Raw genomic sequence first — 140,958 nt, 5'->3', positions numbered from 1 at the left:
GAAATCATCAATTAAGTAATCTCATTGCCTAGTGTACCATGTTTGGAATAAGATGGATAATACACTTAATTTCCTATGGGTAACTGTTACCACTTATTTGACCTTTCCTTAAATTGAGTTGACTGAAGTAACAAAACATTATACAAACGCTTCTCAAAGTAAAAGTAGGAACGGAAGAGTATAGTTTCTCTCTCTCCCTCCTCTCCCTCTCTCAAACCCTAACCTTCATTAGTGAATTTTGAAGGGGCTTCTATTGATTTTATTGGTGGAAACCCCGATCTTTTTATTTTGTTTGTTCTTTTTCTAATTTTGTTTGAGTTTTAGGGTTTTAATAATACTTCCTCCTTGTGCGAGGGAATTGTTCTCCCTCGAAAGATAGGGTTTTTCTTCTCCTTTTAGGGAGAATTTTCTTAGGTTAGAGGATCCTAAATTTCTGGTGTACGAGGGAGAATATTATTTAATTTCGCAAGAGAAATTGATTCAGCGATGAAGATTTGTGCGGTGTCGCAGCAGATGTCAGTTCTACATCTACAATCAATTGAATCAGATTTAATTAAATATCAAAATTACAACAGATCAAAAGACCCCCTCGTTGAAGGTTGTATCAAACAACGATGTGTTAAAGGGTATACAAGATGTTCGATGCGCGATGATCATAGTTTTGCAGAAACCAAGTTTTATTTGATTCGATTTGTTATGTATTTGATAGATTCAGATTTCTTTTGTATATGTCGTATGACTTTTTATTAATGAATTAATTTTATTTCAAAAAAAAAAAAAAAATACAAACGCTTCTCAATTAACAATTTGAGGTAAATGATTACTTTCCTTAGGTATACCAAACAACTAATAATGGTACTCCGTAACACTTAATTAACATTGTCATTTCTATTCCTTAAATGTTTTCCTTATTCCTAAATTCATATCAAACATCCCCTTAGATTATTAATTTAACTAGATTTTAGCTCGTGTGATGTACGACTTTTTATATAATTAAAAAAATAGTCATATAATGTCAGGAAAGTTGAAATAACGCTAGAAGATGCGTACGGAACTTAATACAAATTGTTCAATAGAAATTGGAATGCGATTGAAGCTATAAATGTGAATGAAAGACATAATGGTTTAATTAAAATGAAACACAATGAGAGAGGAAAATGTGTGATAGTTTAAAAGTACGTTAAGAAAAATAAAAGGATAGGATGACACGTGACATGCATATTATCCAAGTCTATTTAAAAATAAAAATAAAAATAAAATAAAAGAGGAGGATGATACATATATGACACACAAATTCTTATTTAAAGGTGGTGTAAAAAAATATAGTGTACATTCCCTCAAAAATATAATATAGTACATCTGAGTAAAATTAGACTCAAAATGTTTAAAAGTGAACCCGATATAATGTAAAAGTTATCCATTTTTTACGATAAAACTTTTCTCTTTAATAAAAATGATCTCATACAATAATGTAAAAAGGTAAATATATAACCCTTTAAAATGTTTACCTATAAAAAAAATACTTTGTATTATAGTATACCTCCAGTTCAAAATGGAACTCAGGAACACTCTAAGTAATCTGACTGATTTTTGCAAACACTTTTTAAGCTCGTAAGAATATATGTTCCAGTGTTTCCTTCTCAAGATGGAGAGGTCACTCTGTGGAGGAATGTTGTGTGGTGAGGGGTTAGGATGTATGTTGAGGAAAAAAGATATGTGTGGGAGGTGGTTATGGTTTACATGGATTATGGTTGTGTGTTTGTTGTTGGGATTAACTTGTATTAATTCTCAGTTTAGGTTAGCGATGACTTTGTTCGTCGCTTTCAAAACCCTTTATTTCAACGCTGCTCCCCATTTTATGGGGGTTCATAGCATGCTTTTCGAGTCACTTTTAGTGATTCATATAACTTGTGAGCAATTCGCAAGCTCTTTGCAACCGACTCGTGTCATTACTACGTACTTTTCTACTTCTTTCTTTGGTTTTCAAGGTTTACAGGTTATTAAAGGTGCCTTCAATTGGCTATCTCCCCAACGTTTCAATATTTCTCAAAGAAATCACTCAAAATGACTTTGGCATACTACGTGCGGTACGTCGTTGCAAACAAAGTCAAGACAACAATCGAGGGTTCAACGGAGAAGAGCTTGCTACCATTTTGGTTTTAAATAGTTCGCTTTTAGTTGGTTATGTAAGCTGTTTATGGTTCTTTAATGTTTCTAGTTTAAGTTGTAATTTGTAATCTTGTTTTGTTATGCAATATTAAGCGTATAAAAAAAAAAAAAGGGGAAATTCTCTATGGTAGCACTATACTTTTGCAAATTCTCAATGGTAACAAAATTCTTACCCATTTCTCTAAAATAGCATTAATAATATGTATTTTCTCTAATCTAACATTATTTTAGTAATTTCAATCTATCTAACTAATATAACACTAACTATGATTAAATTTCTAACCTTCTTTTTACTATTTTCAAATATTCCCAACCAAAATACTTCCCCAAAATCCGGAGAACGTCCATTACAAAACCATTGCCATCCGGCCTATCCCCTTCCAAGTTCCTAAATATTAATCATCAGCAAATTTGACGTTTAATTATGCAACTAAATTATGCAATGGAAACATTCGAAGCTTAAAGCCGTTGAGATGGACTACATCTGAAGCTTGTACTATACCAATCGAAAATAGGTTTAATCAATGTTTGGTGAAAATCTGATGCTCGTACGTAATTGATTATTTTATGCAACTAAATTATGTAACCAAAAATCAGAGACGAAATATAATTCAATATAGAAATTTGTATTTGAAAAAGAATCCATGAAAGGGGTCAAGGGGATTTAGAAGAAGAAACTTGTGAATGGATGATGGGGGACTCAGAAGAGACGAGGCAAGTTGAACTAACAAGTCTAAATTTTTTACCACATCTGTTTTAATTTCATTGAACGAAGAAGAAAACTCAGACGAAGATAAAGTCCAAGGAAGGAGATGGAGGGGATGAGAGGAACTGAGGAAAAGACGAAGAGCGTAAAGGGGAACATCGAATTGTTGGTTTTTTCCGAGAATTTTTGGAGGTAATGAGTTCATCATAATTAACTCTAATTAGGTTAATTTTTTGGAAATTATTAAAATAATGTTAGATTAGAGAAAATACATATTATTAATGTTATTTTAGAGAAAGAGGTAAAAATTTTGTTACCATTGAGAATTTGCAAAAGTACAATGCTACCATAGAGAATTTCCCAAAAAAATATGTATGTCAGATGTATTTTTGATCGAAATAGGACTTAGCCTTATATAGAGAAACCAACCTAGCTGAGCTCACATTTCCCTCAAACACCTTCTAGCTGTCGTTTTCTTGGCAGCCATTCCACACGCTTAAAAGTACGTGGTTTTGTTAAGAAAAGCCAGGATTGCTAAGTCAATTTTCTAAAACAAATCGCTAACTGCAAGAGAGATTTTAGGGGAAGATTTTAACAAGACTTTTCCAATATATTTTATTAAAAAAAATTCAATTTATTTATATACTGAAAATCGATTTTTAAATCACATCCTAAACTCACTCAAGCAATTATGCTAAGTCTTTGTGTTCTCTTGTTCCATAAACTAAAAAAATGAATATTTAATAGTTACATAATCCTAAAAATAAAACTTACGGAGTATTATTTTACTGAAATTATGTACACACTCTGTGAAGCTTCAACTTTGTCGCTTCATTGGAAGTTCCTTATGTGGAACTTCAGAGTTCCAGTTGGAAATCTTCCCTCTGGAACTTGTAAGATTGGTGTACGTTCCTTAAACAATTTCTATGGTGAGTCAACAATGCAAAGACCAGTGCTCCATGCTTAGCTTGTTTCACTACGAAATTTCCCTAGCTTAGCTTGTTCCAACTCGGGGACAACTGTTCTAACCTTCACATAAACTAGGCTCATATTAGGAAGCTTGTGTGTTTTCATTAACCAAAATCATTAGGGGCAACACATTTTGATATTGCCACAAATAAACATTTTACGTAGTTAACATTGTCGTTTAAGATAGTTATTATACTTTTATAGTTACCCGTGCAATAGCAGGTCACAGACTAATATTAATATTATTTTTGAAATGACTTTTTGAGCTAGAAACCTATTTTAAATTATAAAATCCAAAATTATTGGTTCATTTAACGTGTTTATAGCCGAATATGACAAAATACACAGTTGCTAAATGCAACCTAGTTTTACTGACGCAACCTTTTTTACTTCCATTTTTTTCATTCTTAAAAAACTCTAACTCTAACCCTCACTTTTACTATTTTCTCTCAACCTTTTTTGATATTATTTTGGTTCAAATACTTTTTTTTTTTTTTTATTATTATTATTATTATTATTATTATTATTATTATTATTATTATTATTATTATTATTATTATTACTATTATTATATCAAAGAAGCGATTACACAAAGTTGGATGGGAGCCTAGCCACTAATTGGGCTCCGACACCCTTATTCAAAGCAAAACACAAACGATGAAAAAGAAAAGAACGAATGTTAGCAGCAGCCGTGTTACTCTGAGCAACCCGTGTTATTATTATTATTATTATTATTATTATTATTATTATTATTATTATTATTATTATTATTATATCAAATGCTAACAAAGTCAAACATTTTACAAATGATTAGTGGGCAACCGAGATATAATCTGGGCCCCCACTCCTCTAGCTATAGCAAAACCTATCCTGGTGAAAATATGAGCAGCAGCACGAGCCCCAATGTCTTGTGTCCTAGAAAACTTCTGAATCCGCTTCAACAACGCCACAGCATCCTTATCCAGCTCGCCCAAAGAAGAGAAAGAGAATGGAAGAAAGCCATAACCAATGGCCCTGCAACGTGCTTCGTACTTGGCCCGCTTCCGAACAGCCGCATCAGTCACAACCCGGCCTGAGGCAAAGCTAGACAACCCAGACCGTGTCAGAGGAGAAGATCCCGTCAAGTGTATTATTATTATTATTATTATTATTATTATTATTATTATTATTATTATTATTATTATTATTATTATTATTATTATTATTATTATTGTCACGTGTATCTAATCAAATTAGATTTTTTTTTTTTATTGCAATGGACGATATTTTTGACTTGGAATTGAGGTAATTTTCGTTTTTTCCCCTATTTTTTGAGTCTTTTTCATGCAATTGGTATGAAACAAAAACTTCTATTTTGTACAGATTAAACATAATATGATTAAATATTTCGTACAGATTAAACAAAATATAATTAATTATTTCATACAGATTGAACATAAAGAGTTTGAAGCTAGGCTCTTGGGGAAGGAGGAAACCACCTATTGAGTGGTTGGAAGACCGGTGGTTGAAGAATGCTAGAAGGTTGAATAGAGGGCCAGGGATTGAATAGAATCCAGATGAAGTCTATATTCCATTCTTTGAGGATCGGATATGATTTAGCACAAAGAATCGGATATGATTTAGCTTTAAAGAAGCATCTCAAGTAAGAGAACTCGGACTGGGAGAGGATAACACTATTTCTTTCTTTCCAGATGGACCAGAGACGAAAGATAAATATTTTTAGGGTTTTAAGATGATGACAAAGACTGGTAAAGGCAGTAAACAAATCAGGAAATCTGATCATACAATCAAGCTAATTTATAGTTAGATGGGTCTCCCAAACCTGGAAAGAGGAGTTACAATGGAGGAAGGAGTCTATATTCCATTCTTTGAGAACTCGAATTGGGAAAGGATAACACTATTTCTTTCTTAGGGTTTTAGGATAACACTCTTTATTTCTTTGAGAACTCGGGCCGGAGAGGATAACAATATTTTTAGGGTTTTAGGATGACGACAAAGACTGGTAAATGCAGTAAACAAATCAGGAAATCTGATCATACCATCAAGCTAATTTATGGTTAGATGGGTCTCCCAAACTTGGAAAGAGGAGTTACAATGGAGGAAGAGGTGATCCATAGATTTTACATTAGAGTTACATCTTGGGCACATAGGAGTTGGTAGAATTTTCCTGCTAAATAGAATTTCTATGCAGGGAAGGCCTAAATGACAGATCTGCCATACGAAGATTTTAAGTTTTGGTGGAATATCCAGTTTCCAAATCCACATATAATCCCATTTAGGTCTGTCATTTGGTAAGTTATGGGCTAACCAGTTAGTTGACTTGACTGAGAATGCCCCGCCATTTGTGCATCCCCAAATAGGGGTGTCATGTGTATCCTTTAGGGGGATAGGATTCCTTTGACTTTTTGGACAAGATTTCAGGGAGAATGCTTCTTAGTTTGTTAATGTCCCGGTTTTTAGAAGGAAGGATAAAATCAGAAGTGCATCTCATGTGTGACCAGCCACACCATCAACTTAATGGTGTGACGTGCGCAACTAATATGGAAAAAGTTATTGATGGGCGTTACTTGACTTTCTATGCTGGTGTTACTTATACATTGTATTCGCTGTTACTTTTCTTGTTTTACTGTAGTTTCTTGAATTTCATGTTAGAGGTTCCTTGTATAGACTACTTGATTTTCTATGCTCGTGTTACTTGATTTTTTATGTTGGTGTTACTTATACATTGTATTCGTTGTTACTTTTCTTGTTTTATTGCAGTTTCATGTCAGAGGATACTTGTATATAGACTGGTGTTACTTGATTTTCTATGACAGTACAATGTTACTTATACGTGGCATTCGCTGTTATTTTCTTGTTTTACACAATTTCTTGGATTTCTTGTTCGAGGTTCCTTATATAGACTAGTGTTACTTGAATTTTTATGCCAATGTTACCTTTAGTTATTGCAGTTTCTTCAATTTCATGTTATAGGTTCCTTGTACAGACGGGTGTTACTTGAGTTTCTATGCTGGTGTTATTACAATGTATTCTCTGTTACTTTTCTCGTTTTATTGCATTTTCTTCAATTTCAGGTTATCTGATGTTACTTTGTTTTCTATGTTGATGTTACTTTATTTTCTACGTTGATGTTACTTTATTTTCCAGTCTTTAAACATATTAGGCTTATTTATAAGTGTGAACATGTCACACCATCAAGTTAATGGTATGGCTGGTCAGATATGGCTAGTCACTGTTATCCCACTTTTTGGACTAATGACATAACCGCTCTAACGTTTGATCATGTCGTGTCAACCAGGTTCTGTCGCGTCGCAGGTAAACACAGCTCCAGGGAGATACGTCCGACGTAGCATCGTACGACGAGGCATAAACAACGAAGGACGGGCGACAACGCACAGGCAACAGAGACGCGTCCTCAAGGAACAGGTTGATAAAGATAAGTTAACCTAAAGCCCATGATAGGCAGCGCCGTCACACTAGCAGGAATGAGTCCAAGACATGCGCGAGAAGCGCGGAGGTGGTTGAAGACTAAAGAGACGTGTAACAAAGATATCCCTATCTTTGTGGGATTCTCTCAACCAACTAGACCGTTGGAAATATCTTATAAAAGCATGAAGACGATGACAAGCGGAAGGGAGAAAACAAGAAAAGCTCTCATATTCTCAAGCCATAAAAGCATTCAAATCATTCTTGTATTCGTTATTTATATTTTGTTACATTGATTTCTAGAATAAGATACAAACAATCATATAGGAAACTTAGTGGATTGATAGCCTCATAGCTATCCGCGGTTTTTTACCTTATTCCTGGGTTTTCCGCGTCAACACTTCTCTGTGTCGTGTCTCTCTTTGTCTTCCCTTATTTGATTATCGCTTAGTTAGTGTCGACCTAAGCCAAAGATCGCCCCTAGACGAAATTTGGCATAAACAGTTTGGCGCCGTCTGTGGGGACATTAACTAGGTTTCACGCAAAATCACCCTACACACCATGACTACTGAAGAGATGACGCTCGCAGAGATGAAAGCGGCCTACGAGAAGGCCCAAGCAGAGCTGGCCCAAGAAAGGGCCTCCATTGAAAACCTCCAGAAGGAGCTCGAATCCGTGAAAAGTAACAAGCATCAATCGCGTTACAAGCCAGGTGCAAAACCGAAGAAGTTGATATTCGAGATGACTGGCGACTCTGAAGACCTGTCCAACGGCGAAGAGCCACATGAGGAAAAGGATGAAGCAATACCGGACCCCGTCACCAAGCGCCTAAATAAGATGGAAAATCACATGAAGAAGCGATGCTCGTTGATGATGAAGCTGATGACCAAACTGCCGGGGGCACCCACGCCCGTGGAGACCGAACCGACCGACGGGTATGCAGCATCGCCGTTATGTGAAGCGATCGCTAGGGTGACGGTACCACACCAGCTCCGACTCCCTACCTGGACCACCCTGTATGACGGAACGTCTGATCCATACAGACACGTCAACTTCTACAAGCAGCGAATGTGGCAGATCGACATCCCCTACGACCTGGTCGAGCCCGTCATGTGCAAATCCTTCGGAGGAACCCTCGACGGAGCAGCCCTGGAATGGCTCATGAACATAACACCTGGATCTATCTTCTGCCTGTCCGACCTCATCAACGCCTTCTGCCAACAATTCGCCAGCAGTCGCCAGTTGGAGAAACAAACAAGTGACCTCTATCGGTTGGTCCAAGGACCTACCGAGTCGGTACGCGATTATTTTAACCGTTTTAATTGTGAAAAAATTAGCATAAAAACTGTGATGTCAGGACAGCCATCGGAGCATTCAAGAGAGGTCTCGTCCCCAACTCAGAGCTGTACCGGGAACTAACCAAATACCCCTGTGCAAACTTCAAAGAAGTCAGATCGAGGGCTACGGCCCAGATGCGGATTGAAGACGACGAGATTACACGAATGGTTTCTCAGCGACCAGCAGGGGGCAGCAGCGACAGGAGGTCGTACACCCCAAGGAACAACGGCTGGAGACACCAACCATACAACCGCCAGGGTCAGGTACAAAATGTCAATCAATATGATGATACTAACAGTGTTTACAGGAATGAACGGGTCGTTTATCCCCCCATCTCCGAGTATGGCTTCAACGTCGACATCGGAGGCGTGGTAAACGCCCTTCAAAATGTAGGTGGTACCGTCAGATGGCCTAAGAAGACTGACAGACCAGACTCTATGAAGGACATGAGCAGGTGGTGCGACTTCCACCGCGACAATGGCCACACAACCGAGGAATGCATCTCCCTCAAAAAGGAGATGGCATATCTATTGAAAAGAGGCCACCTGAAGGACCTACTGAGCGACAAAGGAAAGGAGACGTACAACAAGGATAGCAGCTCCCAACCCAACCCAGCACCAAGCGGCGACCGACCAGCCCCGCCCACGTTCGAAAAAGTGGTAAACGTTATTTCTGGTGGTTCAGATATATGTGGACTAACTTCTTCTGCAGCTAAAAAAATCAACAGGGGCGAATCTGAAGCCGTCAAAGAGGGGCAGACCGAAGACGAAGTAGCACTCGACAAGTCATTAGCGGCGATGATAATAACCTTCGACGACTCAGATTCAACCGACACAATACAGGAACATCATGACGGGCTAGTCATATCGCTCCCAATAGGCAACGCTCTCATCAAAAGGATATTGATCGACAACGGCAGTTCAGCAAACGTATTGTTCCTAGAGGCTCTGCAGGAAATGGGACTAGACGAAAAGAGTATAATCAGAAGGTCGACAGTCCTAGTAGGATTCAGTGGAGAATCGCTACGAACAGTAGGAGGGATATCGCTGCCGACGTACGCAGAAGGTGTTAATGTGATGACCAAGTTCAACGTCGTCGACTGCCCATCAGCATACAACGTCATTTTGGGACGACCATGGATCCACAAAATGAAGGCGGTGCCGTCGACATACCACCAGTCAATTAAGTTCCCAACCAAATGGGGAGTCATTGAAATCAAAGGACAGCAAAGGGACGCAAAGAAATGTTATGAACCGGCGCTGAAACCATCAAAGTCATCCATCTAGCAATTACAGCCAGGGTCGACGGTAGACGACCCCGACGACCAACAGATCGACGAAATTACGCTAGATCAGGCAAAGCCAGACCAAGTAGTAAGGATCGGAGCGTCGCTGCCTGACAATATCAGAAGTCAGATAGTGTCATTCCTAAGAGAAAACTCGGACTGCTTCGCTTGGTCGCACGAGGACATGACAGGAATCAGTTCAGACATCATCACCCACAAACTCAATGTCGACCCCAACTTCAAACCAGTGAAACAGAAACGGCGAAAATTCGCGCCTGAGAGAAATAAAATCATAGACGAAGAAGTCCAAAAACTGATAGACTCCGGGAAAATCAGAGAAGTCAAGTATCCAGATTGGTTAGCAAATGTCGTCGTCGTCAGTAAAAAGAATGGAAAGTGGAGAGTCTGTATCGACCCATTCCCGCTGCCGCACATCGACGCCCTGGTCGACGCCACTGCTGGACACGAGCTACTAACATTTATGGACGCCTACTCCGGATACAACCAGATCCTTATGCACCCAGACGACCAGGAGAAAACATCTTTTGTAACAGACAGAGGTATTTATTGTTATAAAGTCATGCCTTTTGGTCTTAAAAATGCAGGTGCAACGTACCAGCGATTGGTCAACAAAATGTTCAAAGACCAACTTGGAGACACGATGGAGGTCTACATCGACGACATGCTAGTAAAATCAAGGAAGGCCGACGACCATGTCGAACACCTACGACAATCCTTCGACATATTGAGAAAATACGGTATGAAACTCAACCCAACTAAATGTTCTTTCGGAGTGTCTGCAGGGAAATTTTTAGGTTACATCGTCACCCAAAGAGGAATCGAGGCTAGCCCCGACCAGGTGCGCGCAATCATCAACATTCAATCCCCCAGGAACATAAAAGAGGTACAACGCTTGACAGGAAGAGTGGCGGCGCTAAATCGTTTTATCTCGCGGTCGTCGGACAAGTGTCGTCTATTCTACGACGTCTTGCGTAAAAATAAAGGTTTTGACTGGTCCGACGACCACGAAGCAGCCTTGCAAAACCTCAAAAAATACATGATGTCGCCACCCCTCCTGTCCAAACCCAAAGAAGGCGAAGTCCTACAACTGTACCTAGCCGTCAGCTCCACAGCAGTCAGCGCGGTCCTAGCCCGAGAAGACGAAACGCAACAGCTACCTATTTACTACATAAGTAAGTCGCTACTAGAAGCGGAAACCAGGTATTCCTCCCTCGAAAAACTCGTTTTAGCACTCGTTACTGCAGCTAGAAAACTAAGGCATTATTTCGAAACTCACCAAATAGTGGTGATGACTAATTATCCAATCAAGTCTGTGATGCGTAGACCAGAACTAACAGGTCGAATGGAGAAATGGACGATGGCGCTAGGAAGCTTCGACATCAAATACCAACCAAGAACGGCGGTGAAATCGCAGGCACTAGCAGACTTTGTGGCAGATTTTAGCCCCGACCTGGAGAAAATAGCAGACGACGAAGTCAAACTCATCAATAACGTAGAAGAGGTATGGACGCTCTTCGTCGACAGCTCGTCTAACTTTCGCGGTGCAGGTCTAGGCTTCGTGCTAAAGTCACCACAAAGGGACATGATAGCACAAGCCATATGCTGCGACTTCAAAGCGACAAACAACGAAGCAGAATACGAGGCATTAATCGCCGGGTTGACGCTAGCTGAAAAATTGGGAGCAAGTGGACTCAACATCTTTAGCGACTCACAATTAATCGTCAACCAGATCAACGGCGACTACGAGGCTAAAGACCTGAAAATGACCTTGTACCTCGAAAAAGCAAAAAAACTAGCCTCCAAATTCAAACCCCTCTCCATTAAACAAGTTCCACGAGACCTAAACACGCAAGCCGACGCCCTTGCCAACCTAGGATCCGCACTCAGAAAGTCGTCATTCTCGACCATACCTCTAGTACACCTATTGTCACCCGCTATTGAAAAAGACATACCACAAGATGCCAGCCTCGTCCTATCAACCACAAACACCGACAGCTGGACCAAGCCCATCCTCGACTACCTAACACATGAAACCCTACCCGACGACAAGCTCGAAGCTAGGAAGATACTTTTCAAAGCTTCACGATATGTTATTTTGCAGGGCATATTATTTAAAAGATCAGCGAACGGAATGTTGATGCGATGCGCAGAAAAAACAGAATGGGAAAGACTACAAAAGCAATACCACGAAGGAGAATGTGGCGGACATGAAGGAGGACGAAGCCTGTCAACCAGAATCAAAAGAAACGGATACTATTGGCCAACGATGCTCAAGGACGCAATGAGGTACGTAGCTAAGTGCGACAAATGTCAACGACACGCAGGTATGACACATAAACCATCTGAATTTTTACACCCCACCTTAACTCCGTGGCCTTTCATGAAATGGGGAATGGACATCGTCGGTAAACTACCCGTCGCCCCAGGACAAAAGGTCTTCATGCTCGCTCTAACAGATTATTTTTCTAAGTGGATAGAAGCAGGTGCGTTCCAACAGGTAAAAGACAAAGAGGTATGTTCGTTCATATGGACTAACATTATATGCAGATTCGGAGTGCCATCAGAAATCATATGCGAAAACGGATCCCAATTCATCAGCGACAAAACTAGGGCTTTCTGCAAGACGTGGAACATTGAGCTAAAGACGTCAACGCCAAGATACCCCCAAGCAAACGGACAGGCGGAATCCAGCAACAAAACAATCATCGCATCGCTAAAAAAGCGGCTAGACGATAAGAAGGGACGATGGGCAGAAGAGCTGCCATCCATCCTATGGGCCAACAGGACGACGCCTAGGACGGCGACGGGACAGACTCCCTTCTCACTCGTTTACGGGTGCGAAGCAGTACTACCCCCCGAAGTGACGCTGCCCAGTGCACGATATGGACTCATGACGCCAGAGCAGAACGACGTCGAACTTAGTGAAAACCTCGACAACACAGAAGACTTCAGAGAAGCAGCGTTGATAAGAATGGCGTCGCAACAGCAGATTGTGGCAAAATGCTTCAACAAAAACGTCAAAGTAAAAATGTTCAAGGAGGGCGACTGGGTGTTGCGCAAAGTGTTCCAAAACACAAAAGAATTAAACGCAGGTAAACTCGCGCCAGCTTGGGAAGGACCATACTTGATCGATAAAATCGTCGGAAAGGGGGCATACAGGCTCGTCACCAAAGACGGCAAGTCGGTCCCCCGAAGCTGGAACGCTACACATCTTAAACTCTATCACTTTTAAAATATCCGTCGTAGCCAATTTTATCAGTTGTCGTACCATCGTTCCTACCTTCTTCCTTATTTTTTATCGCTTTATTTGTTTGGAATTATTACTGACTTAGGCATCGGAGGGCCGTTGGCATCCCCAACGGCCAATCCTCCTAGCAACCCATGTTTTCTTTTGCAGAAGATAACACACGACGCATGACAGAAAATGAATCCCAAAGTGATTAACAACGAGCAACCAATACAGGTACGGTTTTACATACATGTAATGCCACCATTTCAATATTTGTTACCCGTAAGACACGTGCCACACGACGCACGACGAAAGCTTCAAAACACAAGAGTCACAAAGAACACACGCAAATAAGAAAAAAGAGGAACACACTTATATAGCAAAATACAAATTGCGCGACCCCTAAGGCCACGACTTCCGAAATTCAAACACAAAGCATTATCCAAACACCTCGCCGCCGCCACCGACGACGAATAAAAACATCCAAAACACGAAAACAAAACACAAGTCATCCAAACCACCTCGTCGTCGCCATCGACGACGAGTAAAGAAATTCACAAACAAAACACAAAAACCAACAGAAATTCAAAAACTACAAACTATTACATCCCTTCTTCCTGCGTAGAGGCCACGACCTCCTGCTCCGACTCCTGCTCTGGGGGCACGACGGCGTCAGTCACGACTGGCACCTCCACCGACGCCACGTCCAACGTCTCGTCTTGAGAAACGACGACAAGAGCCTCCTCTTCGCACCCAACAGCTAACACCTCCCCCTCTTGGTCCGGAACAGGCGCATCCACCACCAACAAGGCCGCATCCACCTCTGTCGCCTCAGTACTGGCGGTGTCAGCCGTCTTCGCTAACTCTTCCGAATCCACCACAGGCACCGACAGGTCAGCAATGGTACCGCCATTAGCCAGATAGTCGTCCACCTCCTTCTGACACGGCCAAAGACTAGTCTCCCCAATCAAGCAGGAGTACATCATTTGCGCCCGCGTCCTCCATATAGCGAGAGCCTCGACGTCCTTCGCCTCCTTCTGCAGGGCGTCGTACAAGCTCCTCAATCCATCTAACTCCTCCGTTGTCGAGGCCAGCTCTTCCTTCACTTTCTCCAGATCTTTAGCCACGTCGGCTAACTGCTTATCCTTACCTTTCAATTGATCACCCTTGGCCTTAACCACCGCAGCAAGGTCCACGACCTTCTTCTCAGTAGCCTTCCACTTCGCTTCCCACGACGCGGCCGCCTTCTTCGCCGTCGCCATCAGCTGCCTCGCATTCGTCACCTCGTCGCACAGCAACGAACATTGCCTACGTACAGCCAAGGCAGCCTGCGACGCCTGCGCAAAACCAATGCCAAAACAGATTTACACAACACACATCTTTTGCAAACAAAAAAGAAGAAAAAACTAAATAAAACTCACCCGCAGACTAAGTTCAGTGGCGTCCGACGCGACAGGAAGAGGATCCACCTCGTGATATCGTCGATACGTCGTAGGCAAGATCAAGCGATCAGCGAAAGGCCATATAACAAACGCCTCTTCATCACCCAAGAAGCCTGGGGGCAAAGTGATAACCGTATCCTCGACAGGATTCGTCTCAGCAGGACGCTTCTTGGCCGACGAAGTAGACACTTTACTAACGTCGACAGCAGCAGACGACGCCTTGAACGGCTGTGGGGGCGATGACGAAGCAATCGGATTAAAGCCTTCGGCTCCTATGACAACAGGCGTCTCGGCCGACGAACCTATCGCAGAAAACCGAGGTACGACCGTCATACCTTGTCCACCAGAAGTCGAGGACGACCTCAATCACTTCCTCGCACGCTCCTGAATCTCGCTCTGAGACATCCTTGCCACAGGCCTAGACGACAGAGTGTGCTCTACACCCAATACAAAAGATCAAGGTCAAACACTATCCAAAGCAAAAACAAAAATATATACAAACCCCGAAATAAACAAACGTTAAATACCTGAGTTGTCAGCCATATCGCCTACTTCACCTTCGGCGGACGATGAGTTTTCCACTACCTCTTCAAGCAAATCCAACCTTTTCATACGACGAGTCAGTTGACCTGATTCCTCGTCTATTTCCTCCTCCTCGGCGACGTCGCCTGACCGGTTCACCTCCTGCTCGTCTAAAAACTCCCCGTCGCGACTAAAAGACCTATCCTCGACAGAATAACCCAAGAATTTCCGATACTTATCCTCAGAATCAACGTTCAACTCAGTCAACGACGACGCCTTGACAACTGCAAAACAAAACCAAGTAAGGCGACGTTCAGTAAAACGACGAGAAACAAAGACAAAACAACACATTTACCTTCCGTCGTCCATCCCTCGACCAGAAACCGCCCTTTATCTCCCAGAGAATCTTTGCCTACGAAGACAAAACGACTCTGCCAACCCCTGTCGTTCACACCTAAACCAACACCTAAGTTCGTCTTCCCCTTCTTCGTGACCAAGGTATACCTACAACACTTCTGCAGCGCTAGTTCGTAAGTATACATCAAGTCAGACAGGTCAAACGGCATACGCCAGTTTGCAGTAACTCCGTGCACCACCGTGAAAACCCGCCATATCTGGGGCATCAACTGACCCGGGCTCAAATGGAAAACCTCGATAAAGGACCTAACCAGAGGAGTGAAAGGAAATTGGAAGCCAATTGTGAACGGATACTCATACATAACCACATACCCCTTTGGACAGTCAAAGGCTTCCTCGTCCGAGCCGGGAATGTTCACTTCCGCCGACGGCGGCAAACCAGCAAGTTCAACAAACGCCGCCGGATCCACCACAGTAGAATATATCGGGTTAAGGGACTTAACCCGAGTGGATCCCGACTCCCCCTTTCCTCTCGCTACAACCGACTTAGATCTACCCATCTCACTTACAAAAATCTACAAGAAAATCGAAAAAAGAAAGCAAATTTTACCTGAAACCGAGCAAACTCAGTGCGAAAATCGACTTCGCTTTCTCCCTCTTCTCTCTCCTGCTTTCGGATCTAAAATTTTTTTGAAAAATCTTGGTGTGAAGAACTTTATTGCATGTCGTGAATTGATATTTATTACTCTGGAATTCTGAACGGTTTTGTCCCACGAACTGGGCAGTTGAAGACGGATTTTGCTTTTAAATTTGAATTGTTTCTTTTGCTCTGTGTGACTCCGCAAATTCACAATTGGGGGCAAACTGTTATTCCACTTTTTGGACTAACGACATAACCGCTCTAACGTTTGATCATGTCGTGTCAACCAGGTTCTGTCGCGTCGCAGGTAAACACAGCTCCAGGGAGATACGTCCGACGTAGCATCGTACGACGAGGCATAAACGACGAAGGACGGGCGACAACGCACAGGCAACAAAGACGCGTCCTCAAGGAACAGGTTGATAAAGATAAGTTAACCTAAAGCCCATGATAGGCAGCGCCGTCACACTAGCAGGAATGAGTCCAAGACATGCGCGAGAAGCGCGGAGGTGGTTGAAGACTAAAGAGACGTGTAACAAAGATATCCCTATCTTTGTGGGATTCTCTCAACCAACTAGACCGTTGGAAATATCTTATAAAAGCATGAAGACGATGACAAGCAGAAGGGAGAAAACAAGAAAAGCTCTCATATTCTCAAGCCATAAAAGCATTCAAATCATTCTTGTATTCGTTATTTATATTTTGTTACATTGATTTCTAGAATAAGATACAAACAATCATATAGGAAACTTAGTGGATTGATAGCCTCATAGCTATCCGCGGTTTTTTACCTTATTCCTGGGTTTTCCGCGTCAACACTTCTCTGTGTCGTGTCTCTCTTTGTCTTCCCTTATTTGATTATCGTTTAGTTAGTGTCGACCTAAACCAAAGATCGCCCCTAGACGAAATTTGGCATAAACAGTCACATACTCCGTATAAGACTTGAGGTAAAATCAGCCAGTGAGGTTTCTCATTAACATGGAGAAGGCCGATATCTTGTCTATTTTTTAGACAAGACTGCACAGCCTAGTTATCTTTCCAATTTTTAATCACAAATTCTTATTTACAATGGGTGTACAATAAATATTGTACACCGGAGTAAAAGTTAACTCAAAATGCTTAAAAGGTAAGCATATATATGTAAAAGTTATCTATTTTTAAGTGATAAATTTTTTCATTTTAGTAAAACTTATTTCTTCCAAATCACTAATAATGTATAAAATTAATAATTTAACCCTTTAAAATATTTATCTATCAATTTTTTTTACTAATATAAAAGTTAATCAAAACTAAGTTAAAGTTACAAAAAAAATAGTTAAAGTTATTTTGGTGTACGTACAATAAATTTATTGTGCACCTTGTGCGCGCAAGACCTTTTGATTTTTAATATCTTGTCTCTCTGATTCAGTATATGTCTCCACATCTTGGAGTATTCCTTAATTATTTTAATACCAAGAGTTTTTTCGATCAACTACTAGCCTCTTTAATTATGCAACGCATCATCCAAATATCCTAGCTAGCAATTTCCAACGGCTACTTTCGTGACGCATAAAGATGAAAGTTAGGCCATGTTCTTTTGACCTAAATTCAAATGAATTAAACTGAAATTAACTGAACTGCGCTGAATTGAATTGAACTGAACTGAATTTATATTTAACTTAATCGAATATTACATAATTGAAATAGATAATAAATACAATAAATAATAAATAATTAGTGATAAATACTAAATAATAAGTACTCAGTAATAAATAATAAATAATAAATGATAAATTATAAATTATAAATTATAAATTAATATATAATAAATAATACTCTATAAATAATAAATGATAAATAAAATAAATAAAAAATAATCCCTCCTGCCCTCAATACTCGTCTCGTTTTGACTGATAATGATTTTTAGGCAATTTAATTGACTTATTAATTTATTAGGTGGTAGTTGACAGTAGATTTTTTTAAAATATAGTTATTGGGGCGGGATATGTGTCAAACAAATGGGTGCGAGTGGGGTGGGGTTGAACTTTTTAATGTTCTTTTAGTAAGTAGGAATACATGTGAGTCAATGGTTAAGTGATAGAAAAATATATATAATATTAATAAAAGCGTATCATTTATAGAAAGAGACGAATATTAAATGACGACATTATAAGGAAAGATGGGAAAATATTAAGGAACGGAGAGAATAATAAATAATAAATAACAAATAATTAAATAATAGCAGTAGTAATTAATAAGTTATAATAATAATAATAATAATAGTAATAGTAATAGTAATAGTAATAGTAATAATAATAAGTTGAATTGAATTGAATCCTATACCTTTAAAACATGTAAACTTTGATTCACTATTGCAGCAATAGTGTGTTACCTTTTTTGCCCCCCTTCTACCTCTTTATTACTGAGTTGCCATTCTCTCGCTCCTCGTATAACTTCATTTTGTACTCTCTTGCACCTCTCTCCTGATATTCAGCTATTTTCTCTCTCCTCATTTTCTCTGTCATTCGAGCTCCTCATTTTCTAGGGTTCTAAACTTCCATTCCCTTCTTCATAATTCACTCCATCGAATACCAAACCACTCTAACTCCTAACTATCAATTTCAAATCGAAACTCTAAATTCTTAATTACAAAGTGACCGATGAATGATTTTTGGAAAATTAGGGGTTCTGTTCTTCAGAAAAGGTCAAATCTTCGCGTGTTTTGATCAATTTGATGCTATTTTTGCTAATTTTGTTGATTGTTGATGAGATTCTGTGTGGCCATCTCCCATCTCCTTCCCACTCGCTCGAACCAAATCCAACACCAGGTATCATCAATAGTTCTTCATCTTTACATCATGAAGTGATTTCTAAGTTGTTAATCTGATTTTATTTAAGTATTAAATTAGAGTAGTGTGTTGCAGAGATGAAGATTATTGCAGCTTGCTTGTTGGTTGCTTTGGGCGGTAAAGCTTTCACTACTGCCGGTTATGTCAAGAAAATTATTGGATCAGGTACTTTTTCTCGTCCTTTTTTCATAATGGAGCTTGATTGATGAAGATAATATATAAAAAATTTGTCTTTCACAGTTTGTGTAAGATAATACTTTCGATTATAATGCTAATTAATGTAGTGTGTTGGGTGATAATATGAGATGGATTTAAGTTTCTCTATGGATTCAAGCTAATACGGAATGAAATAGCTGGTGGACACTTTCCTTTAGTTTCTACCTTAGTGTCATTCACCGAAGAATCTTAGGGGATGGATAATTAATGAATTGAATATCTTTTTAGCGTGGATGGTCAAACCAGAAGAAACTACAAAGTGGGCTTGGAGAGGGATTGGGACTGTATTTGGTTTAAGTAGATTAACATAGGTTAAGATTTAAGCAGGTTTTTTTAATATTAATATAGAGTCGTTGTATTTGTTTTAAGTAGATTAAGGTTCGAATTCCGTTGGGATATATTTTTGAATCCCTCTGATTTGTCCTATCTACTTCATCTGTTGGTTCTTATTGTTATCTTTTTATTATGTTTGTCTAACTCTGATATCTGCGTTCCACAATTGCTGCAGCTGGAAACTCTCTTGAAATTTTATGTTCCGGCATATCGATATCTTACCCTCCAGTGCTTATCTGAGGTAATACTGATGTTTGATTTTCTTAAGGTTTTTAAGTGTCCTCTGTATGTGCTCCTATATCATTGTACATGTAGTTAAGTTAATCGTACATCATAAGTGTTTTCGAAACTGTTAGTTACCCCCATGTCTCTAGAAAAACACCAGCTTGGTGAACTTTTTAAATCTTGTATAATTATAGTTTTGTTGATATGAATTCATCGAAGTTTAGGTAATGTGGATTTGGTAGAATGTAAGGCACAGAGTTTCTATTGGTGTTTTGAGAGTTTGTTAAATTTGTTTTAGTAGGAGTTTGGTAAAATTTTCCATAAAGGGTTTGAGGGTTTTGTTAGTCTCCGAAACTGAGCTTGAAAAGCACTAGGATACTCTGGGCTGAGATGGCTCGAGATGAGGTGACGTTCTATTTTTTTCATCTTATTCATTATGACTAGGGTTGCTAGACTATTGGTGTATAAAATGTGGATGAGAAATAAATAAATGAATTAATGTATTTAGAAAAGATAAGACGGTTTACAATGACGATTCCGGTATCTGGGCCTTGGTGCGTTTCTTTTTCGCCCTTTCTTGTAGTTTACTGTTTATTTATCATTTGCAATTGTGGTTTATGGTCATTTAGATGTTTTTAAAATATAATATGCTTTTAAAACAGATTGCTTTTAAAACACTTTTTTTTTTTATTACAACTTGTTAATCGGTAAATAAATGGCCTTAAGTTGTGAATAATTGCATAACTTTTTCCTGCAGAAAGTACGGTATCTAGGTTATAGTAGACCTGCACGCAGCACCCGGGTCACAAATTGGGAATGAACACAGTGCAACTAGAGATGGATCTCTTGAATGGGCTGATGAAACTGTTCAACAAAGTGTTGATGTTATCGACTTCTTAGCTTCACGGTACATTCTCAGAACTAAATGATTCAGTTCCCTTCTGTTGTAGTGTCATGTACCTTACACTGCGCTTCAGGACTGAGAAAAGTTTGACTTCAGAACATTTGAGGGAAATTTCAGAAAGAATTGAAACAGATGGTTTCGATACATGCTTCCCTCTTTTGATATGAACAAAGCCCACAAACATGTTTCCCTCAGCTTTCTTGAAGTCAAACTTTTCTCAGTCTTACAAAGAATTCTGAATATATATATATCTGAATACATAAATCAGTAGAAGCTACGTGTAACCGGTGTCATTTTGTATATTTTTTAAACCTTCTAAAAGCACATTTTTACGTATTTACTAATTAAAAACACATTTTTTCCAACAATAACACACAATCTGTTTTAAAAGCATATTGTTACGTACTCCCTCCGATTTTAGGTTTATGGTCATTTAGATGTTTATGGTCATTTTCATTTATGTTCCTGATTTTAGGTTTATGGTCATTTAGGTTTAATAGCGAGTTCATTCTGCTATTTCTAATCCAGTAGTTTTAGGTTTATGGTCATTTAGATGCTTGGTTTCAATTTCAAGTGGCCGTCATCTAAATGCTCGATTTCAGTTTTTGTGGCATCTAAATGCTCGGTTTCAGTTTTTGTGAAGCCTATTCTGTTAAGTCAAACTTGATTTGTCATTTAAATGCTCGGTTACAGTTTAAAATGAATGTCTCCCTTTACATGGTTGGTTCAAACTGAAATGCTCGGTGTCATCTAAATGCTCTGCTATTCCTGATTTTGTTAGATTTTTATGGTCATTTATGTTTAATACCGAGTTCATTTTGCTATTTCTATGCTCGTAGTTTTAGGCTTATGGTCATTTAGATATTTGGTTTCGATTTCAGATGGTCGTCATCTAAATGCTCGGTTTCAGTTTTTGTGGCATCTAAATGCTCGGTTTTAGTTTTTAGATGACCTCGAGCATTTAGGTGGCGTCTAAAACTAAAATGCTCGGTGTCATCTAGATGCTTGGTTTTAGTTATTCCCCTGTTTTTGTGTAGCCTATGCTTTTAAGTCAAACTGATTGGTCGTTTTTTAAAATGAATGTCGCCCTTTACATGGTTGGTTCAAACTGAAATGCTCGGTGTCATCTAAATGCTCTGCTAATCCTGATTTTGTTATATTTACATTTATGTTCCCGATTTTAGGTTTATGGTTATCTATGTTTATACTGAGTTCATTCTGCTTTTTCTATGCTCGTGGTTTTAGGTTTATGGTCATTCAGATGTTTGGTCTCGATTTCAGATGGTCGTCATCTAAATGCTCGGTTTCAGTTTTTGTGGCATCTAAATGCTCAGTTACAGGTTTTTTACTGTTTTAGTGGAGCCTATTCTTTTAAGTCAAACTGATTGGTCATTTAAATGCTCGGTTACAGTAAAATGAATGTTAATTCAACCTAATTAGTTCGTTTCCTTTGGTTTTGTTCTTGATTTTGCTGTTTAGGCCAATTTTTAGCGTTTGATTGTTAGTTGATTTGTGGTGTTTGGTTGCTTTGTTGTCAATTCGACTTTTTTCAATTAATGGTTAGTATTGACGAGTGGAATCAAGCAAACACGAGTCTTTCATTTTGGTTTTTCGTACTTAATTTTTTGGGGATTTCTTGTGAATTTTGTTGAGGCTAGGGCTTTCAATTTTGACCCCACTTGATGATTTTGCTGAATTATGTTCCCCATTTATTGATTTTGGATGAATAATTTGGGTTTTTATTTTTATTCGAGTTTGTAGAATTATGCTCTTTTGTTGAACTTTTTGATTCGCCTTTCTTCTCCTGGAATCTGATAGAATTTGGAACTAGGGTTTGTTACTGTGTTTTAATTATTCCTGATTTTTCCAATAACTTTTTTTCAGTATGCAATATTCCTACTTTAAATGTCAGTCTTCATGATGATTTGATTCTATTGAACTTCATTGAATATAGGAAGCATGATAAAGTGATGATGTTCTTTGATTAGTGGAGTAGTTCATCCTTACAAGTGAATTTCTGGTTCCTTATTTAACTTGTTGTCGCCTCCCATTCGATTTTGAAGTTATAATACATTACACTATCTCTGAATTTAATATAGTACTAAACGGTTTAGTATGGAGTAGATCATGGTTGAGATGTTGGGTGCAGAATTATGGAGTCTAAATTGTCCCTGTATGTTGCTTTTGTTTGATGTGTGCTCTTATTGGATTATTTGAAGATGCTGAGAGCAAACCTCAACTCAGTATAGTAGTTTGAGTTTTATGTACAATAAACTAATATTTATGCTATTACGCTGAAATCTGTGTATTATTTTTGTAAGGGGTTCTAATCTGGAGAGTATGTGGTATTAGAAGGTCATCATTAGTTCAATATATAAATGCCACCATAGTATGCACTTCTGTTTAAGATTTTAAATCAGTTAGAAGTTGGGAAATACCTTTGTCACTCTACTGCTATGGAGTACTTTGTATTCCATCCTCGTTATAAATTTGATTTAGATTATGGAGTAATGATGCCGGATTCCATTGTACACCCTTAATTTAAGGTGAAAATGATCGATTTGGGACAAGTTGTCCTTCGGTATTGGGATGAATTTTCACCTTATTTTATTTAGAAGGTTGAGTTCAAGTGTAATAAGAACATTGTGGTGGTCTATGCAAACATGACATAATTGATATTCGTTACTGCACAACTTTTCAAAAATTTTATGAAACATTCTTGTGATTTTTCTCTGTAATATATTGTTGTCTTCTGATTAATAGTTCTTATGCTTGTTTACCTTGTCTTCTGATTAATAGTTCTTATGCTTGTTTACCTTGTTTAAATTGATCTCCTTGGTGGGTAATAAATATGCATTTTTCTTGGATGCCCAGTAGCTGTAAATATGCTCTGTGTGCCAAGGAAAGGTTTGGATATATTCTACTTGCTCTAACTGGACAAGGGATGGACTAATTTACTAAGTGATGTTTCTGAATGTTTTGCAAAAGAGTAAAAGGTAACATGAAGGTCTTAAATCTAACAGATTCTCTCCTTTTCACGAAGGCCAGTCTTGTACATTTGCCTTAAAACTGCCAGATTTCCAGCTATCTGTTTCTTAGTCCTTGAAGTTGTAATTGACTAATGTGTTGGATTGAAAGTCTTGTAAATTTTAGAAGACGACGGTTGTTTTAGGGAACTTTTTCCTAGGGAATATGCCCTTTACCAATTCTTCTGTTTAAACTTCATATGTAGCAGACATATTTTCACCGTGTCAATTTGGTTAAATGAGTGAGAATATCTATGTATATGTCTGGGAAATTAGAAGGGTCTCTCTTTTCCTCTTTCTCTCTCAACATCTTGCGTGTTTTTGGTTTGGGTGGGCGGGGGTGCTTTTACAGGATTAGTTGAGAGAGGACCCGAGGAAAGTACAAATCATACTCTATATGATTATTTAGCCGAGGTTATGATTTGTGTTCGGGAAGATTTTCTGTAGTTGTTAATTTGTTACATGCAGCTGATCTCATTAAACTTCTAATTGTGGTTAAATATTTGGTTTTACAGGGCATGGGTGATATGAAAGCAATATCAAGCTTGGATTTGGAAGGAGTGGCTGTGTAGTTGTCCAGGGGTTTTAAGAATGGATCAGGATCCAGGTTCCTTTCTTTCTTCATATGCTCTGCCTTGTGCTGATTAGATGATTAATAAAACTAAAATCCGAACTCTAATTTGGTATAACCTTGGCGTATTTGGTTTTTTTTTCCCTATGAATACGTCATTTTTGTCGTCCTCATGCTGAAAATCTACCAAATGTTCTGACACCTATCCATCTATTTATCTTTACCAGTTTGCTTGGGTCCTGTCAAATTTGCATACCAAGTAGTTGGAGATGATTTAATGCAAACACACAATAAGAACACTTAAAGATCATGTTGGCATGGATTTTCGAAATCATATCCTGTGCACACTGCATCCATCTTCTTTGGAATGAGGGACCCTATTATTCTAACTCAAGACTTTGTGAAACGGTCTTCTGTTAGTCGTCACTAAGCATTCTTAACTTCTGGGTTTTGACAGTAGCAATTCTCAGGTTTTTGTCAGAATCTCTTTTTCCTGATGATGATTTCGGTTTTTTTTGTCTTATAGATACACATACAAGTATTGTGGAGTCGTTTGTTGTTATGAATCATATAACTGGGTTGAACTTACTCCCTTGTAGCCTTGTAGGCATTTCGATATGCAAAACGGGGACGAAAGATTCCCATTTTCATGCTAATGCTAAGTTTAGTATTGCAGCAGGTTCAAACCATCTAAAACTCGGTTAAAAGTGGAAATTTCTGATTATGAAACAAACATAAATTTTATATGAATTGAATCAACACTTATATTAGATCATTTGTTATGCAGAAACTTAACAATCATCAACGGCTACAAAACAATGCAATCATGAATCAGATTCTTGAGTTGAAAAATCTTCAACTTACTGGAGGAGATAATCAGAAAAATCATTGCATCATAATGGAGAATATGTTACACCCTTCTCCATCCACATCACTTCAGGAGTATTAGTCAATGACAGACTCGAGCAGCAATGCAAGGAACTCAATTGTCTCACTAATGAGCTTCAGAGCTTAGACAACTCAAGTCAAGTGTTAATGAGGGAAGATTAATTTGTGTTGCAGAGATGATTGTTGCCGCTTACTTTTTGGATGCTTTAAGCGGTAAAGCTTGCCCTACTGCCGATGATGTCATGAAAAATCTTGGGGTACTTCTCTCTTCCTTTTTTCATACTCGTAGCTTGATTGATGAAGATAATATATAAAATATTTGTCTTGTTACTGCTCTCCTTCCGGATCCTCACCATCTACTTCCCTTTCCACAGCAGATCGGCAGAGTTGGAGCAGCAACAAATCACGATGAAGAAATCACTAAACAAAAATGAAACGTCTCCATCGATCCATTATGTCTAGGTTTTAGGGTTCCCAATTCATTGCCGTCCCCGCAACAAAAAATGGGTAAGGCGCCATATTTTTTCTCTAATTATTATCGTTTTAGCACATAACAGATTAATTATCATACATTGTCTTTAATTTTAATGGTTTTTGTTTGTCGTTTTGAGTAAATTAATGGTTTAAATTTTTGCATTTGTTGACCCTTAAAACTTGGATTGATTATCTCATTTTAATTGATCTTTGAATACATGGTTTCTTGTTTTTTTTTACGATTCTATTGCGATTGTTTCTTTCTTATAGTTAATTGATTTGGTTTGTTTCAAATGAATTTTTAAATATTGGCAAATCGTATTATCCTTTTCTATATGGTTCTAATAAGATTGATTGGGGTTATCATTAGAGTTGCTGGCTCAGGGACGGGCCTCATAGCTGGATGGAGTTTTTTGAAATGAACGTTCTGTCAAGACGGGGTTGTTTGAAATGAATGTTCTTCTCTTGTGGTGTGGAGGTGTTTGGCGTAGGCAACGGTTCAATATTCGAATAATCTGTTGCATTCTAGGTAGTATTCAAGGATGATGTTCGGTTTATCTTAAGAGGTAGTGTAATGAGTTTTGACTCTAAATAAAGTGCATATTGAGTTTTAACTCTATGGGGGTTAGGTAGTTGGTTAATTTCAAGTGTATCAAGTTTCGACTTGATGGGTACTATTAACTTTGTGTTCATACTAGGTGCAGCAGGTGTTCTCTCGTTTGGTATTATGAGTTTTAGATTACCCATTTCATGGTGCAATGAGCTTTAGCTCCGTTGATCACAATGGAATTCGTGTTACTCCGTATCTCTTTCATCATAATGGGTGTTGGATTTCCTGTTCATGATGTAATCAGATTTGCACATTTCCTTTGGTCACACATTTTGTATTAACTGCCACCTTCTTTTCTCTACCGACCTAGATGTATGGATGTCATTCATTTCCCTGAGAGAGCAGGAGGTCTCTTTCTAATTCAGGCATTCAGTTAGTGAGGTTTGTGTTCTCCTTATGAAGTTGGAATCAACTACCTCAATTTTATTTTTATTTTGGATTTTTTAGCCTTTTGAACAAGGATTAAGGATGAATGTCTGAAGTGTGTATCTCTTTGTTATGACACACCCGACTACCCGAGATTATAATTTACACGCTTATCTATTCGATGTTTGTGTTGCATGCTGTGCTTTTTTCCCCTTGTAAAACAGTTCGCGTTACTTTGCCTAACTACACCGATGTTATGCGCTTTACCTGATAAAGACAAATTTTAGTACTGGATTAACATAAGAGTACGGGTGTCTTAAGGAAGTATAGTTCTTTTTTATATAATTGATAGGTTGTTCAGTACGATGAAACTTTCTGGATCATGTTCGTCTTTCTCAATTTCTATTTCTTGATTTATGTCATGCGTAATCTGACACCTTAAGTCGAATTACTTTTTTAGGTTTGTTTTAATAAGGGGTGCCAATCATTTTTTTAAAGGAACTTGTTTTTATATTATGATATTTATTTTTCGCTTTTCTCTGATATTTTCCTAACCTTGGTTTGGTTTTCTTTTTTAAAAGAAAATTTATATGTGATGAAAAATGGAGGAGAATTGAGGCGGTGGGAGCGCTATGGACTAGGCTCACACCACACAAACACTATCAATGGTCTTGGGATATTTGTTAACCCACCCTTTTTGACTGCTCTGCCTGTGTTGGTAGTTTATGATATAGATTCTTCAAACGGAAGAAAACAATTCAGTTTTATGACCCTGAATCCGTAGAACAGCAAAGAGCATCATGTTCTTCTATTATTTCAATAAGCATCTACATGTGCATACTAAAACCTTGGAGGACTAAATACCTATTTTTATTACTAGCCAATGAGTTGTGATATACAAACCATGAACCTCACATAACATGTTTATATTTCAGGCTGATAAAGAGGCAACACATAGTCGACCAGCAACAACTCTCTCCGTGATTAATGCCCTATAGTGGTGCCTAAGCAAGTGGAGTTGGATTAGGCGGCGTTAGAGGACAACACTGAGGAGGCTTTGGAGGTTACATTTGAGGAGTGATCTCTTTCACAGACGTCTTCCTTTTGCCGAGAATGCTCATCCACGCTACAAATGCGTGAAAGTTAATAAGTGACGAAGTTATGTATCATGGCAATATGCATCTACACTTTTGGAAGAAGTCCTTATTATGTAACACTGTTTTAGAACTTAAACTACCCATTACTCCTTTTGGGTCACTTGTACTTTAGAAAACTCGATGGATGTCTCCGATTATTTTCATTCCATAATTAGGCTCCTGATTTGCATAATATCTTGGAAGATAGATATATATAACTTGGGGGACCACTGTGTTATCCTTCAGAAAGGTGGCTTTTGCTACCACTTCTGTATTACTGCTTCTTCTGTCTTACTGATTCTTGAGCATTCAACTTATTGACAACTTGAAGGACATGTGTTTTGCTTCACTGTTGTATTCAATTACTCTGCATTTACATTATCATGGACTGCTTTGTATTCAACTTTGCCTTTGTAGGTAGTATTCATTAGTTCAAGTATTATTCAAATTTAGTTTCCAATCAAACATTTTTCTAAACTTTTTCCATTTACTAATTAGGGTCGGGATTTGATTTGTGTTTCCGTATTTATTTTTCGATAACTTGGGGGACCGTGCGCGCTAGCGCACGGGCCAACAACTAGTTAAATAAAAGTGAACTGAATACTTCCAAACTGAATTGAACTGAATTGTCAAATAAGTCTTGAAACTGCATTTAAGCAAAATGAAGAGGACGTACCTTAGAACAACTAAAACTAAAACTAGTTAATGATTATGACCCTATAACTGTTTAACACTACTCCAGTCCTCTATTTGTTAATGTAGAAAAAAAAAGTATTATTACTCCGTAGTTAATAGAATATGGTATACTTCGAGTTAATTTCTAAAACTATAGTACAGAGTAGTTAAACCTGTATGTACATATTTTATCTGGAATAACTTTTATTAAAAAGAAAATTTTCATTATTATAAAAAACGGTTACATTATTTCATGGTAAATTTCTACATTTTTTGATTAACTATACACCCACCTTACAATATTTATTGTATATTGGGTGTAATTAAGAATTTATATACTACCTCCGTTTCATAAAGTTTTTTACGCTTTGAAAAATGTGTCAAAATATCAAAACTTTGACCATAAGTTCTCACTATTATATCTATAAAAAATTATCATGAGATACCTGGTTAGATTCATCTCAAAATTTATTTTATAAGTATCAATTTTTTTTATAATTTTTTGTCATTCAGAATTGGATATATTAACAGTTAAACATTGCACTAGAGTCCGTGCAAATAGTAAGTGTAAAGATCTTTTTGAAACGGATGTAGTATAACATATTATTAGGATGATTTTACAATAGCTACAATAAAATGGTAGCCATTATAATACGTTAAATCTCAACCATTAAATAAAAGCAGACCAATCTAAACCATTGATTTTGTTGACTTTTAATTTAATAATAAACCATTTTATAATTTAAATAAATTTTACCATAAAAATAAATGAATTAAATTATTCCACTTTCATCAACGTTTTATTGAGAAGTTTCTTCTCAAAAAAAACACAAATATACAAAATTTATGAAACTCTTTGATTCTATTCTTCATTCCCATCTGTTCTTTATAATCAAATCGGGATTATGTGTATTGTTCAAGTCATCAAATCGTTAACGTTATCCATTTATAATCCTTCATCTAACACAATAAAAAAAAAAATTACTCCATAATTAACCGTTCATCTAACCCAAATAAAAATATTCTCCATCAATAACCATTCATCTAAACACAAACACCATCCCATTCTTGATAATTAGTTTTTTAATGATGCACTATATTGGCAAAAACATCAACAAACAAATACTCCATTGGAGAACAAGAAGTAGTTTTACTTTTTTATTATTTTAATTTTCTTTTACATGAATACGGGGAAGTTATTAAGAGAGAAAATAAAAAAAATTCAATATGGAAGGATAATGAAAGGTTTTTTTGGGTAAAAAATTATAAATTTTAATATGAAGTCAACATATTCAATGGCCAAGATAAGTCAACAATGATGAAGGGCTCATATTTAATGCATTGTGGTGGCTACCATTTTGTTGTAGCCACTCAAAAACCTTCCAAAATTATATATCTCACTACTATTACTTCTGTCAAAGGATTTACTTGAACTGTTATATATATAAGTCAAACACCTGAAGACTAAGTAGTGTAAATCAGAATTATTTGTAGCATTTGCCTCATCAATACATTTTGATCAACAAATTATTTCCCCCGTTCTTTCTCTCTCTAATCTTTTAAATTCCCTCGTTCTTTCTCTCTCTAATCCTACCATGGCGGATAAACAAATTAGTGCGAACAATGAACGACAACAACACCAGCGACGGCGACGACGACGACAACCACAGCCACCACCACTACCACCACAGCAACCGCAACAACCACAAGTACAACCACCACAACCACCGCAACAACCACCACAACCACCGCAACAACCACCAGTACCACTGCCTTATCCAGGTTTCAGATTTGATCCCTATGATCATGAACTCATTAAATACTACCTCGAGTACAAGATCAACGGCAATGACTTGCGCTCTAGTCCCATAAAAGAAGTTAACATCTACGACCACCATCCTCGAAAGCTCTCTGGTACGTTTAATTACGCGATTAACATAATCCAGTACGCATGTAAATTAAATCATATACTCTCCGTTTATTATTGTTTCTAGGTTGGGTACAATTCTTGATTTTCTTACTCTTTGTTTTGTTTCTTGCATGGGTGCAGTTCTTGATTTTCTTGATTAAATTATGAAAACTCCGTATTATGAATTCATGTATTCATCTTTTGTGTTTTTTCTTTTTATTCTGACGTGAACTAGCTTATTTGGTTTTTGTTAGACGACACACGTGCATGTTGAATTGTTGATGAATATTGTGTAGATTGATTATCCTAGCTAGCTAGCATTTGAATTTTTTATATTCTTACTCTCCGTTTTGTTTCTTGCATGGGTGCAGTTCTTGATTAAATTATGAATACTCCGTATTAATTATGAATTCATGTTATATTCATCTTTTGTGTTTTTTTTTTTTTAGCTCTGACGTGAACTAGCTTATTTGGTTTTTGTTAGACGACACACGTGCATGTTGATCGTATTGTTGATGAATATTTGTGTAGATTATCCTAGCATTTGAAGTTTGTTTTAATTTGAAGTTTGTGTAGATTATCAGATTGAGGGTCAGCTCGTTCTTTCATTCACTTATTTATTTCTACATTTATCTTATGCATGTGAACTTATTAATATTTCCCGGAACTTATATTTGTAGTTATAAATTGATTTTTGCAATTATTTAAACATTATTAAGTTTGTGTTTGTAATTTAAACCTGCAGAAGATTACCAACCACAAGGAAAGGATGATGTATGGTATTTCTTCACTACAAGGGAAAAGAAGTACATGTATGGAAATCGTGCAGCCCGGAATGCCGGTAATAATGGATATTGGAGATGTACCGGAACTGATAAAAAAATCACGGATGACATTGATGAGAATAAAGTGATCGGACTCCGAAAGCATTTGAAGTATTACGAAGGAAGACAGTCAGATAAAAATCAGAAGAAGACAGAGTGGATGATGCATGAATATCAAACCCTAGTTCAAGCTGAATCCTCCAAAGCCAAAACCGAAGAACTAAAGAGGAAAAGACATGCACCTACCAGTATGAGGGTACGTATGTAACTATGTACATATTTTTCTAATTTGAATTTAATTATACTTTAATTATTATTTCAATAATTTAGAAATAACCCTAGTTTCTGTTTATAATTAAGTTAGAGTAATAATATTTTTGTACTCTTTTCTTTTTTGGGGTAACGTAGTTGGATACTGTGCTATGCAAAATCTATTTCAAGAAGGAAGCAGCCCGAAAGAAGCCAGCAAATAAAAAAACAGTAAAAGTTACAGACATGGATGCAGCCGGAAATCAGCCAGAAAGCAGCCGGAAAGCAGGACAAGTTAAAAAGAAGAAAGCTGCGACACGAAATAAGACACCAAGAGTAAACAACTCAGCTGCCAAGGACAAAGGCAAGGGCAAGGGCAAGGGCAAAGCCAAAGTGAAAGCAGACGAAATTGAAATGAACCATAGCAACCAAGACTCTGACTACAACACCAGCTCCTATGATAGCGCAAACTCCACCACCGAAACAGATTCATATGGTTGTTATGATCATCTTGATTGACATCAATTTCAAGCTTTAATAATGGTGTAGTACCGTCACAACAATTACTACCGATGTCGGGTTCTACCAACTTATTTGCATCATCATCGCGATTCATAATGGATTCAGGACGTAGATTGTTAGATTAATGATAAAATTAGTTGAATAATATTTTCTTTGTCAGAGTAGTCAATAATTTAGTGGTTTACACTAAGTCATGGGATAGTTTTCTGATTTTATTAGTTAGTGGATCATTGGGAAATTATGCTTTCCTTAATTTTAGCTTTACTTGTTTTGTCAAGCGGGCCCTATTATGAGAGATCCTTATAATGAGTAGGATGAAAAAATTGTCAACCGTTGGATAGAAAAAATTTAACGGCTCATGATTAATACGCCACATTAACGGTAAAACGGTAAGTAGAAAAAAAATGTATCGTTCTTGCTTGTTTTAATAAAGACAAACTTGCACCCCTTCTGAAACTATCTCTCTCCTCTCGATTAATTTTTTAAAAACAAACCCCCAATTTCCTAGCTTTAATGTTGGGAATCAATGACTTCATGGGCCTTCTGGATAAAAGTTTCAAAAGAATTAGGGGCTGACAGTCAAAATTGAGAATATGGTTGGCCGTTGCACTCTTATTAAATATGTGCTCAATACTTATCCTCTTTACCAAATGCAAACCTTCATTCTTCCAATAACAATGATCAATAGTATTGAAAAAGGAACGAGAAAAATCTTATGGAATAAAGTGGATAGAACTAGGTATATATAGCGCGTACTTCGTGGAATATTGTTACTCAGCCTATAGGAGAAGGGGGGGTGTGTGTGTGTGTGTGTGTGTTAGGGATTAGACGTTTAAAAGAATAAAATTTGACTTTTATGGTTGTTTATGCCAAAATTCGTATGGGGGCGACTTTCGGCTAGGGTCGACACTAACTAAGCAAAGAATCAATGACACAAATAATGAGGCACGACACAGAGGAGTGTTGACGCGGAAAACCCAGGAATAAGGTAAAAAACCGCGGATAGCTATGAGGCTATCAATCCACTAAGTATTCTATATGATTGTTTATGCTTTTTCTTCTGAGAATCGATAATTAAGATCTCAAGTACAATAATGAATGATGAAATAGTTTATGACTTAAGAGTTTCGAGGCTTGAGTGAACGTGGCTTGCTTATCATTATCTTCGTCTTTTTATAGGGTATTCTCAACGGTCTAATCGGTTGAGAAAATCCCACAAAGTTAGGAGAATCTTCATCACACGTCTCTTCAGCCTTCAACTGCTTCCGCGCTTCTCGCGTGAGTCTTGGACTCGTTCTTGCTAGCTTGACGGCGCTGCCTATCATGGGCTTTAGGTCAACTTATCAGCCCGTTTCTCGAGGACGCGTCTTAGTTGCTTGTACTTTGTCGCCTGTCTTTCGTCGGCTGTACCTCGTTGTATGATGCGACGTCGGACGTATCTCCCTGGAGCTGTGTTTACCTGCGACACGATATGACCTGGCTGACACGACACGACCAAACGTTAGAACGGTTATGTCGTTAGTCCAAAAAGTGGGATAACAGTTTGCCCCCAATTGTGAATTTGCGTAGTCACACAAAGCAAAAGAAACAATTCAAATTAAAAAACCGTCTTCAACTGCCTAGTTCGTGGGATAAAACCGTTCAAAATTCTAGAGTAATAAATACCAATTCACGACATGCAATAAAGTTCTTCACACCAAGTTTTTCGAAAAATTTCTAGATCTGAAAGCAGGAGAGAGAAAGCGAAGTCGATTTTCGCACTGAGTTTGTTTGATTTTCAGGTAAAATTTGCTTTCTTTTTCGATTTCCTTGTAGATTTTTGTAAGTGAGATGGGTAGATCTAAGTCGGTTGTAGCGAGAGGAAAGGGGGAGTCGGGTTCCACTCGGGTTAAGTCCCTTAACCCGATATATTCTACTGTGGCGGATCCGGCGGCTTTTGTTGAACTTGCTGGTTTGCCGCCGTCGGCGGAAGTGAAGATTCCCGGCTCGGATGAGGAAGCCTTTGATTGTCCAGAGGGGTATGTGGTTATGTATGAGTATCCGTTCACAATTGGCTTCAAATTTCCTTTCACTCCTCTAGTTAGGTCCTTTATCGAGGTTTTCCATTTGAGTCCGGGTCAGTTGATGCCCCAGATATGGCGGGTTTTCACGGTGGTGCATGGAGTTACTGCGGACTGGCGTACGCCGTTTGACCTGTCTGATTTGATGTACTCTTACGACCTAGCACTGCAGAAGTGTTGTAGGTATACCTTGGTTACGAAGAAGGGGAAGACGAACTTAGGTGTTGGTTTAGGTGTGAACGACAGGGGTTGGCAGAGTCGTTTTGTCTTTGTAGGCAAAGATTCTCTGGGAAATAAAGGGCGGTTTCTGGTCGAGGGATGGACGATGGAAGGTAAATGTGTCGTTTTATCTTTGTTTCTCGTCGTTTTACTGAACGTCGCCTTACTTGGTTTTGTTTTGCAGTTGTCAAGGGGTCGTCGTTGACTAAGTTGAACGCTGATTCTGAGGATAAGTATCGGAAGTTCTTGGGTTATTCTGTCGAGGATAGGTCTTTCAGTCGCGACGGAGAGTTTTTAGACGAGCAGGCGGTGGACCGGTCAGGCGACGTCGCCGAGGAGGAGGAGATAGACGAGGGATCAGGTCAACTGACTCGTCGTCGGAAAAGGTTGGATTTGCTTGAGGAGGTAGTGGCAAACTCGTCGTCCGCCGAAGGTGAAGTAGGTGATATGGCTGACAACTCAGGTATTTGTCGTTTGTTTATTTCGGGGTTTGTATATATTTTTGTTTTTGTTTTGGATAATGTTTGACCTTTATTTTTTGTATTGGGTGTAGAGCATACTCTTTCGTCTCGGCCTGTGTCGAGGATGTCTCAGAGTGAGATTCAGGAGCGTGCAAGGAAGCGACTTAGGTCGTCCTCGACTTCTGGTGGACGGGGTATGACGGTTGTACCTCGGTTTTCTGCGATAGGTTCATCGGCCGAGACGCCTGTCGTCATAGGAGCCGAAGGCTTTCATCCGATTGCTTCGTCGTCGCCTCCACAGCCGTTCAAGGCGTCGTCTGCTGCTGTCGACGTTAGTAAAGTGTCTACTTCATCGGCCAAGAAGCGACCTGTCGAGACGGATCCTGTCGAGGATACGGTTATCACTTTGCCCCCAAGCTTCTTGGGTGATGAAGAGGCGTCGGTCATATGGCCTTTCGCTGATCGCTTGATCTTGCCTACGACGTATCGACGATACCACGAGGTGGATCCTCTTCCTGTCGCGTCGGACGCCGCTGAGCTTAGTCTGCGGGTGAGTTTTACTTAGTTTTTTTTCTTTTTTGTTTGTGAAAGATGTATGTTGTGTAAATCTGTTTTGGCATTGGCTTTGCGCAGGCGTCGCAGGCTGCCTTGGCCGTGCGTAGGCAGTGTTCGTTGCTGTGCGACGAGGTGACGAATGCAAGGCAGCTGACGGCGACGGCGAAGAAGGCGGCCGCATCGTGGGAAGCGAAGTGGAAAGCTGCTGAGAAGAGGGTTGTGGATCTTGCTGCGGTGATTAAGGCCAAGGGTGATCAATTGAAGGGTAAGGATAAGCAGTTAGCCGACGTGGCTAAAGATCTGGAGAAAGTGAAGGAGGAGTTGACCTCGACGACAGAGGAATTGGATGGATTGAGGAGCTTGTACGACGCCCTGCAGGAGGAGGCGAAGGACGTCGAGGCTCTTGCTATATGGAGGACGCGGGCGCAGATGATGTATTCCTGCCTGATTGGGGAGACTAGCCTTTGGCCGTGCCAAAAGGAGGTGGATGACTATCTGGCTAATGGCGGTACCATGGCTGACCTGTCGGTGCCCGTGGTGGATCCGGAGGAGTTGGCGAAGACGGCTGACACTGCTAGTACTGAGGCGACGGAGGTGGATGCTGCTTTGTTGGTGGTGAGTGTGCCTGTTCCGGACCAAGAGGGGGAGGTTTTAGCTGTTGGGTGCGAAGAGGAGGCCCTTGCCGTCGTTTCTCAAGACGAGACGGTGGACGTGGCGTCGGTGGAGGTGCCAGTCGTGCCCCCAGAGCAAGAGCCGGAGCAGGAAGTCGTGGTTTCTACTCAGGAAGAAGGGATGTATTAGTTTGTAGTTTTTGAATTTTCTGTTGGTTTTTGTGTTTTGTTGGTGAACTTCTTTACTCGTCGTCGATGGCGGCGACGAGGTGGTTTGGATGACTTGTGTTTTTATTTGTCGTCGGTAGTGGCGACGCTGTGTGTGGATAATGTTTAGTTTTTGAAATTTCGGAAGTCGTGGCCTTAGGGGTCGCGCGTCGTGTGTGTTAAGTTTGTGTTTCTTTATGGTTATCCCGTTGCGTTTTGATGTCTTAGTTTCGTGTAGCAGATGCTTTGCGAGTAATAAGTATTGAACCGACTGATGTGTAAAATCATACCTGCGTTGTTACTTCGTTGTCTCTTGCGGTCTCGCTCTGAGTCGTACGTTGTTGCTTGTGGATGTCATTCGCCGTGCGTCTTGCACTCTGCAAAAGAAAACAGGGGTCGCTAGGAGGATTGGCCGTTGGGGATGCCAACGGCCCTCCGATGCCTAAGTCAGTAATGGTTTTTAAAATAAAACGATAAAGAAAAGTAAAGACGACGATGCGGCGACTGATAAAATTGGTTACGACAAGGTTTCAAAAATGGTAGAGTTTAAGATGTGTGGCGTTCCAGCTTCGGGGGACCGACTTGCCATCTTTGGTAATGAGTCTGTATGCCCCCTTTCCGACGATTTTGTCGATCAAGTACGGTCCTTCCCAAGCTGGTGCTAACTTACCCGCGTTCAATTCCTTCGTGTTTTGAAATACTCTGCGCAGTACCCAATCTCCTTCTTTGAACATTTTCATTTTGACATTTTTGTTGAAGCACTTTGCCACGATTTGTTGCTGTGACGCCATCCTTATCAATGCTGCTTCCCTGAGATCTTCTGTGTTGTCGAGGTTTTCGCTGAGTTCTACGTCGTTTTGCTCTGGCGTCATGAGTCCATATCGTGCACTGGGCAGCGTCACTTCAGGGGGAAGTACCGCTTCGCACCCGTAAACGAGTGAGAAGGGAGTCTGTCCCGTCGCCGTCCTAGGCGTCGTCCTGTTGGCCCATAGGATGGATGGCAATTCTTCTGCCCATCGCCCCTTCTTGTCGTCCAACCGCTTTTTCAGCGACGCGATGATCGTTTTGTTGCTGGATTCCGCCTGTCCGTTTGCTTGGGGGTATCTGGGCGTCGACGTCTTTAGCTCGATGTTCCATGTTTTGCAGAAAGCTCTTGTCTTGTCGCTGATGAATTGTGACCCGTTGTCGCAGATGATTTCTGACGGTATTCCGAACCTGCATATTATGTTAGTCCATATGAACGAGCATACCTCTTTGTCCCTTACTTGTTGGAACGCACCTGCTTCTATCCACTTGGAAAAATAATCTGTTAGGGCTAACATGAAGACCTTTTGTCCTGGGGCGACGGGCAATTTGCCAACGATGTCCATCCCCCATTTCATGAAAGGCCACGGAGTTAGGGTTGGATGCAAGAATTCGGATGGTTTATGTGTCATACCTGCGTGTCGTTGGCACTTGTCGCATTTGGATACGTACCTCATGGCGTCCTTAAGCATTGTTGGCCAATAGTATCCATTTCTTTTGATTCTGGTTGATAAGCTTCGTCCTCCTTCGTGTCCTCCGCATTCTCCTTCGTGGTATTGTTTCAATAGCGTTTCCCACTCGATCTCTTCGGCACATCGCATCAACATTCCGTTTGCTGATCGCTTAAATAGTACGTCCTGCAAAATAACATATCGTGAAGCTTTGAAGAGTATCTTTCTGGCGTCTAGCTTGTCGTCGGGTAGAGTTTCGTGCTTTAGGTAATCGAAGATGGGTTTGGTCCAACTGTCTGTGTTTAGGGTTGATAGGACGAGGCTGGCGTCTTGTGGTATGTCTTTTTCGACGGCGGGCGATAGTAGGTGCACTAGAGGTATGGTCGAGAATGGTGATTTTCTGAGTGCGGATCCTAGATTGGCAAGGGCGTCGGCTTGCGTGTTTAGGTCTCTTGGGATTTGTTTGATGGAGAAGGGTTTGAATTTGGAGGTTAACTCTTTTGCTTTCTCGAGATACAAGGTCATTTTTAGGTCTTTAGCTTCGTAGTCGCCGTTAATCTGGTTGACGATTAGTTGTGAGTCACTGAAGATGTTGATTCCGCTTGCCCCTAATTCCATAGCTAATGTCATTCCGGCGATTAGCGCCTCGTATTCTGCTTCGTTGTTAGTTGCCTTGAAGTCGCAGCAGATTGCCTGTGCTATCATGTCCCCTTGTGGTGACTTCAGTACGACGCCTAAACCTGCACCACGAAAGTTAGATGAGCCGTCGACGAAGAGTGTCCATATTTCTTCTATGTTGTTGATGAGTTTGACTTCGTCGTCTGCTATTCTTTCTAAGTCGGGGCTGAAGTCTGCCACAAAATCTGCTAGAGCCTGCGACTTTACAGCCGTCCTTGGTTGATACTTGATGTCGAACCTTCCTAGTGCCATTGTCCACTTCTCCATTCGACCTGTCAGTTCTGGCCTACGCATCACAGACTTGATTGGATAGTTAGTCATCACCACTATTTGGTGAGTTTCAAAATAATGCCTTAGTTTCTTAGCTGCAGTAACGAGTGCTAAGACGAGTTTTTCGAGGGAGGAATACCTGGTCTCTGCTTCCAGTAGTGACTTACTGATGTAATAAATGGGTAGTTGTTGTGCTTCGTCTTCTCGAGCTAGGACCGCGCTTACTGCCGTCGAGCTAACGGCTAAATAGAGTTGTAAGACTTCTCCTTCTTTTGGCTTGGATAGGAGGGGCGGCGACATCATGTATTTTTTGAGGTTCTGCAGGGCTGCTTCGTGGTCGTCGGACCAGTTAAACCCCTTGTTTTTGCGTAGGACGTCGTAAAATAATCGGCATTTGTCCGACGACCGCGATATAAAACGGTTTAGTGCCGCCACTCTCCCTGTCAAGCGTTGTACCTCTTTTATGTTCCGCGGGGATTGAATGTTGATGATCGCGCGCACTTGGTCGGGGCTGGCCTCGATTCCTCGTTGGGTGACGATGTAACCTAAGAATTTTCCTGCGGACACTCCGAAAGAACATTTAGTCGGGTTAAGTTTCATACCGTACTTTTTTAGTATGTCGAAGGATTGTCGTAGGTGTTCCACGTGATCGTCAGCCTTCCTCGACTTCACCAGCATGTCGTCAATGTATACCTCCATTGTGTCTCCGAGTTGGTCTTTAAACATCTTGTTGACTAATCTTTGGTACGTCGCACCTGCATTTTTAAGACCAAAAGGCATGACTTTATAACAATAAATTCCTCTATCCGTTACAAAAGATGTTTTTTCCTGGTCGTCTGGGTGCATAAGGATTTGGTTGTATCCTGAGTAGGCGTCCATGAATGTGAGTAGCTCGTGTCCGGCTGTGGCGTCGACCAGGGCGTCGATGTGCGGCAGAGGGAATGGGTCCTTGGGGCAAGCTTTGTTGATATCTGTGAAGTCGATGCATACTCTCCATTTTCCGTTCTTTTTGCTGACGACGACGACGTTTGCTAACCAGTCTGGATATTTGACCTCTCTGATCTTCCCTGAATCTATCAGGTTTTGTACTTCTTCGTCTATGATTTTATTCCTTTCGGGTGCGAACTTACGTCGTTTCTGTTTTACCGGTTTGAAGCTGGGGTCGACGTTGAGCTTGTGGGTAATCACGTCTGGGTTAATTCCTGTCATGTCCTCGTGTGACCAAGCGAAACAGTCCGAGTTTTCTCTTAGAAACGACACTATCTGACTTTTGATGTTGTCAGGCAGTGAGGCTCCGACCCTTATGACTTGGTCTGGCTTTGTCTGGTCTAGTACTATCTCGTCGATTTGTTGGTCGTCGGGGTCGTCCGACGTCGACCCTGGCTGTAATTGCTAGATGAGTGACTTGGATGGTTTCAGTGCTGTCTCGTAACATTTCTTCGCATCCCTTTGCTGCCCTTTGATTTCCATGACCCCCCACTTGGTTGGAAATTTGATTGATTGGTGATATGTTGATGGCACTGCCTTCATTTTGTGGATCCATGGTCGTCCTAGGATGACGTTGTACGCTGATGGACAATCGACGACGTTGAACTTGGTCATCATGTTGACGCCTTCTGCGTATGTAGGCAGCGATATCTCTCCTACCGTCCGTAGTGCTTCTCCACTGAACCCTACCAGGACTGTTGATCTCCTTACTATGTTTTTCTCTTCTAATCCCATTTCTTGTAGTGCTTCCAAGAACAGTACGTTGGCTGAGCTTTCGTTGTCGACCAGTATCCTTTTGATCAATGCGTTTCCTATTGGGAGCGATATTACCAACCCGTCGTGGTGCTCTCGCTGTGTATCTACAGAATCTGAATCGTCGAAAGTAATAGCCATTGCGGTCAGGGACCTGTGTAGTGCGACCTCGTCTTCGGTTTGTCCCTCTTCTACGGTCTCAGATTCTCCCCTGTTAATTTTTTTAGCTGCAGAAGAGGTTAGTCCACAAATATCTGAACCACCGGAAATAACATTTACCACTTTATTGAACGGTGGTGGTTCTGGTCGCTCGCTGCTTGTCGCTGGGCCGGGCAGGGTGGTTTGCTCTTTGGAAAATGTTTCTTTTCCCTTGTCGCTCAACAGTTCCTTTAGATGCCCCCGTTTCAGGAGGTATGCGACTTCCTTTCGGAGGGAGATGCACTCCTCGGTTGTGTGTCCGTTGTCGCGGTGGAAGTCGCACCATTTGCTCATGTCCTTCATGGAGTCCGGTCTGTCGTTCTTCCGGGGCCATCTGACTGTTCCACCTACATTTTGAAGGGCGTTCACCACACCTCCAATGTCGACGTTGAAGCCGTAGTCGGAGATGTTGGGGTGTTCGACCCGCTCGTTCCTGTAAACATTGTTAGTATCATAATACTGATTGACACTTTGTACCTGGTTTTGCCGAACATACGGTTGGTGTCGCCAATTGTTGTTCCTTGGGGTGTACGATCTTCTGTCGTTGCTGCCCCCCGTCGATCGTTGAGATGCTGTTCGGATAACCTCGTCGTCTTCGATTCGCATCTGGGCGGTGGCCCTTGATCGCACCTCTTCGAAAGTTGCACAGGGGTATTTGGTTATTTCCCGGTATAGCTCCGAATTGGGGATGAGGCCTCTCTTGAACGCCTCAATAGCAGTCCTGACATCACAATTTTTTATACCAATTTTTTCACAATTAAAACGGTTGAAATAATCGCGTACCGACTCGGTTGGCCCTTGAACCAACCGATAGAGATCACTGGTTTGTTTTTCTAACTGGCGACTGCTGGCGAATTGTTGGTAGAAGGCGTTGATGAGGTCGGACAGACAGGAGATGGATCTGGGAGGGACGTTCGTGAGCCATTCCAACGCTGCTCCATCGAGGGTGCCACCGAATGATTTGCACATAACAGGTTCCACTAGGTCGTGCGGAATCCCGATCTGCCACATGCGCTGCTTGTAGAAGTTGACGTGCCTATAGGGGTCGGATGTCCCGTCGTACAGGGTGGTCCAGGTTGGGAGCCGGAGTGTGTGCGGAACCGTCACTCTAGCGATCGCTTCGCAGAACGGCGACGCGGCATATCCGTCGGTCGGCTCGGTCTCCACTGGTGTAGGTGCCCCGGGGAACCTGGTCATCAACTTCATCAGGCGGGAATAGTGCTTTGTCATGCGTGCATCCATCTTGTTCAGGCGTTGGGTCACCGGATCGGGAGCTTCTTTGTCTTCTTCCTCACGGGTTTCCTCCTCATCGTCGGTCACGTCTTCAAAGTCATCGGGCATCTCGAACGTTAGCTTTTTTGGCTTCCCACCTTTGTAGCGGGACTGGTGCTTGTTGCTCTTTACAGATTCGAGCTCTTTCTGGAGGGTTTCGTTGGATGCCCTCTCTTGGGCTAGTTCGGCTTGGGATTTCTCGTAAGCCGCCTTCATCTCTGCGATCGTCATCTCTCCAGTAGTCATGGTGAGAGGGGTGCTTTTGTGTAAAACTTAGTTAATGTCCCCACAGACGGCGCCAAACTGTTTATGCCAAAATTCGTATGGGGGCGACTTTCGGCTAGGGTCGACACTAACTAAGCAAAGAATCAATGACACAAATAATGAGGCACGACACAGAGGAGTGTTGACGCGGAAAACCCAGGAATAAGGTAAAAAACCGCGGATAGCTATGAGGCTATCAATCCACTAAGTATTCTATATGATTGTTTATGCTTTTTCTTCTGAGAATCGATAATTAAGATCTCAAGTACAATAATGAATGATGAAATAGTTTATGACTTAAGAGTTTCGAGGCTTGAGTGAACGTGGCTTGCTTATCATTATCTTCGTCTTTTTATAGGGTATTCTCAACGGTCTAATCGGTTGAGAAAATCCCACAAAGTTAGGAGAATCTTCATCACACGTCTCTTCAGCCTTCAACTGCTTCCGCGCTTCTCGCGTGAGTCTTGGACTCGTTCTTGCTAGCTTGACGGCGCTGCCTATCATGGGCTTTAGGTCAACTTATCAGCCCGTTTCTCGAGGACGCGTCTTAGTTGCTTGTACTTTGTCGCCTGTCTTTCGTCGGCTGTACCTCGTTGTATGATGCGACGTCGGACGTATCTCCCTGGAGCTGTGTTTACCTGCGACACGATATGACCTGGCTGACACGACACGACCAAACGTTAGAACGGTTATGTCGTTAGTCCAAAAAGTGGGATAACAATGGTTAAATTAGGTTGGAAAATTCTTATTAACCGAGAACCTTTGGGTTCGAATTTTTAATAAAAAGTAGTATTTAAAAAAGTCTTCATTTTTTATTTTAATCCGGGGCCAGATCAATCCCCGACGTGGCTAGACATTTTGCAGAGTCGTTTCCTTTTATATAAAGGGTTGATTATCGGAATTTGGAACGGTAAAACTACGTCCTTATGGTATCATCATTGGTAGGCCCAACACCTCTTTACACTTTAGTTACTAGGGATTTCCCGGAGTCTATCGCTCAGTGGTTTGTTAGTGATGTGATTAAAAAAGGAAAATTGAATATTGATAGGATTAGAGGCCTTTGCTTACAAGTATTTGTGATTTGATTACTGCAATACCTTCGTCCATTAGGGATGATCAGGAAGACTTCATTAGATGGACGGATAGTAAGGATGGTCAGTTCTTTTTTTTTTTTTTTGCTAGGCAAGCAAGATCGAATAATATTAAGCTCAAAACAGATTTACAACCTAAACTAACTCAAGGATGAACAAACCAACTAGGTTGGACCATTCCATCTAAGAGCTAGAAACAGAAAACTATCTTACAGAGTAGCAAACCACAAGCTATCTCTCCTAGTTACATGTTTAGGTAAAACAACCAAAATTCGATCTCTAACATTTTGCTTAACTCTAGCTACCATATTCTTTTTGATAAGCAAGTAGTATTATATATTGCAAAATCATGTACAACTCGGACTAAGATCAAGAGGACAAGCCCTCTGATCAGAAACACAGGAAACCTGTGAACACTACCCTGTGACCAGGGCTAAAAACCAGCTATGATCCCTAGTGCTAATAGCCCTAGGTAAGAAAATAGAAATCCTATTATGTATAGTTTTCTGTATGGTATCACACACCTTGTCTATCCTTCTAATCTGTGCATTCCAGAGTGCATTATTCCTTTCCTTCCATATATGGTAAACTGTACAAAGTATACCAGTGATGATCACACCCTTCCTGAACTTTGAAAATTTCCTTTTTTGAACCCAATGAATCAATCTGTGAAGATCAGAGGTAGCTGGAGCTATACCAAGCCATTTAGATACATTATCCCAACATTTGGAGCTGTATTCACAACTAAAGAACAAGTGGTTCTGATTCTCCACAGCTGTCCCACACAAGAGACAGAGATTATCATCAGTAACACCTATTTTCATCAATTTCTCCTTGGTGTTAAGTCTATCCAGCATAGCCAACCAAGTGATGAATCTGTGTTTTGGAACCCCCAACCTATCCCAGATAACATTTGCCCATGGCTGTCTAGCATTTACAGGAAGCAAACTGTTGTAAGCCAGTTTGATGGAGTATTTAGGCATAGGCACAACTTTTTCAAAAGAGAGGTAACCCTTCATTATATCCCTGACTTGACAGATTGTTCTCCAATACCAATTGTCACCAGCTTTGGGAGCATAATCCCACCAGTTGCTATCTTTAATGTACACTGAATGCACCCATTTTACCCAAATGTTGTCTTTCTTTGTTCCAATCATCCAAACATGTTTTCCCATTGCAGCAATATTCCACAATTTTAGGTTCAGCACCCCAAGACCACCCTCTTTTTTTGATTTGCAAACATTTCTCCAAGCTACTTTTCCAGGAATTCTGTAATCTGCAGAACCACTCCATAAAAAGTTTCTGCAAATACTGTTAACAGCTTTGAAAACACCTTTTGGCAAACTCATGATTTGTGACCAGTATGAATGTAAGGTCATTAGCACAGAATTCACCAATGTGAGTCTACCAGCAAAAGACAAATTCCTGGAGCTCCAAAGTTTCACTCTAGCACACATCTTCTCAACTATCTTTTCACAATCAGCTATTGAGATTCTTTTAGAGCAGATGGGGATACCCAAGTATCTGAAGGGAAAACAGCCTTTAACAAACCCTGTCATATCCAAAATTCTCTGAACATCAGCTTCAACCATGCCAGAACAAAACACTGAAGTTTTTGAGGGACTAGCTTTTAGACCAGTAGTGTCAGAAAAGAGTTTAAACCCTTGCATCATGAGATGGACAGATCTGAACTCACCTTTGCAGCATAAAATTAGGTCATCAGCAAAACACAAGTGAGTTAACTTGGAATGCTTACATTTTGGGTGAAAACTGAAACCATCCTTTTCCCCTACCATCAAAAGAAGTCTAGACAGATATTCAATGCAAAGAACAAAAAGCAGTGGAGACAAGGGATCACCTTGCCTTAAGCCCCTTTTTCCTTCAAAGAATCCATGAAGAGCTCCATTGATAGACAGTGAATATCTAGGAGTTCTGACACATTGCATAATCAGATGTGTAAAGTGAGCAGGAAACTGTAAGCTAACCAACATCTCTTCCACAAAATCCCATTCAACTGTGTCATAAGACTTTTGGAGGTCCAACTTTATAATGCAACCAGCACCCCCATTCTTCCTTTCATAACCTTGTGCTAAATCTTGACACACCATAATGTTGTGAGCTATGAATCTACTGTGCACAAAAGCTCCTTGATTCTGAGATATCAACTCAGGTAATACATCCCTTAATCTGTTGCACAGGACCTTTGAAATGCATTTGTAAAGTACATTACGGCAAGAAATAGGTCTAAAATCTTGAACAATTTCTGGACAGTTACCTTTTGGGATGAGAGTAATACTGGTTGTATTAATCTCCCTCAACAATTTCCCACTATTTAGGAAATCCAAGATAGCAGAACAAACATCACCCCCTACAACCTCCCAGGAACCCTTGAAAAATGAACTCCCAAAGCCATCAGGGCCAGGTGCTTTGTTCCCATCTATATCCCACATAGCAGCTTTAATTTCCTCGTTTGTGTATCCTGTGTTCAGTAGATTTCTCATTTCATCAGTAATCAAGGGACCTTTGTTCACTACAGCCTGCTTTACATGAGTTCTATCACAATTACTAGTACCCAACAACCACTTGTAGTAATCTAAGAATGCACCAGGAACCTGAGAAGGATCACTAATCCATTTTCCATGCATGTCTTTAATGGAGAATATGCTATTGTGAATGTGTCTCTGCCTAATGGATCTGTGAAAAGGGGCAGTATTATCATCACCCCCTTTGATCCAATCTGTCTTTGCTTTTTGTGCCAGAAAACTCAAATAAGCTGAATGAGCCATACTGTATTCCTGTAATGCAACCCTTTCCTGATCAGCTAGCTCCCCATCAGATGGATTTAGATGAAGTGCAGTTTGAATATTACTGAGGTGCTGAGAAGCTTTAACTTCTTTAACCTCAATTTCACCAAACCTTTCTCTATTCAATTTCTTCAAAGCTATCTTCACATTCTTCAACTTCTGCACCACTTGGAACATTCTAGTGCCTTACTGAGCACCATTCCAAGCAGTATTGACAATGTCATTATACTGTGGAGCTGCTTGCCACATGGAAAAGTATTTAAAGGGTTTCCTCCCACCTGCCACTTGAGGATACACTGTGATAACCCCTGGGCAATGATCAAAATAACCCTCATTCCTGAAACACACCTCAGTGTTAGGATATTGATTACTCCAGGCTTGATTAATTAAAACTCTATCAAGCTTAGAAAACACCCTCTTATCCCCTTGCTGCTTATTGTTCCATGTGTAAAAGTTTCCACTGGATTTAGCATCCTCAACTTGACACTTGCTAATGCAATTTTGAAAATCCTGAATTTCACCAAGTCTAACTGCACTCCCCACCCTCTCACCAGCGTGAAGAACACAGTTGAAATCACCCATCAAAATCCAGGGTCCATTCAATCTTGCAGCAATATCACCAAGATCTTTCCATAATGCCACCCTTTCTTTTTGTGAATTATGCCCATAGATGAAAGAACACCAGAAACTACTGCCATTCTTCACAACTATTTCACAATGAATCAACTGACTGGAACAAAACATAGGATTAACCTGGAACTCACCAGGGTTCCAAGCTAAAATTATTCTCCCACCAGGGTGAGACATGGTATTGGATGTGAAGGACCATCCCTTAAACAGATTAAGGTACAAAGCACCAAGATTCTTTCCTTTGACCTTTGTTTCCAGGAGACAAACAATGCCACACCTGTTATTGTGCAGAAAAGACTTGACATCTCTCTGCTTGGTGCCCTTGTTTACTCCCCTGACATTCCAGAACAGTAATCTATCCATCAATATCAGGAGGTATTCCACCTCCATCACTTGATGAACCATTTCTCAAGCTACCTGAAACAATCAACCTTTCCCCTGTTTCCTCTGAAGCACATTGAGTATCCAACACCTGGAAAGAGTTATTCACCATAACAGGTGCTGTCATCTCCTTCTTGTGTTTAACTGTTTTAGTAGCCTGCACAAATGTCTCAACTGGTTTTCCCACTACAGGGAGTGCAGGTTTGTTCACCACCTTTGGCACCCACTTCTTTTTACCCTTCTGCTTCCTACAATCCACAACAAGGTGACCTAGAAGCTTGCAATGTTCACACACTATGGGCTTCTATTCATACCCTATATTAATGCATTTCAGACTACCATGTTCATCATGAAACTGCACCTTATCAGGGAGATTCTGAGTTATTGCAACCTCAATTTGAACTCTAGCATACTGCAACTTATCTCTATGGATTGTTGCTTGGTCAGCTTGTATGAATTTACCAATAGTCCCAACAATCTTACTTAGACTATGCAACCCCCAAAATTTCAATTCCAGATTATTCAACTGAATCCAAATAGGAACCACCTTCACCTCATCTTTAAAATGAACAATATCCTTGTGCCATGGTTTACAGATCACAGGCTTCTTATCAAAAGTAGGTTTGATGTCAGCAAGAACCTTATCACGATTCTCCATGGTAAGAAAACGAACTATGAAAACTCCATGTTCAATTTCTACTACTTTATCAACCCCTAAATTCTTCCAAATACGCCTAAAAAACCCCTCAATAACAGATAATGGAGGGCTAGCCCCCAACACAGCACACACAATAGCTGAATTCCAGTAATCAACCTCTTCTTGAATGTCATCTAAGTCTATGCTAACAATATTATTGCTAATACAGTCATCATCATCATCACAATCAGTTTGCAGTATAGGAATAGGGATTACCTAATCCTTCGCACTTTGCCCATTCCCCGATTTCATCACCGACAACCAAGAAGAAAAATTTCTGTGTGCCTCCGATCGAGTTTTCAGAGTAGAGAGCGAAGTTCTAGGTGAAAGAATCTCATCCTCCTCTTCTGTGGAGATCGTTTCATCGTCACATGTTTCAACCTCCATGGCTGCAACATCCAACAACTCATCCATGGATTTCGTCTTCTTTGCTTGAGACTCCAAAGTAGGACCAATCGGCTTGCTTAGTTTCTTCCGAGCTTTGGATTTTCCTGCCATGGCACCAGCGTAGGATAAGAGGAAAACCCTAACCTACGCCGAGAGAAAAACTTGGGCGGGAAGAAAACTTTGGTATGTTTAAATTAGCTACCATATTCTGAACAGTTGGAAAGGAAGCATTCCAAAAACAACCATTCCTACTTGACCAAACAGCATACACTGCAGCAGCTAGCATTGCAAAGCTAACTTGCTTCCTAAACTTTGACATTCTGCCATGAGCAATACACCTTATGAGCTGCTTCAAATTACCAGTGGAATAAGTAATTCCTAACCAAGTTTTGAGACAAGCAAAGAACAGATGCTTATGATCTTCATCAGCTTGTCCACAAATCAGGCAAGTTGCAGTATTACTAACACCAAATCTTGCCAATTTTGCAGTGGTTTGAAGCCTGTCCTGCACTGCCAACCAACATATGAATCTATGCTTAGGGATATTCAGCCTATTCCACACCATATCATCCCACTGAATCACAGGTTTTGGTCCAATGATTTTCTCATAAACTGTTTTCACAGAATAATGAGGCATAGCAGCTAACTCAGTTTGAGTATAAACTAGTTTCAATCTCTCTTTTATGGCACATATCTTCTTCCAATACCAGCTACCAGAAGCTACAGGTTTATACTCCCACCAATCCCCATCCTTAATGTACACAGCATGAACCCATTTGATCCAAACATTATCCTGCTTGGAAGCAATGGCCCAAACATATTTTCCAATGCTTGCAATATTCCATTTGACAACATCTCTAAATCCAAGTCCACCTTGCTTCTTATCACAACATGAACTTTCCCAAGAAATGTTACTGTTTTTCTGACTATAAGCTTGCCCACTCCAGAGAAATGCTCTACAAACTTTAGTAACTTCCTGCAGTACTTTCTTGGGTAAAATAAATACCTGAGCCCAGTACATATGAATACTCATCAACACAGAATTAATGAGCTGCATTCTTGCTGTGTAGGAAAGATTCCTTGAACTCCAGACTTTAATCCTAGAAACCATCTTATCCACTAAGACATCACATTGAGCAGCAGAAATTCTTTTAGCACAGATGGGAACACCTAAGTACTTAAAAGGGAGCTGACTCCTAGTAAAACCAGAAACATTGACAATTCTGTTGATTTCATTCTCAGCCATACCACAACAGTAGATAGCTGACTTCTGCTTGTTGGCTAACAAACCAGAAGAGTTGGAGAACAGCTTAAAAGCTTGAAGCAGAAGATACACAGAGGGGAACTCACCTTTACTACACAGGATTAGATCATCCGCAAAGCATAGACGAGTGAGCTTAAGTTCTTTGCATCTATGATGAAATTGAAATTGAGACAACTCACTCATTTTGTAGAGAATTCTGGACAGGTATTCCATGCAGATCACAAACAGAAGGGGAGACATGGGATCACCTTGTCTTAAACCCCTTTTTGACTTGAAAAAGCCATGCATTGTGCCATTAAGCATCAGAGAGAACTTAGGGGTGGTCACACACTCCATCACAAGAGCCACAAAAGCTCCAGGAAAACCTAGCTGTACCAACATTTATTGCAGGAATTCCCAATCAACTGTGTCATATGCTTTTTGAAGATCAATCTTCATCATACAACTTGGTTTAGCACTCTTCCTACCATACTGTTTTACCAAATCCTGAACTACCATGATATTATGCACTATGTATCTGCCATGTACAAACCCCCCTTGATTCTCAATGATCAAATCTGGTAATACTTGCCTCAATCTGCCACAAATCACCTTAGTAATGCATTTATACAGAGTATTGCAACAGGAAATAGGTCTGAATTCACTAACATTCTTTGGACATTTAGTCTTAGGAATGAGAGTGATGACTGTATGATTTAATTCCTTAAGAAATCTGCCTTGTTGGAGAACATCCAGAACAGCATTGATAACATCATCACCAACAATGTTCCAAGAATCTTTATAGAAGTAGGATCCATACCCATCAGGCCCTGGTGCTTTCCTACCAGGAATAGAGAACAAAGCTTTCTTCACCTCATCAGCTGTATATGGAGTATTTAGAATATCTCTATGAGCATCTGTAATCAAGGGACCAGCTTGGACAATATGACTAAGAACAGGTCTTCTAGAATAGATCTATCAGTGTGAGTATTACCCAACAAAGTTGTGTAATAATCCAAGAAAGCTTGGGAGATATCAGCAGGATTATCTCTCCAAATCCCATCCATGCCATGAATGATGTAAACTTGGTTATGATTATTCCTAGCTTTGATACTCTGATGGAAGAGGGAGGTATTTTCATCACCATCCCTAATCCATGAAGCCTTTGCCTTCTGTTTCAAAAACTCTAAATAAGCTTGATGTTTATTTTTGTAATTCTGCACTGCACTGAGTTCTGCATCAGCAAGACTCTGATCAGCAGGATCAAGATGCATTGATGTCTGAGCTGCAATCATGTCATGGTATGCTTGAAGATCAGCAGCTTGAACATCAGAGAATCCCTTTCTATTCAACTCTTTGAGCACCAACTTCACCTTCTTCAGTTTGTGAACAACACCAAACATCTTGCTCCCTTGAACTGTACCACTCCATTGTTCTTGGATAAGAGTCAGAAAATGAGGAGCAGTTTTCCACATTGTAAAATACTTAAAAGGCTTTCCCCCCCCTGTATCCCTAGGATAGACAGTCAACAATCTAGGGGAATGATCAAAGCAACCCTCATTCATAAAACACACTTCAGCTGAGCTATAAACACCTAACCACTTAGGATTAGCCATTATTCTATCAATTTTAGAAAAAACTCTAGCTGCACCATGCTGTTTATTATTCCAAGTGTAGAAATTACCCACACTCTTAATATCTTCCATGCTACAAAAATGCATACAATCACAAATATCCATTATTTCAGCATTCCTAACAGGGGAGCCAACTCTCTCATCAGTACTCATAACACAATTGAAATCTCCACACAAGATCCAGGCATCCTGTGTGTTTAAAGCTTTCAAATCTTTCCACAACACTTCTCTATTAGAGCTATCATTGAAAGCATAAATGAAAGTACAGAAAAAACTAGGCATACCACTCACTGGTTGGATGAAGCAATGCATAAAGTGACTAGAAGCTGCTTGGATACTCATAGAAAAGCTTCCTGGATTCCAAGCCAAAATAATTCTGCCACCATTATGATAACTTGCATTACTGGAGAAACACCAATTTGGGAAAACTCTTTGGTAAAGCTTCCCTAAGTTAGGAAGCTTAACCTTATGCTCTAGGAGACCAACTAACCCCACATGATATTTATGAAGAAAATGCTTCACAGTATCCTGTTTCTGAGCTAGGTTGATACCCCTAACATTCCATGATAATATCCTATCCATAAGATTTGGAAGAGTTCCCTCTTCCTGTGCTACCCTCCTCAATGTCATCTTCCCTATCCAACTCAGCAGTACTGCAAGCACTGTGACCACCATCATCATTCAGCATTTGGAAAGAATTAACAACTGGTGTTGGAACCAAGTTGGTAGGTCTAACCCTGATTGGCCTGAGAGTTCTTTGAAACCCCTCCTGATCCACCTCTGGTGCCACCACTTCTGTGTGATTCTGAACTTGTTGTTTTTTCTGCACCCATATTCTCTTAGTTTTCCCCTTCCTACACTCAATGGTTGAATGTCCAACTAGTTTGCAGTTATAACAAACAGTTGGTCTCCACTCATGGTCAGTTCAATATTAAATAAGCTTACTTTATGTCACTAGTAGAGAAATCATCATTTGCAACTCATCAATCGCACACGCTAGTTATAAGTGGTGAAATAAGGGTCTGGTCAACGCGGGTCAAACTTTAAATGACCTTGATACAACGTTTTAGTCCACTGAGCGTTGTGAAAAATGCAGTTTAAAAAAAAACAATTCGCAGGGCGCGCCGATGAAATTTGTTGCAATTAGTTAGGTTAATTACAACTTCCAACACTACTGTGTTCGCTGCAAGAATACAATCGTTCCTAATTTACAACGTGCTCCCATGTTTTATCGCTGCAACCACTTATCTAAGTCATCCTGATTTCCATCCCTTCCCAGAATCCCAGGTAGTTTGCTATCGTCTTCGATCGATCTCCATCAGATCTACACACTTCAAGTAAACAAACGCAATCTCACCGCTGATAGTCTCCCTCTTCATCTTTGATTTTCTGTTTTGCCGGCCACCACAAAGGTATCACCGCCGGTAGTCTCCCTCCTCAACTTTGAGGCCAGAGTTCCTTTGCAACGCTCACTTGCCGCTATTTCCTCTTCCTCTCTGGCCCTTGAATTCGCCAGCACCCGAACGCGTTTTCTTGTTCCTTCTCAACATCCGCCGCCGGCAACACCGCACGCCTCCAATTCAAACCCTCAAAATTGCAGATAAGTAGAGATAGAAGGAGAATTTTGGGTTACGCCAAAAACTAGTATTTTTGTCAAAATTTTAAAACGCCGTTTACATGCGAAATTCACTATAAAATCATAAGATTCCGATCATTAGTGACAAAACTGCCGAAAATCCTACGAACATATTAATTAATAATCGCATGAATTTGCAATTAATTATACCAAATTAATTCACCCCTTTAATTATTTGCAAATTTATAAGATTAATCCATATTAATTTAAATGGTTATGCAATTAATTAGAGGCTCGTGATACCACTGTTAGGTTATGGACAATCTAATGTCATGTAGAAAAACCATAAATGCCAGAATCAAAATTAAATGCACATAATCATTTAGAATAATTTAGTGAACACACTTTGTGATGCATGCCTTCCCTAGCTGCTCCCGAACCGAACAAGAACAAATTAGAACGTCAAACGTCGTCCCTCCGTCGTAGAAAGTCCACAGTACGTTCGGATCCGCCTTAGATCGTACGAACTAGGATATAATATAAGGTTTATGATTTTAGGATCTCTCTTTTAGGCGATAGGCAAAGTGTATTGAATTGTATTTCAATTGATGTATTTTATTCATGACCATAGGCCATGTTTTTATAGGAAATAGGAAAAACCCTAGGAGCCAAAACCGACCAACCTTGATGCACAAGCAAGGCTAGAGGCCTGCTTTGTGCGTTGGCCCAAGCAGCCCTGCCCAGCTCCATGCGCGCAGCGCTGGGCCTGGCGTGCAGCCTTGTGCGTTGGGCCTTGCGGCTTGGCGTGCATTTCTTGTGCGTTGGGCCTTGTTGCCTAGCGTGTTGCGATGCACTTGTGGAATAGCTCGTCGAGCGATGGGCTGGCCCATGCGCTGGACTGTCTCTCGTCGAGCTTCCGATTTGTTTTTCCGATTCCGGAATTTACTTCCGATTCGAACATTATGTACGATTTCGATAATATTTTCGACTCCAATAACATTTCCTATTCCGACAATATTTCCGATTCCGATAATATTTCCGTTTCCGGTAATATTTCCGATTCTGGCAATATTTCTATTTCCGATAATATTTCCGATACGAACCATATTTCCGTTTCCGGCAATATCTTCGACTTCGATATTATTTATATTTCTGTTATGAACCATATTTTCGTATCCGGTAATATCTTCATTTTCGGCAAATATTCTTTATTTGCCTTTTGACAGTTTGTTTAGCTCCCACTGAAACCAACATCCGTCATTTTCGACATAATTAGAGTATTCATTGAATATAATATTCAAATAAATATTTGATCTGTTCAAGTATTATTTGTGTGACCCTGCGAACTCAGTCAAGAGTAAGTTGTGTCATTAATAACATTAATTTCACTTGAACTGAAGCGACCTCTATCTAGGCATTCAGATCACTTGATCTCACTGAATAATTAACTTGCTTAATTAATACTAAACCGCATTTATTAGACTTAGCATTAAATGCATTAAATGCAAACTTGGACCAAATGCATTATTATTTCCTTCAGTTACTTCTTATTTGCTTCTCTAAATTAGTTAATTTACTGAAATAACTCAAGGAATAATATTCCACTCATTATTGACATTAGAAGAATTGAAATAGACCTCTTGAAATAGACATGTTACCTGCCCCTGAAGAATAATCCTACTATGTAACAACTTAGAAAACAAAATGTGTGACAATAGTTAAGCTTACTGCTGGTAAAAGAGTCCTTCTAACCAACTTGATATGATTAAATATAGTTTTTCGGATTCTAATTAAGTCCTTTGGAAAGTTTCCTTAGCGGCATTAATTTTTCAGTTGAGTCAGTTTTTGTTCCAACGGAACCCGATCCATGTATTTGAGGTACTGTAATTAGGTACAATTGATTTGTTTCAGGTCTATTAGTACTTTATTTAAATGAGACACACTCGAAATTAATTAGTGTTTGTTTGTTTGTTCAAAACAAGGAAGTAAGCATATCAAGTTACTCCATGTAGCCAACGAAGCAAGCATAATATAGTTTTCATAATGTATGATAAATTTACGCTGGCATTAAATTTTGGCAAAAGCCAACATATGCATTTCTTTGCTTCGACCCTCTAGGACTGTTATTACGGCCTCTACTTCTTAAACCACTGGATTGATATTTAGAAGTTTCTTATAGTAAAAAATTGTTTATGCGTACCCTGAAATTCGATTATATGATTAATGCTTGTTTGTCTAATAAAAATCTTACAATTTATGTAAATAACAATAATAAAAAAAATTCATAGCCTTTCATGGCCATGAATGTGCTTGCCTATCACGGTATGCCTATTATATTGCTCCGTTAGACTAACTTATGAATGTTAGTGCTCATTAGTCTACTAATTACATGGATTCTATTGTTTCTACTGTAGGAGATTTGACTAATAGCAGATTAAATTAGAATGGCTTATCTTTAATTATGTCGTGGCGTGACACCAATCACTGCCCTAAAGTTGAATTTGCCCCGCTACACACACGGACTCATGGCAATCAACCCCCAGGGTTACACGACTCTTCATTTCCGGTGTGGACGGATACGAAGATTGAGAACACCCTTAAGCAATGCCCAGAACAATGGTCGATTTTGTGTTTTTGTTTTTTGAGAAAATGAATAAGGTTTTCTTTTTCTGTGTCTGGAGGAAGAATCAATTGCCTTTTTAAATAGGCCAAAATGATCAACAAATATGGAAGGCTATTAATTGGTCATCAATTAGGCCATAAATGGAGGAAGCAATTAAGGTAATAATGGTCAACAAATCAATTAGCTGAATTACACAATCAATTCAATACTTACGCTCCAAAATTGATGATTCATAATAGGAAAAACCACATTGTATTTACGGAAACTTTAATTCTTTTGAAGCAACATAATTTGGAGTTTTTCAACATAGACCGAAAGGAGTAAAACTCCAACATTCCCCCACATGATTCAAAAGAAAATAGGCTTTATTAAGAGAAGATGTTCTGGGCAAGGGATACTTAGTTTTACAAGTATCAATGTCTTGTGGACTTGAATTGATACCTAGTGCATACTAGTATGTCATACAACCATGTAAGGTAGAATTACCCTTGAACCATGGGGATTGTAGTAACACAAGAGCGCACCAAACTTTTCTCAAAACAGTAGTGTTCTCGCGAACTTTAATAGTCAATGCCCCACTTATGCCTGGTTTTTCATGAACGCTCTAGAGGTCCTAGCCTAAGGAACCTCATAGGGGATTGGGCGTAACCCCCACATTCACATAGGTAAGCTCATCAAGTTTGTACTGTCACAAACCACCTTTACAAGGCTATGAACTTATTAAGAGCCTTGGCTCAACCTTACACATATGATAGTAGAAAAAATACTACATCACTTTTATTAATAGGAATGGTTGTAGTACATTACTTGAGTTCTTTTGTGACTTCGTTTGACCCATTGAACTTAGTTATTTTTAAGACGGGTATCAATCACAATTCACTCCACATAGGCTTCAAATCCATTCCTCAATGCTGACTCCAGCAAAAAATTTATACAAAGGCCTTTGATGAGAATCTCATATTCCTCTCATTTTCACATGATATCACAATTTTTCATGATCAATATCCATGCCTCAAGCATATATATATATATATATATATATATATATATATATATATATATATATATATATATATATATATATATATATATATATATATATATATATATATATATATATATATATATATATATATATATATATATATATATTCTAATTACATTACAAGCTCTCTCAATTATAGCTTGTAAGCCACAACACATAATACTTATGGAGTTGGCTTCACCAACAATGGAGTTCACATTTTACAATCAACTCATAGTACATGACAACCCACATACATAGTAATATGTAAATAAAAATGTGGACGAAAAACAGAAAAATCACCTTACCCCCACAATGAGCTAGCTAGCATCAATTTTTTTTTTTCCTAATGGTAGAATCCATTGATATGGATACTCAACTCCATAATAGACTCATCACTTTCTATTACTTAATGAACATCTCAAACATACTCGTTTGACCATCACCCCAAGGTACATTTCAGTAATTAATGGAGACCACTTCATATTCTCCACCTGCAATACAAGATTATCTACATATTCTGCTTACCACATAAACAATATCAAGTCGATAACCAAACATAAACCATTAGAACTTCAAACATGTTAGCATATTCAATTTATGAAATATTATTTCCACATAAATTTCGACAATAATATGCTAGGAACATACTATAATGATGGTCACTCAATTGGTTATATTACCAAACACCACATACTCATTTCAATTTGGTAGTACCTTTACCAACTTATTTGTCCCATTGTATCTTTCATCTTGTTTGTGAAAAATAAAAAAATAGTAATCTCATATGAAGCATTAATGCGTGTACATTGCAACAAAAAATGATCCACACAAGCCATATGAACAAGATCAAAGTCAATCATATTTGAACACACATATGCATCAAATCCACTCAGGATAAATTCATGAATTTAATATAAATTGGAAGTAACTAAGCTAATTAAACACTAAGGTTTTAGAGAACCCATTAATCACCAACCTAGCTTGTCCTTAGCCTCAACAAAGTCACTTCTTAGAATAATTTTAAAGGTTGTGATTAGAGATTGACTCCTTCATGGTTTGACGAGTCTCACTTCCCTCGAGTATAATAGACCATAACACACTTATATGTCCACTTTAATTGATAACTCACAAGAAATTAGCGCCAAATTATACTTATGAATTAATCATACAACATAAGAGTCTTATTCATTATTAGAAAACACCTCATTACCTTATTATTCCACAAAATATAACTTGCTACATCTTAATAAACAATGCAAGAAAAATAAATGAATCCACCTTAACTAGGTCTTTCAAAGGTAATGATATGTTATACCTCGAGAATCAAGTATATGAAACAAATATATAAATATATATGACTTACAAATTCACTCTACCAAACTTCAAAGTTCTCATGAATTAACTCTCATAATTCAATTTCCCCTTTAGTCACACACTAACAGGGTTTCTCGTGACATAAACTTATCAAAGATTTCACAAACATCATAACCATTGATAGCAAGATTAGGAAATAACACAATGAACTCATACTCCTTTAGAGTAAAAACATAAATATTTCCTAATCGATCATGACCCAAAAGAATAATAGAAATAATAAAATAAGGATCAATAATCAACTTGCTAATACTAGATCATCCTTTGAATTAATCCTATTGCCCATTATGTATTCCCGATAGTAAAACTACTCATTTGCCTCAAAAACTAACTCACAAAACCCCCCACATTCACCAACATAAAGAGTTTGACAAAATAATACCACACAAGGGAGATTGTATACATATAAATTAGTTAGAGATTGACACAAAATAATTCAGTTAAAAAAACACCCCTTTTATATAGTATCTTGGACAAAGTGAATCGGGAGTCAATCTACGTAAACTTGACTAATCGTTTGATTTTGGTTAACCAACACTCTATTGTTTAAAGCCTTGACTATGCTCCTCTTATCCGAACAAAGATTATGCTTACAAAATTTCAAGGTAAATAATAAAGTGAATAATATCGTCGGTTTGCTTATGGATGTACCCAAAATTATGTCAATAATGAAGATTAACCGGAAAGGTTATGATAAAGAAGTCATCTAAAACCATAAACGAAAAGCCAGAGAGGTTGACAAAACGTAACAATTAAAAAAATGAATAAGGTGAGAAAATCAAGAAGATATCTTAAATAGAAGCAAAATCATGAAAGACATTAATATGATTGTTACAAAAATCAGCCCACTAATTTCGTCCAAAAGTACAAGTGTGCAACCATGCTTCTTTTGAAGCATCCTACTAAACTGAGCAATGAGGGCCAGCAATGAGCAATCACTCCATTTAAAACTGCTATTTCTTTTCCACCTCTGATCTTTGACTAAATGAAAAAGAATACGGAGTAGTTCACTACTCAAACCTAAATAGAACATCCCAATCTAGTCAACTCCCTGAAACACTCCCGCTCGATCCGCCAAATCAAATACGAAGTATACTACTGTAATCACACCAACAAACCAACCCTACAAATTATATAATAACCAAAGATCAATTCATCCACCAAATCAACATCAAAATTCAATACTGGTACATATCATCAAAAAAAAAAAAAAAAAACTCAAAGCAAGACAACCCCTTAGTAAAAATAAACCCCATCAAAATGAGAGAAACTAAGAAAAAACCAAATCCAAATCTTAATACCGAACAGTAGCAAAGAATAAAAATCAAGATCCAGTATACAACAAACATGTACGCCAATATATATTCGTTTTTGATATTATTATCAAACCCTTGAATGTCGATCTAACAAATAAATAGAATGAATTGAAATTGGACATAAAATCATAGTAACAACAAAATATGCGTTTACACAATACTACTAGCCATAATAATAAAAATAAAATTCAACTTTAGATTGTAGGAGATATGACTAATAGCAGATTAAATTAGAATGGCTTATCTTTAATTATGTCGTGGCGTGACACCAATCACTGCCCTAAAGTTGAATTTGCCCCGCTACACACACGGACTCATGGCAATCAACCCCCAGGGTTACACGACTCTTCATTTCCGGTGTGGACGGATACGAAGATTGAGAACACCCTTAAGCAATGCCCAGAACAATGGTCGATTTTGTGTTTTTGTTTTTTGAGAAAATGAATAAGGTTTTCTTTTTCTGTGTCTGGAGGAAGAATCAATTGCCCTTTTAAATAGGCCAAAATGATCAACAAATATGGAAGGCTATTAATTGGTCATCAATTAGGCCATAAATGGAGGAAGCAATTAAGGTAATAATGGTCAACAAATCAATTAGCTGAATTACACAATCAATTCAATACTTACGCTCCAAAATTGATGATTCATTATAGGAAAAACCACATTGTATTTACGGAAACTTTAATTCTTTTGAAGCAACATAATTTGGAGTTTTTCAACATAGACCGAAAGGAGTAAAACTCCAACATCTACTTTATTTTGACTTAAATGTTGGTGCTCATTAGTTTGCTATTTGGTCGTATTTTGTAATATTTACCTGTGTTACACTTCTTTTATTTTTTTGCAGTACTATAGCTAGTGGAGTACCTACTTGTTTTCGAGCGAAGAATCAAAGATTAAGAATTATCTTGGCCAGTTCGGTGTGGAGGTGCTGCTGGGAAAGTGCACTACAAAAAATTGTACTATTAATGACAGGAAATTCCGCCGCGAAAGGCCAATAATCGTTGATTAACGACGGGATTTCCTGTCGCGAACCCGTCATAAAAGGGGGCCGTCGTTAATAGAAATCCCGTCGTAAATCCGTCGTAAACCCGTCGTAAAAGACCTATGCGACGGTTATTCCCGTCATTATTTGGTTGTTAGCCCCGTCGCAAAAGGTTTTTGCGACGAAATTTTTGACCCGTCGTAATTAGGTTGTCGTTAAATATACAAATTCTTGTAGTGGTGGCATGTCGACTTGGTTCAAACGGTTGTAGTATGCTCTTTGCAGACAAAGTCAAAACTTTATCTAATTTTAGATTTTTTAAATGGAGCACATCTGTTTTTTAAAATCTCTATGGACAAAGGATTTTCAGGTATGCCATTTTTAGAGCTTTAATCTGATGCTTCTTTTGATTTAATTTTGGCTTTGAAATTTGTTTTTGAATAGTGAGGATCAGGCAAGACTTTACACTGCTTAATAATATATGTTGCATGTGTCACATCTTCACAAGAACGGGATTGTGTATTAAGATCTAAAATCTAAAAATATTCTAATGGATGTTGATGGAAATGTAAGTTGGATGCTACCTGATAGACTACATGCATTTCTTATCATTTCATTTTAAATACTTCTTCCGTCTTTTAATACTCGCAACGTTTGTTAGTTTCACGCATGTCAATGCACAACTTTGATCATTCATATCTTAAATTCTTTTTATGCAAAAATACACATTATAAAAAGTTGATCTTTTGAAAATACACATTGAGACGAATCTAACAAGATCTCACATGACTATGTTTTATCTTATATAAAAAAACACTATGAATAGTCAAAGTATATTATATGAATAGTGGCAAAAGTCCAAACGTTGCGAGTATTAAAAGACAGAGAAAGTATATATATAATGCCTCCTGCTAAAAATGGTGTTTGTGTGCAGATTGTACTAACTGGTATTGGACTTGCAAAAGAAATTGATGAATCAGGCAAATCAAGTTCTTTGCATGTGGAACCATGGGTCCAGGATCGTGTTATGATCAAATGATGTGATAATGCAGTTATTTGGGTATCTGATGTAATAGTATTGTCCAATTGGTTACACAGTGTAAACTGTGAATGTGTATTTTTATCAAAAATAATTTCTGAAAATCAGAATAATACATGTTTGTGTTATGACCATGAGCCCAATAGCTATACATATATTTTATTGATATACTTCTTCGTTGTTGTGTTTTATGTTTGTAAAAGAGTTAACTCAATACTCAAAAAACAATTCCATTGTTCAAGATTTGATCTCTATGCATTCTTATTTGAGAACAAAGAGTAGGTTGTTCGTCTATCAATAATACACTAATCTAAAAGTGGAAATGTGGTGCAAAACTTGATTTATCGTTTTTTGCGCGCCGCCCGACACCTAGCTAGTTAAGAAAAATGGGTAGGCGGAGTGTTTAGTGTTGTTAAATTAGAAAATAAAGGGATCACTTGCATATTTATCTGGGACGAAAAGAGAATTACAATTGTAATATAAGGGTAAAAGTGATATTTTTTTTTTTGACGGGGGGTTAAAAGTAAAATAATTGTTGAACAAATAAGGAAATATTCTAAAAGAGACTAATAAAAAAACATATCAATGCATAAAGGGGACTAATAAATCTTATAAACAAGAACGGAGGGAGTACTCAGCTTATGTGTAACGATGTACAATAAAAAATTGTACATGGGGATAAATTTTACTCAACTTTTTTTAAGTTTTAAAACTTTACTAATACTAGTTGTTGGACCGTGCGCTAACGCGCACGATCTCCCAAGGTATACAAATTTAATTTACAGAAATGTTACGTAAAAGACTAACATTTACAAATTTACGTTAAATGCTATAAAAACAAAGCTAAAGTTCGATTTGCATGTAATTAATAATATGAAATCATACAGACGGTTACAATATTTGTGTCATTGACAATGTAGCATTCCACAAGCAACATTGATAGCAAAGACGAGAATAGGGCGGAAGAAAGCTAGGTTAGAAAGAGTGATGCGAGAAATTCGATGGAATGAGTTATCGGGTTCCCAAGAAAAGGAAGAAAGAAAAGGCAAAATAGAAAAAAAGAAAAGAAAAAAGGAGACACAAATACACAGGTATTTGTTTTCCCTAAAATTCACTAAAATTCAAACTTGATACGGAGTATTTCTTTTCTAAATCCTACAATACACAGGTATTATTTTTCCCTCTGATCCCGACAATATCGTATCTGATAACACGTTGACTAAAAGTGACCATAAGTAAATTATATCCTCGTTGAGAAAGGATTAACTGTGAGCTAGCTATATAAGTCAAACACCTGAAGACTAAGTAGGGTAAATCAGAATTTCTTGTAGTATTTGCCCCCATCATTATATTTTTATCAACAAATTATTTCTCCTCGTTCTTTCTCTCTCTAATCCTTGAAATTTCCTCGTTCTTTCTCTCTCTAATCCTACCATGGCGGATAAACAAATTACCGAGAACAACGAACAACAACAACACCAGCGACAACCACCACAACCACCGCAACAACCACCACAACCACCGCAACAACCCCCAGTACAAGTTGTACAACTGCCTTATCCAAGTTGTACTCGAGATATTCTTTAATGAGTTCATGATCAGTGGGATCAAATTTGATCCCACTGATCATGAACTCATTAAAGAATATCTCGAGTACAAGATCAACGGCATTGAGTTGCCCTTTAATCCAATGTATGAAGTTAATATCTATGAATTCCATCCTCGAGATCTTACTGGTACGTTTAGTTTGACTATTAAAATAATTCTTATGTAAATTAATACTCTCCGCAATTTTTTATATTCTTACTCTCCGTTTTGTTTCTTGCATGGGTGCAATTCTTGATTAAATTATGAATACTCCGTATTAATTATGAATTCATGTTATATTCATCTTTTGTGTTTCTTTTTTTTAGTTCTGACGTAAACTAGCTTATTTGGTTTTTGTTAGACGACAAGACGACACACGTGCAGGTTGAATTGTAGATGAGTATTGTGTAGATTGATTATCCTAGTATTTGAAGTTTGTTACTTTAATGGATAAAGTATCTTTAATAAAATATAAAAAGATTGCAAATTTAGGGTTTATAAATAGCCTAAAAGCCAATACACAAGTATTGTTTAAATTATGACTGAAATAATGTCGGAAATTATTTTCTTTAATTTTTTTTTGTACGTTAAAATTGATTTTTCCTGATTTTTTTTCTTCCAGTTAAAAAATTACAATTAGATAAAACAAACAGATTCTTAAATTCATGATAATTTGTTTTTAAATCGATTATCGTTTCTACTTCTATCTAGGGATCTAGGGATGTAAGTGGATTGAGAAAAGTCTAAATTCCAATCCAATCCAGTTCAAACTTGTCGGACTATATCGGACTTACTCAAATTTACCAAGTTCATCATTATTTGACTTGAAACCAAAAATTCAATTAAGTCCAAATTAAGTTTTAAGATTTTATTTATAGATATACGTAGTACATATTTAAATTAAAAACTATTGTGAAATATGTGATTTTTGGGTCTTTATTACTATGTGCAACAAAAAAAAGAACCAAAAATATTATATCAACCTCTTTATCTTTCACTTTTTCTCGTCAGCGGTGATGGTTGATTATTGAGATTTAATATATTTTAAAATTAAAAAAAGACAATAGTATAGCATAGAATTAAACCATACTTTATTTGATTTTTACTTTAGATCGAGGATTCTTTCGATAATTCAATTATATTTTTCTAAATTTATCTTATACGGAGTACTACATACATATGAACTTATTAATACTTATCAGAATATATACTTATTAAAAAAAATTGATAAGATTATCTGTTATTATATTTTTGGTAGTTATTTACACATTATTAAGTTTGTGTTTGTAATTTAAACCTGCAGAAAAATACCAACCACAAGGAAAGGATGATTTATGGTATTTCTTCACTACAAGGGAAAAGAAGTACATGAATGCCGGTAATAATGGATATTGGAAATGTACCGGAGCTGATAAAAAAATCAGGGATGATTTTGATGAGAATAAAGTGATCGGACTCCGAAAGCGTTTGAAGTATTACGAAGGAACACAGTCAGATGAAAATCAGAAGAAGACAGATCGAGTGGTTGATGCATGAATATCAAACCCTAGATCAAGCCGAATCCTCTAAAGCCAAAACCAATGAACTAAAGAGGAAAAGAAATGCATCTACCAGTATGAGGGTATGTAACTATCTACATATTTTTCTAATTCTCCCTACTCACATTCTAATTTCAATTTAATTATACTTTAATTATATTTCAATAATTTAGAAATAACCCTAGTTTCTATTTATAATTAAGTTAAAGTAATAATATTTTTGTACTGTGCTAATTGAATTACTTTTCTTTTTTGGGTAGTTGGATATTGTGCTATGCAAAATTTATTACAAAAAGAGGGCAGCCGGAAAGAAGCCAGCAGATAAAAAAACAGTACAAGTTACAGACATGGATGCAGCCGGAAATCCCCCAGACAGCAGCCGGAGAGTAAACTCCACCACCACCGATTACGACAGCGAAGCCAGCTCCTATGATAGCGCAAACTCCACCACCACCGATTACGACAGCGAAGCAGGTTCATTTGGTTGTTATGATCATCTTGATTAACATCAATTTCAGGCTAGCTTTAATAATGGTCACAACAATTACTACCGATGTCGGGTTCTAACAACTTATTTGCATCATCATCACGATTCGTAATGGATTCAGGACGTAGATTGTTAGATTAATGATTCAAATTAGTTGAATAATATTTTGTTTGTTAGAGTAGTCAATAATTTAGTGGTTTACACTAACTCATGGGATAGATTTCTGATTTTATTAGTTAGTGGATCATTGTGAAATTATTTCCTTAATTTTAGCTTTACATGTTTTGTCAAGCGGACCCCATCATGGATGAAAAAAATTGTAAACCGTTAGATAGATCAGAACTAACAACTCATGATTGATACGCCAAATAGAAAAAATGTGCGTCTTTCTTGCTTGTTTTAATAAAGACAAACGTGCACCCCTTTTGACACGTACTATCTCTCTCATCTCAATTATTATTTTTTTTTAAAACAAACCCCCAGTCTCCTAGCTTTAATGTTAGGAATCAATAACTTCATGGGGCTTCTGGATAAAAGTTTCGAAAGAATTAGGGGCTGACAGTCAAAATTGTGAATATGACGGGTCGTTGCACTCTTATTAAATCTGTGCTCAATACTTATCCTCTTTACTCAATGCAAACCTGCATTCTGCCCATAACAATGATCAATAGTATTGAAAAAGGAACGAGAAATATCTTATGGAATAAAGTGGATAGAACTAGGTATATAGCGTGTACTTTGTGGAATATTGTTACTCAGCCTATAGGAGAGTGGGGTGTTAGGGATTAGACGTTTAAAAGAATAGAATTTGACTTTTATGGTTAAATTAGGTTGGAAAATGCTTATTAACCGGAGAACTTTTGGGTTCGAATTTTTAATGAAAAGTAGTATTTTAAAAAGTCTTCATTTTTTATTGTAATCCGGGGCCACATCAATCCCCAACGTGGCGAGACATTTTGCAGAGTCATTTCCTTTTATATAATGGGTTGATTATCGGAATTTGGAACGGTAAAACTACGTTCTTATGGTATCATCATTGGTAGGCCCAACACCTCTTTACACTTTAGTTACTAGGGATTTCCCGGAGTCTATCACTTTTTGAACAAGGTGGTCTTTTTGTTTATCAAATAGAACACTTTTCCGAAAAAGTTGGTTCCTTATATATGTTATTTAAATAATAAATAGTACATATATAAATAACCACATCTCTTAGATAGGTGGTTTCTTAATTTAAATAAAGAAATTCCTTCAATAATGTGGTTTCTTAATCTAAGAGAATACCACCTCTCATGACGTCTCTTAAGGGGTTTTTAGATGGTCTCTTTTGGCTTTTTTTGAGGTAGTGTTTTGTGAGCTTAAATTATATAGTCTAACTAGTAAGAATTATCTTGGCCGGTTTAGTGTGGAGGTGCTGTTGGGAAAGCGGCATGTTGACTTGGTTCAAACTGTTGTAGTATGCTCTTTGCAGACAAAATCAAAACTTTATCTAATTTTAGATTTTTTAAATGAAGCACATCTGTTTTTTTAAATCTCTACAGACAGGGAATTTTCAAGTATGCCATTTTTAGAGCTTTAATCTGATTCTTCTTTTGATTTAATTTTGGCTTTGAAATTTGTTTTAGAATAGTGAGGATAAGGCAATTTTACACTGCTTAATAATATATGTTGCATTGTGTCACATCTTCACAAGAACGGGATTGTGTATTGAGATCTAACCTAAAAATATTCTAATTAATGGATGTTGATAGACATTTAAGTTGGATGCTACCTGATAGACTACATGCATTTCTTATCTTTCCATTTTAAAAATATATTATGCCTCCTGATAAAAATGGTGTTTGTGTGCAGATTGTACTAACTGATTTTGGACTTGCAAAAGAAATTGATGAATCAAGCAGATCAAATTCTTTGTGTGGAACCATGGGTCCAGGATCGTGTTACGAGCAAATGATGTGATAATGCAGTTATTTGGATGTCAGATGTAATATTATTGTCCAATTGGTTACACAGTGTAAACTTACACTGTGAATGTGTATTTTTATCAAAAATAATTTCTGAAAATTAGAATAATACATGTTTGTGTTATGGCCATGAGCCCAATAGCTATACATATATTTTACGGATTTTTCACCAAATGCCCTCGAGGTTTACTTTAATGCACCAAGTACCCCTAAACTTTCCAAAATGCACCAAATACCCCTGACATTTAAAACAATATCATCAAATACCCTTATTGACCATTTTCCGTCTATTCCGTTAACTTTTCCGTTAACATTTCTTTTCCTCATTTTTCTTTATTCTTTCCCCTTCCCATGGAAATCTTTATCCTCTTCCTCAACTTGAATCCAAATCATCAATTATCCACCAATTTCTTCAAATGTCGCAGCCATCCACTACTATTGTTTGTTGCTAGCCAGAAATCTCCACCCACTATCCTCTTTCTTCCGATCTGCATTTTCGGTCTCCTCTCTTCTTTTCTCTTCCACCCATCCTTGTAGTGAAGCCCAAACCCAAAATTCGTCGGGATTTTTTGAGCAAATCCAAAGCAATTTCGCACAAAAAAAACTGAATTGTATATCGAATTATATACTTAATGAGCTTTAATTTTCATCTGGGTATCTCGAATTTTCTCTTGAAATTTCAACAATGGTGATGCAGATTTCTGGGATTCAAAAGGAAAGAAACCAGATTAAAACTTGTGATATGATGCAAGTTGTGGTGCTTGGAAAACCCGAGGTAGCCGACTGTGAGCACCCAAAAAAATCACCGAACATTGTAGCTTAAACCTAGCAAAAAATCAATTTGATTCAATTGGGATTTTCGTCAATTTCACTTTTTTTTGTTGATCTGAAAAATTGATAAATTTTGACTTGGATATGAGAAAACTAGGTACGATTGAAGTAATGATCGGTGGTTGAGGGATGGTGTTCAAATGTCGGAAGCGGCGGAGCCGTGGTGGTTGGATTTGGTGGTTTGGGGAAATTGGTTTCAACTAATAGAAATTAGCATTGGTCTAAGGGATGCAGTTGGCCGACGTATGTAGCAAGCAAAAAGGGGGAGGGGTTGGTCTGGATGTGGAGGTTCGAGTTTTGACAATGGTGGATAAGAAGAGGATGATGATGATGGCGTTTAGCAGAGGACAGAAGTGAAGAGGAAGCCCAACAGATGTTTTGGGTTTTTTTTTTTTTTTTTAAGATAATAGTTAATTAATTATTTTAGGGGTTTAATTCATTTAATTAAGGTTTAATATTAGGATTAATAGAGAAATGGGTTGAGTAAGGGCAAAAAAGTAAACACATGCTAACGGAGACTTGACGTCTGTCAGCCTCAAGGGTATTTGATGATATTGTTTTAAACGTCAGGGGTATTTGGTGCATTCTGAAAAGTTTAGGGGTACTTGGTGCATTAAAGTAAACCTCGAGGGCATTTGGTGAAAAATCCGTATATTTTATTGATATACTTCTTTGTTGTGTTGTTTTATGTTTGTAAAAGAGTTAACTCAATACTCAAAAGCAATTCCACTGTTCAAGATTTGATCTCTATGCATTCTTATTTAAGAACAAAGCGTAGGTTGTCCGTCTATCAATAATACGCTAATCCAAAAGTGGAAATGTGGTGCAAAACTTGATTTATCGTTTTTTTTCCGGTGAGCATCCGACACCTAGTTAAGAAAAAATGGGTAGGTGGAGTCTTTAGTGTTGATAAATTAGAAAATAAAGGGATCACTTGCATATTTATTTGGGACGAGAGAATTACAATTGTAATATGTAAAAGTGAAATAATTGTTGAACAAACAAGGAAAGATTCTAAAAGACGCTAATAAAAAAAAACATCGCAATACAGAAAGGGGACTAATAAACAAGAACGGAGGGAGTACTCAGCTTATGCGTAACGATGTACAATAAAAATTTTGTACATGGGGATAAATTTTACTCAATTTTTTAAAAGTTTTAAAACTTTATTTATATTTTATATTATGAAATATTTTTTAATAGATAAACTTTTTAAAAGATTACATGGTTACCTTTATACATTAAGCGTGAATTTAACTTTACACTTGTCTTACGCTGTTTATTGTCAGGGGCGGTTTTGAGGGTGTACGAGGTGATCGACGGAACATGGCCACCAAATGTTTATAATATAATATAACTAGATTAGGTCCCGTGCACGCACGGATGTTTAAAAATTATTATTTGACCAAGTTTTTTATAAAAAATTTAATTGAATTATTTATCCCTTAAATGTATTGCGTAATTAATAATCTCGAATGTACTCATTTTATCATATTTTAACTTACTATATATTTTATATTTTATATGTTCAATATGATGATCTGACTAAAATATTTGATATATTTAATATGCTAATTTGACCAAAATATCGAGTAAGAATATTTTCTATTATTGATATGACAGTTTGACTAAAATTTAACCAAAATTTTAATAATGGCATATTCCATAATCCTATATTTTTTTTCATATATAAACATTTATACAAAAGGAGAGAAAATAAAAAAAAACAATAAAATAAATATGTCTTTTTAGGAAAGAGTTTTTGGCGGGAAACTTTTTCACCAGGAAATGACACGTGTCATTCCTGGTGTCTCTTTTAGTATATAGTAATAGATTTGTTTCTTTAATATAATGTAAACAAAAACAAAGTTGGAGTAGTGGTTAAGGCCTTAATGAATGATTTCGAAGGCCTTTAGTACAATTCCTAACAAGTTCATTTTCTTTATTTTTTTTCCTTTTGTTTTTAATTAAATAAGGGTCTCGTTTAGAACCTGCACATGGCCCCATAATCATGACATCATTGTAGCTCCGGCACTGTTTATTGTACACTAAAGGGTGCGTAATTAAGAATTTGTGTATAACATATAATAATCTTCTTTTCTTGAACTTCAAAAAAAGTACACTCGAAAATTATGAATCCTACTCCGATTACTTCTGTCAAATTAAAGGATTTTACTTTTACAATTAATTAAATATAGATAAAAAGATTTATTTACGGAATATATTACATATGTAGATACTTTTCACTGAAATACAAACTCGATATTTCTTTTCTAAATCCTACAATACACAGGTAGTATTTTTCCCTCTGATCCCGACAATATCGTATCTGATAACACGTTGACTAAAAGTGACCATAAGTAAATTATATCCTCGTTGAGAAAGGATTAACTGTGAGCTAGCTATATAAGTCAAACACCTGAAGACTAAGTAGGGTAAATCAGAATTTCTTGTAGTATTTGCCCCCATCATTATATTTTTATCAACAAATTATTTCTCCTCGTTCTTTCTCTCTCTAATCCTTGAAATTTCCTCGTTCTTTCTCTCTCTAATCCTACCATGGCGGATAGACAAATTATCGAGAACAACGAACAACAACAAGAACAACCACAACCACCACAACCACCGCAACAACCACCAGTACAAGGTGTACAACTGCCTTATCCAGGTTTCAGATTTGATCCCACTGATCATGAACTCGTTAAAGAGTATCTCGAGTACAAGACCAACGGCATTGAGTTGCCCTTTAATCCAATGTATGAAGTTAATATCTATGAATTCCATCCTCGAGATCTTACTGGTACGTTTAGTTTGACTATTAACATAATTCTTTTGTAAATTATATACTCTCCGCAATTTTTTATTTTCTTACTCTCCGTTTTGTTTCTTGCATGGGTGCAATTCTTGATTAAATTATGAATACTCCGTATTAATTATGAATTCATGTATTCATCTTTTGTGTTTTATTTTTAAATTCTGACGTGAACTAGCTTATTTGGTTTTTGTTAGACGACACACGTGCAGGTTGAATTGTTGATGAGTAATTGTGTAGATTGATTATCCTAGTATTTGAAGTTTGTTACTTTAATGGATAAAGTATCTTTAATAAAATATAAAAAATTGCCAAATTGGGGTTTATAAATAGCCTCAAAGCCAATACACAAGTATTGTTATGATTTTGACTGAAATAATGTCGGAAATTATTTTCTTTAATTTTTTTGTACGTTAAATTATTTTTTTCCCCTGATTTTTTACTTCCGGTTATAAAAATACAATTAAATCAAACAAACAAATTCTTAAATTCATGAAAATTTTGTTTTTGAACCGATTATCGTTTCTACTTCTTCTAGGGGTGTAAGTGGATTGAGTCCAACTTCCAATCTACTCCCGTCTAAACTTGCCGGACTGGATCAGATTTGAAAATCATTGGATCTGACTGGACTCAAATTTACCAAGTTCAATTATTATTGGACTTGAATCCGAAAATCCAATTAAGTTCAAAGTTTTATAGATATACGTAGTGCATATTTAAATTAAAAACTATTGTGAAATATGTGATTTTTGGGTCTTTATTACTATATGCAACAAAAAAAAAAACCAAATATCGAAATCCATATAGAAGTATAGAACCCATAACCCAAAAATATTATATCAACCTCTTTATCTTTTGATTTCTCTTGTCGGCAGTGATGATGGATGATTACTATTGAGATTTAATTTTTAAAATTTTGTTTTTTAAAAGAACTTAAACCTTTTTTGGCCAAGTATTTAAATGTGGATCAACTCAAAAAAAAAGTTTGGATCGGACTCGGACTAGACTCAAATATCCAAGTCCAAGATTTTTTGGATTGGATTTGGACTTGACATAGTCCAATCCAGTCCAGCCAATTTACACCCGTATTTTCTATCAAGAATATGGGGATACTATTTTAATTTTGAGCATATAATTAAACTGTATGCACCATGGACATAATACTTTTAGGGACCATAGACATATTTTCCTTTTTCGTATCAAGTTGGGTAAAAAAAAAAGTATAGTATAGAATTGAACCATACATTATTAGATTTTTACTTTAGATCGAGGGTCCTTTAATTTCGATCTTTGATTCACTTATATTTTTGTAAAATTTATCTTATACTACATATGAACTTAAGAATACTTATTGGAATATATATTTATTAAAAAAGTTGATAAGATTATCTGTTTTTTTTTTTGATAATTTGATAAGATTATCTGTTATTATATTTTTGGTAATTATTTAGACATTATTAAGTTTGTATTTGTAATTTAAACCTGCAGAACAATACCGAGCACAAGGAAAGGATAACGTATGGTATTTCTTCACTCTAAGGGAAAAAAAGTACAAGTTCGGAAACCGTCCAGCTAGAAATGCCGGTAATAATGGATATTGGAAAGCTACCGGAGCTGATGTAAAAATCAGGGATGATAATGATGAGAATAAAGTGATCGGACTCCGAAAGTCTTTGAAGTACTTCGAAGGAAGACAGGTAGGTACAAATCAGAAGACAGAGTGGATGATGCATGAATATCAAACCCCAGATCAAGCCGAATCCTCCAAAGCCAAAACCGATGAACTAAAGAGGAAAAGACATGCACCTAAGAGTATGAGGGTATGTATATACTCCGTATTTTTCTAATTCTCCCTACTCACCTTCTAATTTCAATTTAGTTATACTTCAAATGCATTATATTTCGAAATTTTCTTATCCCCCTCCACGTTATATATATATATATATATATATATAGAGATATATACTACCTCCATTCCTATATGTTTTATTATGGTTACTAATTTTCACGCCAATTAAGGTAAAGGAGAGGGAGATCAAGTGGGTAGTTATTTGCATGTGGGTGAAAGTGACATCTTGTTTAAGTGTAAAAGCAAGGCCCTTTTCTGTTCACCTTAGTTCCACTTAGTTCAGGAAAAATAAGGTCAGATAAGTTCAGGAAAAATAAGGATTGCCAAGTACAATTTATAACTAAAATAAGTTTTGATAAGTTCTAATAAGTTCAGATAAGTTCGGATAAGATTAGTTCAGAATAAATAAGTGGAAATCAGGTGAATAGAACGCAATGAATAAAAAAAATCAATTACAGTGTATAACTAGTTATTGTCCCTAGGACATTAAATATTTCTCATTTTCCCAATATCATAATTTTGATAAAAGTGAAAACATTATAAATAATCGTAATTTTCCATTGTTTAAATAAAAAAAATAGAGGAATCTCAATGCACAATAATTAGTCGTTAAATGCGTGTAAAATACCAATCGCAAGTAATATTTTTGTATTGCGCTCATTAATTTAAATTAAATTAAATTTTTTTTTTTGGTAGTTGGATGTTGTGCTATGCAAAATCTATTTCAAGAAGGAAACAGCCAGAAAGAAGCCAGCAGATAAAAAAACAGTACAAGTTACAGACATGGATGCAGCCGGAAATCAGCCAGAAGGCAGCCGGAATGCAGGACAAGTTAAAGAGAAGAAAGCTGCGACACGAAACAGGACACCAAGAGTAAACAACTCAGCTGCCAAGGACAAAGGCAAGGGCAAGGGCAAGGGCAAAGGCAAAGTGAAAGCAGACGATAATAATAACCAAATTGAACTGCCTTTAGCTTCTGAAATGAACAATATCAACCAAGAGTCTAACTACAACACCGGCAACTCCACCACCACCCCGTATTTCGACGGCGAAGCGGGGTCATTTGGTTGTTATGATCATCTCGGTGACATCAATTTCAACAACCCGACGCCGGTTTATAGTGGCGGTGTTGATTTTTTTGAAGGAGTGCAGCAATTCACAGCACCTGCAGGTAATCAACCTTATCAAACCAATGGCTGTCTTGATCCTCAATCGTCTTTCCCTCATCCACCAATAATGCCACAACAACAACAACCCTTTCTTGATCCATCGACATCAACGTCGTTGTCGTCGTACTCTATGGTGCCCCCTCTCCTGAATCGTGAATGCCCATCACCTAATTATGATGATGCTAATTACAATAATGGCCCGGGCATGCAGCAGAGGTGTTTTAATGGTAATAATAATAACTACTACCCATCATACCCTAGTGATCATGACATGGTAAGCTTTAACAATGGTGTAGTACCGTCACAGCAATTACCACCTATGCCGGGTTTTACCAACGTATTTGCAGCATCATCATCATCATCATCATCAGCTCCAGATAGGTTGATGACCGCAAGTGGCGCCGGTATATACTTTCCCTCAACACATGGAGGTGCAATCGAACAAGCAGGCAAGGTGGAAGAGAATAATGGAAGTTGTGGTCAGGATATTTACGACGATCTTGAAGCGATTCTTAAAAAATTTGGGATGTAGATGCGGATCAGGATCAGGATCAGGATCAGGGTAAGGGGTAGTTCTATTGTAGTAGTGTACAAGTCTTTAATTTGGCAGGATTAAAGACTTGTACAAAACTTATGAGTATACAGTAGTTTTTATGGGTCCCACTCTTGTGTCCCATTATATACCACTTGTTTCTATTGGTCCACCTCATTAAAATATAGTAACATGTTATTGCTTTTTTTTTCCTGATTTTTTTTATTTATTTTCTAGTCCTCCTATCACATTCTCTCCTATCACATTCACAAATTAAAATGTTTTGTAAGCGTTAAACTATAATTTAGTTTCTTCTATCTCCACAAAATCCTAATTAAACTATTTTGATTACCCGAACTTCCGTCTCTACAATGGATTCTAATAATCAAGAAGCATTCATGGGTGGTCTTGTCACTTTACCATCTAAGGTATGTAGAATTCAATTGAATATTTTTTTGGTTTGAATCATTTTTATACTAAATACGAATATGAGAAGGAAAAGAATGTCATGTAAAAGATTTTGACAATAATCATGTTAATTAGCAGCCATTGTTGTCAAACGCCAGCGTAAAAGTGATTATTCTCAGGATATTGAATCTGTTTCTTTTCTTTTAATTCGCGGGCTAACATATTATTGATTATGAAGATCAGATGCTAACACAAATCCTTCGCTTATTTGTATTTTATCCTATAAGTAATTTATTCTATGTGCACAATTTATGATACTTATGATTACATATTCGTATGAGATGATACTATGTTCAAAGTAGAAAATTGTTAGTGAGCTACGGGGATCTGAGCAATCTTCCCTTCAAAACAAAATACAACTTTGTCAATCCTACAACAACTAAGAAACCAAGTGAATAAGGACTAATTAGGCGTGGATACAAAAAAAAAGTATTGGTAGTTTACAACAACAAAACAAAAAAAATAATCAGTCGGAAAAATATATTAAAATTTGAGGACTAAAAAATTAAATTATGACAATTACAATTCCTTAATTAAAATTAGAGGGAAAAAAGCAATAAAAAGTTATTATAATTTAATGAGGTGGACCAATAAAAATAAGTGGTGCATAGAATAGGACACAAGAGTGGGACGGAGGATTATTAATAGCTACAATAATAAATGTAGTTACTTTTGTTTTCAATCAAGTGTCAACCATTTAATTTTGGAGATTAATCTTGTCCATCTGAATCTTTGACATTTTAATTATACTGGAGTAATATGTTTATAAAGCGTTTTTTCAATCATAATTAAAATTAAAATGAAATTATATTTCATACGCCGTATTTATTTAGAAACTGTTGCTGCTAGCTATAAGCCTATAGTTATACCTAAAAAATTTGAATTCCCGACTCTTCAAAATGGAATCCATGGCACCAACCCAATGACCAACATCATTTTTTTTAAAATATTATCAATATCATCGTATAATTATAAGTTTACCATCCAAGATTATCAACATAACTTAATGAATCTACGACAAATCATTATCATCAATATTTCTACAACTACTTTTATTATCTCTTCCCAGTATAGGTGAAATTGGTTTTTTAACTTGTAAAAAAAATTGCAACAGATAATGTTTTGATCCAAAATTTAAAAGATCTCAATTTTATGTCACATGAACAAATCAATGGCAGAAGAAGGAAAGCAAGAAAAAGGAAAACTGGTTTTTTTTTTTGTAAACAATTTTATTGCTGAATAATTTTACTCCGCAATTGTTAAGTCAACCTAATGAATGATATTTATTTGAAATTCAACAGTCTGTTCAAAAAATAACAATGGCTACAAAATATTGTAACCATGGTAAAACTATCTTCATCCATGTTGCTATTTTGGGTTTAGCAAATATATAACCTTTGCCCTTCCGTTTAAAGCAAAAAATGGTTTATACATCCGGGTGCACAGTGCACCCCTTGTAAAACGCAGTCGGAACTCGGAAACTAACAAAACGCAGTGAGCACTGTGCACCCGGGTATATAATCCAATTCGCGGTTGGGACTTGGGAGTGAGTCAATGAAAATGTTGACATGATTTTAAGGAATTAATCCTCGTTCTTCATCAAATTGATTTTCACAGCCACAAATCACCAATTCCAATGTAATAAAAGCATCAACAGGCAGTAAAAACAGAATAAACAAAATTAAGAAATCAACCTGTCGTTTTAGTAGTAGTCGTCTTCATCTTTTTTCGTTTAGACATATTCACAAACATCTTGCAGGCACAATCTTCATTACAAACTCATGCCATAAAAACAAAACCCCCTAAATCAATTCCCTAATAGCAGAACTGATGAACACCCCATGAATCCCCTATTACCAATATCAGCAAGACTCTTCCTCTTCTGTGCTTTCTTCTTTGATCTGGGTTTTGTCAAATAAACCGGGTTAAACACCTCCTTCGGCTTTTGCTTCAGCTTCGGCTTCCTGACCCTCTTCTTCTTCTTCTCAGAACTGATATGGTGGGACTGGGTAGTTTCAGCATTGGAGAAGGAGAGAAATTGGAGGGAATGGACCGAGACGACGTCGTCTCGCCATTGAAGAATATCAAGGTCTGTATTCACCTCATCCATTGAAAGAGGGAAATCATTGTGAGACGATAATGTCTCGGTTAATGTAGAACGAAGAGGGTTCATCAATGAGTTGTTGTCCATTTCATCCAACGTTTCCAGAATCTTGTCACGGTTTTTGTCAGCGTACATGAATCCGTGTATATGGATAATCTATTTGAACAAAATGAAACAAAAACTGTTAGAAATGAAATTAAGGAGTAGTCAGAAATTGGCAAGTGGAGATTGAGGAGAGACTAGAGAGAGACCTGATTGAGTTGGCCAGCCTTTAAACGAGCAGCGTGAGGATCTTTGAGGTAGCGCTGGTAGTCGTCAATATACAGAGTTTGGTGCATTTTCCCCATTTCTTCTGGGTTCTCTTTCTTTCTTTTGTATTGCAACTTTGCAATAGAGACTGCTGCAGTAGTGCAGTGCTGCTACTGTACTCTCTTTTATTGGAAACCGTACTCTTTTTTTGTTACTCACCGAGATATCAAGGGGCAAAAGGGGAAAACATACTCCGTACGTAGTCCTAAGTTAAAGTTCGTAAGAAAAATAAAATCCGTTCTCGACTACTCCCTCCGTCCCGGAATACTTGAAAAGCTTTCCTTATCGGGCCGTCTCGGATTACTTGAAACACTTCTAAAAATGGAAACTTTACATAATATTTTATTATTTTCTCACCTTACCTAAGGGCCCACCAACAACCCTACTACCCCAAATAAACATTAAAAAATTCATGACCCCCCACCACATCCCACTATCTATATTAAAAAAATACCCCACTACCAACTACTTTTCAATTAAATAAAAAGTCAATTATAATGAATTAAACTCCATGCCGGTCAAACGGTTTCAAGTATTCCGGGACGGAGGGAGTATATTCTACGGAGTATCACTGTCACATTTTGTTAAAAAAAAAGGAAAATTATGTTGGGTATTTTCATTCACATTTATTTTGGGAATTATTGAACGACGTCATCATTTAATTGAAAAGGAAAATGTTTGGTTGACCCTAAGGGTTGGCAACTCGTAAGATACATATAACATAAAATAATATATAAACATAATTAATTGGAGAGAGAAAGTGTTATAAGTAAAGTTTCAATGCATTTGTAACCAATCAAAATTCAATATTGAAAGGGTTACTAACCCTTAGGGTCACTCTATCATTGTCCAATTGAAAACACCTTCATTATCTTTTTTGTATTAAAAAAAATACTTGAAAACACCCTCATTTAATAGATAAAAATATTGATTTGCCCTTGAAAATAAACTCATTCCTACTACCTTTGAGTCTTTGTGTAATACTCCGAATTTTTAAAACTTGATTAATTATGCTAAATTATTTTTATTTAGCTAAAATCGTTTTAAATCCTAATTTCAAACTTTATTTTAATTAACGAAGTTTTATTGCGATTAAGTATTAATATCGTTACACGATTTATTTTTCAGATTTTATAATTTAGTTTTTATTCGAGCATAAACTACATTTTTAAATCCTGTTTATTTCAAATTTTTAATAATTTCGGAACGTTCTTATTTTATTCGAAAATTTAATTTATTTTATGATATCGATATTTTATAAAAATTATTTGAAAATATGATTTTAATTAAACATTCCTATTTATATCAATTCCTAAATGTAGCAAAGAATTTTCAGAATTTTTCCTAACTAAGTGAAATTACTAAAATACCCCTAAAGAGCAAATATCCAATTTTCTTCTCTTCCTTGCTCTCCACGTACAAAGTAAGGAGGAAATTTCCTTCCTTCCTTCTTCCCTCATTTCAGTCTCCATTCAAAGCAAAAACCAAGTTTGCTTCTTCAACTTCATCCTTTACAAATTCAACAATTTCATAATTCAATTTCAACACAAGAGACCAATTTCACTTCCTTTTTCTCTATTCTCTGATTCAAGCAATCAACCACCACCGAATGCCGTTGCCACCATCACCACCGTGACTTCCATAGACCCCACCACAACCTCCCAGCACCACCACGCACTCCCTTCGCCACCCCCACACCACCTCCCCTGCCTTTCCCCTTCTCGGCTTCCTCTCTCCCCTGCCTTTCTCCCTCCCTGCCTCTCTTTTCGCTGCAGCACCACGCCCACCACCGTCAGATTCACCCCCTTTCTGTCCCCTTCCGTTTGTCTCACCGCCGACCAACCACCCAGAACCACCGCAGACATTCTCCGCCCCCAAAATACCCCGGCGAACGACTGCTGACCGGAAACACCCCTTCCCCTGCTTCCTCTGTTCGCTCAACCATTTTTCCCCCTTCTTAGCTGTTTCGCCGCCGCGAAACCAACCCCACCACCTTCGTCGTCACCAGCGCAGACTTTTGACGCCGGAACACCGAACCGAGCCACCCAGGCCGCCGCCTAGCCTCCCCTCTTTCCTCCCCTGTTCGTGCCCTGTTTCGCACCCCCTTCCCTCTTTGGTCGACTTTCAGAAAAAACCAAAAACCAAAATGCCTGATCTTGTTTGCTTGCTTTAATAAACCCAAAACAAAGCTGGCCCAATTCTAAACTCTTGGGCTTTTGGTAAGACAATTATAAATTTTCAGATTTCAATTAATCAATATTTATATTATAATAAATTTTTACTATATAATTATTTACTAATGAAATTACTTATTGTTTTTCAGGTTTAATTATTGATTACAAAAAAAAAATAAAAAATTACTAGCTTTATAAATCAAAAATGGAATTTAAATAATTTTTTTTTTTTATGTAAATCGATTTATGAAATATATACATATATATATATATATATATATATATATATATATATATATATATATATATATTTCGATTCAAATTTCGTTTAATAATATCTTCGTTAAATTATAAAATTATATTTTATTTATTTATTCATTATAAATTCATTATGATTTATAAAATATCGATTTGAGATTATTTATCGTTTCAATAACTAATTCATTGATTTAATATTCTGAAAGAATCGGACTTGAAGCTCAGGACGAACGATCCATCGAACAGGAAGTATAAACTACGGTTGAGGTAACATCTATTGCTAACACCCACAATCCCCTTATTAAATGTGTTTTATGAGATTATGAAACATGTTTATAATGATATGCTTTTATTGGATTGTGGGATATGAAATGTATTTATAAAGTGTGTTTTATGCATGATGATATTCAAATACGTTTATGAATGATTTTATAAGAATGATGTTTTATGAGTTACGAATAAGATACAAAACATGATAAATAAAAGTGTAACAAGTTCTGGCAGTTAGTGGGGTTACTATTTCTAGGTCGTGCACGTACCGCCGTACCGTGGGACACCTAACAAGGGAGAGTGCTCCTTGAGGGTTACCGCAAGCTAAAAGAGAAACTATCTAGGTACGGGCGTATGTCCAACAAGGGAGAGTGCTCCTTGAGGACTATCGCAAGGTGGGAGACGTCCCACAAGGCTAACTTGTCAGTTACCAAGTAAAATGAAGGTTTTATGAAAGATAATGGGAACTACTAAAGTTTCAGGTTATAAATGATGTTTTATTATTATGCTTTTGTGAAAGTGATTTACTATATTCTATTCTCCCTGTTTGCAAATTAAGTAAAATGAATTGAAATGAATTTACGTTGTTAGGGTAGTATGTTACTGGGCCTCGGCTCACGATGTTGCTTTTGTTTTAGGTACGAAGAAGATCACGGGATGCCTTAGAGTGAGGATGCAACCATCAAATTCACGGTCGATGTTTAATAAAGATAATCATGTATCACTAGTAATAATGGATGAACTAATTAAACTCTTAGTCAAAATTTCAATTGTTGAGTTGGATTTTAATATTTATATTTAATCAATGTTAGGAATATTTATTTAAATTTCATTTAGATTTCGATGTAAATATGAAAGAATTAATCGAAGTGAAGTATAATTACTGTTACTCATCAGTAGTCAATAAATGTAAAAAGGTTATGTCGCCTTGTATTCCCACGAGGGAGATACGGCATGTGACGCTCCGACTAAATTAGGGTTTCCGCTGCTAATTTAAGTTAATTAACCTAATTAAAGGTGTTTAGAAGTCGGGGTGTTACACTTTGACCCACCATCTTATTCGACAACCACCCCCGCCTTCTTCCCATTCCATCGCCGACCACCCTCACCACAACCTTGTCACCTAAGAGCATTATTAATGGTGTGCAAAATTTTTGCACTTGGGGAAAAATAAGGGAGAAAAGTCAAATTTAAGGGGTTTATGGTGTGCAAAATTTTACACTTGGGGAGTGCAAAATCAAAAAAACCCCTTGGAATGGGGATTTTTTAGATTTGGAGTGGGGAAATCCACCCAATCTAAATCCGTCATGTGACATTACGTAAAAAATTCATGTAACGATAATTTTTCAACGGGAATTTGTTCATATTTCTGATTCATAAAAAAATAAAATAAAATTATCATCATTCATAAAAATTCAAGATCTACAAATAGGCATCCATTTTGATATAATTTAACACAATTTTTTTTCCCCATTTCTCTCTCTAATTTGCTTATTTACAACTATATGTACAAAAAACTTAATTAATCATTTTTTTTTTTTATTATTGTTGTTATTAGAGAGAGAAGTAGGGATAGAGAAAGAGAGGTGAAGAGTTTTTTTTTTGCTCATGGATAAGAGAGGGATGGGGGATTTTTTTTGCTAATGGAAAAATTGAAAAATGATGAGTGAGAAAGTGGGTAGAGAGAGAGGGATGGTGATTTTTTTGCACATGGTTGGTCTTAACACAATCCACCATCACTACCGCGCCCCTTGAAGTCACCGTAACACAAGCAAGTATCTCATCGTGTTCGTCAGCGCATCGCCACTCAGCTCGTCATTAGAGGCAACAAAAAATTGTTTCTTGTAAGAGCATTGTTAATGGTGGGGATTTTTTTTGCACTTGGGGAAAAATAAGGGGGAAATTTGAAATTTTGGGGCTTAATGGTGGGGAAAATTTTGCTTTTGGAGTGGGGAAAAATGAAAATCACCATGGCATGGGGATTTTTTGCTTTTGGATGGGGAATTTTCAGCCAATCATGCCTTGCCATGTTGCATGCCATGAAAGTCTTTGTAACAATTGTTTTTTAAATGCCATTTTTTTATATTTCTGATTCATAAAAAAATAAAATAAAATTACTACCGGTCATAAAATTTTAAGATCTACATATGGTCATCCATATTTGATGTGGGCCTAATAGTTTCCACCACAAGGCCCAAAGAAGATCTACATATGGTCATCCAATCGAGCCAGCCTAACTGACCCATGGCTCAAGCCCAGGAAGTAGGCTTGGACCTTGGTGCTCAAACAAAATAAAGGCACGACCTTATTTGGGAAAGTCCACGATCTCTGGCCCAATTTACGAAAAGATCATGATTGTTGACAAAAGGACACATGTCCCAAATCCCCAAGGGGCACACATCCCACAGATAGAGTTGAGGGATCACTTCCCAATAAACCCTAGCCCTATAAAAGGCTCAGATCTCAAGGTAAGAGATTTCAATTCATATTCACCAACCAAAAACTATCTTTGCTCTACATTCTCTCTACAAATTACTTCTCTCTCTAGCTTATACTTACTTAAGCATCGGAGGGAATATTCCTACGGGAATATTCTTGTTTTGCAGGTTGCCAGAGGTTCGTGCCAGCTCATACTTGATACCTCCGAGAAACGCGTGACACGTCATCACCGTAAAAGACCCCACAACAATATTGATATAATTTAACCAAAAAAATCTCCCTCTAATTTGATTATTTACAACTATAATTACCAAAAACTTAATTACCATCTTCTAATTTTCTGTTTTTTTATTTTATTATTTTTATTATTATTGTTAGAGAAAGAAGTAGTGTGTAAAGGGGGAGGGGTGAGGTGATTTTGTTTTGCTCATGGATAAGAGGGGGGTGGGGAAAAATAAAATCCCAATGGAAAAAAAAGAAAATGATGAGTGAGAAAGTGGGTAGAGAGAGAGGGATTGAGATTTTTTTTGCACATGGTTAACAATGGTCTAAGTACAACGCAACGATCACACAGAACCATGGTGGTTCAGGAAATCTACGTACGTGTTGCCACCGAGAATCCTTGTAGTGTCACCTAATTCTCGTGTGATCTCCACGTGGTAAGATGTAAATTCAAACAAACAAAAAATATTCAACCAAAACAAATTCAAAACGTAGTGCCAATGTTATAGAAAAAGCTTGACCTCTACTTGGTTAATGAGAGGTGCCTCGAAAACCGATTCACTTCTTTATAGAAGCCTTTGTCTTTACACCCGAACTTTGAAAAAGTTTTGGATGAGAGCTTTTGAGAAATAGTTTAATATTTTGTTATATTTGAACCGATTCAAAAGCGATATAATTTTCCCATTCAAGTCCCCATACATTAAAAAATGCACAATTCTGATCCAACCAATCTTGTTCTAGTCCAATTTTAAACAGGTGCATACACTTTATTAACATGGGGTGTGTAAAATTAGTATACACATCGTTACGTGCACATTAAAATTGAGACGTAGCCCGGCATACACGTCTACATGTGATTTTTATTGTACCATGAGTTCTTGGCGGTTACTCCGTATGATTAATTTTATTTAAAAATATTTCCCCTAAAAAGAAACACAATTTTAATCGGGTCAAATATATTACGGTCAAGGCAGTAAACGACGTCGTCGACCACTCTCACGAGTCTCGTCTCATCGAGTCATTAAACGCAATTGAGTCAATGACCTAGAGTAACTACATAATTTCCCGCGCAAATCCAACACTCCGGCTGCCGAAACTCCAAAATCACCCTCTCTATCTCTCACAGTTATCAATTCCTTCCATTTCCCCAAGCTTCGATGCATTCATCCATTAATGGCGTCGCAGAAGAACCTTCGGCCATGGATTTAGACGATGAGCAGCTTGAATTCCAAGCAATTGCAGAAAACAAGCACGAAGATCAAGACGAAATCGATCCATTCATCAAATTCATCAATTACGCAAGCTCGATTATCTCTCCTCAACCGGACGATGTAGACGAAGATGGAGAGCCGTCTTCTGATACGGAGGAGAGAGAAAGAGAAGGGCCTGGGTGGAGTTGGATAGCTTCTCGTGTACTCAAGACCTGTATTTCTTATTCCAGTGGAGTTACTTCCGCTATTCTCCTCTCTGAGCTCTCTCAGGTGATCACATTTTTTATTCTATTTTTATTTTTATTTTTAATGTTGTTTTTGTCTAATTTGCGGAATTTTTAAGTTTATTGAATTCTAGGTTTGATTATTTTGACTAATTGTTTTAAGACGTCCTGCAATTTCAGTAATTCGATTGCATTTTTTTTCTCTCTTTGGAATTTGTCACTTTTTAAAGCTTAATCAATGTTACAAATTCATATTGGTTTTTAATTTTGGATTTCTTAGGGGAATGTAAAATTGTGGCTAATTATGTTAGAAATAATTGCATGAATATATGTATTGGAAGATGTTATTCTACCACATTTAGAGTGTAAGAATTCTGAATTCTGAATTAGTTTTGGTTGCACAAAACCACATTAATTTTCGAGCCTTGTGGCGCTTTCATGGCTTTTTGGAGTTTCTTTTGAAATGCGTGGAATGATGAGAATATTTGTCCTATGATATTGACCGTATTGGAAAATGAAGGATAGATGACATGTGAATTGGCTTTGTTAGCAATCTTATCTTCTTCTTCAGTCGTAATCTGTGTATGGAAAAATATTGAATTTTTACTTGCATGATTATGTGAAAAAAGTTTGAAATGATGAAGGTGATAAAATACGAGAAGTGGTTGATTTATGTATGTTTGTATTTGGTTGGTTGGAGTTGGCAGGCGTGGAATGAACAGAGGAAGACCAACGCGCCTAGGAAGAGGCCAGATTGCATCAATCAACTGAAGAAGAAGCACAAGAGAGTGAAGCTGCCGAGTACTGTCACAATAGATACTATATACGAGAAGAACTTTTTGTCACTGAATAGTGTTTTAGAAGCTGTGGTTGTTGACACCTTTGTTCTGCCAGGTTGGTGGTTATTTCGATAAAGGGTCATTATGCTTTGAATAATATTCTGATGCAAATATTCATGTCGAATCTCACTGTTGTGAAGGTGTGAACTTCATGATTCAGTTTAATTAGTCTGCACAATGTTTTACCTGGTCAGATACTCCATACTCGTCACTTACCTGATCATTTACGGACTTAAAGAATCACTTGTTGAAATTTGAGCTTCTGATTAGGAAGGACTTGATTGAAGGTTTTAGTAAACTATCTTACCTTTTTTTTTTGTACTAAGAGAAGTTGATATGATGCATTTTTTATAATATGGGTCCATCAGCCTCTTTGCTAATTCAGTTTCATTAGTAAGGTTATGCACATTTCACCAACTTAGACCTAGGTGCGAGCTTGAATTTTCCCGATGGAATACTTGATAATTATGTATCAGATGACTCACGTTTATTTTTGTATGGAATAAGGAAGATTTTTTTCTCTGTTATTTTACATTCAGGGGTTTGTTTAATGCATATGTACTCCACTAGTCTTTCATTAGTTCATGTCTTTGAAGAATTCTGACTTGGATAAACTTGAGGCTGGCATTGAGATTTGAGAGGACGGAAAAAAGGGAGTATACCTAATAGAGTGTGGAGGACAGACTGCTGTCACATTATCACCTTTTTGCATCTTTTAAGTGAATGTGAATTTAGGTAGAATCCCCTCCTTTCCTCAATAAATATCCAATGGAAGTGAACTTTTTCTTTTCCTTATCACATTCCTCTCTAGGAGGTCTTATCCCAATAGCTATTAAAAACTATTTATAAATGTTTACCTGTTTTCAGGCACTAACATCAACATGATTACTTTGGGTGATTTTTGGAGCTCAAATACCATTGATCTTTATCTCCATAGAAGGTACAGATTTGAATATGTTAACCATCATAAGTTTTCTCTTGCATTATTTTCTTCTAGTTAACTGCCTTGTGTAATATAGTATTCAGCCTTTGAGAAGCAGATTGATTCTTGATACATGATATGAAACCTCCTCTTCCTTTTTTCTGTTTTGGTTTCTTAGGTGGTGGCTTTGCCAGTATGATAATGCAGGCCCTTTTATTTTTACTTAAAATGTCCTGTACTTTTCCGAACTTGTAACTCTGAACTGAACTTAACTAATTTGAAATTGTCTGAATTTATTTGCCTTAGCTGTATTGACCTGAATTCATTAGCCTGGAATGAACTTATCTGAACTATTGGCCATGAGCTTATCTGATTTTGTTAGCCTTGAACTCATTTGAGCAGGTTAGCCTTGAACTTTTTATCGGAACTTTTAACCTTGAATTGAACTTATTACTCCGTAGACTTGAAACTTATTTATTAAGGTGAAAAGAATACGGACTCAGCCCTCAATACCCCGTGAACCATGCCGATTATGCTGCTGCTGTTTTAATGTTGATTGAGGTATATAGCCTTGCTACATCCTTAGCCTTACCTCACATTACACATATAGACTTTAGGCTTTTTCTATTGCAAAACAAGTCAAACGCTTCACACTCATTTTCGAACATCCCACACTTAAAAGCATATATATTGACATAAGAGATTGCGATTTATTATAATCAATTTGTGTAATGGGTCCAAAACCTTTGGTACAACATATTGCAGATATTATGATCTGGTATCTCTTCATAATGGGATTTTAAGGAAAGGAAGGGAAGTCTTTCTCACGGGGTGCTATCTTCGGAGTGCTAATGAAGGATCTGGCCATCCTCGACTTTTGCCAACAGAATATCTGGTGATACTGTTGGATGAGGTAATTGATTGAACCTTCTGTTGTTGTTACTTGTTAGGCTATGTGCCTATGAAGACATTCTTGGCTACAAGAGCTAGATACTGCCTAATCTGAAGCAACAAAGCATTTTGACATAATTATGCAGTGCTCCATAAATAACTTGCTAAGTTGGATTGAGTGCATTGTTTGATATATGCTATTTATGCAAGTGAAACTATTTTGTTTCATATGGCTTCTGCATCTTACTAGTTCAATGACTTAATTAGAGCTTAAACCAAAGAAAAACAGTGATATCTGGTAGAGGGAACCCTATGGTTTGTGTTGATATTATTGTTAGACTTATAAGCCTCATTAACAAAATAGGAGAGCAAATTATCTGTAAACACTAACCCCAGTTCTTACCTCATCAATTACCTCCTTTGCATCCTGTCTTCGCACGAGACTCTAGACCAATGCATAGTTGTATGTAAGTTTTCTTCCTTAACCCGCTGTCTTGTACTTATGTAACCATGGGCAGATCTATGTGGTAAAGTGGGGAATGAAGGTGCATGTCCACTAAAATATTCTGTCCTGTAGAATAAAAAGTTCAGTCGTACAGGAACTTTAATATTTTTCTTCGAAAATTAGAGTTGACTTACTACGAGGCTGTTAAAAAATGGGAAACTTGTCAAGAATAGTTGTGAATTTCTCTCTGTTTCCATCATTCAGTACATTATCATTTTTAAATTCTTGGATCGACCATGTGTACACTAAGCATCAGAATCTTGTAACAAAGGTGCATGGCACTATGACTATGGCTACCACATACACGTAAACAACAGAAATGAAGTATTGAATAGTTTGGCACCTTGTTTCTGGGTGAAAATGGAGGTAATCTGAGACGTTTGTTTCTAAAACAGTTGAGATTAAGTTATACGTACAATGTTGTGATTATTCTTGGCTCCTAGAAGTCTAGGTTATTCAAACAGATACTACTGCGATTTTTTAGATAAATGTACCACAGAAGCTTCTGGTTGTTTCTGTTGTTTGTCCTGGAACAAGAGTAGAGTCCCTGCTCAATCACATATCATCTTCATTCTTAACTCTTTGGTGTTACCGTGTTAGTACTTTCAGTATGTTAAGCCAGTTTTTACCACATGGGTGTCTCTTGGTCAAGGAAATTATCAGATAATATGCTTTTGCTAAACATTACATTATTGTAGGAGCAAGACGATGATGCCATGCTACTGGGAGCTCAATTTTGTACAGACTCATTTTCCTCTATTTCCCTGGATGGTGCAAATGAAGGGGTATCTTATTCATTATACGCCAGGTAAAAGAATATTATTGGCTTCTGTAACTGTAACTTTGGTTGTAGTTGCATGTGTTTACCCAAAGAGGGCTCCCTGGTTCAGAAAGATTTCCAATTAAACCAGCATCAGTAATTATGCAAATAGGCTTCTAGAAAATTACTGTTCCATGTTTTTGGCAAGTTCTAACAGGTACAGTTTGCACACAGATGCAGCAAGGTCACTAACACATCATGCTTCATTATTTTTGCACGTTATAACATTGATTGTTATTTTAATTTACAATTGGGTATCTCAACATCTCTCCCGAGTCCTGATATCAGTTGGCAAAATTTGGTTTTAGTTGGCATTGTCGGACTTTGTTAGTTCGTTTACTAAGACTCTCATACTATATGTAGGATTGATTCCATAGGTTCTCTGGATATTCTGGAGAAGTTTGGAGGTATACAGAGGAAGCAAATTAGGTTAATTGATAATGATTGCTCTGAGATGGATTTCCTTCTATGGGGTGATCAAGTTGTGCTGGCTAATCTCTTTAGGTAAAAATCTATCGTTCTTGCTGCAATGCTGCTTTGTTTCTGGTGTCAGTTTTTATTCTTGTCTCAATAATACATCATTTGTGCAGTGTTGGAAGTATGCTTGCAATTGATAGACCATTCATTACAAGTTCTTCGGTGACTGATGTTGAGACATGTGGAAATGTTTGTCTTGAATATGGTAGTGGAACTCAGTTATATCTAGTTCCATTTGTACGGCAAGGGGAACAGGTACACTTCTTTTTCTGTTTTTGGTCTTTTACAGCACAATATATTTTAAGTGAAACAGAAGCGTAATATCTCTGGGACTACAGGTATGTCTAGGATTGACACCAAATCGACTACGAGGATCGAAGCTTGCAACAGCTTCCTGTCCTACTCAAGGCCCTAAAGCCTCCCAAATGACTCTGCCATGTGATCCTCAAGGCTCTGTCGATTTTAGTAATTATCCTATCCAGGTGACTTATCTCTAATTCTCTAGCGTTTAATGACACCCTTTGAAGTTATGTGAATAATTCATGGGTCATGATGCCGTTGTTTTCCATGTATTGTTTAAGGAGTAATTCACAGATATACATACAATTTTTTACTTAATTTAATGACACGGTTTTTCTCTCTTTAAAATCTAGCCTGTGAGTTCTTTCTCAACAAATTCTAGTAAGACTGCTATTATGCAAATACCCTTTGTCCTCTGCCCACCCAGCCATCTACTGATGCACTCAAGGATAAATTATTAGTCCCTTTTAGATGCACTCAAGGACAAATTGTTAGTCCCTTTAAATAAGTGGAAACTAGGAAATAAATAAATAAAAAAACTTTTGATTATCACACATCAGAACTGTCTAATAGCTTTACCCTCAGATCAATATAATTGCCTCTATTATGCAGTCCTCTGCTGTAATGATAATTAAGTTTTGAATGTTCTTAACTTTCTTAATCTTCACCAATGTCTTACTTGTTCAGTCTTGCAGTCTTATATAATTGATCTGCATGAGAAGATGACTGGAATAAGCATCTACGGTGCAGCTATGGACATCTTCCGAGAAGCAAATACTGCAAAACCAATCTTTAATTTGAAAATTCAAGATCCAACCGGAGCTATATGCGTAAAGCTGCATTTTATTGAATCTTGGTATTGTTGATTTGGAGTTTTGGAATGCTAGAATATTTCTCGTTAGAGAATAGTTTGTTCATTGCTTAATTAATCTTAATCTTGTTCTTCAGGTCTTTGGGGAGATTAAGCCTTGGTCACACTGTGTACATTTCTGGTTTGACATGCACCATGACAAAACATAAGCGGTGAGCAGCCATATATTTCCGATGACTTTTGATATGTGCACAGGCTATTCCAATTAGCTATTGGCTTCTCTAATCTGTTCAAGTAATCTGGTTCGTAAACTTATTATGCAATACTTCACGTCAGATTGTAATATTTCAAATTTCTTTGACAGTCTAGAAGCACTATGGTTTGAGAATGGTCCTGGAACTTCCTTTGTCAACCTTAGTTGTTTGCCTGCAGTCCTGAACTCACCTTGTCTCCACAAGCCATCCTTCCTTGCTGACATATCAAGGCATAAATCTGGTACACATGTATGTTCCTCACTATTGCATTATTTGTGTCACATGGGAATAGTTATATGTTTTTTATAACTAATATCTTCTAGATTAGCATTATCAGTTTGATAACTTTACTCGCCTGATGATAGCATAGCCGATGTTTGGATATTCCATGTCTCTCTGTTATACTGCAATTTTGTTTCTGGTTAAAACTGAGATCTGGACTGTCTCTACTGCACCCTGTTTTAAACTATTGTCCCTTCTGCCTAGGGGTTTTCAAAATCCTTCTCGTGTAGGGGTTGCTTGTTTAAATGGTGAAGTCTGTGGAGGTTGGACTTATTGTGTTTTACTTGCTCATGACTGGGAAAGTATCTTCCTTGTCCATTATTTCTTGGTTAATGGTCAATCACTCCATCACTCAATCCCTTAAAATTCTTTTTTCTCCTGAAACAAGAACTCTTTTTCCGATCCTTCAGAAAAAAGGAACACTTCTTCTGCGTTTTCCATGACAACATTCTCGAGGCTTTACGTGCATACTTAGATCTGATACATTTTTTAAAAGCGACCGTGGCACTATTATTGGCAGAAGAAAAGGAACACTTCTTCTGCGTTTTACTTGTTTAAATGGTGAAGTCTGTGGAGGTTGGACTTATTGTGTTTTACTCGCTCATGACTGGGAAATTATCTTACTTGTCCATTATTTCCTGGTTAATGGTCAATCACTCAATCACTCAATCCCTTAAAATTCTTTTTTCTCCTGAAACAAGAACTCTTCTTCCGATCCTTCAGAAAAAAGGAACACTTCTTCTGCGTTTTCCATGACAACATTCTCGAGGCTTTACGTGCGTACTTGGATCTGATACATTGTTTGAAAGCGACCGTGGCACTATTATTGGCAGAAGATAGATATTGGTTTTTAATCACCTTTATGAGATCCGGCAATGTTTTTTATTTTTATTTTTATCAATAATAAAAGAATTTCATTTCATTAATCTCAACAAGAACATGTACAATTTTCACACGAACAACTTTGGAAACCTAGGACTCTAGGAGGAGACTTATCTTCTTGGAAGGGCCTCCTCCACCTACGTCCCAAGAAACCATGCTACATTACCTTAGTGTTTCAGACCACTCCCTATCCCTTCTACTAGTCTTTTTAGGAAGTTCAGCTATCACTCTTGTATAGATGTCACTTCTAGTTGCGTTCATCACTTCACTTGGACAATCACCGCCATATTCCACATTACATTGTTCCTCTGCTGCCAATCTGCCATATGTGATTGATCAAAGCCACTATCATACTCTCTACACCACCTTCTTTTCAAACCACCCTTCTGGATGTTTCAAAATCCACTTGCTACAGCTATTAAGATTCTGAAACTTGCACTGCCCGATTTCAACCAATTTCCCACCTCCTTGCAACCTAAGGAACTGTACTGACATTTGAAGAAAATATGTTCTGCAACTTATTTTGATTCTGATAACTTTTTTCAGGATTTACACAATCAAACTTTTTCAACAATGTTATCGCTCTCTTACTTCAATGGGAAAAGAGATAAATATTTTGCATATTTTAATGGGAGGATGACAGGCTAGATCGCACTCCTATCAAAGATAAACCTAACGTTCACCAACTAAAAATATAGCAAGGGAAGCAGGGATCGTATCCACAGGGAAACAGTGTTCTTTCTACTATTAAAAGACTAATCTAGACTACTGGTAACAAGAGTTGGATTGGTTTGTGTATTAAACTAAAGCAAATAATCAAATCGGAAAATAACAATATTAAGGGAATCTAGGGCAGCGGTTCACCATAAATGCAGACAGGATTGGACAACGGACAACAACAATCAATTAACAATCATAACTAGGAAAACATGCATCTCTCGGATCTTATGAATTCCTTAGGATAAAACAACTAGCAGGCTTTCGCTATGTACTAGAAATAATTCCTATCTAATAGCCACAGACCAAAAACATCAGATTTATACCTCTCGGCGCATAATCTAAGGTTAATCAAACTCAAATCAAAATAGTCCGGCCGAACAGAATTGACGAGCAATAATAATAAGCTATAGAAGTTATAATCAATCAATCAAATATCATGTCCACATATAATCCCAATCATGCATTCATGGATCCCCTTAAACCCTAGAAATTAAACTACTCACTCGTGATAATAAATAACAACGCAATTAACATAATGGAAAACATGATTAAAGCAATAAAAAGTTAATACACAACTTTTTCTTGAATAAAAAAAAAATGAATGTAATAGATAAATAAAAGCTTAGAAATCGTTTTGTAGATAACAGCATCTCTCGTATCGGCTAATCAATGAGTGGGGACATGAGAAGTAGGCTTAGCTGCCGTCAGAACACTTTCTAGCCTCCTAAAGGAAGTCTTAAAAGATAAGGCTATGCGCACACAAGCTAACTTCAGGTATGCAGTTAGTTCTCAAGCGATTCCCTTGTTCGGATCTGAGGTGCGACCTTAGCCTTAGAGAGCTTGTTTTGGCAGCGACTCTCTTATAGTGAGGAGACAAGGCGCTGGGTAGAACACACAATTTCCAGCGAAGTAGAAGTCAGTTTTTTTTTCGAAATTCCGTCTTTTAAGTGAAGTCATTTCCAAAAGCATAGCTTTAGCTATTACATTCCACGAATCGACGGGCTTAACCGAGTGCGGGGTTCGATGGAATTGAAGGGAAAAGATCGCTTACTAGCTCAATGCCACTAACGAAAAGAACTGACTCGCGAATCAACTCAACTTACTTGCATCAGGAGAAAGACTGCTGTTATCTACTTCACTGCGGAAAAGCCCAAAAATGGAATTTCGCTTCTCATTTTCTTTACAGTGATCGGTAGAGATGCGATCATTCGTTTTCGTTTGTAACGAAGAAGAAGAAGTTCTCCTCCCATAAAGAGAAGAACTGGTAGGCGGTCTAGTCTACCTATTATGTCAATTCACTTTCTAATGATTTATAAGAGAAGACCATGGGAAAAAAGAAAGGCTCTAAGTCCTTTTATCTCCCTAGATGGTAAAGGTCTTAGCACTTACCCTCGTCACCTTGCCTTGGATCCTTACTCGCTCTGACGATCGATTATCTACCCAAGAAGATAGAAAGTCCCACATACGAGAAAAGGTCACAAATAGAGTTGAACCAAGTAACATTGCAAAGGCATAATGATAGTAGGGTCGGGATATCGCTGAAACGAAATCCTAATTTCAATTTCCATCCTAAGTGTGAGAAATTAGGCATCACTCATCTTATGTTTGCAAGAGGTGATGAATGCTCTATCAAGCTTATGTTTTCAGCTTTTACCCATTTTTCTGAAGCTTCTGGACTTTCAACTAATCTTGATAAAAGCAATCTATTTTAATTGAAGTAAGAAATAATACCAAATTGAAGAACAATGAAATAATAAAGGTTGAATTTTTACTTGGAATTAAAAACTAAGTGTTTGAACAATTTGGAGAGAAACTAAAAATAAAACTAAGTATTAGAAACTAGAATAAAAGATGTCACTAAAAATAAAAGGCTAAGTATATATAGTTTGCCCAAAATAATACTAAAAAACGAAAATAAACTTCGCGTAAATCTGTTGGAGGTTGGCGTCGCCCGATCGGGCGATGTGCTCGACAGTCGGCCCGATCGGGCCAAATTCCGCCCGATCGGGCGGTTTGCGAAAAGTCCATAGCTGCCTTCTGATGGGCGCCCGATCCGGACCGAGCGAAGTGCGCCCGATCGGGCGCGTACGGATGACTTCAATTCTTCTTCTTTCCGCCCGATGGTCGCGTTTCGCCCTCAGCTCACAGGGCGATTTGCAATCCTCAATATCCTACGCCCATATCACCGAGTCTAACTCTCGGGGCTCAACCCTAAGTATCTAAGGCTCCCGAAAGTCGACGATAAAGGTCCCGAACTTCCTCGGGCTCGTGTAGTGGCCTAAATCACCATGAAACGGGTCTAAAAAGACCAATTTCTCATAATCAAACCTGAAACTCAAAGCACACTCAATAACACATATTAGTACTAAAAACGGCTCCTAAGAGCTCATTTGACGCATAAAAGTACTAAGGGACGGAGGTAAAACACTATATAAAACACACATATCAGAGGACGATTGGTGAATCAATTTGCTATTTCGACAGAGCCATAAAAAGAAAGATTCCAAACAAGGCAAACAAAAAGAAACGGACTAGAAAGGAAACCTAGGCAAATGAAAAGAAATGGAGGGGGAACAATTTACCAAGGATAACTATGGTATTTTGAGCAAATTCATCTTTTACTAATTGTGACTTATTAAAGTGGGGTGAATGCAATAGAAGAGAAAGGGGGATAGGTGGATATTTCAGCATGAGATAAGGTTTATTTTGATTCTGATTGTTTACCAAGCTTATTTGTATACAAACTAGTTTAGCTGAATATGAGTTATATAGCTCATTAACTCTTTCCCTGTTTCTACTCTGGCCATCAACTTTTAGCAGATTTGCAGAGTGTGGCTTGACCAAATTGAACACTGTCATGTTAACACAAGGTTAGCACATGTTTCTTGTGGTCATTTTGTCAAGACAACCACATCTGGTTATGTGGAATGCGAATTTTGTTGCTGCAGCTGTGAGACGAAAACAAGACGCACTTTCCATGTAAAGATAACTTTGGCGGATGAGACTGGTAAAGTCTTTGCATGGTGTACTGGTCAAACTGCTATTGAACTACTGCAGATATCTCCAGATGAGTTCTATGAATTACCTGAGGTATTCTTCTTGATCACCTAATTCCTTTACTGTACAATAAAAAAATAGCAAGTCTAATCCAATTTTGCGCAAATTATTGGGAAAACAATCTCAAGTATGGCTGTATGTAACCAAGCAAAGCTTGGCCTAGTGGAAAGGATTCCCCCTTCCAGTTCAGTCTCTAGTCTACTAGGGGCACTTTGGGGGAAGGTTTTCCCTTATCCTTCCCCCCTCCTCCCAAAGTGTCTAGCCCGCTAACCTTGTCCGGGTCAACTCGAGAGGAGTTCCGGTCTGATAGGGCCCTTCATCTTACATTTTTTTTTTTTAAAGTATAGCTGTATGAATGCATTTGTGCATAATGATGTTGAAAAGCTGCATGATTTTCAAGACGTTCCATCAGTTAGAAGATATTTTCCAGCATTGTGAAATATGGTTAATATAGCTTAATCATCATCTCACTGTTGCTTCTTTTGGCTGAAATCAGGAGGAACAAGTTATGTACCCATGTTCGCTTGAAAATGAACAATACATGGTAGCAATTGTGAACTGTGGGCAGCAGGAAACCGTCTTCAAAGAGTGTGTGACTGCAGAAAATGATGCGATCCCTTGGGAGATTACCCGTGCCCTTAAATTATGAAATTACAACCTTTAACTGTATATTCATCAGCATAAGCTCTGAAACTTTTCATTGAATCTTATATCCATTGCTCACAAATATCTGAAGGCATTCAGTAAATATAATATTCGTAGAAGCAATGAGATGATAGCATGTATTTGTATCCAGAATTTTACTATAAATGCAAAATTTGTATGGTAAGCCAATGATTCATATGTATGGCAGCTCTATCTGAATCAATTGCTGATATTTCTAAGGCAGCGGTCTCCAGCCCTTTAGCAATTACAAAGCTTTGAAAGCCACTATCCTCTGAGGCAGAAGGTAGAGATGAAAGTATTTCATGGCTTTTCCGAGAGAGGGGTCATTGAGGAGGGTAAAAACAAACAGATGACTTAAAACACTTGCATAAAAGTTGCAATAAACTACTCCCTCTGTCCCTTAATACTCGCACCGTTTTGACTTTTTGTACTATTCACATAATTCACTTTGACCCTATTTTATTTATAGTATATGAAAACAAATATTAGTATATATTATATTGTTGGTTTCATTTTAACATATATTTTCAAAATATTAATATTTTTATAAGTTTTTATAATATGTAGTTAAAGATATTGATGATCAAAGTTGTGCATTGGCAAGCGTGTCCAGTCAAAACGGTACGAGTATTAAGGGACGGAGGGAGTACCATTTAAAATATAAAATACCTTTTAGTAAATGCTTTGTATACAAATAACTAATGTACTCCCTCCATTTCTGAATACTCACAACACCTGTATTTGCGCGTAGTTTTAAGAATATTTGTGAGTAATGCATGGATACATTAATGTACAAGTGGGGTTGGTGGTGATATTTTTAAATTGTTTATGAGAGAAACAATAATAAAAAAATAGTGGTCTGCGGCCAAAAAAACAAATATCACAAGTATTCAGAACTGTTATAATTATTCAGAATCGGAGGGAGTAATACTTCTGTTTGGACATGTAATGTTTTATTTCTAAAATTTCATGCAAATAGGTTAACAACCATAACGTTAGACGGAGTACAAAATCAAAAGGTCTTGCGCGCACAAGGTGTACAATAAATTTATTGTACACCAAGATAACTTTTATGCATTTTTTTGTAACTTTAACCTATTTTTCTGTAACTTTTATATTATAAAATTAAAAGGTTGATAGATAAACATTTTAAAGGGTTAAATGATCAATTTATACATTATTAGTGATTTTGAAGAAATAATTTTTATTCAAATGAAAAAATTTATCATTAAAAAATAGATAACTTTTACATATATAAATGTAACTTTTAACCATTTTGAATCAACTTTTATTTCAGTGTACAATATTTATTTTACACCCCTTATAAATAAGAATTTGTGGTACAAAATACATCTAACATTGAGGCACCATCTACTAAAATTTTACCTATGAATTTCCAAAAAAAAAAAAAAAAATTACTATATGCAATTTCCCCATATAATTTGTTTATAATACGTACAATTACTTTTATTCGACAAATTCTTTAATGGTGACGAGAAATAAAAAAATAAAGTACAGTAACCAAAATCCCAATAAGCACAACAACTAAAAATGAAACTCCCAACGTAGCTCTTGAAACACCACATTTAATAAGCTCATACTTGCGCTTCAATTTATAATACCAAACCTCCCACCTAGTTCTTCCATACCCCATAAGTTGCTCCCACATTCCCTCATAGTAGAACTTATCCAAGTCTACATTTCCACACAAATTCTTGAACAGATCAACTAGTTCTTCCCTTTTCCCTACACAGCTTATGAAAATACGCCGTCGAAAGAATAATCTCACATCTTTCTGTGAAACAATTAGGCCTTTCATTAAGAAGACATAGGAAGTAATATGCTTCATCTTCTCACTATGACAATGTTCCATTGCTATGAGGTTCAGAAATAAAGCTTCCATGTAACCATGAATGTGCAAACTTGGTATGAAAAGTACTCCATTTCCAAATTTTACATCCAGAATACTCTCTGCTTGTACTGCTTTCACCTAATCCAACTTAGGCACAAAATTCAATGTTAATAAGTTTATATTAAAAATGATTCACAATATAAAATGCCTTGATCCTGTATTTTGGATGAATAACATATACTACATCCGTTTTAAAATAATCTTTACACTTTGTTTTATTCTATTTTTTGATATGAAAATTTACTACACTACTTAACTCACAATATTTACAATTTTCCACTTACTTTCTCTTATTTTATTCATTTTATTCTTACACCCACCCACCTTTTTACACATTTCACCTACTTTATCCTATTTTATTATATTCAACAAACTTTTATGTTTTTGTCTTAATATTTGTGCAAATAGTAACTGTAAAAATCTTTATGAAACAGAGGTAGTAACTTTTACCTTGATTCCTATTTCTTGAAGTGTAGACGCGCTATGCAGTTTCCGGCCAGAGCCATTACCTCTACCCTTTGGGACTTTAGAAAAAGAAGGGAGGTAAGATTTCCATATCAAATCAAGCAAATGTAGGCTACCTTCAAAGCTATATTTTTCTTGTAACAATTGTACCTCTGTGGGTATCAGAAGTTTGAAAAACCGTAAACTGAGCTCAGAAAATGATCTATCAAATTCCTTATGAATAGGGACAAGGTTATAAATCTTTTGAAGGACAAAAAATGGGATTTGGTTCTCTAACAAGGTCAAGTCATTCCTCAGTATATGAAACTTTTCCGGTGATCTAAACAATGGATCATCCCTCCTCCTTAAGCCTTTGATAGTATACCTTAAGAAGAGTTCAATGATAAAACAAGCATCAAGAAGAATCATTCTTATGAACTCGTCGCTTTCTATAGAACAGTTTCCCTGGTAAGATGCTCTAATTTTGGGTTCCAACTCCTTTAAAACCTTAACACATGGATCTAAGATAGAGTGTGAGGTATGTTTTCGACTTAGGAGGGCATTCAGGTAATCCCACTTTCGATTTTCCATGTGTAGTAGATGGATTTTACCATGATGGTACGGACCAATTGAGACTGTCTTAGGGTAATAATATACATGTGCTCCTTGGCTAAAAAGCTGGTCAGGGACATGGAAGATACTACATGGAAAAGAAAGGGCCTCTAATTTCTCTCTTATGGAAATAGTTAGGTCTTCAGCTGGTTCTAACTCTGAGATTTCAAGCGCGATTTGACCTCCACTCTCTTGCTTCTTGGAATGATCTTCTTCCATGATCTCCTTCTAGCATCCATGAAAATAAATTATGAACAACAGATAATATATTGGTGTGTGTGTACAGTATACAAATACATGAGAAACTTCAAATTTATAACACTGATAAACTTAAAACATTAAGCATATCACGATCATAAAATAGACAGCCCTAAACCAATTCTCTGTTGGTTCAGTGGTGATTGAGGCTGAACTTGGTAGGGAGGACCCCGTGTTCAATCCCCCGCAACAACAATTGGGAGGGGACTGGAACCTATCCACTCAGAACTCGCCCCGAATCCGGATTAACCCTAACGGTGAACCGGGTAGTACACCAAAAAGAAAATAGACAACCCTGAAAAATGTAGCCTTGTTTAAAGCATTGTGTAAGTAAATCAAGCAAACTAACCTGGATATGTTGATCACCTTAGTTAACGAGACATGACAACGAAGTTTTACAAGCTTGAAAAAGACAGAAGACCATAGAAGTATATATGTTAGCATGCAAGAGGAACCTTAAGGTGACTTCTTTTCATAGGAAAGGGAAGAATATTTATTAAATCGAATATGTGAGAGAATGCTAGCAATCTTCAACGTAAGACATACATATATAGGCATATAGCTAGTCTGTATAAAGAGAGATTGCATACATGCTATTACTTGATACACAATCTAGGAACTAGTACCATTACATTAAAATCTTGACAGAATTTTCAGGAGTATAAGTTCTGAATTTACACCTTCGCCTTTATTTGTTAAAATTTCTTGCTTGAAATACAATCTAGGAACTAATACCATTACATCAAAAATTGGACAGTATTTTTCAGGTGTATTTAGTTTGTTGTACTACAATTTTGTTTCCGATAACTGATATCTGGACTGTCTACTGCAGTCTGCAGTTACCTGTAGGGGATGTAACTCTCGTCATTTGTCACCACTTCAGCATTGACGTTCACAACAAAAAGAAGAAGCTAGGTGTTCTCAGAGAGCCCTCTTATGTAAACTTAGCTAACTTGGCTAGTAAAACCGTTTTCTTAACTCTGCATGTGAATAGTCTTCTCGTACATAATTAAGCCTCACAGACCTTTGGAGAGTGACACAGCTACACCTATCATGAGCATAATATTTTTTTTTGTTTAAATTTGTAGTTCATATTTTAAATTTTATACCATCAAACAACAATCTCAGATTTTCCCACCGTCCACAAACACTGGTGTTATACGCAATATTCCACAAATATGTTATTACATCAAGCCAGATTCTCCCATAGTAAAATAACTAAAGAATTATGATGAAAAGTCAATTATTCAGAAGAAATGTTCATAATCATCATGAACATGCCATCTCTTATTCATACCTGATTACGATGGTAAACACGCGACTGCAGAAAATGATTCACAGGGAGATCACTCTTATCCCAAAACTATGAATTATGGTAACCTTCGGCTGTATATTGACCAAGAAAAACGTATTGACCAAGCAACTCAATGAAGCTTAGATCAATATTCAAAATCATCCAGTACACGAACAGGCGTGAGCTGTAAGATGTGTAAGTTGCAAAATTGCCAACATGGTCAGCCGATGACCACTTCTGAATGGTCATATATCTGAATTTTATAACCTACACATGCGTGCCATCAGCACATAAGCATCACCTATAATGTGAAAAAAATGGTGAATAAAAGTTGTACTATAGACCCTCTTCTTCTATACAATTGCGTAGTCAAAATTCAGATATTCTTCATTTCTGTCTGGATTTAAAAATCTGCAAATACATGGCTCAAGCATTCCTCCTGCTACTAACGGTAGGTGAGTTATGCTCTGTTAGGACCTTAATGACGTTAACCAATGCTCTCAAACGGTCCCATATGTTCAAACCATAGAGTGTTTCAACCAATGATTGCTGAAATTCAAAGGCATGATCTGCAACAGGATACTGCGTTGGAAGAGAGAAGTTAGTTGACAGTTAATAAGCAAGGCACCTGTTGAGAAAATGTATCACGGTCATAGAAAACCTTACCTGAATGGGTTTCGGTATTTTGGTCTTGATGTACGGCCACCATCTATCTTCAACCACTGATTTTATGAGACAGCAGGCCCTTAACCCCTCGATACCAGCAAATCTTCCAAAACCGCTGTCTTTTACACCGCCAAACGGTAGGGACTGAAAAGGACGTGGACGTCATGTAAGGAAAGTAAACAGTTTATAAGAAAAAGGATGCATTGACGTTAAGGTACTAGAAATGATGAATTAAAATGGCCTCTCATTAAACTATACAACATTGACACCAATAGAACTCATCGTATTTCTTAAGTATCACTCTGCTTTTACCAATATTCCGCGCCTTTTGAAATAAATGTTTTCCGATTTAAAAAGGAAATTTACATCATTAAACTAAAAATTATATACAAAATTAAAAAGGTACCTGACACATGTAATTGGATGCGAAGTCATTAATTGCAGCAATTCCACAGTGTAGCTCTGATGCAATCCGCCTGGCTCGTCTCTGGCTTCTAGAAAATACTGCACAGCCAAGCCCAAATCTTGAGTCATTGGCCAGCCTGATGGCTTCCTCGTCAGAGCTAAATTTCATGATGGGCATGATTGGTCCAAAAGCCTGGAAAACAGCAGATACTACACAATGAGCGAGTTGCCAAGTGATGACGACAATGTGGCAAACTAGTGGAGAACTAGCATAAAGTAATCCACTTTTCATAAAATTGTCAACATTTATACTCGCGCAATCAGACCTCACAACTAACTCGCATATATTATCACAGCTTATGCTGGTGAAGAAGTTCTAAAATATCATCCAGATCCATCAATAATTACCTCTTCATGCATAATGTGCATGGAGTGGTTCACATTAACCAACACAGTTGGTGGAAAAAACTGGTCAACAGCGTCAGTCCCCAAATTTCCGAAACGTCCACGGCCAGCAATCTCTGCTCCTTTGTCCAAGGCATCATTTACCAGGCTTTGAAGCTTTTCTGCATGGTCTTGCATACAAATGGCTCCCATGTCACATTTCCCTAAAAGAGGTGGGCCCTGCAGAAATCCAAATCAAACTTCAACAATGAGAACATCTATCAGAGTTGTAAAGCATTAAACCAAATGACCCATCTATCAGAGTTGCCGAATTAGAGCTACCATTTACAAAGGGCTCATGAAAAGTTATTTGAAAAAAAAACACACACACACACACAGGAATTTCTGACAGGCTAATCAATATACAGCATAACTGCAGGTTACAACTACACAAAATTAAAGCATCTTGGAGTTTCTATACTACAAACGCACCGCTGTAACAGACTTGACAATCTTGACCACTTGAGCGACAAAAGCATTGTAAATATCACGGTGAACATAAAACCTCTCAGCCCCTGCACAATTCTGTCCACTTGATTGAAGAGAAGCTCTAACAGCGATCTGTGCAACCTATATCATGGATGTAAACGCCCAGTCAATGAGCAAACCAATCATGTTGGAGTTCAAGGAAGATCAATTTGAAAAATGCTATAGGTCATAAGATACGAAAGAAAGATTGCTTACATGTTCGACATCTACATCTTCGCATACAATAAATGGGTCTTTCCCACCAAGCTCAAGTGTAACTGGTATAAGTGTCTCAGAAGCTTTTCTCATTATCTGGTTAGGAGGGAAAACACATCAACAAACTACAAAGCATTACAAGTAGAATAACATAAATTTTCTTCTCCACTAGAGTCCTTACAAGAGTCAGAGTAGAAGAAAGGCTCTAGTAATACACGGGTTCCATTTCATCCCTACCAATTATTTTCCCCTGGGCTGCTAGCAAGAACCAATTGGGAGGATTCGGGTAGCTCATTAGGATTCAACAAGCAGAGGTTATACACTCACTTAAAGCCAAAGAGGGAGAAAAGTGAAAACAAAGATTGCGAATCTTTTTTAAACATCTATGAGTCTATGACTTCAAAATCTTTAGCCTACAGAGCGATAGCCCGCCAATCCATTATGCTCAGCTAAGTGAAGTATATATAAATAAAAACCTGAACGAAACTTTAACAGAAGTTTATTCTTATTTCATAATCACACTAGATAATGACTATGTTGAAGTCATAGACAAATTTAGACAAATCAGAAGACATAAAACAGTTGTAGACAACAACTAGACAACAACTATCTTGCAGTGAAGAAAAGAAAGGAGAAGACGGGAAAAAAATCAATTAAAGAAGCATCGAGATGAACATAACATACCTTCTTACCCACAGCAGGTGAGCCCACAAAAATGATTTTATCTGCAGAAGATACCAATGCTTCCCCAGTCTCAGCAAACCTGCCACGGCAATACAATTAGAGATCTCAAATTATAAAAGACTAGATGATTTGAACAATCAGAAAGTTTGATGCAGAAGAGGAAGAAAAATTTATACCCTGTAATTACATCAACTAAATTATCAGGAGCTCCAACTGCGGCCAAGGCTGTTTGAATTATTCGGAAATAGAAACAACCAGACCAACTAGCATGCTCTGAAACCTAAATCAGAGAGGAAACTGCTGTCAGAAACATTAGGCCTGCACAGTGAGTGTCAAATTCAATGCTGCAAGAAATATCATATTCATGAGCAACATGCACACAGGAATCTGACAGCAATACGGACAATTAGAGGATACCAAAGCATCGGAACCAAAGAACCAAGAGTCTCTGTCATCGCAGCTGATTGAACTTTAGAATGAGAAGTTATATGCATCAACAGCAAAATATACTTTTGATGCCACCAAAAACCAAGCCAAGGCCCACTACTTAAAGCTAAGAGAAGCAGCAAAGGAGCGATTACATCTTAGCACATAGGAGGTAAGGCCGTAAGGATGTAAAATAGGTAAAAAGTTTGATTATATCTTACTGGACGTGAGTTACATACCTTGATAACAATACCATTTCCTGAGAAGACTGCAGCCAGCATTGGATTAAAAATATTATGAAACGGATAATTCCATGAGACGATAGCACCAATAACCCCTAGAGGATGAAATTCCACTTTGGATCTCTTGTGAAGCATTGACCTTCCAGAACTCCTGCAATCCAAGATAATTAAGGGCAATCTCAGAATAGTGAGCTATGGATATGTGTACCATATTTCAGAACTACGGATTTACAAGACTACAATCCAATCTATATGTATTCCTAATTGAAATATTTTGCTAAACACAACCATCATCTTAATGAGACAATTTTGGCCATTTGGGTTATCGTAAAGAGATTTTCAGGTGCTGGACACAGCAATAATACCAAGTATAAATTCTTGCATCAATACATGAACTTTGAAATCGAACACACGGAGTATAAGTTTTAACTTTTAAGATTATCTAATTGTCGATACAGGAGAGGTCAGCCATGCCACCTAGTGGATAAGACTGGTTGGTTTGGTTTGGCTTGGCTTGATTTACATGTTACTTGATTCGTCCCAAAATACTTGATGCATTTGACTTTTTAAGGTCAAAGTTTATAAATATTAACTTTTTAACTAGGAAATTTTGGTATTTACTACCTTAAAAGTACACCACTTTTGTATTAACTACCTTATGGAAAATTTATTTTAATTTACTACCTTAAATATGTTTTTGTTTTGGAACCACTACCACCACTTTACCGTTTTCTCATTTTCTCATTAAGACATCTCTTTCGTTTCTTAATCATTTTAAGTGATTCAAAGTTCATTCTTCTCCTTTTTCTACAAAGATTTCATACAGAACGACATTTCAAAATAACTCTTTTGATAATTCACAAATATTTTAAAAGTTCCCAAATACTTTTTAATTCGTTTAGGCTTGTACAAAATTTTAAAAGCACGGTCTCTATAGAGTTCTTACACATAAAGGAGGAGAATGGGTTTTGAATCACTTAAACGATTAAGAAACGAAAGAGATATCTTAATTTTAAAATGATAAAACCGTAAAGTGGTAGTTATTCCAAAACAATAAATAACAAAAAATTTCATAAACAATAAAATTTTCATAAGCTAGTAAATACAAAAGTGGTGTATTTTCAAGGTAGTAAATACCAAAAAAACCCTTTTAACTACTCCGTAATACACAATTAAAAAACATTATCAAGTTGGATTTTGTTAGATTTGTTTCGACGTGTATTTTTAAAATATGATTTTTTTTTTATTAATGCATAACCTCAAAGTACAACTAGTACTAGTGTATGTATGATGGGATAAAACTAAAGTTCAAACAATACTGAGAGACATGGCATGCCAGTAACCAACTAAAAAGTCAAACTTCAGTGACAAAAGGAACCCTCCTCCTCCCCCTCCACACACACACCCGCCCGCCCGCCCGCACTCATGCACGCACACACACACACAAAACAATGAAACTAAAAGAAACGAAAACCCTTATCATCTATCTAGAAAAGGACCAATGACGCTTTCACATATAAACATCCACACGATATTTTTCAGTTTATATAAACAAGGAAAAAGAACCATGATTGATGAAATACCTGTATTCAGGCTTCAACCACTTTTCCCCTTCTGATAGAAGCCAATGTATTTTTTCACAAGTTGTCATTATTTCGCCCAAGGAGGCATCAATCATTGTCTTTCCAGTATCACGAGAAGAGATCCTGCGATATTTAATCAGCGTAAAAATAACATCTCTAAGCATACGCTATCAAGTACCAAATGAATCCTCAGATACAAATCTGAAACTTATAACCAGCCAGATGAACAAATATTCACAAAATAACATGGATTGATTGAATTAAGTTTCCATTTTAAGTAACATAAAGGTTTTTAGTTAAATCCCGAAAAGGAACACATGAAGATTATTTGTAGACGAATGAAGTAGTATTTTTTAAACTTTCTTCTAGCTTTGACACAAGTTTCATATTTTTCAGACATAAGAGTGACTTCCACAATCTTGGCACAATAGTATCCTTGTGTTCTATACAACTAGTATTTATTCACGCGACGCGTGCGTGACAGTTTGTATCAAAAACTGGAAAGATGAGCAATTGCCTAGATAAAAGAAGATCGTATTTTTATTTTTTTTGAAATAATGATATTTTTTCAAAGATAGGTGATTTTTTTTTTTATATTTGCATTTACCAAATTTGACACGTTAGTAAGAGTAAATTTGAAATTTCAAAAGGGACACCAAGAAGTCAAGAGTTAGCTTATATAATAGAGATTACAAGGAATCCGCTGCAGATTCTTCCAAGAAAATGACAACACCTTTTATAACCAGATTATCACCTACAATTTGAATCACCTACAATTTGAAAACTGTAGACATTTTCTGATAATGATATGTTACACAAGTATCAGATAGCAAGAAGAGAGTGAGAAACACCTTTTTTCTTGTTATGCAACTTGAAACATAAGTACCTAACAGACCCATGATTAATGAAAGGAAAGTGGTAGCATCAAAGATTTTAATGCAGACAACACTGAACATCCACTTCTAAAATTGTCATATCAAAGTTATAATACAAAAAATATACACGTCTGAGAATACTTTACAACTTTTGGCAACATCCATAGAGACATAACATGATTATTAAGATCAGGATGCATGCACATGTGGATGCAGCTAAAGGGGAATGATCATACTCCTCATGAAACAAAAATTGCTTTTAATACGAACCAAATCATAGACCTAAACTGTAGCAAGAGTAAGAGAACAGGAAATGAGGAAGGAGATCCTACTCGCATATAAGATCTTGATGCTCAATTATGTACTTTAAAAGTATGCGTAAAAATTGCCGTCTTTGCTTGAAGGTACTTTTGGCCCAAATCTCCTGTGCCTTCCTTGCTTGTGCAACACGTTCTCGAACCTGATAACATTGGTGGAACATTTACGTAAAGGCTCTTTGGTAAACAGCACTAGGAAATTTTATATCCAGTCTCTGCTAAAATAATAGTCATTGACATCACATCTTGAGCAGAACAGACAAAACATATTATCTTATTGTCCTAAACTTTAGGTTAAATTTTCCTTCTCCTATTCCTTCTACAAAGTCCTCTATTTATATTAACAGGAGTACGACTCATCCATAGCAACCATATCTCTACAACACATAAAGAAAATTAAACCATGCCTATTTTCAGCAGGCTATTGATAGTTGTTAATCTCTCTTTTAGCTCTTTCACACAGTTGCACTCTGAACAAATAAACTAATACAACTATACAAGAACCTGTTTTCCTGAAAGTCAAATTATCAAAAACTTGCCAATTGGCTCCTTTTAGAAACGAGGGGGGGAAAGAAGAAACAGAGTTGGAACAAAAGATAGGAAACAGTAAGGGAAGTCATTGGAAAAAAAACACTTATCTTTCTCGATAACTCTTTGTTATTTACATCTTAAACAGGTTAAGTAAGTATACAATAAGCAAGAAAATAAAGCTCATTGGACTTATTACATAAGACGTACGAAATAATTTGTGCAAATCACAAAGTACTTCCATCTCCTAAACAAGAGCCTTCCAAAGAGACATTATGCTCTAGACAGATACCTCAAGATGACATTCATAAAACAGTTCTGAACAGTATCATATTAATCTCTCAGCCTGATAAACAAGCATGCCCTCAACATGGAGGCCAAGGACCCACATCGAAAATTGGGCGCCCATAGTTCAGTATCAAAAGGATAGCATAATCACCTGATGGAACTCATGCTGATTACATACATTGACCAGCTTAAAGTGACACAGAAGTAACACATACCTCATCTGGCTTCAAAGCCGGAAAGAATCCTAAGTATTTCATTGTTGCTGGTTCATAACATTGAACTTTGTCTGTCTGTCTTCCCCTTGTAGGTATCTGCTCAAATATCAGTAAAAATAGTAATCATACTTTGGAAAAATGCAATAGTTAAACTACAACACTTCAGCTCATCTAGTCCGGAAGAAACAAAAATTTGAATGAATGACCCTCTTTCTAATTCTGCAATATTACAGTTACAATAATAAATAGTTCACCCCATAGTATGTTTAGCATTGTTTCTATTTCTGCTATTGAGAATCAAACCTAATCACAACAAAGAATCAGGTTACCAGCAGAATCCGAACTAAAATTCGAGATGTGATGCTTCGAGCTGTTTTTCGTTCTTTAATCATATTTCAACTAGTTCTATATTCTTCACACTTCATTTGATCCAAATATCAATTCACTCTCTCACCTTGTGACTATCTAAAGTCAACCAAACTAAGATACTATTCCTAATTCCTAAAACTTCCGCATATCACCAAAAAAATAAAAATAAAGCATAGCTCATTCACATTTCCGAAATAGAGACCACATTTCATCAATTCAACTTCAAAATTGAGGAACACCTAGCTAAATTAGGATTAATTGCAAAAACTAAAGCGATTAAATTCGATTCAATTGAAACTCACATAGATAAAACTGTTCTCCTTAGTCTGATTCCCGTCTTCCTCCACAACTGCAATTACAGCAACAATAAGAAAAAAAACAACATATACGGAATCAAAATCTTCAATTTCAAATGCGAAAATAAAAAAGGGAGAGAGAAATTACCGTCGGAGACATCAACGTCAATAGAAGGGACATTAGGAGGGATGAGCATGAGAAGAAATCTGCAGATGGCGTAAGCAAATCCAAGCACCAGCAATGGCCACCAGAACGCCATAGCTGCTGCGAATGCGATGATCTGATTCGACTACAACTTCAGTGGAAATGACAGGATTCCAAATTGGAAACCTAATGTTACGAAGAAGGAGAAGCAAAAGATCACTGGCTTTTGATGCGAATGAGTTTGTTCTTCAACGATACGAGTATATGACAAACATGCTTCGGACTTTGGAGTAATACTGTAATACCGTTGTGTGTCTTAGGAGTGAGAAATGTTGGTGGCAGGCAGAAGCCCCTCACATGGTCACATTCACAAGTCACAAATATTGCTCCATTTTTTATTTTTGTGTGGCAATGTTAATAAACACTAAGTAGCCAAAAAACAAAAACAAAAATCCATTACCAACCTTACAATTTTTTTTTTATTTTTTTTTTTAAGTAAAGGTGTAGTGAGCAACCTTACAAGTTTATAACTACGGTAATGAGAACATTTACAAAACTAATATTAATAACTACACAAACTTTTCAGAAAGGCCGATCTACGATAATTTATTGTGTGGCGGTCTAAAAGAGGAAGGTTATCCGCACATGTTCTATTCTTTTAGTTACCCTTATTGATGTTATAAGTTTTCTTTATTGTAGTTATAAATTACCTTATTTTCAAGGCTTTTAGCTCAAATGGTAGAGCAATGTACAATATTATACATGGTGTGGGATCAAGCTCCACGTAACCTACTACCTATATTACACTTATGTATTGGTGTATATTTTCATTGTTAGTGTTGTATTGGCCATAGTTATAACTTGTAACAAGCATATCACTTTTTATCATGGTCACTTCATTGTTTATTGTTAGGGTCGCATTTTTCAATGGTTAGGGTCACATTTATCCTTGAGTAAGGTAACTTTAGTCCTCGAATAAGGTCACTTATATCTTTGGACTTGTTCACTTTTATATTGGGATGTACAGTAAAAATGTAAAATACCGTAGATCGGGGGCACACAAAAATTTTTGTAATAACTAAGAACAGCGATTAGCTCGTAAACAGAAAGAAAATACGAGTACCATTTTACAATTTTACTAATACTTCGTAGTAAAGATGTCACTAGGCAGGACTGAACGACACCACACGGTCCAACACGAAAAGAAACCTATCACGGGCCTCACGACACGGGCATGAAACCATGGCCTTGCTCAATCTCATTCCACATTTTTTAATAAAAAGCACAACAAGCCACAACACTACATGACCTAGCACGACGACAAGTTAAATTGAGTGAAATTGATCTTAGACACTAAGTGAGGGCACGTGGTGTTGGTCCACAGTTTTGAAATTTCAGCACGACACAAAATGAGCTTGTAGTAGACCGGGCCGATTCAGGCTTAAGGTACATCCTACAACCATCTTTAATTTTATTTATTTATTTAAACCTTCTTTATGTTATGGTACTACATAAGTCAAATACGACTTATAGGGCCATACCATAGCATTAGTGATAAAGTCGTAAAGGTGGCTACTAGCTAGTGTAATACATGTAAATGACTCGATTTTTATTAAATTACTCCGTATATGAGTAAAATTGATGTAACTCTCATACTAAACCAACTTATGAATTCGACTCGAGTTGCATTAATAGACCATGCAACCTATTTATTACCATCTATCTATACTAATATATTAAAAGGTGTTTATAAGAACGTATATGTGCCACGTAGATCCCTCCTTATTATGCCACATCACCACTACTAAGTATGATGACATGTAGTTGACAACCAAAAAGCGAGTGGCAAGGATTAAACACTAGACCTCTTGAATTAAAAGTTACCATTTTTACCATCTTAGCTAGCCACAATAATGTTATATTTTTCTATTTAAATAACAAATACAACCTTTTAAAAATGAATAATAATGAATAAAAGGGAAAAAAATCCAAAAGGAAATTAATTACTTAACTTATAAATGTACAATTCTTCTCTTCTCAACTTAAGCTTGAAAACTAAAAATAAAACTTAGGGTAATGGAGTGTAATTATGAGTGCGGAAGAGGAAAACATTGACAAGAGTATAATAATCAACTAATCATGAAGAAGAGAACTCGACTTTGTTTTGATTTTCGCATATGTGAAGGAAGTTTGTTGATCGGCCACTGATCTTGCATGGAAATCATATAATAGCACCATATACGCACATATTTAAAATAAGTAAATCCCATTAAAAGTAAAACCCGAAGCAACGCCCGGGCCACAAACTAGTTTGACAATTTAAAATGACATTTCGAGATAAAAGAAACAAAAATGGCTTGTTTAGTTAATATGAAAAATAAATTTTACTTCTGCATTACAACCGAACATCAAAATTCTAGGAATTGTCTTAAAAGTCGTTTGATTGACACGAAGGAAAACAAAGAGAAGTGAGGTGAAGAATTGATTCCAAATTGAGACCCGTAGCTATCGGGGAAAAGACAAGAGGGCGGTAATATCATTGTCTCTCCACTTTTCTCTGTTCGTAAAAAACTACGGGCGCATCATTTTATAGTCTTTCCCGCTTTCCACTTTTGACAATTTCATTCACTACAACTTTTCAATCATTTTATCATCTTCTTCATTTTCCTCCATCATCACATTGAGAGAGAGAAAAAAAAAACCATCAATGGCAGAAGTAGGAAAAAGAGTTGGAGTAGCCATAGACTTTTCGGTAGGCAGCAAGAAAGCGTTGAGATGGGCGTTGGACAACTTGCTTCGTATCGGCGATCATCTCATACTCATCACTGTCCTTCCTCAACACGGTTATGAGTCCGGCGAAATGCAGCTTTGGGAAACTACCGGCTCTCGTATGTATATACTATTCTTTTTTTTTTCTTTTTTTTTGTTACTCCCTCTGTCCCTTAATACTCGCACCGTTTTGACTGGATCCGTTTGCCAATGCACAACTTTGACCACCAATATCTTTAACTACATATTATAAAAATTTATAAAAATATAATATTTTGAAAATATATATTAAGATGAAGCCAACAACATATTATATACTAACATTTATTTTCATATACAAAATAAAATAGGGTCAAAGTGAATTATGTGAATAGTGCAAAAAGTCAAAACGGTGCGAGTATTAAGGAACAGAGGGAGTATAATTAGTAATTTGTTGCTGTATTTTTACAACTTGGTATTTACTTCTTTTCTCGCAGTATCTTTTGATTAACAAAGAAAAGATAGTGATTGTAATATTTCTGAAACATGTCCATTTAAATATTTCTGATCCAATATTTATTGAGATTTGGGGGGGGGGGAGAACAGGGGATGAAAATCCATCAATTTTTAAAACACTAAATTTATTATGGATCATGCCTTAAAATAAAGTCAACAACTTGTTTCTAATTTATTTTGGCATTTAATTAGGAATATTATGAAAAAAATATCAAATTAGTGTCGTTGATACATTTGTGCTGGAATAATGTGATTTTAAGTCACAATTCACTTTTAAAAACATAGGGTTACTATGTTTCAAAAAATGATTACCAGGTCTAAAAATTTTGGTGTTTAATTTATTATAGTTACTATATGAACAATAAATGTCACTATGAGTGTAAAAAAGTGCTAGAGAAAACTGTTGAGTTTTGGGTCCACACTAATATTATTGTGGACCAGGTTCACGCAAGAATAGGAGAGAAAATGAAACTCACCTTCCCCCTCCTCTGTTTCCATTCCCTTGTATCTTAATTGCTATCCAAACATAAGAGTCTCGGCTCATTCACTAACCTTACACATTTAACATTATACACATAAATAAATATAACATAAAGGCATAGTGTATGAATATCAGTCTCTAATGTAATTATGTTAGAAGAGTGGACTGATTTTTGTTGTCGTTAATGTTGTACAATTCTGAACAGCTTTGATCCCTTATGCTGATTTCTCAAACCCTATCATCATGAAGAAATATGGAGTAGTGCCTGATGCAGAAACGCTTGAGCTTGTGAAAGATTTAACTCAGGAGAGAGAGGTATGATATATACCAAGTATATAACATTCAGTTTTACCCTTTTAACATATACTACTACTTAAGCACAATTCTCCTAGACCAAACTGTTTCCGGGATTTTGTTACAATACCATTGTTGTTGAAACTGCATGCCCTCTTTATTTGACAGATTGTTCCACTCCTGAAAATCTTCTGGGGTGATCCCCGTGAGAAGCTATGCGAATCAGTTGATAACATTCCGTTGAGTTGTCTTGTCATCGGACACAGAGGATTAGGAACACTCAAGAGGTTAGTTTTCGTTTGAATTCTACAGTTTGTTTAGGCATCTATGGATTCATCATGTGTTATACCTCATTGGTGTTCTGGCTTTTGGTTTATGTTTAACCTATCATGTTGTGTTATATCTATTAGAGCGTAATTATATCATATCTGACTTAAGTCTTGTCACTCACAATTTGAATTATACACCCGGGTGCATAACTGATTATATCATGTCATCTTATGGTCACTCTTAATAAATTAACTCCAGTTCCTCTCCTAATTCAAGGATTAAGTCTCCAATACCTAATTATCACTGTCTTTCTAACTTAACTCTGGTCACTCGCAATTTGGATTATTCGTCTGGGTGCTGCAAAGCCCATAAGCTTTTTGTAGAAGCTTACAACTTCAAATGAACATGGAGAATGATTTCAATGTACATGTACATGTACAAGTGAAATATTTGAACTATATGTTCTTTGGATTTGACCTATATGTCCATCTACTATATGTTCTTTGGGTATGAACAATATGGTCTTTGTATTTGAACGATATGTTCATTTAAAAACATGATGCACAGTGAGCATTGTGCACCCGAGTGTGTAAACCATATTTTGCTCATCAATTGTGTTTAAAGATCTTACTATTCTTCTCGTTTCCTCGTGGCAGGGTTTTCTTAGGCAGTGTCAGCAACCATGTCATGACCAATGCATCTTGCCCAGTAACCGTTGTGCCCTGAGCGGTTTCAGTTTCTGTTGAGTTTCTGTTTGTCACCTGACCCTCTGCTGGCCATCCCGAGTTACCTCAGTGGAGCTGTACTACCATCAAAGTAGAAACTCAGATCAAAGTAGAAACTGTAATAAGTCCTGTTGTTTGTAGAACCTAGAACTGTATCAAAGTAGAAACTCTGATCTTTGATAATAGTCATGTATGTTTTCAATTTAATGTAAGTCTGTAATTGATGTTTAAGTTTACCCTTAGAAAAGGGAAACTGCTATCTTAATTCCAAAAAAATTATACCATCTATGGCACCTTATGCCTGTCTGAAAACCTAAATGTTCAAACAAGGATCAATTAATCTTGCAACAGGTTTCGGTTGAGATTCTACGCCTAGTCGCCTAGTTTGAAGTTAATGTTCAAACAGGAGTATATTTGAATCCATGGTACGTTGTTTTTCAAGGCGTCCACATAAAATTCAAACAATATATGTCCTTGTATTTCATCTGATTTAGGCAAGATAAGGGTTCGTTGTAAGACACCATTCTTAAACTTTTAAGGAGAAAAAGACGGTGCATAAATTATTCTGGCCACTCAAAAGCAACTACTCTAAAAACTTTTATGCAAGAAGTAGCCACAAAATTTTCGGATTGAAGGGGGAAATTACAGCGCGCTAGTTACAACAAGAGATGAATGTTGTTCAAAAATATATTCTCATTCTAACGATTAAGACTCAACGCTGGAGCAAAGCAGCAATGGCTGCAGGAATGAGGACCCCACCGAGTAATTAACTAGCATAGCCCTAACCTTTATTTCGATACACTTCTTCCAGATGTTCCTTTGCTCTATGTACCTTCGATTGGAGGTAAAAGCTCCCTTGTTTAGCATTCCTCTCAAATAAAACATCATATTTCTGCACAAATCAAAAGAAATTATGACAAGGAGAACTTTGAATGGAACATAAAAGTTGAGACTTCAATATCATATATCTGCTTTTCGACAAACAAGTTGTTTAGAAGACGAAGGTACACTGACTCTTAAAATTTCTTCCCAAGCGGCTTTCTCGGGGACTCCAAGTATCTGTCTTGCTTCTTGTTCTGTAAGAGCCTGACTTGCTCTACGAATGGTGTTTTGCATTGCTTCTTGCGCAGCACCAGTTTTTGAGGCATCTGCAGTAAACCAATTAGCAATATTTTAAACACAGTGATACCTAAAAGGCTGAAATTGTTCTCCAGTAAACTTGGGAGAGAAAAAATAAATCACAATGCAAGTATCTCTACGTGTCAACTGTTATACATATATACGTTAATATAAAAACCGCATCAATTTAACAAGAAACGATTTACCACGTAGTCATAAACAAGGTTGAAACTCTAGATACCATATTAGAACACAAGAACCTATGTTTATAAAATCTTGAGAGATTTCTGAATAAAACACCATAAAGCAGCATAAACCAACAAACATTACAATAATACAGTGTACAAGGAAACCCTGTAGTTTCTGAATCGTTCTCAGCAACCCGAGAATACAGAACCATAATTTATCCCCACAAAAGAGAATTGAAAACTTGGTAATGGTCAACCCTCCCCTCAGATTCGACCAGTGTTACATAATTCCCTAATCTCCCTGCGAATTGCGATCCGAAAAGAGCGAATTATGGTCGGTTTTCGCCTATATTTGTCCCATTTTGGGCGAACCGCGAATTGAAAAGGCGAATTATATAGCGAATTATGTTACACTGGATTCGACACATTGTATAGGTATTGCATCTGGTTTTTCCAAACGGACATTACCAAGAACTAAATTGCCACAAAACCAAACAATGCAAAGTATAGCAAAGAACAATCACAGAAAACTTGCCAAAATGTCATGACTCAGCCACGCAGAAATGATTAGGAAAGGTCAGTCAAGGTCAAACTTACGGAGTCAATATCTCTACATCAACCCATAAAATGCAGTGGGCAGTAAAGGAAGAATCAAAATGCCTTTATCCACTAATATTAATGGTAATACTCTACACAACATAGTAGATTGCAAGATTATTGAGTCTTCACAATAGTAAATATAGGCCATTATCACCAATCACTTTCTCGCCTTCCCTGCCAACTCCACCTCGCCAAACAGCAACCAAATATTGTAACCTTCCCAACATTTAAAATATGGATAATCAAGAGAAAACTGCAGAAAGAAAATCCAACCACCATAATTCGGGAGAAAGCTAGTCTTTACTCTTTAGTTTGCAGCTGAACACCTGGAAGATTGAATATAGCTTCCCTTCAAGTTCTGTTCAAATTTTCAGAGACTAACACCCACATGGGAATTCTATGTTGTCACTAAGTTAAGTGATCTCATGTCCAAACAACAAATGAAGCCATAATCCCAATGACGCGGTCGGCTACATGAACCAAATTTTATCCCATTATCTCATTTCCAAACCCTAATGAAACTCCAAACTCTTTGTGACAGAAAGAACATTTGATTTGGAGCAAAGAGCATAAGAAAAGATTAGGATTCTAAGAAAGAAACAAGTTAGGCTCTTTTGGTTCCCTTGTTTTCTCAGAGGGGTTTCCGTTTCTAAAAGTTGTTTGCAGTAAGATAGCTAAGCATCAGGAAGGAAAGAGGGACTAACTTGTTGTGGTCCCATATTTCAGATTCAGACCCTTCAATAAGATGCTATTCAGATCACAAAATATTGAGGAACTTAACAAGTTTTTAAAATGGTGAGCACAAACAAAAACCTCCTTGGCATCAGAGAAAATATTTCATTGGCATACCAAGACCTTTAATTTGATCCTCTAATAGACAAATTTTGACTCAACAATGGAAACTGATCCTACATCAAAGGCGAGTAATAAGACCTTCTGCCTTCAGACTCTTAGATTAAGTAATGCACAAACTTGACCTCATTAATATCAAAGATTACAATTGAGATCCAAACTTCACAAAAGATGTGATAGATTGCAAAAGTAAGACTCTGTATCCTAATGGACTACAAATTATAGAAGCATTCTTCAAGGAACAATGGAAGTGAGCATATGAATGGAGCTGTTAGCACAAGGTATTATGCGATACCAGAACAGTGCTTGTATGGAAACAAAAACACCATACATTCCCATTTCAATAACTAATAAAAGCTTTAAATTCTTTGGAAAGGGGGAGCTAGAGGTCCAAAATCCCCAACTAACCTACCCCATTCTACATTGTCTGTTCCTTCATCCTCATTGATGATCACAAGTAACATAAACTAGAAGGTATAAGGAAAAGACTCTTCCAAATTCTTCCCAATGACAAAAAGAATCAATTCTTGGTAAAATGTTCTCTCACAATCTTCATCAAAGTATCAATAAATCCTCATGACGACGAGCTAGGCCAGCCCCATATACGTAAATGATAACTAATCAAGCATTGAGATAGCTAAAGTGATGTTGAACAAAGGTCTTGTACATGTACATCAACTAATCTCCTCTCATTCAAGCTTAACCTTAATCATCCCCTCCCCTCTATCAACTATAACCCCCCAAAACACACAAATCATCCATCTGAAATTCCACATAATTACCCACTTACAACTCCATCTCAATCCCCAATTTTCAACCAAACAATCCTCAATGTCAAAAAACCCATAAATTCATAAAAGGCCCAAATCAAACAAATTTACCAAAATTCATAAGAATCTATTTAATGGTAATAAAATGTGCAAAAACACAGGATGCGCAAATTAGGGAGGAAAACTTACTGACAATAGCTTGACGATAAGCTTGACCAACCGCCCGAATTAACACCCCAGAACCCACCACAAGAAGTTGGGCGAGTATCCTTGCTGCCTGTTCAACAAATTACCAATCCAAACAAATTAATCAATTGATAAATTACCCACTAAATTTCAAACATAAATTAATAAAAAAAACACATTGGGATTGAAAAAAATACCATCTTTGGCTTTAATTTATCTCTGAATTTCGATCAGCGACCAAAAATCTGAGTAGAGCAGAAGAATATGGCGCAATTTTGATATAGAAGTATAATTAGGTTTTCTCCCCTGTTTTCTTTGGGCTGCTTGTTACCTGATTTTCTTTTTCTGGTACGAGAGCCGGTGAAAGGGAAGAAGACAGCTGAGCCGGCGTCGAAGAAACGGAAGGTAGTAGTTTGTGTGTTTTTTTTTCTTGACTAATTTTAAGTTTTTGTTGATGCTTCAATGCTTCATGTATTTTTGTTTCTTTCTTCGCAAGAAATGGTTAAACTAAAAGGCAAAAACTTTTTTTTTTGTTTGACGCAGGATAAGGCTCTGTTTGGCAGGCCATTTTAGGCATCTTAAATGATAAGTTGCTGAAATTTTAAGTCACTTTAAAGCAAAATAACGTTTCGATTTAAGGTCCTTAAATTTTCATGTATTTTAGCTTCAAATTTTATTTAAAATAATTTTTTTATAAATTTCAGCTCCTTAAACGCTTAATTCTACCAAACAACTTATCTAATCAGGTACCTTATTAGTTTCAGCACCTTATCAGTTTCAGCTACAACCTTTCCAGTTTCAGCTAACTTATCAGTTTCAGCTCTATTTCAGTTAACATAAAAAAGAAAAAGAAAAGAAAAGAGTATTCAATTGCAAAATTTTAAAACAGAACACGGAGAAATATAATCAGGCTTCGGTAGGTGCAAAGTAGAAACGATCCCGGCCATAACAACAGACTTAGCGTGTGTGAACTTGATGTACCTGTACTTTATCCACCTTGTATACGATGTATTGTGAAATAATTTTTCTTAGTGAAGGATTTTGAAAATTGTCCAAGCCTGACTAATATGAGAGGCCTCCAAGTTGCAGATTACTAACAATGTTGAATATGGAGATGGAGGATATTGAACGGGAAAGAGCTCATTCCATTCCATATAAACAAGCAAGAGCCTCAACAAGTGAGGCTGAAAGAGTCATTCCAATTGTAGCGCTTTTCATACTGAAATCCCAACTGATTTGTAGCTGAAGAGAGGGCCCACCCCATACCTGCTCTGCGATACCTCTTCTTCCAGGCTCCTTCCACCTGTAAACAGAACTTTGTCTGACCTTCATCTGTTCTGCCAATATTCGCAGAAAACCATGAGGATATGCTTCTTTTGGAGAAAGCGGATCTGGTGACTTCGTACCTGTTAAATAAACCTGAAATTGCTGAATTACGACCTGAATATGAGAAAAAAACCATTCCCATATTTCCTATTTGAGCACGAAAAACAATATTGATCCTTGTGATCCAAAGGCTCCATAAGGTTTTCATAAAATATGGCAGCCTTGGACAAGATATTTTGGGCCTAATTTTCGAGTTGGGTTTGCCATTGCCAAAAATTTGAGGAAATTTTCGGGCTTTTGGCATGGTTTTTATGCCCGAACTGACCCCACTGAATTTCAATGAGTTTGATTTTAGTTTGAACCTACATTTTTTAGCCAAAAAGTAGACCTCATTTGCTCTATTCGCTTGGACAGGATAATTTGATTTACAAAAGGCTTCAATCATAGTTCCAAAAACACAAGAAATTGTTCCAAAATGTAAACAACGGTTTCCTTTATTACTATGAAAGTATGAAGAGATGCAAGTAATACACTGTAATGATATCTTCTAGTTGGCCCGATCCGAGGCCATCCCAGAATTATTAACAGCCACAACAACAACAACAACAACAACAACAACAACAACAACAACAACAACAACAACAACAAATTAGGTATCCAAGAGAAAAAATACAGCAGCACTGATGAGCTCTGAACCCTCGTTAGTAAAACAAACAACCATCAACATCGGTCGGTCTTAACCAGTACTATTACATGAATTAGACCACTCAAACCAAATCAGGCCTTATGGGTTCCTGGCTCTTTGACAATGGTCACTGGTACATTAGCATTGCTGATCACATAGTTTGCCACACTCCCCATGATTATCCTGCAAATTACAGCCAATTCGACAAATTGATTATGTTAGTTAGGAATAGACCATTAGAAAGCCACATAATTCAGTTCATGGACTGATAAATGAATAGCAAAACTCAATCTTTGTTGTAAATTGTGATAAACTGATCATCAATTTGTTATATGAGGATCATTTCCTTTTTGGATCTTTAGAATAATAGAGACGACGAATTGTAAAGAACCAAATTGTAACCCTGGACAGTAATTCCTTAGCTTCTCTAATTCTAATATGACTAGTAACTAGACCATCCGGTAACCTTGTTCCCAATCTAATACGAGTATAACTCACTGGACCTAACACGAGCCCTGACAAGAGGGAAGACGTACTGACCATATATAAGTCTGATAGGCTGATAGGGTTTCATCCTAAAAGCAATTGGTGATAGGTTAAGTAGCCCACAAATCACATGTGGCTAATACTCTTAACAAGTACCAATGATGTCTTTGCCTAGTGGTTAAGACTGAGAGTCTGTGTACAATAGGTCTCAGGTTCGAATCCCCTTACCCCTTTTGTAATTTATATTGTCTACTCTTAACAAGTACAACTTCATAACTCGAGCAAAAAAAATCCGATTCTCCTAAATTTTCCTATTCCTTGCCTAAAAATCTAATTTTGCATATATCTAATAGTTCAATTTGTGAAACCATCTCCATATTGTGCTAGGATTTATTGCTTTCATTAGAACAATTTGTATAAATCACTTCTTTTAAAAGTCCATATCAATTACTATCTTTAGCACAAATCTTTCTAATGGGTACACCAACATTACATGAATACCGATGTCAACCAGCTTAATTGGTGAAGTCTTGGAGATGATACACAAGATCTCGTTGTGTGGACACTACACACTAGTACTAAGAATCATCCAAACTTTACCCCTAAAATAATTTATAGAACTAAATTTGTAACAGATCATCCAAAATGAACAACAAATTGACAAATTGAATTAATCTCAAAAACCAAAATTGATCACCTTTTAAGACCAGTAAGTCCCCTGCTTCCCATTACCAAAGCATCCAATTTCAGATCTTCAACGGCTTCCATCACCTTTTCCCTTGCATCTCCCCAGTATATTTTTGTCACAATATGAATCTTCATACATCCCAAAAACAGACATTAAATTTAACAAATAACAACATCAAATAAAAATTAATAATTATAATTTAATAAATTTTGAAAAAAGGAACCTCTTTTTGGCGAGAAGCAGTATCACACATATCAAGAACTTCAATGTCAGTCTGAACCTCGTACTTCTTCATAACCTCAGGTTGTCTGAACTCCACCAAAGGGATAAGAGCTGCATCAATACCAATAAGTTAGTCAGCAGATCATCAATACAAGTGATAAAAACAGAGTGATCTGAAGGTGAAATTATCAGATAAGAGGTCATACGGGAGCCAGATTTAACCCAGAGAAGATTTCGAGATTCATCATGAGAAGAGTGTTTAACATGGATGAGGAATAAGGTATCGCCCTTATCAGCTAAGTTGTCAATTGCCCATTGAAGTGCACACTTGCTGCTCTTTGAGAAATCTACTGCTACTCCGAATTTCTTTGCTCCTGTCATTTTTAGATTTTATTTGATTTGTTTTTCTGGGTTTGGAAATGGTGGAGAATAATGTAGAAGAAGATTAGAAGATGGGTTGAAATTTGTTACTACTTGTAGATGATGCTTTTTGTTTTGCTTTATTAAGATTGTTAACACATAGGACACGTTTTGAAGTGTATACAATACAACTATACACAATACAGCGTGCAGGAGAGAGAAAAACAGGGGTGTTGCGGAGAGGCGGAGATTCCTTCTTCTATAATCCTCTCTCTCTGGTTACCTCCGTTTTTAAATGATCTTTCGTTTCTATTTACACAATAATGAGGAATTTTTTTGAACATACGATGATGGGGTAATAAATAGAAAAATGAGTAGTTATAAATTGTTCAATATGTGAGTGGATAAAAATGGATATTAAAGTATTACAAGTTGTATGCTGTAATGGGCCAATTAAAGGTATAAATGTAAAATTTATATGTTAAAAATAAAATAAAGTAAACTATAAAGAGCTTTTAGGAACGAACTAAAACGAAAAACGTAAAGAACTTTCGAAAACGGAGGTACTATCTTTTAATTGTTCAACCAAAAAACCTTCACTTTAGTCAGGATTGAAGTAAATAATACGGAGTGCACATAAAGGTAGTAAAGTGGTCTTTACCAGGAACAAACTTGACTTCGCCCTTGAAAATGGTCTCCTTTCGGGTGCCTCACCTTCCACCTCAACCACCAGCACCAACATCCCAGTCCGCTGGCATCCACCGCCTCCAAACCATTTCAAACTCAACTTTGACGGATCACGCAAAAATTCCTCTACTGCAGCAGGCTTCATCATCAGAGACCATATGGGCCAACACTTACGCGCCGAGACCTCCAACCTCGGCAACTCTCAAGTCTACATGGCTGAAGCGCTCGCCCTCCACAAGGGCATTCAAGTAGCAATTCATCTTCAAATCAAGAACTTATTTATAGAAGGAGACAATCTATTAGTCATAACACTGTTAAGGGAATATGGGCGACACCATGGAAGCTTGACACCATCATTAAGGATATCAAAGACCTTCTTTCTCAACACTTTGACTCTTGGGAGATCTCGCACATCTACAGAGAAGCAAATCAGGCGGCATATGGATTGCTAACGTTGGTCATCTGATTCAAAATACTATGTATTTTGATCCGGGGATTAGCCCTATGTTGTCTTCTATTGTTTCAAACGATTACTTAGGAGTTACCAATGTGCGGAGGGCCTCCTAATGTACTTCTTCTTACCTCTCATAAAAAAAAAAAAAAAAAAGGAGAGTGATAGAGATATGGTGAATTTTTTTAACATTTAAGTTATGGAGTAATCTCAAAGGGACAACTAAAAACAAAAAAATGGGGCAAATAAAAAGGGACTGACGGAGTAACCAGTAACCATAAGTACGGAGTACCAATAAACTAATAAACTCTTGGCCTAGTGGTTAATACCGAGAATCTGTTTATGATATGTTTCATGTTTCATTCCTCGCCCACATTTATAATTTGCATCGTGAGAGTGGAGTATAGCTCAGTTGGTTAGAGCTTCCCTCACGGATTTAGGTGATCCTGAGATTGATTCTCATCCCCGCCGTTGTGGCTCATTCGCACCCAAAAAAAAAATGATTCGTCTTTGGTGACTCATTTGCACAAAATATAGTCAAAGTAATGGGTCATAAAAATTAGGCAAATTTGCAAAAGACAACCTTTTATAACCACTTTTTTGCGAAAGACAACATTTTCTATTTTTTTTTGCGAAAACAGACCTTAAACTAAATTAAATTTGCGAAAGACAACCTAAATGGGTTTTCAGGCGTTGGCCCAACATTTTCCGGCTTGACTTGCCCGGTTTTGCTACTTACACCCTCTTTCCCACTTAAAACTAACTTGGAGCCAAAAATCAAAAAAGAATCCCCAAAATTTATTGCTTATCTATGTTCTTCCTTCCCCCAAATTTTTTTGGCCCAATCTTCCACATACCTGAAACAAAAACAAAAATATTAAAGTAAAAACGAGTTTGGGAATTCAGATCTGAACTGGGAGGAGGGACAACCACAATGAGAGTGATGCAATCACCAGGTTGAACAAAATGACTCAAAGCCCGAACAAGAGCTGCCTTTGGGATTTCCTTTGAAGCTTTCACAACAACCATTACCTTCTCAACACCTTCAGATGAACTCTTTTCACTCTTCTCTCTTTTCTGTTGTTGCCCACACATTTTCTCTCTCCTTAATTAAAAACCCCACTTCTCAGTTCTCTCTACTCAACAATATTCACTTCACTTGAAATAAACCCTTAATAATTTTGCAATTTCATGCAAAGATCTCCAAATGGGTACCCACAATTTTCAATCTATCACAAAACCCTCCAAATTTATTCACTATTTTGTAACAGTAACCCAAAATTTTCCAATTTTTCACCCCCAAAAGTTCAACCAATTTTTTTTTCTAGAATTAGTAAAATTAAGCAACCTGTCTTTTGTGTGAAATAATGGAGATGTTTTGGGGAAGTTTTGACTATTTGCTGATGTTGGTTTCACAAGAACAGAAGCTTCAATGAAGAAAAATACAGACCATCATGAATATCTGTAATATCATTGAAAATGAACATGGTGCTGTTTATATCAGTACTTCCATTGAAAAATGACATATGCTTAGAGACCAACGCCACTTTTTTCCAACAATTCACAAATTTGGGGAAAAAACCCTAACTTTTCTTCATCAAAATTAATGAACAAAACTTACCGAAATGTAGTTGTAGAGTGTCGAAAAACAGTTAATTGAGAAGCAATTGCAGTAATTTCATCCCAATTATTCAGCAGGAAGATTGGGCGAAAAGAAATTTGGGGAAGGAAGAACACAGAAGAGAAAGAAACTTTGGGGGATTTTTTTTGATTTTTGGCTCTAAGTTATTTTTAAAGTGGAAAAAGGGAGGGAAAGAGGGTGTAAGTAGCAAAAGCGGGCAAGTCAAGCCGGTAAATGTTGGGTCAACGCCTGAAAATCCATTTAGGTTGTCTTTCGCAAATTTAATTTAGTTTAAGGTCTGTTTTCGCACAAAAAATTATAAAAGGTTGTCTTTCGCAAAAAAGTGGTTATAAAAGGTTGTTTTTCGCAAATTTGCCTAAAAATTATAATGATAATACTGTCATAATAATAATAATAATAATAATAATAATAATAATAATAATAATAATAATAATAATAATAATAATAATAATAATAATAATTTTTCTAGGACACAGGACATTGGAGCTCGTGCTGTTGCTCATATTTTCACTAGGATAGGTTTTGCTATAGCCAGAGGAGTGGGGGCCCAGATTGTATCTCGGCTTCCTACTAACTATTTGTAAAATATTTGACTTTGTTAGCATTTGATTTATAATAATAATAATAATAATAATAATAATAATAATAATAATAATAATAATAATAATAAATGGAGTAATAATAATAATAATAACACTAATAATAGTAATAATATTAATAATGACAATATCAAGAATAAAACTACTCCCTCCGTATCTTTTTGTTTTTTACGTTTACCTTTTTGGGTGCATGTTTCAAAATGTTCTTTACATTTCCTTTTATATTATCACATATTCCCTTTGTTCTATAATGTCTCTCATATTTACTATTCATATGGTCAAAGTTTAAAAACTTTGACCATAATTAATAGTTTATTAATAGTAAAAATATTAACTTGTGGGATATCATTTGATTTGTTTCAATATAATTTTTTTAAATATCATTTTTCTATAATATTTACTAATGCAAAATTAAAAATATTAATGGTCAAAGTAGTGCATTGGAGACCACGTATAATGGAAAAGTGAGGAACATTATGGAACGGAGGGAGTAAATGTTTTAATATTCTATCAAAATTTGTGTCAAATGATTATTTTAACCAATTAAATTTATTGCGTCATTTAATCTCTCACACATTTATATTGGAACATTAAAATTTTCTTATTTTCCCAATATTATATTTTTTATAAAAGTGAAAATATTATAAATAAACGTAATTTTTCTTATTTAAATAAAAAAGTAGAGGAATCTCAATGCACATTAATTAGACGTTAATAAACGTGTAAAAGGCCAAGCGTAAAAAAAAAAAGAAACGAGATGAGTAACTATATTACTCGGTCATAACAATTGGAAAAGTTGTGCTTCTAAAAAAAAGAAAATAAAAAGTTACTTTGTAAATTAATAATGAAATACATAAACAAAGTTGAACTAGAATTTGTTCTTTTAAACCGAATTGAAGTGAAATTTTGTAGAAGAAAAAGTCTAAAAGAACGACGCTTAAACTCTTTGTTTTTTTTGGGTATGAGTTCAATGTTTTCACTTTTTAGCAACTATACATAATCATGGCCCGTGCTTTATTTTTTAAATGGATGTTTTAAAATAATAGGGACAATGTGTTTTTATTCTGTTTGGTAGATCACTTATACTATTTTTTCTCTCATTTTACTTACCATATTCCACTCAATCTATTTTCATTTTCTTTTTACTCATAACTTTCTACTCAATCTATTTTTTAATTATTCTTTTCTACACCACTCAACTCAGCCTAATTTTTTTATTATTCTTTTCTTACAACATTTCACTTTTCCCATACATATTTCTTAATTTCCAATCATTTATCTTAATTGTTGTGAAATGTATAAGTATCCTCAATATTTCGAAACAGGTGAAGTACATTATTGTTCGTATCTCCTTCAACCAACCTTATTGCTCCCTCCGTTTCTTTTTGTTTGTTACGTTTGGACTTTTGCACGTTTAGTATAATAAAGATTTTTTTTTCTTTTTTATTAAAAAAATAAACCAAAGTAAAATCTCAACCCACTAATCATTACAACCAATAAGATTTATTTATCAAAATGAACCAATAATGAAAAAACACAAATATTGCTAACTTAACATACTTGGAAAATTGCAAAGATATTTAATGAGTTGAAAAAATTAGACCAATTAAAATTAAAAGATGGCACAAAAAATGATAGTATAATAATTTTATAAAAGGAAAGGTTCTCCCACATAACAAAAATTGTAAAACACCCTAAAAATAATACGTAACAAACAAAAAGAAACGGATGGAGTATCTTTTATGTTAATTTCCATACTCTTTATGTGTCCAGCCATCGTTAACATAGTTTTAATTCCCAAATTTACCCATTTGCACATAAAAATAACCAAGTAATTAATGCAATGGCCTAATATTTTGTGCATTATTAAGTGTTGTCCTTATCATGAAACGGATGGTGTAGTTAAGATTATTGTCCTAGAACTATAAAAAATAGTTGGACTAGGGTTTAAATGTTTTTTTAGTGTGTTTGATTCGCATAGTGGTATAAGTTTGAAATCATGAGTGAAAGAACCAAATAAAAAGGTTGTAAGCCTGCAAACCTGCAACTTACAATTTCTTTTTTTAAAGGATGTAATTTGCAAAGTGCATAATGTGTATTTTAAGTGACTATATTTAACATTTTTAAAAAAAATATTAATGAACATGTGCACCCAAAAATGTGTAGAAAAATAAGGGGTATGTGTGGATTGGAGATTCCTTCTTTTTGTGAAGTAGATTTTATTAGAGCTGTTAAAAATTAACCCGTTCATAGTAGAGTTGATTATGGACGGCACGATTTGCTAAGTCCGATTCATCCGACCCCTTTAAATAGCAGACTTGGACAACGATTATAGAAAAAATTAAAAATTTGGGCGGACCAAGCCCGACCCGTTAATGTTAACAAGCGGATATGGACGAGATAATATTTGTTGCAGGCAAGCCCGCCCGGCCAGTTTATTAAAAAAGTATAATTTATTTTAGTAATAGTTAGTCGGTCATACTTGTATTTTTATTTATTTTGTAAGTTATAGAAAAACATTGGATTTATAACTTTTTAATGGGTAAATCTTTTCACAATTATTGCTAACTTATCTATTTAAGACAAATAACTTGATTCTTTCTCATATCATATCAGACGATTTTTATTTTTCACTTTGTTTTATAAAATTAAACTTGAAAATTTAGTGATAATTTAAGCGAAAATAAATAAATTAAACCATATACATAAAACAAATTAATTATATTTAGTAAAAAAAATTAAAAATATTTTTAGGCATGTTAGCTCACGGGTAAGCCCGGCCCGTTTAATAAACGGACACGGATAAAAATTCAAGCCCCCAAAAAAAATTTGGTTTTTGCATTCGAGAATCATTGGGCCAAAAAGTAAGATGAGATCCGGCCCGCTACCCAAAGCCCCAAACGATCACCTCTGGTTTAAAGGCGGTAGATGCTTTAATTTGTTTTGCATTATTAGGATTTTGAACAGATAGGACATGTTTTTAAGATTTTAGCGTGTAGTAGAATAGACAAAAACAGAGGACGTGGGAGATTCTTCCGGTTGAGTTGTTGCTGTTCAATTGTTTACGGGTCGGTTCACGTGTTGTCTGTTGAGTTTGTATTAGAGTACAATTTAAGTTTGCCACTTGGGTTGCTTGGGTTATATTATTTGGGTTGACTTTTATATGAGCCCGAATCATTTATTAGGCTTTGCTTTTATATCATTTTGGGCTCAATTCTCAAAGTTTCTGGTGTGAGGTTGGGACTTGGGAGTTATCCAACATTTTGGGCGGAATTCTCAAAGTTTCACAAACTTGAAAAATGACACTATGGAAATGGTACTAATCACTCTAGTTGACATGATATGAATTCATCAGACCCGGCCACTATCAGAATCAGGGGCGAAGCCAGACTCGGTTATCAAGTCTGATATTCAACCATTCCTGCGGCAAGTTTAGCCATCTTTGTGGGGCCGAACATTAATTAAGTAAGTAGGCTTAGCCGCTTAGGGGGGCCAGTCCAATAGAAAACCATCTAATGTTAACTTATTAGTCTTTTATTTAATAGGTGTGGTTGGACCTTCAGGGGGGCCATGGCCTACCTAGGCCCTCACTATGCTTCGTCCCTGATCAGAATCAAGATTATTATCCTACCCGAAATTGATCTACACCTAACAGAACCGGTTTTAAAGTTTTCTCACCCGAATCTAACCCAACAAGAATGAACACAACTTTACCAAGCCTAAACGAGCCATGTTATAACGTAGGTAAGAAATAATAAATTTAAACCAAGCATGTCCTTGGGACAACCGGTTCATCAAAATCTTAAACAAAAGGCAAGACTAACAAAAGGTAAGACTAACGAAGGTAGACTAATGCCTGGGGTGGCACAGAGCCACAAGCTACACTCTGACAAAGTATTTAACCTACCATGTTTACATATAGATCTTCTGATGTTGGTTATCCCAACGGCCAGAAAGTCCTAAAGAACGACAAAGCCGACTAAAAGTTCCATAACCGATTCTTGTTGTTCACCGGATGGACCGGATCGAAAATCGAAATTTTGATAATTCAAGACCCAAAATTACCGGATCCATTTTTCTTGGACTGGACCGAAAATATCGGTCCAAAACCCGGACCATAGTAATATTTACAACACATTAAATGAGAGAATTAAATTTTAAAATAGTTTATATTATATTTTACTAAGGAAAAATCACTACAAGAATTTGTATCTTAAATGGCAACTTAATAAAGACGGGTCAAAAATCCCGTCGTAAAAGACTTTTGCGACGGGTCTAACAACCCAACAAAGACGGGAACAACCGTCGCAAATGTCTTTTACGACGGGTTAACGACGAGATTTTTCATTAATGACGACCCCTTTCATGACGGGTTCACGACAGGAAATCCCGTCGTTAATCAACGATTATTGGCCTTTAACGACGGGATTTCGCGTCGTTAATGGTACAATTTCTTGTAGTGAATCGGTCTGGTCCAAAATCAAGTTTTAGACTGGACCAGACCGAAAATTGATATTTCTCGACCCGGAGACCGGAACGATTGCCTTCGGTCAGATTCGATCCGGTCCGATCAGATCTAGGTCGATGCGGTCCAGTCCATTTTTTTGGTCCGGACCAATTTTTGCACACCCCTTAATTATCAGACGGATATATACGATTATTTTGTATTGTTTGTTTTATATTAATTGTACTTTGTGTAATCTTTAGGTGCATTTGGTTTACTGTAATCAAATAATTTTTGAACTTTGGCCAATGTTTTGATGTGACGTGTTAGTAAAATTCATGCCCTAAAAAAAAGTAATGATTTTGTGTTAGTAAATTTAGTAAAATTCATAAATAGCGTGGACCAGCACAACTTTAAGTTAATTTGATTGGTCACTAATAATACGCTTGAATAACACTATTAGTTTTGTTAGATCTGGACATTTATAAATTTAGTTCGTTGACCAGCCTATCCATTACAATTATTATCATGGTTAAATATAATCCTGATAATATTAGCCATCAATCTAAATTAGAAAAGCAAACTACTATTTTTTGTCATCCATAAACAATACAAATTAAACACTAGAATTGTTGATACCAAAGCCTTGAAATCGATCTCTCTACCTATCAACATCTCCATATTAAATAAATTTTGGTTGATAATAAGGAACCTAATAATTTCCTTATAATAATGCAACCACTAATGAAATTAACATTTTTGTCCCTCATAATTTTCTCCTCTAATTCTATCATTAACCAAGTTCAATGCACAAGAGCTTCTCTTGAAAAACTAATTCCAAAATCATTACCACCATTACCAATATCAACAAACATCTTTGTTATCCCTCCATCATCGTCACCATCGGATACTGCGGCCGCCCCTTACAATGATCCTCCATACTCTTTCTCACCAAGTTCCGCCCCAATCTCCATGCAAGATTCAGATGGGGATCCCAAAGATCTCCCGGCCACCTTCAAGGGCTTATTCAACCCATTTAACCTAAAAAATAATCAACAAGGCCAATCATCATGGGCCACGTCACTATTTGAAAACCCCGACGTCAAGAAAACTTGTGGGTCCACGGATAATCCTGAACTTTGCCTATCATCCTTAAAACAATTCCTTGGACAAGGTAATGGTGATAAAAAAACAGACACTTTTTCTTTACTTGAGATGCAAGTTAAGGCGACGCTACAAGCCACAGAACTTGCCCTAGGTTTGAGTGGCAAGAAACCGGCGCAATCGGATAACGATAAGGATACCGTTAAAGATTGTAAGGAGATGTACGCTGATGCAAAGGATAATTTAGAAAAGGTATTAAAAGCTATTAAATCCAAAGATATTGGAACTATTAATAGTATGTTAAGTGCTACTATTTCTGATTTTGGTACATGCGATGATGGGGCAGAAGAGAGTGGAGGTACGTCCTCTTTGGTTGGTTATGGAAGTAAGTTGACTAAATTGGTTAGTAATTGCCTTTCCACGGTTTCTCTTATCAAGGATACTGGCGCAACTACATAATATTGATCGGATTTTTATAAGAAATTGGAATGTTTTCGTTTTTAATGCGATGATTAATCAAATTTGTATAATGGGGAAATTATATTAGGGGTGTCGAGGATTTTCTAATGTTCTTTTGCCCGATGATGGGTTGTAATATGGAGATGGGAACGGGTAGAGAAAATATAATTCCTTTTAGTAGCATTCTTTATATACATGCTATGAAATTGTACGTTATGTTTGTTATTAATGAAGTACGTCTTCGTATTTTATATTTGTATGGTTTTATTAAGATTTATGTGATTGTTATAACGAAAACAAGAATTAAAAAACAAATTATTAAAGAAATTTAACTTGGTTCACTAACAAATAACAATGTCTTTAACCTATTGGCAATAATATTTGTGACAACTTTATACATTGTATATTTGTATTACATGCAATGACTAACCGGGCGGAGTTATGCTGCTTAGGAATCAATTGATACATTAAAATTGACATGTGTCATCTCCTGGCCGGTGTATTTGAGTTTTCTTTTAATTAAAATTATTTTAGTAATTTGATACGAATACTTATATGGAAAGAATAAAAAAACAAATAAAATTAATCTATATTATAAAAATAATACGGAGTACTATGAATTAAAAAAAGAAGTTCCACCAGGAATTGTATTATAGAAAGAATCTAAAATAATATTCTAGTATTGATTCATAATATATTTTGAGAAGGGAAAAAACCCCAATTTTTTGTGCTATTACAAAATTTAATGGATTTTTTGTCATTTAACACCTTAAAAACCCAACTTTTATAATTAAACACCTTACTTAATTTAAATTATATTTAAACACCTTAAAGAATACAAAATTTAGAATTCAACACCGGTTAACGGTTTCCGTTAGATAAAACGGAGATGGGCCCACACTTGGATATGTTCATCCAACTTTAACCTATCTTCCACGATAGTTTCCCGCTTCTTATTTATTCCCTTCTCCTGCTCCTGTGCTGCTCTTGCTTCTCATTCAATTCTCACCCAAAATTATTTTTTCTTTACTAATTCAAAGCAAAATTCAAAGATTACCTTTTCCTTAAGGTATGGAGGCATCGTCATCTCCATCATCAATGAGGGGACCATAAATTTTGTATTTTCTGACTAGATAAGGTACTTTAATGAACTTTTTCTTCTTTTTGGTCCATAATTGTTAAAAATAGTTGTCAGTTTTATGGAGAATCTATAAACCCTATATTATGATAATTGAGGGAATGTGTCGGTGATTGTGTATTTAATAATAAATTATTAGGTTAGTAGTGATTGGGATAATCAATAATTGAATAATTAATCTCTTAATTTGTTTTTGATTATTCATGGTTATTGTTAATCTAGGGTTGTTTTACACTGTCTGGCATAGGGTTAGTTATTGAATACTCCCTCCGTCCCAGAATACTTGACCGGTTTTTCTTATCGGGCCGTCCCTTAATACTTGACCTGTTTTTAAAAATGGAAATATTCTAACAATATTATATTATTTCTCACTCCACCCCTATTAACCCACCTACCCCCTACTCCATACAAAAAATAATTAAAAATTCAACCCCTACTCTCCCCCAACCCCACCTCTTAACCCACCTCCCACTAACTACATTAAAATAATACCCCACTATCAACTACTACCTATTAAATTAAATAAGTCAATTCAAGTCCCTTAAACTCTGTGCCGGTCAAACCGGGTCGAGTATTCCGGGACGGAGGGAGTATGATTTATTTGAGTGCTTTTACTTTGATTATTTAACAATTTCTTACTTTGTTTACGTTTTTCAACAGGATGGAGGGTGAAGAATATGGTTATATTGATATTATGATTAGGTTAGGGGGTGAGTTTAAACCTAAAAAGTTCCAGAACTGGGAGTTAATTGTGTATGATGGTGGGTGGTATTATTGGAAAAAGAAAGCCAAAATTTCAGAAATGTGTGTTCTACATCTTAGGGAAGCAGTTATTTACGGGTTTGTGAAGTATAATGTGTCTGTTCTAAGGAAGTTTAACATTTGGTATAAGCAAAAGGGGAGGACTTTTACTACTGGCCAGAGGGAGGTAGTAAACGGGGCTGAAGTGTAGAGGTTTTTAGAGACAAAAAATAAAGAGGGACATCTTGAACTGTACTGCACTAGTGAGACAAACCCTTCACCATTAAAAGTACTACCACCACATACCCAAACAAAACAGAAAAACCCAAACCAAAATAAGCGAAAACAACCCCAGAACATAGAACGAACCCTAGATTGAGTCAATCCATTAGTCCACCACAAAGAAGGAGCCCTAGGTTGAATGACAACTTTGCTACACCACTAAAAACTCCTAGGGTGAAATCAGTTGCTAGAAAAGGTAGTTCAAAGGGGAAGGGAAAAGAAAAGGTGAAGGAGGTGAGTGAGAGAAAAGGGAAAAGTAAAGCAAAAAAGGTGTTATTTAGGGATGAGGAAAGTGGATTTGGTTCCTCAAGGATTGAGTTCAGCAATCTTGAAATAGATTGGGAAGTAGGTGAAGAAGACGGTTATTATGACAATGAAGAACAATGGTTTATGCAGTCGAAACAAGACATTCTGAATGAGGTGAAAGATAGCCTTATTATTTGTGAGCCAAGACACCAACATGGAATGAACTGCAACCCAATCTTCCAGTGTTTCTGCCTCTGTTGGCTTCTTGACAATCCTTTCAATGAAGCCATATTTCCTCTTTGTCTTTAGCGAGGTGCTAACAGCCCTTGCCCACTCTTCGTAGTTCTCACCACGAAGTTGTATTGGTGTTATGACAATCCCCGGTCCATTGCTGGAGCCGAGATGATAAGCCATATCCCCCTTCACCTTGTCTCCTGACATGATGATTCACGATCTCTCGAATACAGAAGAGGAGGAAAAAGTTAGGATTTTTCACTTGCTCTTGATACCATGTTAAACTTGGTAAGCTCTCTTTTAATTTCTGTCGTCTATTCGATCATCTCAATTCACTGTTATAAATACAAGAGGAAGGCTCAACCTTGAAGCTAAGGCTAAACAAAGATCTTGCTTCTCAAGGTTATACAACTGTTCAATATTGACAAAATCAACATCCCTATTTAGCTAGGAGTCTATGGAATGCAATTTGACGTAATGTGTATGAACACAATAAGTACACTATATTAAATCTAACAGCACTACAAAAAATTGTACCATTAACGACGGGAAATCCCGTCGTTAAAGGCCAATAATCGTTGATTAATGACGGGATTTCCTGTCGCGAATCCGTCATAATTAAAAAGGGGCCGTCGTTAATGGAAAATCTCGTCGTTAACCCGTCATAAAAGACATTTGCGACGGTAGTTCCAGTCTTTGTTTGAATGTTAGCCCCGTCGCAAAAGGCTTTTGCGACGGGATTTTTGAGCCATCGTAATTAAGTTGTCGTTAAAGATACAAATTCTTGTAGTGCAGATTTCGATCCCAAGAAACTTAAATCCGATTCCCAAGCGCCATGGAGAACTTAACATTAAGGAAGGAGTCAACCACATACCCGATCTTAATAAACAAATTTTGGTGTATGGGACAAACAATTAGGAACGGAGGAAAATGACATTATACAGTACAAATACTATTACAAGGGGTTGGCTTAGCTAATAGCGTACAAAGACACTAGCAACTAGCAAGCTGTCTACACTCCACAACTAAGCAAACATCCCTGATATACTGGCCAACCATGTATAGGATAATACAGTGGCTAAGAGAGGATGCGCACGGCCGGGCCAACTCATTGGCTGCAACCTTATGCTAATTTATATACATCCTCAATTATTCCCATATAACATAAAACATCCCATATATATGTTATGCCCTTTGTAAACAGATTAGCAAAGAGCATAATGCATATCATATAATTAATCAATTATTGAGTTGCAATTTGCGGTTGCAACCGTAATTCTTGCGAGGCAAGATGCTAGCTAAACCCGTCCACGAGTCTTTGATTTTTCCGGACCACTTCAGTACATCACTTGTCGCGCCTTGATTCTGATGAATTGATTTGAATGCAGCGGTCACATAGATTCCAGCCGACATTTTTCCTTGCTTTTGATCACCTACAATCTGAAAATATATCCAAATTAATATATTTATCAAGTTCATCACCTCAAACAGATACAACGTACAAAAACATCGACACGCATATGAATCCCGTTTCATTAATGATGTACTGCAGAGGCGGATTTACGAATCTGGGAATGGGGGTACGAAATTAGACTCGAAAAAAAAAACTCTACACTACCGCAATTTTTTTTGCCAATTATAACGTACTTGAGTTATTAATTCATTCTACTATCTTAAATTTGACCTTATACTCAGTTGTATGTTCTCATTCTTAATTTTTTTATTCAACTATATATACAAAGTATATGCTAAACATGCATACAAATATCAATTTAACTAGTTCAAATAACCATACTTATTTAATAAATTATATTAATTTTATATACTTGGGGACGAAATTTTTTAAAAATAATAACTGATATTTATTCTCAAGGGGTACGTGGAATAAATTACTCATGTTAAAGACCATGAATTTCAAATAACCGTTCATTTAGTGTTGAGGGAGCACTGTTAAACACGTGGCGGGTCTATTATCCATCAATATAAGAGATTGCTCCAAATTGCTGGTCTCTTATAATTTTAAACATATGGCTGGTCTATTATCCATAGATATCAGTTGTTCCAAATTACTGGTCTCTTAGTATAATTAGGAACGTTACCCTCCTTGTGTTAGGTTTTTCTTTAGTTCGAGGTAATTTACTTTTTGACCAACAATCTAATTTCTCTTTACTTTAAAAATAAATTGATGATTTGCGAACAAATAGCTTTTAGTTTACTAATTTTGCGAACAATTACCTTTTACTTTGTTTTTAGTAAACAACTAGCTTCAACTATATTATTGTTTTGGAAGTACTATCACTTTACGACTTTATCATTTTAAAGATAAGATATCTCTGAACCTTCATCTAAGTTGATTCATAGCTCAATTTTCTTCTTTATAGGTAAGGAATTGAATCCACAAAGACAATAAGGACCAAACGAATTATAAAATTTTGTGAACATTTCAAATAATTGTGAAGGATCAAACTTAACGGATTGTTTTGGAATATCCTTTTGTATGAAATCCTCACATATTAAAGACATAACTTAACATCAGTTGGTAAAATATACATTCGTTTGTTTCATGATACTCTTTACAATTACTATTTGCATAAATATTAAGACGAATGAGATAAAATATGTAAAAGGGTGGATGAATATGATAAAATATGGATAAAATAAGAGAGAGAGAGTACAAAAAAGTGAGTGAGTGTAAGAAAAAAATATTGAATAAAATAATACAAATCAAGTGTAAAGATTTAAGTTTGTAGGGTAAATGTTGGTTATGTTTGCGAAATGGTGGTTTTAAGAAAACTAGAATCTTTTTTTTGATAAGCAAGTAGTATATTAGATTATCAAACAATTACAGAATGAAGCCAAGAGGACAGACCCTCAGGCAGCCAGAACAAACTGGCTAAACAAACCCACTACCCTGCTATAACAGGGTGGAAAACCACATTTGATCCCTATTACTAACAGCTTTAGGCATCACACCATTCACTCTAGTACAAACAGTTTGAAGTATACTGCTACAGACCCTATCAATGCTTCTGATTTGTGAATTCCACATTGCATTGTTCCTTTCCATCCAGATGTGATACACCACACTCATAGCCAGAGTAGAGAGCACACCCCTTCTAAATTTAGTAATTTTTCTTTTGAGTATCCATTGCAGAACACCCGAAAGAGAAGTAGGAGCATTATGCATACCAGTCATGTTGGAGCAAACCAACCAGCATCTAGCACTAAATTAGCACTCAAAGAATAAGTGCTTGTGGGTCTCAGTAGCAGAACCACACAGGAAGCATAGACTGTCATTACTGATGCCCATCTTCAGTAGTCTATCTTTAGTGTTGAGTCTCTCCAGCATAGCCAGCCAAGAGATAAATCTATGTTTAGGGATACTCAATCTGTCCCATACAGCAGTGGTCCAATGCACTCTACAAGCCACGGGAGCTAAGCACAGATATGCATCTCTAATGCAGTATTTGAGCATAGAACTCAGTTGTACTTCAGTCAAGTAGTTTTTCATCCATTCCTTCACAGTACAAATTGCTCTCCAATACCAACTATCACCCATCTTTGGGACATACTCCCACCAGTTCTTGTCTTTTATATACACAGTGTTCACCCACCTCACCCACATGTTATCTTTTTTAGTGGCAATCATCCACACATGTTTTCCCATTGCAGCAACATTCCACAGTTTCAGATTAATGAGACCAAGCCCACCCTCCTTTTTAGAAAACTAGAATCTTGATTTGTAATGGGATTTGAGTAATGATTGGATGTAAGAATAATGATTGGGTGTAAGATATTGTATATTTTGATATTATCAAATTACACATTGAAACGAATAAAACAAGAGCCAATTACATGAATATCTTTTTTCTTATGTATTGAAAATAATTTAGAAAATTCTAAATTAGAGCATCATTATGGAACGGAGAAAAATAAAACCAATGTAAAAAACATAGTGAAACAGATTAAAATGAAAAGTGTGAAGATCATTAATTATGAAACGGAGATAGTAATTTATATTTTCTCAGCTAGTATTGTATCACTACAAGAATTTGTATCTTTAATGACAACCTAATTACGACGGGTCAAAGATCCCGTCCCAAAAGCTTTTCGCAACGGGGCTAACAACCAAACAAAGAGGGGAACAACCGTCGCAAATGTCTTTTACGACGGGTTAACAACGGGATTTTTCATTAACGACGACCCCCTTTTATGACGGATTCACGACAGGAAATCCCGTCATTAACCAACGATTATTGACCTTTAGCGACGGAATTTCCCGTCATTAATGGTACAATTTCTGGTAGTGCATGTATGAAGGTAAGCTACCCTAACTAGTACACAGAATTTTATATTTATCCATTTTGCATGCATAACCAGTCCACTAGTGTTTTTTTATCCATGTAAAATGGATAAATTAGGGGGAGAAAATGTTTTCTTTACACATTACCTAGCTAGGTATGAACAAATGGGATCTACCAAGGAAAGCAAAAACAAGACTACAAATATAAAAGATTGCACGAAATATGTATGAGGAAAGCACAAGTAATTGTAATAAATATAATGAAGTTTAATTACCTATAATTTCGTGCTCCAATATCTCTATATGAGCTTTGAGTATGTATGCCTATGAAATGGAAGCACATGATCACTGTGTATTTTATAGATAGCAAGGGGGTATTTTCGTAAAATTTCATTCAGTCACGTGAACACTATCAATCCTCTCCGAATCTTGAAAATAAGCGTTTTATCAACGCAGTGATGAAAAAGCTCAATGTCTTTTATAAAGATGACTAGGATATGAGCAGTGGCGGTGCTAGTGAGGGTTCAGTGGGTTCAACTGAACCCTTACTAGCGAAAAAAAGAATCAGGCAGATTTAAAGGGAAAAAAAATCGGGTTAAGTAATAGTGAAAGCCCAATATGACACAAACATCACTGGCGCTGCAGCGGTTTTTGCTTAAGTTATTAAATCAAAGGTTAGGGGTTCAACTCCCTATACCCTTTTTTCGGCTCTCCTGTTGAATTGTTTTTTTTTTTTTTTGGTTTCTAAAGCAGGCAAGCAGCCCACGAGTCCACGACACTCACACTCTCACAGTAACAACCCCCAATTCAAATCTAAAACCCTAACTCTCCTCTCCCCTCCCCTCAGCTCCTCTCCTCTCCTCTCTTATCGGTGGCTCGGGCTTCGGTCGAGGCGGCTGCGCAGCGGAAACCCGGGCAAGGTGGTCTGTGGACTGTGGTCACTGGTCAGCGCCGGCGGCAACTTGGGCAGTCGGCTACTCGGCTTCTCTCGTCTCCCCCCAAAGGTATAAAGTGAAGGAAATAATGCCCTTGGTCCAAGTATGCATTCTATGTTAAGTCTAATAAATGCGGTTCAGTATTAATTAACAAGTTAATAATTCAGTGAGATCAAGTGAGCTGAATGCCTAGCTAGAGGCCGCTTCAGTTCAAGTGGAATTAATGATATTAATCCACAGCTTACTCTTGACTGAACCCGTAGGGTCACACAAATAGTACGTAAACGGATCAAGTATTTAATGGCATTAAATACTCCATCTATGAATATTCGGAACCGACGGATCTTGGTTTCAGTGGGAGCTAAGATCGTCACAGGCAAGAAATGAATACTCCGGAAACGATGATATTGCCGGAAACGGAAATATGGATCGTGTCGGAAATATGAATATTATCCAAGTCGTAGATGTTGCCGGAAACGGAAACATGGTACGTATCGGAAAATATTATTGGAAATGGAAATATTACCAGAATCGGAAATATTGCCGGAAACGGAAATATTGTCAGAATCGGAAATATTGCCGGAATCGGAAAATAATTCCGGAAACGGAAATATTAAATATTTGTTCGAAACGGAAATTAATTCCGGAATCGGAAATATTAAATATTGTTCGTATCGGAAATAGATTCCGAAAATGGAAATTTAATCGGAAGCGTATCGTACGAATTAGCATCGGACGAGGCCTGCCGGACGAAGGCCCAGCACGAAGCCGGGCCATCGCCCAGCAAGCACGCACGCCACAAGCCCAGCGCGCGCCAAGGCCACGGATGCGTGGGCCGCGCTGCATGGGCTGCTGCTCGCATGCGCATGGGCAGCCCTTGTGGCTGCCGTGTGTGTGTGTGAGTTTGTGCTCATGCGTGATTCCTAAAACTGCAAGAGTTAGTGTGTGATTAAATTCCTATTCCTAATTAGATAAATTAATTAAATAGAATTCATGTAGGATTCTAATTTCAATTAATTCGTATCCTACTAGGATTGCGATTCCTTTTCCATAACTCTATAAATAAAGGCCTAGGGGTCATTATTTATATACAAGTTTTTAAGTATTCAAAACTAAGATTTTTAAGCAGAAAAATCAGCCAATATTCTTGCCTACCCAACCGAAAATATTAGAACCTTAAGGGCGATTCTAGTTGGTCAATCTTAAGGCGGATCCGGACGTGCTGTGGACTATCTACGGAGGGACGACACTTGGAGTCCTAAAGACTTGTTCTTGTTCGGTTCGGGCGCAGCTAGGGAAGGCACGCAACAAAGAGTATGCATCTAAACTATGCTAAATGATTATGTGTAAATAATATGTTTCCTGGCTTTATGGTTTTTCCGCATGATTTATGAACTGTCATATGAATCATAACCTAACAGTGGTATCACGAGCCCCTTATTATTTTCATAATCTAAATTGCATGAACATGGTTAAATATTACAAATTTGCAAGAATTAAAAGGGGTGATTAATTTTCGTAATTGTTAATTAATTGCAAATTGCGTTTATTTAATTATACGTACGCAGTTTTTCGGCAGTTTCTTCGTTACTCATCCGAATTGAGTGATTTTTGTGTCAATTCCGCATGTAAAAGGCATTCTAAAATTTTGACAAAAATAGTATTTTTCTTCCGAACCCAGAATTCTCAAATTCGAAGCCTAACTATGACTTTTTGAAGGTTTTAGTTTTTCGAATGCAAAATTTCGTAAATTTAAGATGTTAAATTAAATATTTGCGATTCTTGTTGATAAATCTTGAATTTTTGATTGACCTACTGCATATGTTTAACAAGTTTGAATGCCTAGTCTTGTTAATTATGCAATCTAATTTGTAATTATGATTAATTTGTTGAAAATTAGAATAATTTAGAATTAATTTGATTTTCATAATTAATTGTAATTTAATTAGAAACCTATGATTAAAAACCACCATAAAAATTGTAAATTTACGATAAATTTTAAATTTTTATGACCTAGACTTGAATCCATATCAATCGGAAATCAATTGGATAATAAATTTTCGATTTTTCGCCCTAAAATTATGAAATTAATATTATTTATTAATTTGTCATTAATTTTAAATATAAATTTTAAATTTTTATGCGATTCGTTCAAATAACTTGCACGCACGAAGCAATGGACGCTTCGTGTTACCCTTAAGGGGTGTTGTATAATGCGGGCATGCGACGACGAGCAAGGGAGCTCGTCGCCCGTGCGGCACGAATGCAATGAGCAAGGGCGTAGTGCACGAGCACAAGGCAGCAGCCCTGCCTTGTGTCGTGTGCCACGAGCAATGAACGAATGGGCATGGGCGAAGGGCGAGCCAAGGCAGTCGCGTGTGGGCAGCAAGCGAGCTGCGCCACAACGAGCGCTGCCTCGCACAAGTGCGCGCAAGCTCGCGTGCCACGAGCGCTGCGCCCAGCACTACTCGCGCGCACAGCGCGCGATGTCGCTCGCCCAGCGAGCGATGTCGCGCCCCAGCGAGCGATGGCTCGCGCGCACAGCGCGCGATGTCGCTCGCCCAGCGAGCGATGTCGCGCCCCAGCGAGCGATGGCTCGCGCGCACAGCGAGCGAGCCAGCGCGCCCAGCGAGCGATGTCGCGCGCCCAGCGAGCGATCTCGCGCGCGCGCACTGCGAGCGATAGCTCGCGTGCGATGGGGCGCTGTGCGGAGGCTTGCGATAGGACAGCAGCAGCTATGCGACGAGCGCATGGGCTGCGCGCACATGGCCAGCAATGGCTGTGTGCGTACGGCCCATGGGCGTGCAACGCGTAGGGTGTTTGCGTTACGATTAGATCGTTTTGAATGTTTAATTTGAAAATTTCAGTTCACGTAATTTTAATTAATTTTAAAATTAATAATTTGAATTAATTTCTTGGATTTTAATTTTGAATATTATAATTATAATAAATGGAATTTATTCTAATTATTTTACTAAAATTAAAATCATGAATTAATTTAAATGCGACTGAAATTAAATTAAATTTTTGGATTCAATTATAAATTTATATGAGCTTTAAATTTTAATTAAATTTGTTTGTTTCCGGTTAGACTAGAAATACAATTTTATGTTTAAAATTAGTAAAGCATATGAATTTATTGGTTTAAGTGGGAGCGCTTTTTAGTCATAAACTCTTGATTAGGTCTACAAATCCTTAAGGTTAAAACAACTCGATTAGAATTAATAAGGACTGAATAATTGGTAGATTATTGGTGCCCTTGATTAATTGCTGCAAATGTTTACGTGATGCATAATGTGTTTTACTAACCAGCTATGTGGGCCATTCATGATAATGAATGGGTGAATGGTATATATTGTATATGTACTGTTTTGCAGGTTATGAAGTGACTAGTATGGCCCAAATAGGATAGAAAATATGGTCTGCGTACCATTAATTTGAATGTAATTGGTCTAAAGCACCAAAGTTATTTTTCAATTCAAATATGGTCTGCGTACCATCAAATAGTTGTAATTAGTTATAGCTTATCCTATTTGAAGAAAATGGTGCCTCCCACGGAGATTTTCAAGACGGACTTTGAAGTCAAAGCTTCAAGATGAAGTCGGGCCATACTAGATCACAAATATCTTATGCATGTTTTAAGTTATTTATTGTTTTAAATATGTCTTAAAATGCATGAGATCAAAAGCTTGATTATGTTGCATGATTAAGGATTTTAGTTCACTTAAAATCTAACCAACATAGTAAGAGCCTTAAGTTCCAAACTTAAAAATTGAGTTAAAAGGTGCCATGCCAAAATATACACTTGCTTGGATATCCTTTACATCAATCTAGTAATAGTTTTCGCTCAGCGAGGTGTTACTTATTGGTCCTAAAGGGGCAAGGTACACAAATAATTGTGAGTACATGTTAGTTTTGGTGAAACTCAACGATATAAGTAAG

The 140,958-nt window shown here is 36.9% G+C and overlaps 15 protein-coding genes and 3 long non-coding RNA genes across 24 annotated transcripts; 10 read left to right on the top strand and 8 right to left on the bottom strand.

Moving 5' to 3' along the window:
- Positions 1 to 7,831: 7,831 nt before the first annotated feature.
- On the top strand, positions 7,832 to 9,894 carry LOC130469482 (uncharacterized). The gene is made up of 2 exons (XM_056838822.1): positions 7,832 to 8,541; positions 8,628 to 9,894. The coding sequence occupies exons 1-2, from the start codon at positions 7,832 to 7,834 to the stop codon at positions 9,892 to 9,894; spliced, it is 1,977 nt and encodes a 658-aa protein (XP_056694800.1).
- An 8,585-nt stretch (positions 9,895 to 18,479) lies between these two features.
- LOC130470668 (uncharacterized) lies at positions 18,480 to 28,025 on the top strand. Of its 2 annotated transcripts, none has more exons than XR_008931388.1 (7): positions 18,480 to 19,097; positions 19,657 to 19,722; positions 20,464 to 20,613; positions 24,152 to 24,243; positions 24,995 to 25,352; positions 25,470 to 25,602; positions 27,481 to 28,025. It is a non-coding gene; the product is annotated as an uncharacterized lncRNA (long non-coding RNA). The 2 variants fall into 2 exon arrangements; XR_008931387.1 differs by having other exon boundaries at positions 18,481 to 19,097; positions 25,473 to 25,602; positions 27,481 to 28,024.
- Positions 28,026 to 29,802: 1,777 nt separating this feature from the next.
- On the top strand, positions 29,803 to 32,121 carry LOC110791835 (protein ATAF2-like). The gene is made up of 3 exons (XM_021996592.2): positions 29,803 to 30,270; positions 31,011 to 31,345; positions 31,498 to 32,121. Exons 1-3 carry the CDS (start codon positions 29,952 to 29,954, stop codon positions 31,855 to 31,857), a joined length of 1,014 nt encoding a protein of 337 aa, XP_021852284.2. The 5' UTR covers positions 29,803 to 29,951; the 3' UTR covers positions 31,858 to 32,121.
- Positions 32,122 to 33,690: 1,569 nt separating this feature from the next.
- LOC130469481 (uncharacterized) lies at positions 33,691 to 35,966 on the top strand. Its single transcript, XM_056838821.1, has 4 exons — positions 33,691 to 34,252; positions 34,324 to 34,602; positions 34,693 to 35,150; positions 35,234 to 35,966. Exons 1-4 carry the CDS (start codon positions 33,691 to 33,693, stop codon positions 35,954 to 35,956), a joined length of 2,022 nt encoding a protein of 673 aa, XP_056694799.1. The 3' UTR covers positions 35,957 to 35,966.
- A 3,822-nt stretch (positions 35,967 to 39,788) lies between these two features.
- On the bottom strand, positions 39,789 to 41,852 carry LOC130469480 (uncharacterized). Its single transcript, XM_056838820.1, has 2 exons — positions 41,143 to 41,852; positions 39,789 to 41,055 (listed from the first exon to the last, which is right to left on the bottom strand). Exons 1-2 carry the CDS (start codon positions 41,850 to 41,852, stop codon positions 39,789 to 39,791), a joined length of 1,977 nt encoding a protein of 658 aa, XP_056694798.1.
- A 4,099-nt stretch (positions 41,853 to 45,951) lies between these two features.
- Positions 45,952 to 47,971, bottom strand: LOC130469479 (uncharacterized). The gene is made up of 4 exons (XM_056838819.1): positions 47,736 to 47,971; positions 47,091 to 47,633; positions 46,827 to 47,024; positions 45,952 to 46,729 (listed from the first exon to the last, which is right to left on the bottom strand). Exons 1-4 carry the CDS (start codon positions 47,969 to 47,971, stop codon positions 45,952 to 45,954), a joined length of 1,755 nt encoding a protein of 584 aa, XP_056694797.1.
- Positions 47,972 to 62,306: 14,335 nt separating this feature from the next.
- LOC110791838 (uncharacterized) lies at positions 62,307 to 64,684 on the top strand. The gene is made up of 3 exons (XM_021996594.2): positions 62,307 to 62,413; positions 63,568 to 63,885; positions 64,063 to 64,684. The coding sequence occupies exons 2-3, from the start codon at positions 63,760 to 63,762 to the stop codon at positions 64,306 to 64,308; spliced, it is 372 nt and encodes a 123-aa protein (XP_021852286.2). The 5' UTR covers positions 62,307 to 62,413; positions 63,568 to 63,759; the 3' UTR covers positions 64,309 to 64,684.
- Positions 64,685 to 69,400: 4,716 nt separating this feature from the next.
- LOC110791839 (NAC transcription factor 25-like) lies at positions 69,401 to 74,627 on the top strand. The gene is made up of 3 exons (XM_021996596.2): positions 69,401 to 69,881; positions 71,382 to 71,713; positions 72,439 to 74,627. Exons 1-3 carry the CDS (start codon positions 69,641 to 69,643, stop codon positions 73,441 to 73,443), a joined length of 1,578 nt encoding a protein of 525 aa, XP_021852288.2. The 5' UTR covers positions 69,401 to 69,640; the 3' UTR covers positions 73,444 to 74,627.
- Positions 74,628 to 75,480: 853 nt separating this feature from the next.
- Positions 75,481 to 76,516, bottom strand: LOC110791825 (uncharacterized). The gene is made up of 2 exons (XM_021996582.2): positions 76,267 to 76,516; positions 75,481 to 76,171 (listed from the first exon to the last, which is right to left on the bottom strand). The coding sequence occupies exons 1-2, from the start codon at positions 76,360 to 76,362 to the stop codon at positions 75,719 to 75,721; spliced, it is 549 nt and encodes a 182-aa protein (XP_021852274.2). The 5' UTR covers positions 76,363 to 76,516; the 3' UTR covers positions 75,481 to 75,718.
- Positions 76,517 to 77,804: 1,288 nt separating this feature from the next.
- On the top strand, positions 77,805 to 79,915 carry LOC130469425 (uncharacterized). The gene is made up of 3 exons (XR_008929960.1): positions 77,805 to 78,543; positions 78,963 to 79,023; positions 79,665 to 79,915. It is a non-coding gene; the product is annotated as an uncharacterized lncRNA (long non-coding RNA).
- A 2,018-nt stretch (positions 79,916 to 81,933) lies between these two features.
- On the top strand, positions 81,934 to 94,740 carry LOC110791845 (uncharacterized). 4 transcript variants are annotated; one of them, XM_021996603.2, is made up of 14 exons: positions 81,934 to 83,168; positions 83,830 to 84,016; positions 84,829 to 84,901; positions 85,649 to 85,796; positions 86,978 to 87,087; positions 87,463 to 87,603; positions 87,690 to 87,831; positions 87,915 to 88,058; positions 88,572 to 88,732; positions 88,825 to 88,899; positions 89,052 to 89,190; positions 93,646 to 93,695; positions 93,774 to 93,915; positions 94,379 to 94,740. In XM_021996603.2, exons 1-14 carry the CDS (start codon positions 82,845 to 82,847, stop codon positions 94,529 to 94,531), a joined length of 1,989 nt encoding a protein of 662 aa, XP_021852295.1. In that variant the 5' UTR covers positions 81,934 to 82,844; the 3' UTR covers positions 94,532 to 94,740. The 4 variants fall into 4 exon arrangements, with proteins under 4 accessions (XP_021852295.1, XP_021852294.1, XP_021852293.1 ...); XM_021996602.2 differs by having other exon boundaries at positions 93,643 to 93,695; XM_021996601.2 differs by having other exon boundaries at positions 81,935 to 83,168; positions 93,646 to 93,915.
- Positions 94,741 to 95,949: 1,209 nt separating this feature from the next.
- On the bottom strand, positions 95,950 to 99,206 carry LOC110791827 (UPF0481 protein At3g47200). Of its 3 annotated transcripts, none has more exons than XM_056838735.1 (3): positions 99,072 to 99,206; positions 96,911 to 97,744; positions 95,950 to 96,538 (listed from the first exon to the last, which is right to left on the bottom strand). In XM_056838735.1, the coding sequence occupies exons 2-3, from the start codon at positions 97,733 to 97,735 to the stop codon at positions 96,032 to 96,034; spliced, it is 1,332 nt and encodes a 443-aa protein (XP_056694713.1). In that variant the 5' UTR covers positions 97,736 to 97,744; positions 99,072 to 99,206; the 3' UTR covers positions 95,950 to 96,031. The 3 variants fall into 3 exon arrangements, with proteins under 3 accessions (XP_056694713.1, XP_021852275.2, XP_056694712.1); XM_021996583.2 differs by lacking the exon at positions 99,072 to 99,206 and adding an exon at positions 98,124 to 98,314; XM_056838734.1 differs by lacking the exon at positions 99,072 to 99,206 and adding an exon at positions 98,124 to 98,314 and having other exon boundaries at positions 96,911 to 97,741.
- On the bottom strand, positions 99,032 to 107,619 carry LOC110791847 (aldehyde dehydrogenase 22A1). The gene is made up of 14 exons (XM_021996604.2): positions 107,239 to 107,619; positions 107,097 to 107,143; positions 106,426 to 106,521; positions 105,410 to 105,537; positions 104,203 to 104,325; positions 102,617 to 102,770; positions 102,128 to 102,231; positions 101,952 to 102,030; positions 101,268 to 101,363; positions 101,016 to 101,153; positions 100,548 to 100,763; positions 100,141 to 100,332; positions 99,735 to 99,878; positions 99,032 to 99,650 (listed from the first exon to the last, which is right to left on the bottom strand). Exons 1-14 carry the CDS (start codon positions 107,348 to 107,350, stop codon positions 99,495 to 99,497), a joined length of 1,785 nt encoding a protein of 594 aa, XP_021852296.2. The 5' UTR covers positions 107,351 to 107,619; the 3' UTR covers positions 99,032 to 99,494.
- A 2,224-nt stretch (positions 107,620 to 109,843) lies between these two features.
- LOC110791828 (universal stress protein PHOS32) lies at positions 109,844 to 112,553 on the top strand. The gene is made up of 4 exons (XM_021996584.2): positions 109,844 to 110,123; positions 111,186 to 111,295; positions 111,443 to 111,561; positions 112,201 to 112,553. The coding sequence occupies exons 1-4, from the start codon at positions 109,943 to 109,945 to the stop codon at positions 112,268 to 112,270; spliced, it is 480 nt and encodes a 159-aa protein (XP_021852276.1). The 5' UTR covers positions 109,844 to 109,942; the 3' UTR covers positions 112,271 to 112,553.
- Positions 112,554 to 112,775: 222 nt separating this feature from the next.
- LOC110791829 (mitochondrial import inner membrane translocase subunit PAM16 like 2) lies at positions 112,776 to 116,447 on the bottom strand. Its single transcript, XM_021996585.2, has 4 exons — positions 116,182 to 116,447; positions 115,988 to 116,075; positions 113,284 to 113,417; positions 112,776 to 113,161 (listed from the first exon to the last, which is right to left on the bottom strand). The coding sequence occupies exons 1-4, from the start codon at positions 116,182 to 116,184 to the stop codon at positions 113,051 to 113,053; spliced, it is 336 nt and encodes a 111-aa protein (XP_021852277.2). The 5' UTR covers positions 116,185 to 116,447; the 3' UTR covers positions 112,776 to 113,050.
- Positions 116,448 to 117,775: 1,328 nt separating this feature from the next.
- Positions 117,776 to 120,028, bottom strand: LOC110791848 (universal stress protein PHOS32). Its single transcript, XM_021996605.2, has 4 exons — positions 119,598 to 120,028; positions 119,393 to 119,502; positions 119,179 to 119,297; positions 117,776 to 118,178 (listed from the first exon to the last, which is right to left on the bottom strand). The coding sequence occupies exons 1-4, from the start codon at positions 119,770 to 119,772 to the stop codon at positions 118,088 to 118,090; spliced, it is 495 nt and encodes a 164-aa protein (XP_021852297.1). The 5' UTR covers positions 119,773 to 120,028; the 3' UTR covers positions 117,776 to 118,087.
- An 8,171-nt stretch (positions 120,029 to 128,199) lies between these two features.
- On the top strand, positions 128,200 to 129,390 carry LOC110791840 (pectinesterase inhibitor 10). Its single transcript, XM_021996597.2, has one exon. The coding sequence runs from the start codon at positions 128,307 to 128,309 to the stop codon at positions 129,135 to 129,137; it is 831 nt and encodes a 276-aa protein (XP_021852289.1). The 5' UTR covers positions 128,200 to 128,306; the 3' UTR covers positions 129,138 to 129,390.
- Positions 129,391 to 132,670: 3,280 nt separating this feature from the next.
- Positions 132,671 to 136,493, bottom strand: LOC130469422 (uncharacterized). Its single transcript, XR_008929956.1, has 2 exons — positions 136,357 to 136,493; positions 132,671 to 133,218 (listed from the first exon to the last, which is right to left on the bottom strand). It is a non-coding gene; the product is annotated as an uncharacterized lncRNA (long non-coding RNA).
- Between the last annotated feature and the right edge of the window lie 4,465 nt (positions 136,494 to 140,958).

Source organism: Spinacia oleracea, chromosome 3 (genome assembly GCF_020520425.1).
Source record: "Spinacia oleracea cultivar Varoflay chromosome 3, BTI_SOV_V1, whole genome shotgun sequence".
NCBI classification, from domain to species: domain Eukaryota; kingdom Viridiplantae; phylum Streptophyta; class Magnoliopsida; order Caryophyllales; family Amaranthaceae; genus Spinacia; species Spinacia oleracea.
The sequence above is the reverse complement of the archived record's forward strand: the minus strand, read 5'-3'. Positions and strand labels throughout refer to the sequence as shown.

What these genes read in the sequence shown, in the direction of transcription:
- LOC130469482 (XM_056838822.1), top strand. Translation starts at nt 7,832, where the DNA reads ATGACTACTGAAGAGATGACGCTCGCAGAGATGAAAGCGGCCTACGAG. An exon ending in CAAACAAGTGACCTCTATCG is followed by an intron (nt 8,542 to 8,627) that starts GTTGGTCCAAGG and finishes CTGTGATGTCAG; the next exon opens with GACAGCCATCGGAGCATTCA.
- LOC110791835 (XM_021996592.2), top strand. Translation starts at nt 29,952, where the DNA reads ATGGCGGATAAACAAATTAGTGCGAACAATGAACGACAACAACACCAG. An exon ending in CCATCCTCGAAAGCTCTCTG is followed by an intron (nt 30,271 to 31,010) that starts GTACGTTTAATT and finishes TTAAACCTGCAG; the next exon opens with AAGATTACCAACCACAAGGA. An exon ending in ATGCACCTACCAGTATGAGG is followed by an intron (nt 31,346 to 31,497) that starts GTACGTATGTAA and finishes GGGGTAACGTAG; the next exon opens with TTGGATACTGTGCTATGCAA.
- LOC130469481 (XM_056838821.1), top strand. Translation starts at nt 33,691, where the DNA reads ATGGGTAGATCTAAGTCGGTTGTAGCGAGAGGAAAGGGGGAGTCGGGT. An exon ending in TGATATGGCTGACAACTCAG is followed by an intron (nt 34,603 to 34,692) that starts GTATTTGTCGTT and finishes TATTGGGTGTAG; the next exon opens with AGCATACTCTTTCGTCTCGG. An exon ending in CCGCTGAGCTTAGTCTGCGG is followed by an intron (nt 35,151 to 35,233) that starts GTGAGTTTTACT and finishes GGCTTTGCGCAG; the next exon opens with GCGTCGCAGGCTGCCTTGGC.
- LOC130469480 (XM_056838820.1), bottom strand. Translation starts at nt 41,852, where the DNA reads ATGACTACTGGAGAGATGACGATCGCAGAGATGAAGGCGGCTTACGAG. An exon ending in CAAACCAGTGATCTCTATCG is followed by an intron (nt 41,056 to 41,142) that starts GTTGGTTCAAGG and finishes TTGTGATGTCAG; the next exon opens with GACTGCTATTGAGGCGTTCA.
- LOC130469479 (XM_056838819.1), bottom strand. Translation starts at nt 47,971, where the DNA reads ATGGCAGGAAAATCCAAAGCTCGGAAGAAACTAAGCAAGCCGATTGGT. An exon ending in CTGAAATGCATTAATATAGG is followed by an intron (nt 47,025 to 47,090) that starts GTATGAATAGAA and finishes TGTGGATTGTAG; the next exon opens with GAAGCAGAAGGGTAAAAAGA. An exon ending in TCAGAGGAAACAGGGGAAAG is followed by an intron (nt 46,730 to 46,826) that starts GTTGATTGTTTC and finishes CTGGAATGTCAG; the next exon opens with GGGAGTAAACAAGGGCACCA.
- LOC110791838 (XM_021996594.2), top strand. Translation starts at nt 63,760, where the DNA reads ATGAAAATCAGAAGAAGACAGATCGAGTGGTTGATGCATGAATATCAA. An exon ending in ATGCATCTACCAGTATGAGG is followed by an intron (nt 63,886 to 64,062) that starts GTATGTAACTAT and finishes TTTTTTGGGTAG; the next exon opens with TTGGATATTGTGCTATGCAA.
- LOC110791839 (XM_021996596.2), top strand. Translation starts at nt 69,641, where the DNA reads ATGGCGGATAGACAAATTATCGAGAACAACGAACAACAACAAGAACAA. An exon ending in CCATCCTCGAGATCTTACTG is followed by an intron (nt 69,882 to 71,381) that starts GTACGTTTAGTT and finishes TTAAACCTGCAG; the next exon opens with AACAATACCGAGCACAAGGA. An exon ending in ATGCACCTAAGAGTATGAGG is followed by an intron (nt 71,714 to 72,438) that starts GTATGTATATAC and finishes TTTTTTTGGTAG; the next exon opens with TTGGATGTTGTGCTATGCAA.
- LOC110791825 (XM_021996582.2), bottom strand. Translation starts at nt 76,362, where the DNA reads ATGGGGAAAATGCACCAAACTCTGTATATTGACGACTACCAGCGCTAC. An exon ending in AGGCTGGCCAACTCAATCAG is followed by an intron (nt 76,172 to 76,266) that starts GTCTCTCTCTAG and finishes TTGTTCAAATAG; the next exon opens with ATTATCCATATACACGGATT.
- LOC110791845 (XM_021996600.2), top strand. Translation starts at nt 82,845, where the DNA reads ATGCATTCATCCATTAATGGCGTCGCAGAAGAACCTTCGGCCATGGAT. An exon ending in TCCTCTCTGAGCTCTCTCAG is followed by an intron (nt 83,169 to 83,829) that starts GTGATCACATTT and finishes TGGAGTTGGCAG; the next exon opens with GCGTGGAATGAACAGAGGAA. An exon ending in ACCATGACAAAACATAAGCG is followed by an intron (nt 88,900 to 89,051) that starts GTGAGCAGCCAT and finishes TTTCTTTGACAG; the next exon opens with TCTAGAAGCACTATGGTTTG.
- LOC110791827 (XM_056838735.1), bottom strand. Translation starts at nt 97,735, where the DNA reads ATGGAAGAAGATCATTCCAAGAAGCAAGAGAGTGGAGGTCAAATCGCG. An exon ending in TTCAAGAAATAGGAATCAAG is followed by an intron (nt 96,539 to 96,910) that starts GTAAAAGTTACT and finishes AAGTTGGATTAG; the next exon opens with GTGAAAGCAGTACAAGCAGA.
- LOC110791847 (XM_021996604.2), bottom strand. Translation starts at nt 107,350, where the DNA reads ATGGCGTTCTGGTGGCCATTGCTGGTGCTTGGATTTGCTTACGCCATC. An exon ending in AGGAGAACAGTTTTATCTAT is followed by an intron (nt 106,522 to 107,096) that starts GTGAGTTTCAAT and finishes ATATTTGAGCAG; the next exon opens with ATACCTACAAGGGGAAGACA. An exon ending in AAGATGTAGATGTCGAACAT is followed by an intron (nt 101,154 to 101,267) that starts GTAAGCAATCTT and finishes TCCATGATATAG; the next exon opens with GTTGCACAGATCGCTGTTAG.
- LOC110791828 (XM_021996584.2), top strand. Translation starts at nt 109,943, where the DNA reads ATGGCAGAAGTAGGAAAAAGAGTTGGAGTAGCCATAGACTTTTCGGTA. An exon ending in TTGGGAAACTACCGGCTCTC is followed by an intron (nt 110,124 to 111,185) that starts GTATGTATATAC and finishes AATTCTGAACAG; the next exon opens with CTTTGATCCCTTATGCTGAT. An exon ending in GGATTAGGAACACTCAAGAG is followed by an intron (nt 111,562 to 112,200) that starts GTTAGTTTTCGT and finishes TCCTCGTGGCAG; the next exon opens with GGTTTTCTTAGGCAGTGTCA.
- LOC110791829 (XM_021996585.2), bottom strand. An exon ending in TTATCGTCAAGCTATTGTCA is followed by an intron (nt 113,418 to 115,987) that starts GTAAGTTTTCCT and finishes GGTTTACTGCAG; the next exon opens with ATGCCTCAAAAACTGGTGCT. An exon ending in CTTGGGAAGAAATTTTAAGA is followed by an intron (nt 113,162 to 113,283) that starts GTCAGTGTACCT and finishes TGATTTGTGCAG; the next exon opens with AAATATGATGTTTTATTTGA.
- LOC110791848 (XM_021996605.2), bottom strand. Translation starts at nt 119,772, where the DNA reads ATGACAGGAGCAAAGAAATTCGGAGTAGCAGTAGATTTCTCAAAGAGC. An exon ending in CTGGGTTAAATCTGGCTCCC is followed by an intron (nt 119,503 to 119,597) that starts GTATGACCTCTT and finishes GTATTGATGCAG; the next exon opens with CTCTTATCCCTTTGGTGGAG. An exon ending in GGACTTACTGGTCTTAAAAG is followed by an intron (nt 118,179 to 119,178) that starts GTGATCAATTTT and finishes TGTAATTTGCAG; the next exon opens with GATAATCATGGGGAGTGTGG.
- LOC110791840 (XM_021996597.2), top strand. Translation starts at nt 128,307, where the DNA reads ATGCAACCACTAATGAAATTAACATTTTTGTCCCTCATAATTTTCTCC.